Consider the following 144,179-nt stretch of genomic DNA (forward strand, 5'->3'; position numbering starts at 1 on the left):
CCAACATGACGATATTGTAAAGGTGGTTGAGTGATGAAATTGACATCATAATGATAGTATATGAAGAGATGGTGAAAATGAGAGAGGAGTCCTCAATTTAGAGAATTTTCATAAGTAAAATAAATGGCCAATATTTAATCTCAAATGTAGGGTTAGGATTGAATAGGAGTATGGTCCTAGATTGGAGGCTTAGCCTTGTGACAAGTGTCACAAGGAGAAGTGATGTGTAAGGCTAAGTATGCTCACTCATGGGAAATCTCATGAAAGGGGACATGTCTATGGCATGTGTAAGAGATAGGTTGACTTGTGAAATGCACATGTGTAAAAGGTAGAGCTAGTGAAAGTGACATGTGTAAGAGGTAGGGTGGCTATAATGTGACCTTTCATTCTCACACGTGTGAGAAAGATGAGGGTAAGGACACTTGTCACATGATGCAAATTTTATATCTTGTTTCATGTAAATAGATTCAAGGGCTAGGATTGAGTGGAAAAGGATCGAGGGTGATGAGGAATTAGATATTAGGAAAAAATGGTAATGAGGATTAATTAGATTAAATTGAGTAATTAAGTAGGTATTAATTAATTGATTTAGTAATAGGATTTGTAGGATAAGGTTAGGCAAAATTAATTAAATGTAAATTTATTTAACTTATGGTGAAGGATAAAGGTGAAGGTTAAACTTAATTAAATAAATGTAAATTTATTTAATTGAGGGTGAGGGGTAAAGACAAAGGATTAATTAAATAAATAATAAATATTTTTTTAATTGGCTAGAATTGGATAAGATTAAGTGTGGCTAGGTATGGACAAATTTGTATCTACATTTTACCCCTCTTTGATATAACATCATGAAGTGATGTTATATGAAAGAATAATAAATATAATAGATATAAAGGGATAAGGATTGGTAGCATGATGCCCCAGGCATAGGTGGGATAGGAAGGATGGAAATGAGGTAGTGGTATGCCCCCTCAAGAGGACATGTGAGTTCAGAGTACATGAGTGTGATCTTGAAATAAATAGGACTAGAGGATTAAGGATGTGAAAAGGATAAGGATGATGAAGGGTGGATAAGTGGAATAATGGAGGAGAATCTTGCTGCAATGGTATGAGAAACTTGGATTTGATATTCTACTTGATGTTATGGACCAATGTATGAGGAGCTGAGATGATAGTGTGTCAAGTACATGATAGAAAAGGTCAAGTGAAAACATATGCCTTATGACACCATGATGTGGAAGACTATGACATCTTTACGACAATAGGATGCAAAGACCATGATAAATGCAAACAATGATAACCTACACAAGCAACAAGAAAGAATGCACAATAAACAAATTTTTTTCCCCTAGTTAAGTTGAAAACCAATTGATGGATTGATTGAAGAGGATAGCAATGTTAATGTTAAGAACAATTCATACCCCAAGGATTGGGAAGGATACATCCCATGATGATAATTGGATTAAATATTGATTTTAATAGATTATCAATTGGTTTAGATTAATATGATGGATTGATTAAGGATGATGTAATACATTGCAAGATTGGATTGTATGGATTAGGATTGATTGCATTTGGTTGGACTGGTTTAGGATTTTTGGATTATAGGGATGAAAGGAGGATATATGGATTGGATAGGATATGAAGAGGATAAATGAATTGTTAAATATTCGAGCAACTGAGAGGGGGAGGTGAATCAGTTGATGACTTAAACATTTTCTTCAATACATTCACACATCCAAAATAACCAACAAAATTAGTTAAAGAAGATATAACATGAAAGAACATACAAAAAATAGATCACACAAAGAACACTAGATATGCTGTGGAAAAACCAAGAAGGGAAAAACCATGGAGAATGTTAATTCTCAATATATAGCACCGATTAAGGTGACATTGGTTAAAGTGATTTTTACAAAGGGTGGCTCATTGCATGAGGGCTCACTACCCAGAAAAAGGCTCATTGTCGAAGGAAGAAGAAAGAAAAAGAGAATCCACCACTATAAGAGAGTTTGCAATACCAAAACTATTTGTGGTTCCTTAGCTACAATACACTTCATACATCATTATCGGATTAGTATTTTTCAATCTCACACATCTTCTATATATCATACATCAGATCATCCACATACTCATATTGTCCCTAAAAAACATAATCTTCTAAGTTAGCCAAGACATAGATTTGAAATAGGCCAACACAAATCATTTTGGTGGTGGGAAGGAATTTGAAGTAGACCATACTGTAACACACATCATGAGTCAGATCAACATGTTACATACATCACAAAGTCTGGACCCAAATCATGACTCACACACTATGTAAATCCCATTACCCATCCTTGAATTCCAGACCTAATCTGAACCCAAAATAGCACTACCCAACACAACAAAAAGAAGAATGGAAATAAGATACTTATGACTACAATAAAAAAAACTATATCCAGTAAGAAAAGAAATACAGATAACCATCAACACAATCAATCAACACTGAATATCATATGTACCACATCTTCAGGAGCACCAAAGATTCTAGGAACACATCTTTTGGATCACCACATCTTCTAGATCACCAACTCATATGTTGACATCAATGACAATAATTAATGACAACCATCAACATCACATTTGCAACAAAATTCCCCTTTGTCATTGATGCCAACATCCACCAACAACAAACACATAACACATAATTCTCTATGCATCATCAGAGCAGTATCTCTGCACATCTCTACATATCATCACATATCTCCCCCTTTGACATCAAGGACAAAGGAAGACATGACTCCCTTTATGAAACTTACTCCTGCTCCCCCTAAGAGGAAGCACCTAAGCATCAATCCAAATAATAATATACAAGTAGTTCACTGGACCAATGCACAACCAAATGTACAACAATTAAAATCAGGAAGGGGTAATACTCCTAATTTTTGTCGGAGATAGTCAAAAGTATCTTTACACAATGCCTTTGTGAAGATATCTACAATATTCTCTTTTGTAGGTACATACTCAAGCTTTACTTCATTATACAACACCTTTTCTCTCAAGAAATGATATCAAATAGATATATGCTTTATTTTGGAATGTTGTACCAGATTATTAGAAATGTTTATTGCACTAGTGTCATCACACATGATTGATATGGGTTCATTGAATATTACACCAATATCCTTCAAAGTCCACTTCATCCAAATAATCTGAGTGCAACATGAAGATGCTGCAATATATTCTGCTTTAGCTTTAGATAATGATACATAATCCCGCTTCTTGCTTGACCAATCAACCAATCGGGAGCCAAGAAAGAATGTTCCACCACTTGTAGTTTTCCTATCATCAACACTTTCGACCCAATCTGCATCTGTTTAAGCTGTTCGAGTAAAATTTGAATTTCTGGGATACCACAAACCAAACTCTTATGTTCCTTTTAGATATCTGAAAATTCTTTTTACTGCCACAACATGTAATTCTTTTGGTTCTTGCTGAAATCTAACTGCCAAATAAACTACATACATAATATCCAGTCTGGTAGCAATCAAATATAATAGTCCTTCAATCATTGATCTATACGGACTTGCATTAGTTTAAGGAGATTTATCCTTTTTAATTAACTTGCATCTGATGGTCATAGGTGTACACATCGGTTTGGAATTCTCCAACCCAAACTTCTTCAACAATTCCTTAATGTATTTAGATGGAGAAATGAAAATTCCTTTGTCATTCTGATTTACTTGCAAACCAAGAAAGAAATTTAACTCACCGATCATGGACATCTCAAATTCCTTCTACATTTCATTAGCAAAATTCCTACACATGCCTTCATTTCCTCCAAATATTTTGTCATCAACATATACTACAACAATCAAGATTCTACCAAAGTCATTTTTGAAATATAAATTATTGTTCGCAGATCCCTTCTGAAAACCTTGGTCAATTAAATACTTATCTACCCTTCCATACCAAGCTCTAGGAGCTTGTTTCAATCCATACAAAGAATTCTTGAATCTTCAAACAATGTTTAGATAATCTTTAAACTTAAATCCTTTTGATTGTTCAATGTAAACTTCTTCTTTCATCTCTCCATTCAAAAATACCGACTTCACATCCATTTGATAAACCTTGAAATCTTTAAAAGCTACAAAATCCAAAAACATCTTGATTGCCTCCATTTGAGAAATAGGTGCATATGTTTCTTCAAATTCAATGCCTTCAACTTGTGTGTAACCCTTGTAAATCAAATTTTCTTTATTTCTCACAACTTTTCCATCCTCATCCAACTTGTTTCAGAATACCCATTTTGTTACAATTACATTTTTATTTTCTGGTCTATGAACTAGTTCCCATGTCTGATTATTCTCAATCTAATCCAACTCTTCTCTCATTACCTTTATCGAATTCTGATCATTACAAGCTTCTTCTACTAATTTCGGTTCAATCTCAGATAGTAAACATAATAGAACTTGTTCTTGAGATACTTTTCTTTTTGTGATAATTCCTTTGTTTTTATCTCTAATAATCTGGTCTATTGAATGATTCTTCTGTACATACCTTGGGGTTTTAGATGTTAATACTGGAGCATCCCGAGTTTCCTTTTCTTTTTCTTCTTCTTTGGTTTTATCTTCCGTTTTTCTGCCAAACAATTCATCAGATTCATAACCTGCCAATTTGTCAGAGTCTTTAGAAATGTCTTCATCAACCTTCACATTTGCAGTTTTAACAATTTTATTTAGCCTTTTGTTGTAACACCAGTATGCCTTGCTCCTTGTTGAATATCCTAGAAATATGCCTTCATCCGCTCTGCTGTCAAATTTTGTAAGATTATCTTCATCTCTACTTGCTTCCAAATACCTTGATATATTTTATTGTTGGAGTTCTACCATGCCATAGCTCATATGATGTCTCTCCATGTCTTTTCCAGTATATAATTCTATTAAGAGTGTAGACTGTTGTGTGAATTGATTCTCTCCAATAGACTTCCAGGAGTTCTACTCCTTTGATCATTGTTCTGACTGCCTCTTGTATAGTTTGATTCATCCTTTCCACTACACTATTCTACTGTGGTGTCCTAGGGGTAGACAATTGCCTTATAATACCATTTTTCTCACAAAAATTGTTAAACTCATAAGAAGTAAATTCTCCTCCTCTATCAAACCTCAAACACTTAATCTTTCTGTCAACTTCATTTTCAACTCTAGCCTTGAATATTTTGAATTTTTTTATTGCTTCTAACATTTCTCTAAAAAATGCAACCCATGACATTCTAAAATAATCATCAGTCAACAACATGAAATACTTCTCACCTTATATACTCCTTATTCTAGTAGGACCACATAAGTATGTGTGCACTAAGTCTAATAATCTAATGGATGATTGCTCCTTTCCTCTGTATGTTCCTTTCATCTACTTTCTAACTTGATATTTTGTGCAAATATTGTTATCTAGTTTGATCAAACTCAGTAAATCTCTCACAACGCTTGATGAACTGATCTTTACCAAATTATCAAATTTGATATGACACATTCTCTAGTGCTAAAATTAGATATCATTGATCTGAGATAACAATGTCTTGTAGCTCCTTCTAGCAAATACATGTTTCCACTAGTCTTTTTCCCTACTTCAATCACAATTTTGGATCCCTTTTGGATCTCACAACCACCATCTTGAAAAAACCACATTGTAATCATTTTCTCACATTTTTGCAACACTCAAGAGAATATGATGCAAAACCTTCACCTAATAAACATTGTCAGTATTATATTTTTCATCAAAAGAAATAGAACTAATTCCCATAATTTGTGCTGTCTAATAATCTCTGAACCTAACAAAACCTTCATCATACTTTTAAAGTTTTACAAACTTACTTTTATCACCAATCATATGATTTGAACATACACTATCAATCAGGTATTCATTTCTACCTCTCCTAGCATGTAAGGCAGTAGCAATGGTCTTAGGAATATCAATCTTAGGTACATCCTTGTCTACCAAAAATAAACAATCACCATCTTCATTATGTGATTCATCATATGAAATACTTGCATCATGTTTAACATAGAAGGATCTCTTATTAAACTTCCCTTTACCTTCTCTAAAATTTTGTCTTGATCCTTTTTCTAGACATCTAGTAGCTATATGACCAATCTTCCCACATCTAAAACATTTAAGAGGTAACATACCTTTATATTTGTTGGTGCCTTTCTTCAATTTCCTTACAAAGTTCACTTCCATCTCATCTCAACTATCATCTTCCGGATCTTCCTCAGAGGCTTTTAAAGTAGATTCATATTTAGGTTTGTCTTTTCCAAAATTCCTTATCTCAAATGTAGGCAAGGTGCCATATTGATGCAAAGAGTCTTGGAGCTAATCCTATTCACCTTCTTGTCTTTCTTGTTTTACTCAACGCACTAGCTCCTCAAGCCCATCCAATAGTACTTGGTGAGGGTTCTCCTAGTTAGAACTCCAAGGCCTAATCCACTTTGGCTTGCCTCCAAGGTATAGCCACTGATCTTTATCAATCTAACTTCCTATTGAGGATTCCACCTCAATCTCTAACACCACTCCTAAGGGCTCCAACAACCTCTTCAAAAGATCTTGCTTCACCAACCTGTTCTATGTGTGTGAAATGAATTTACATAGGTTCTTTGATGTATTTGAGGGGTTTTATCACCTTCAAGCCCATTGCCAAGATTTCTCCACCTCACCATGTCTCTACCGGCTCCAAATAGGCCTAATACAATTAGCCCTCATATCTCAGTTTTCAGGGCTTAGTTTGAGTCTTCCCACAGAAGGCCACAAATAAATTATATTTATAGACACCCTTTTCAGAGTTACTTACAATATCTCAAAATTACATATCGGTTTTCAGTACACATGGGGTAACCAAAACTGTCCTATTTTCAAGGGTTTTAGGCCTACCCGGGTGACTTGGAAACATGGCTTTGGAAAGCTTCACTAGTCAAAACATCTACCAAAACTAATTATGAATTATTTAAGGGAACCAACAGGGTTCTCCAACCATGTCTCAAATTTTCTTCTACCAATTCACATGTGCTTTGAAATCGCACATCTTCTGCTGTCCTTGACTCACCAACTCCTAGCTGTGAGCCTAGGGTATCATTGTAATTTCAATTCAAAGGTTTGAAAAATCATACAACCTACTCTAAATATATTTATAGAGCCTAACCTAGCATTCAACATGACTACAACTAGTTCCATGAATGGATGCTCAGGTTAGAGCCATTTTTCCCTTAAACCCTACTTTACCAGGGTTTTGCACCTAATCACATAGAATGGTTCTAATCTCTGCAACCGAACACAACCAAGCTTGGATATCTACCTTGTTGGAAAGAATATTCAACAAAATATCATGCCCTTCAATGAGATTCTTCTGAAAAGTCCATACTGGACCATACAATGCAACAACAACAAAGAAAACTGTAAAAAATGGCGTCAAAACAAGATTTCCTTACAACTCCAAAAAATTGCTTTTGCATTTCAGAACTTCTAAACCATACAATGATGATATCTTGGGATTTAAACTACTTGGTTCAGTTGGTTAGAACCAACTTCTTCACCACCCACATCCAAAATGCAACTTTTGCAAAATGTTACAAAATGTTGCTTAACAACTTTTACATTTTTTCAAACCTTAAGATGCAACTTTGCACTTAGGTGTACTTGATGGCTCCAAAGGACCCTCAATGAATTATAGGAGACCTAAAACAATTCCTTTCACCCTATTACATGATGACTTTGTAACAACATCAATGTTACAACTGTTGGTATTTTGGTATGGTTTTGTCATTGATGTCAACACCTATTGAAACACTAGCACTTTGGAGATCCAACAACATTCACCGGCAAACAACTATTGCACAGTTACTAGTATATGGTTCACCGGTAGGATATAATGTTCATCGGCACTTGGAATGATATGGAAGACACTTGGTAATGTCGAAGACATCGTGTGGACACTTTGTTTTGAAGAATTAATCATTGGTATATTCATATTTGCATATTTTCTTTTACCGACAAATAGGTCCAGGGTTATCTGGGGTTACACCGGCAGGTTTATCTTTTTCAGATCAGCATGGCACGCTATAGAGATGATTTATTATTGTTGTAAATGCATTAAGCCAACATGTTCAATCGGTTATTGTATCAGATATTATATTATTTGTAAATTTTTTTTATTGTAATATCTTGTAGAGCCGACCTACTAAAATTGGTCTTAGGGTATGGTATAAATGTAAGATCTTATTTGTAAGATCGAATGTGGAATGCAAAGAAGAATTGCGTGAAGGTATATGCGAGATTAAACAGAGGTATACACGAAGACATCATTTGAAGGTGAAGCAAGGTTTTTGTAGAAGCATATCAACATTACACCGGTACTGAATCCAGCATATGAAGATGCTATTTTGTACAATACATTCTTATTGGATTTAACCATCCAACTGTAGTTAGTGTGAATCCCATTTTGTGATTTAGCAGTGAGCTCTAGGCTGTTGGGCTTTCAGCATGTGCAGACCCCATTTATGTACACTTACTATCTACAGTAGTATCATCTGATTGTGGGTAAAGTTTCCCACTGTGGTTTTTCCCCTTACAGGGTTTCCACATACAAATATTGGTGTTATGTGTTGTGGATAACTTTATGTTTATGTTTCATGCATTAATCTTTACCAGTATAGCAATTTACTGTTAACACTATCTACCGGCATACTTAACTGGTTTATCAGTATTAAGCATTAAGTTAGTTAATTGGTTTTGGGTTTGACTTTATTAGACAACTGATTCACCCCCCCTCTCTCAGTTGTCTCCAGTACCTAACAATTGGTATCAGAGCTTAGTCCTCTTTTACAGAAGTTTAACAACTTGAGGAGATCCAATATCTACTAATTATTTCAGGAAGGATAGTCCTAAACTTGATGGAACCAACTATGGGATATGGAAGATTAGGATGGAGACACATCTGAATTGCATTGGTAAAGACATCTGGGAAGTTACAAAGAATGGTTATACTGCTGCTGTAGCTGGTCAGACTGCTCCAACTACCTTAGCTAAAGATGAGAAGAATGATTGCAAAGCAAGAGAAGCACTTTTGAGCGCATTATCAAATCAACAAATCATGGGATTATCAGATAGGTCTACTGCTAAAGCTATTTGGGATCATTTGGAAACACTAAATGAAGGAGATTTCACAGTCAAGATTGCAAAACTTGAAAGCTTCCGTGTCAGGTCTGAAGATCTGAAAATGGAAGAAGATGAAAGAATTTCTGCTTTTATGGAAAGAGTAAATGAAATTGTTTTGGGTATTAAATGTTGTGGAGGAACCTTGAGTGAGGATGAAATTGTTTCAAAAATCTTAAGAGGATTGGCACCGGTATATAAAATGAAGGTTACTGCTATAAATGAGTTGAGAACAATGCCTAATACATTAGTAACTAGGGATACATTGATTGGAAAACTTTCAGCCTTTGAAATTGAGGAATTTGGTCCTGTTGCTACTATAAAGATAGATTTGGCCTTTAAAGCATCAACATCATCTGCTCCATCATTTGACAAATTAGACTGGAAAGCCTTTTATGCAAGAGAGCTCGAAGAAACTAGGAAGGAGAATGAAGAGCTTGAAGAACTTGAAGCACTATTTGCAAGGAAAATGCCAAAAGGTCCAGTTGGAAGTAAGTATGAAGGTAAAGCACCTTTTAAATGTTTCAACTGCAATAAAATTGGTCATATGGCTTTGAGATGCCCTGATAGACATGCTAGAATAAGAGAAGAAGCTAGAAGAACATACAAGCCTAATCCTGAATATCAGAGATCCAGATTTAAGAAGAACAAAGAAAAAACTTGTTACATTGCCGATGAAGGTGTGACTGATGATTCTGATGAGGATCCAACAGACAATGGATGGGTTTTTGTTATTATAATAGAAGATCAACCGGCACCTACTACTCAACCAGTAGAACAAGCCCTAGCAGCTAAAGTTGAAGTAAAGGATGAATGGATCATTGACTCAGGATGCTCACATCATATGACAGGAGACAAAGGTAAATTCTTGAACTTTCAAGAATACAATGGAGGTTTAGTAGGTTTTGGAGATGACAAAGCCTGTTCAATCAAAGGTAAGGGTTCAATATCTCTTGATGGTAAGCATAACACTGACAATGTCTACTATGTTGAAGGATTAAAGCATAATCTTTTAAGTGTTGGTCAATTAGTTGAGAAGGGATTTCAATTACAATTTAAAAATGCAAAATGCAAAATCATGAATAAAACTGGTTTAGAAATTGCAACCGGTAATCAGACTAGAGGTAATATCTTTCATTTGAATAATAGTGAAAAGGCATGCTTGATTGCACAAATAGATGAAAGTTGGTTATGGCATAAGAGACTATGTCATGTAAACTTTGATTGCATGGTAAAAATTAGTACTTCTAAGGCAGTTAGAGATCTACCTAAAATTGTGAAACCTCAGAATATAATTTGTAAGGAATGTCAATTTGGAAAACAAGTTAGAGCTAGTTTCAAAAGTATTCCAGACAAATCCAATAATGCTCTTGATTTGATTCACATTGATTTATGTGGTCCAACAAGAACTAAAAGCTTACAAGGTGAACAATTCAGAGGAACTTCAAGGTATATAGACTTTGAACCGGCAACAAAAATTGTGACAAATGAACCTACACTAAATCCACCGGTACATAATGAAGATCCAGTTGCCCCGGTACCATCAGAGGATTCCACAGTAATTGAAGAACAACAACAAACTAAGACACCCCGGTATGTAAGATTGAACCATTCTGAAGATCAGATAATTGGAAACAAATTTAAAGGAGTTATGACAAGAGGAAGATTGGCAAATGAAGAGGTATGTCTTACTTCTCAAATTGAACCATCATTTATCAATGAGGCATGTGAAGATAAATTTTGGATTAAAGCTATGGAAGAATAATTAGGACAAATTGAGAAAAATAATACTTGGACATTAGTTCCCCGACCTAAAAATAAAAATGTAATTGAAACCAAATGGGTATTTAGAAACAAACTTAATGAAGATGGTAAAGTTGTCAGAAATAAAGGAAGACTAGTGTGTAAGGGATATTCTCAGAAAGAAGGAGCTGATTACAATGAAACCTTTGCACCGGTAGCTAGAATTGAGGCAGTCAGATTATTCTTGGCTTTTGCAACTCACAAGGACTACAAAGTTTATCAAATGGATATTAAATGTGCATTTTTGAATGGAGATCTTGAAGAGGAAGTATATATTGAACAACCTGATGGATTTTCTTTGACAGATGACAATGATATGCTTTGTAGGTTAAGAAAGCTCTGTATGGATTGAAACAAGCCCCAAGAGCTTGGTATGCAAGGTTGGATAAGTATCTTGATTATAGAAGTATTCGTTGATGATATAATCTTTGGAGGAGAAGATGGATTATGTAAGGAATTTTCTATTAAAATGCACCAAGAATTTGAAATGTCTATGATTGGAGAAATAAAATTCTTTTTAGGATTGCAGATTTCATAGACTGATAAAGGTATATTTTTGAGTCAATCCAAGTACTTGAAAGAATTACTAAAGAATTATGGGATGGAGAACTCTAAACTGGTAAGCACACCTCTGACTACAAATAACAAATTATCTCAAAGGGATGAATCTACACTTGTTAATCCAACTAGATACAAATCTATGATAGGAGGTTTACTGTATTTGACACAAACCAGGCTTGATATTATGAATGTAGTATGTATTGTTTCTAGATTTCAAAGTAATCCTAGGGAAAATCATGAATCAACAGTAAAAAGGATTTTTCGGTACTTAGAAGGCACTGCAAATCTTGGATTATGGTATCCTAGAGATGAAAATTTTGATCTATGTGCATACACAGATGCAAATTGGGCAGGAGATGTGGATGATAGAAAAAGCACCACTGGAGGAGCATTCTTTCTTGGAAAGAGATTAGTTTCTTGGTTGAGTAAGAAACAGAGTTGTACATCTTTATCAACAGTAGAATCAGAATATGTTGTAGCAGCAACTAACTGTACACATGTACTATGGCTTAAGCAAATGTTGAAAGACATAAAGGTAAAATGAAAAGAACCTATTGCTATATGTTGTGATAACACTACAACAATTGATATATCTGAGAATTTGGTATTACATTCTAAAACAAAACATGTTTCTATCAAACTAAATTTTCTAAGAGAAAAAGTTGAAGAAAAGGAGATAAAACTGGTTTATGTGAATACTAAAGAACAACTTGCAGATATTTTCACAAAACCTTTTCCTAAGGAGACTTTTGAATATCTCAGAGATCAACTTGGAGTCATACCACCACCGGTAGAGACTTAGATAGTTGATGATTTTCATCAACCGACAAAATTGAAAGACAAATCTTTTACTCCGGTCTTTGATGAGGAAGCTACTTCTTAGGGGGAGTAGTTGGTATATTGAATTGATTGGTATTTTGTATATGAACTTGATTTTTGTAACTTTGGAATTTGATGTCAAAGGGGGAGAGATATCTATGGAAAAAAACATTATCTTTTGAGGAGAGATTGGTATTAAAAAAATCTTTGGATAAACACATGTTGCTCCCAAGGGGAGAAATTGTTTAGAGGAGATTATTGGTTTTTGGTATTTGGCATTTCTGTTTTGACACTTTGATGGTTTTTCCATCTTGTGTTTCCATCAATGCCAAAGGGGGAGATTGTTGGTATTTTGGTATGGTTTTGTCATTGATGTCAACACCTACTGAAACACTAGCACTTTGGAGATCCAACAACATTCACCGACAAGCAAGTAACTATTGCACAGTTACTGGTATATGGTTCACCAGTAGGATATAATGTTCACCAGCACTTGGAATGATATGGAAGACACTTGGTAATGTTGAAGACATCGTGTGGACACTTTGTTTTGAAGAATTAATCATTGGTATATTCATATTTGCATATTTGCTTTTACTGGCAAATAGGTCTAGGGTTATCTAGGGTTACATTGACAGGTTTATCTTTTTCAGATCAGCATGGCACGCTATAGAGATGATTTATTACTGTTGTAAATGCATTAAGATGACATGTTCAATTGGTTATTGCATCGGATATTATATTATTTGTAAATTGTTTTTATTGTAATATCTTGTAGAGTCGACCTACTAAAATTGGTCTTAGGGTATGGTATAAATGTAAGATTTTATTTGTAAGATCGAATATGGAATGCGAAGAAGAATTGTGTGAAGGTATATGCGAGATTAAGCAGAGGTATACATGAAGACATCATTTGAAGGTGAAGCAAGGTTTTTGTAGAAGCATATCAACATTACACCGGTACTGAATCCAACATATGAAGATGCTATTTTGTACAATACATTCTTATTGGATTTAACCATCCAACTATAGTTAGTGTGACTCCCATTTTGTGATTGAGCAATGAGCTCTAGGCTGTTAGCCTTTCTGCATGTGCAGACCCCATTTATGTACACTTACTATCTGCAGTAGTATCATTTGATTATGGGTAAGGTTTCCCACCATAGTTTTTCCCCTTACAGGGTTTCCACGTACAAATATTGGTGTTGTCTTGTGGATGACTTTATGTTTATGTTTCATGCATTAATCTTTATTGGTATAACAATTTACTATTAACACTGTCTACCGACATACTTAACTGGTTTATCAATATTAAGCATTAAGTTAGTTAATTGGTTTTTGGTTTGAATTTATTAGACAACTGATTCACCCCCCCTCTCAGTTGTCTCTGGGACCTAACAACAACTTCCTAGGGTATCGACATCCTGAACATATCAAAGCTTGCACAAATCAACCATGGCTCCACTGAGTCCCAAATGGTTGGTCCATTATTACAACTTGAAAGACAACACAAAAACTTAGAACACACCGAAATTGCTTTCTTGGAGTGATGTGTTCCCTGCACCATACTCCCCTAGGACAAAGAACTCAAGTCCCTTGAGTTAAGAGGTCTGCAATTTCCACTCCATGCTGAAGTATATCTGATTCTGACATCCACATAGCATCTGATTCAGGTAACCCTGCCCACTTGACAAGATAATGCTTGTATACTCCTTTCCTTGTCTTTTTTACTTTCTTTCCAACTTGACTTGTTGGCATGGTGGAAAATCTATCACCCAATCTTCAGCACCCTTTGATGAAGTGTCTAACTGATGTGTTTGCGATTCTCCCTTGTATGGATAGAGATCACATACATTAAAGATAGGAGGAATACCCAATGTGGGAAGGAGTTCAAATTCATATGCATTCTGTCCATATTTGTGCACCACCTTGAGAGGCCCAATCTTCTTCATCAATAACTTAGTAGGCTTCCCTTTTGGAAGTCTCTCCTTCCTTAGGTATGCTAGGACCAAATCTCCAATCTTAAATTGCACATTCCTTCTTGTTTTATCATCATTCACCTTATACTGCTTGAACTTTTATTGTAAGGTCTGCCTTACCTTATCATGCACTTCATTGATACCTTCTACAAAATTCTCACCTTGTGCACGCTTAGGTGCCATAGAACTAAGATCTCTGAGCTCTAATATGCCCCTAGGATAAAATCCATACACACTCTCAAAGGGACTTTTACTTGTGCTTCGGTTAACTGAGTCATTGTATGCATATTCTGCCTGACCGATTACCAAATCCCAAGTCTGCCCATGTTGTTTGGTGAAGCATCTTAGTAGATTACCCAATGATCTGTTGAATACCTTTGTTTGACCATCTGATTGAGGATGATAGGAAGATGACAAAGATAATCTTGTGCCCAACTTTCTCCAAAGTGTCCTCCAAAAGTGGCTTATGAACTTCACATCCCTATCACTGACTATGCTGATGGGAAGGCTATGAATTCTAACTATCTCCTTGAAGAAGAGTCTTGTAATATAGGTGGCATCATTGGTTCTCTTGCAAGGTATAAAATGTGCCTTTTTGCTGAACCTATCAACCACTACATACACACTATCAAATCCCCTTGGAGTTCTTGGTAAGCCTAACACAAAATCCATGCTCAAACATTCCCAAGGCCTCTGAGGTATGACCAAAGGTTGGTATAGACCTGCATTACTTGATGAACCTTTTACACTTTGACAGATTGTATATTGTTCTACAAACCTTTTCACTTCTGATCGCAACTTGGGCCAATGGTAAAACCTACTAACCTGCTCCATAGTTTTATCTATGCCAAAATTACCTCCTAGACCTCCTTGATGCTTTTCTTGGATAATATTTTGTCTCATATAACATTGGGGAATGCAAAGAAGGTGTCTTTTGAACAACAAACCCTCTTGTATCATATACTCTAAATAGGAGACATGTGAGGTGTTAGAAAAAATAGTACAAACAACATATATCTCTACAAAATCTTTATCATCCTTGTAGAGGTCTTTTAACTCAGTCGATCCCATACTTTGCAATTGTATCTCCTGCATAGTCATGACTCTCCTACTTAATGCATCAACTACCTTGTTTGCAGTGTCCTTTTTGTTCTTGATAGTGAAGGTGTAGGATTGTAGGTATTCAACCCACTTTAAGTGTCTTTGATTCAACTTCTCTTGCCCATTATAAGGAAACTAAGGGCATGGTTGTCAATGTAAACTACAAACTCTTTGGGCAGAAAATAATGACACCACTTCTTCAATGCTTGCACCATGGCATACAATTCCAAATCATATGTGGAGTATCTTTGCTTGGCTTCATTCAATTTTTCTAAGAATAATGCTATAGGATGTCCTTCTTGGCTCAAAACAACCCCTATTGCCCTCTGGCTAGCATCATACTCTACTATAAACAACTAACTGAAATCAGGCAATCTAAGGGTTGGCAAATTTTTTATCTTAGCTTTCAACAATTCAAACCCCTTATTGGCTTCCTCTGTCCACTTAAATTGACATTTAATCCCTCCTTTGATGGTGTTGAGTATAGGAGCACAAACATGGCTAAAGTTTCTCACAAAATTCCTATAAAAAGATGCCATTCCATGAAAACTTCTAAAATCACTTATACCCCTAGGTATAGGCCAATTCAGTATTGCTTCTACTTTACTTGGATCCATTTTTAAACAACCTCATGAAATGACAAAACCAAGGTAAGCTAACTCTATTTTCAGGAACTCACATTTTTCAAGGTTGATTTTGTGTTGAGCCTCCTTCAACTTATTCAAGACCATCTCCACACGCTTAACCTATTCCTCCTTGGACCTACTGAAGACCAAAATGTCATCAAGATACACTATAACAAATTTACCAATAAACTCAACTAAGACTTCTTGCACAAATTGAGTCCTTCTTTCACCCATGTATGAGCTTGTTGAACTTGAGGCTTTTCCCGGGCACCTACTCATGGTATGCCCAACTTGATTGTAGTGATAACACCTACTGGGGAAGACTTTATTTCCTCTTCCTGAGTTTCCAAACTTGCCCCTAAAATTGCTTCTCCCTCTAAAGGATCCCCTATATGTTCCTCTTTGAGAATCCCTACTTCCTTCTTGGTTTTTATGCTCTTCATTTCTTGTATTATTCTTCCCTCTAGCAAAGGTTCCTCTACCTCTGAAATTCTTACCACCTCTATGCTTTTGATTTTTCTCACTTCTCATTTTGATATTTTCCTCTACCCTTAATGCCAACTAAAAACACTTATGAATAGTGTCTAGTGTGAGGATTCTTATTTCATCTTGTATGTTTTTCTTAAGGCCATTCATGTATCTGGCCAATTTCTCCACTTCATTCTCATGCTTCCTAGCCCTCAAACTTAGTTTGTGTAATTCCTCACTGCATGCATTAACATCTAGCTCCCTTTGTTTCAAATTTTGTAGTCTCTTATGGATTTGGACTTCATAATCTCCTGGTAGGAATTGAGCTTTCATCCTTTATCTTCATACACTCCCATGAAGTTATCTTTTTCTTACCTACTTGTACCCTTTCTTCTTGCATCATGTTCCACCAAACCAATGTTGATCCTCTCAATCTTCACTTGGGTACATTTACTCTTTTCTCCTCTGCTACCTCCTTATAATCAAAATGATTATTTAATGCCCCTATCCAATCTAGTAACTCCTCTCCATTGATATTTCTTCCATATGTGGGTAATCCATCCAAATTATCCTTGGAAATGGATTTGACTACATCCAAGAATAGTTTTTGGTCTTGAGGCATTGCCACTGCTGTCTGGTCCTCCTCATCTTCCACTTCTTCATCTATCTCATCTCCCCATTCTATCTTAACCTTCCCCTTCTCCTTCTTGACATCTTGGGTTCCTTTACTTCCTTCCTGATCCTTCAATCCTTCTGGCATCTCTGTCACCATCTGCCAAAAATAGTTTTAGGCCTACTCAGGTGAATTGGAAAGATGGCTTTGGAAAGATTCACCAGTCAAAAAATCTGCCAAACCTAATTATGGATTTTTTAAGGGCACTCACAGGGGTCTCCAACCATGTCTCAACTTTTCTTCTACCAATCCACATGTGCTCTGAAATTGCACATCTTCTGCTATCCTAGGCTCACCAACTCCTAGGTGTGAGCCTAGGGTATCATTGTAAGTTCAATTCAAAGGTATGCAAAATCACACAACCTACTCTAAACATATTTATAGACCCTAACCTATTATTCCACATGATTACAACTGGTTCCATCAATGGATGCTCAGGTTAGAGCCATTTTTTCCTTAAACCCTACTTTACCAGGGTTTCGCACCTAATCACAGAGAATGGTTCTAATCTCTACAACTAGACACAACCAAGCCTGGATATCTACCTTGTTGGAAATAATATTCAACAAACTCTCATGCCCTGCAATGAGATTCTTCTGACAAGTCCGTATTGGACCATACAATGCAACAACAACAAAGAAAAGTGTCAAAAACGGTGTCAAAATAAGATTTCCTTACAACTCCAAAAAATTGCTTTTGCATTCTAGAACTTCTAACCCATACAATGGTGATGTCTTGGGCTTTAAAATACCTAGTTCAGTTGGCTAGTACCAACTTCTTCATTGCCAACATCCAAAATGCAACTTTTGCAAAATGTTGCTTAACAACTTTTACATTTATTTGAACCTTAAGATGAAACTTTGCACTTAGGTGTACTTGATGGCTCCAAAGGACCCTCAATGCATTCTAGGAGACCTAAAATAATGCCTTGCACCCTATGACATGATGACTCTGTAACAACATCAACATTACAACTTCCTAGGGTATCAACATCCTGAACATATCAAAGCTTGGACAACTCAAACATGGCTCCAATGAGTCCCAAATGGTTGGTCCATTATTAAAACTTGGAAGACAACACAAAAACTTAGAACAAACCAAAATTTCTTTCTTGGAGTGATGTGTTCCCTGCACCACATATAGTTGTTCCCTAATAAACTTCTTCGGATCATAAGTTTCTTTAGTAATAGAGATATTATCACTATAGATTTCCAGTAGAGACATCAAAATCTTCTCAATTATGTCTTCGTCTATCAAGGTGACACCAACTTATTTGATTTCATTTACTGCACTGTCAACCTTTTGAAAATAGCTTGTTATATCTTTTCCTTCCATTTTCAAGTTCTCATATTTGCGCTTAGCTGTTCGCTTCTTTGATAATTTGACTCTATCATTTCCTTCATAGATATCTCTCAGCTTTTTCCAGACCTCATAAGCAGTATTCAATGAAATAACCTTTGTTAATTCAGCCTTTGATAAAGCACTAAAGATAAGATACCTTGCCTTTTCATTCTCTTCATGTGCTTGAATCTCATTTGGAGTAGTAAGACTATTTGTTGGTTGTACATACTTATTTTCCACAACTTTCCAAGTGTTGTAGCCCAAGGAGATTAGGTAACCTCTCATCTTCACTTTTTTAGAAGCTATAGTCAGATTCTTCAAAGATAGGAATGGTTAGTTTATGTGCCATCAGATTAGGATCTACCTCAAGTGGTTTAGCTCTTCTCTAAGGAACCAAATCTCTAATACCAATTATTATATATTGGGGCAAATGAGAGGGGGGTGAGTTAGTCGACAACTTAAAATTTTTCTTCAATACATTCACACATCCGAAATAACTAATAGAATTAATTAAAACAGATATAACAGGAAATCACCTACACAAAACAATTCACACAATGAACACCGGATATAATATGGAAAACCCAAGAAGGGAAAAACTACTAAGAATGTTAGATTTCAATATATAGCATTGGTTAAGGTGAGTTTTATAAAGGGTGTCTAACTGCTAGAATTCTCACTACAGGAAGGCTCATCGTCAAAGGAAGAAGAAAGAAAAAGAGAATCCACCACTGTAATGCAATATACAATACCAAAATTATTTCTAGTGGCTCAACAACAATACACTTCATACGTCATTGGTCCGATTATTATTTTTCAGTCTCACACATTGTCCACATCTCATACATTCAGATCATCTGCATATTTATACTGTCTCTAGGAAATAGAATCTTCTAAATCGTTCAATATAGAGATTTGAAATAGGTAAACAATAATCATTCTGGTGGTGGGAAGGAATGAGATGTAGACCATACCACAACAAACATCATCGGTTAGATCAACAAGCTACATCCATCACCAATTCCCTACCCAAATCATGACTCACACGCTACACAAATGTCATTACCCATCCTCGAATTATGGACCTAATATGGACCCAAAATAGCACTACCCAACACAACAAAAATAAGAATGGAACCAAGATACTTATGAGTACAATCAACCAAAACAATATTTGGTAAACAAAGAAATCTAGATCACCATCAGCATAGGCGAAGGGCTATACTGCCTTATCGAACCACTATACCCCCCAATAAAGGGGGGTTGATTTCAGAGGTCAACTCGTGCTAGTTGTCTCATTCCAGCATTCTCACTCACAATCAATCAACACTGAATATCGATTGTGGCACATCTTCCATGCACCAAATATTCTAATTACACATATTTTGGATTATCACATATTCCAAATTACTAACTCTTATGTTGGAATCAATGAAAATCATTAATAATAACCATCAACATTACATTTTCAACATGGATTAGATATAATGGTGGATAAAGGAAAAACGGATTGGGACCAACGATAAGGGAAAACCAAGGCTTGGTAAAAGGATGGATGGATGGAGAGATTGTTTGGATAGGAGATAGATTGATGAAATCGATGGATATGAATAGGATATGGAGAACTAAAGGATGGAGGATAGGAGAATGGAGATCCAAGAACTATGTTGCAAATAAGTGAAATGCCCCACACTAGAGGCATTGGAATTAAGAATGGAGGGATGGTAGATAGAGATGTATGAGATGAAAGGATATTATATAAAGGATATGGATGGTTGAGGAATTAAGGATTGCATTTTCCAAAGCATGCATGTATATTATTTTTCCTCTAGCTTGATCAAGATCAAAGGTAGGAATGAAGGATGCATTTGGATAGGTTGGGGAATATGAGATGGAGTATATGGATAGGATAATCATGATAAAAGATAGGAAAGGATGATGGAATTAGATAGGATAATGGATAGAGGATAAGGAATATGGAAGATGTGGATGGTAGGATGAAGCTTTCCCTCAAGTGTAGAGTGCAAGAGGATGGGGGAATACACATTAATATCCCTAGTTTCAGCTATGGCATAAACATGGAATAACCCCTACAATTTTTTGTCCAAATTTCTATCCCATGTGCTCTATGAACATAAATTGAGGTGAAATTTCACTCCCCTTATCCATATTCTAATCCTTGTGAAAACGCTTTGATTTGAATCTAAGTTGTCAATTTGTAAAATTGACTAAGTTCTATTTTTAAAAAAGAATTGGTTTTTATTTCTAGCCGCACTTTTAGAGTTAAACTCTGATTTTACATTGATTTCATGTCTAATGTGCATTTCATGGTTATACACCTATAATCTACATCTTAGTTGCATTTCAGGTTCGTAATCCTAAAATACACTTGTTTGTGTTTGGAACGAATGACATTTAATGCTAAGTGTTTGTGAGTTAATTCGTTTCTTTTTCCATTTTAATATCTCCCTTGCTTTTTGTTTTCATCATTTATGTGCTTTTCTTTGTGTGTTCTTGCTGATTAAGTTATCCTTGTCTCATTTACTTTGATTGAAGATTACCCATCCATTATTTAAAGCTCAGAATTTTGATGTTTTTATTTGGGTAAGTCGTGCTTCATTTTTTAGTTAGTGTTCTCATTGATAAATTTGTGCCCTAATTATGTCTTTAATATGATTAGGGCTTTTTGCATTTTTTGTGTCATGTGTCGATTTATGTTTTTGGTTTAATGATCTACCAAGAGTGATGTTGGTGAGGATTATAAACACGAACAACATCACTATGTTTGCATTTGATATCATTTGGTGTCATTTGGGTTTATAAGACAAATGACACTATTATTCATTGCATTTCCCATGAATCACATATAGTTTGGTGTTACAAACCCAAACTATAGTAATTAGCATGTAGTTTTGATTCATAACACCTAACTATACACCTTTTTTTGATAACCATTTAACTTCCAAACAGTGTCATTTGGAGTTACAACTCCAAACTACACCACCCGACCTAAGTATTACACCATGGTATAGTTCAGAGTTGTAACTATGAACTACATTGAAATATTTTCTTTACAAAATGCCACAATGTAGTTAAAAAATACTTTGAACTGTTGAATATTCAAACAATTGAGAGGGGGGGTGAATCCGTTGATAATAAATTTTTATTTTTAACCTTAATGCATAGATTTAGAATATTAAACAAAATTAACAGATTTTGAAAGTGCATGCAAGAAATAGACCAGATGCTAGAGACACCAAAATTTATGTGGAAAACCCAAGAAGGGAAAAACCATGGAGAATTTTAATTCTCAATGAATATGCACTAGTTAAGGTTATTTTTTACAAAGAGTGGTTCACTTCCAATGTTCTCATTGCTAATGGGCTTAGTACCCTGAAAGGCTCACTACCAATATGTTGATTGCAGATGGGGTCATTTCCCTAAAAGGCTCACTACCGAAGAAGAAAGAAAGACAAAAAGAATCCACTACAATAAAACACAGTTTGCACTATCAAAACTGCTTTCAGTAGAAATCCACAACACTAAACTCACACAATCACTATATTATTTCAATTTCACATGTCTTCAACACAAAAAAAAATATCTCAAATCTTGAAATTAAATTCCTATAAATACTGCCTCTGAAAATCATAATAATCAATGTCGGTTGAGACAAAGATCTCAAATAGGTCTCCACTAAAAGTTCAGGTGGTGGTAAGAAATGAGAAGTGGACCATATAATTTATCTTTTTGAACATATAAACATACTACATACAACACCAAAGCCAGACCTAAAACACATCAACATGTTATACAACCTCAATATTAGGTCTAAGGCCTCGATCTCTGGATCAATCGAGACCCAAAGATAATGCAGTAAAACATCTTCCGAGATAACAAAATGCATTCGGTGAAACCAGGAAACCTCCAACTGCACAACTTACCTAGTTAAAATACTCTTTCTCACCATACCACATCCAAAGTTAATCCAGACCAAAGGATTTGACATAAATGACAACACATAATGCAATGCTAACAATCTCCCTCATTGTCATTGATGGCAACATCCATCAACAACAATAATATGATGAAAAGAAAAAGATCTTCATTGCACAACCTTCTCTCTCAACCATCACTCTCTCCCCCTTTGACAACAATGACAAAGGTTGAAAAGACTCCCACTAAAAAAACTCACTCTTGCTCCCCTTGAGGGGAAGCACACCATCATTATTCCAGAAAAGAATATACATGCTACTCACTGGACCAATGCAAACTTGAAATTCACAATTGTTGAAACTAGTAGGGTCTAATACCCCTAACTTCTATGAGAGATACTCAAAAGTATCTTTGTAAAATGCCTCAGTGAAAATGTCGCAATTTGCTCTTTTGTGGGCACATACTCAAGTCTGACCTCATTATCTAGAACTTTTTCCCTCAAGAAGTGATACCTAACAAATATATGATTTGTTCTGGAATGTTGTACCAGATTCTTTGAAATATTTATTGCACTATTATTGTCACACATGATTGGAATGGGGTTATGAAAATTTACACCAATGTCCTTCAAAGTCTTCTTCATCCATAAAATTTGAGAATAAAATGAAGATGCTGCAATGTACTCTACTTCTGTCATAGATAAGGACACAAAATCTTGCTTTTTGCTTGACTAGGCAACTAACCAAGAGCCAAGGAAGAATGCTCCTCCACTTGTGATTTTTTTGTCATCAACTCTTTCGGCCTAGTCTACATCTGTGTAAGTTGTGAGGCTAAAATATGAGTTCCTGGGATACCACAAACCAAATTATTATGTACCTTTGAGATATCTGAAAATCCTCTTTACTGCCACAACATGTGATTCTTTTAGTTCTTTCTAAAACCTTGCTACCAAACATACTACATAGATCATATTTGATCTGGTAGCAGTAAGATATAAAAGTCTTACAATCATTGACCTGTACCGACTTGGATCTTCCTTTGGTGATTTATCATCTTTAGTTGACTTGCATCTGATAGTCATAGGTGTACATACTGGTTTGGAATTCTCCAACCCAAACTTCTTCAATAGTTATTTGACATACTTAGACTGAGAAATGAAATTTCCTTTATCATTCTGATTAACTTGCAATCCAAGAAAAAAATTCAACTCATCGATCATGGACATTTCAAATTCTTTCTACATCTCAACAACAAATCTTCAACCCTTCATTTCCTCCAAAGATTATATCATCAACATATACTACCATAATTATAATTTTACCTAATTTTATCTTGAAGTACAAGTTGTTGTCCACTGAACCCTTTTGAAATCCTTGATTAGTTAGATACTTGTCTACCCTTCCATACCAAGCTCTAGGAGCTTGTTCCAGTCCATACAAAGGCTTTTCCAAATTGAAAACAATGTTTGGATCATCGTTCAACTTGAATCCTTCAGGTTGTTTAATGTAAACCTCTTCTTTTGATTCTCTATTCAAAAATGCTGATTTCACATCCATCTGATAAACTTTGAAGTCCTTGAATGCTGTAAATGCTAGGAACATCTGGATTACCTCCATTCTTGCAACCAAGGAATAAGTCTCATCAAAGTCAGTTCCTTCAATATGTGTGTATCCTTTACAAGCCAACCTTTCTTTATTCCTCACAAAATTTCCATCTTCATCTAGCTTGTTTTGGAATACCCATTTAGTACCAATCACATTCTTGTCTTCCAATTTGTTGACTAGTTCCCATGTCTAGTTTTTCTCAATTTGATTTAGTTCCTCTTTAAGTGCTTTCATCCAATTCCAATCACTACAAGCTACTTCTACTATCTTTGGCTAAATCTCAGATAGCAAACACAACAAGACCTATTCTTGTGCTTCTTTTCTCCTTGTGATAACACCTTCACTCTTATCTCTGATGATTTGTTCTCCTAAATGATTCTTCTTGACATACCTTGGAGTCTTGAATGTTTCTTCCTTCCCTTCCTTTTCTCCAGATTCATTTGAGTTATATCCTAATCCTATCTCTGACTCCTTTGAAGTATTCTGATCAACTTTTAAACTTTCACTTTCAACAATCTTATTCAATCTTTTGTTGAAACATCGATATGATTTTCACTTCATCGAATAACCCAAGAATATGCCTTTATCTGCTCTGCTGTCAAACTTTCCAAGATTATCCTCACCTCTCCAAATATAGCACTTGCTTAAAAAAAATTTGAAATATTTCACTGTTGGAGTTCTACCATACTATGAGAGTTGAGAAATACAACCCCACAGGAGCCCAAATGATCTCTGCAAGCTGAAATAAACCTGTTACAAGGAGAAGTAAGGAAACAATAATGAAAAACCAAATACATAGAAGAATGCTCAAAAAGATGAGAGCTCAATATTTACCAAAATGCGTAATATGATAATGATACAAAGAACAAAAAATTAACCTCTAATAGGTCAAGAAACCCTAAAAGGGAAAACCTAGGCTTACACATAATAATTAATAAAATAAGTAATTATTATGCACCTAATGTTAGCTTAAGTGTAAAAGAGATAAATGGAACTTAAATAATTGAACAAATGTTGTTTAAGTAATCAAGTAAAGACCCGATTACTCTAAAACCCCCCTTAAGCTAGGCTTAGGGAGAAGCTAAAACCTATAACAACTACTAAAAGTAGGAAAGATGGGTCCCAACAACAAGGCCTGATCAGGTACCCAAATACAATGAAATCTCTATGAAACGGAGAAAAAGGAGAAAACCCAATGGGAATAAAATCTTCTCCAAAAAGAGATAAAAGAACATGCTGAAAGAAATAAGAAGGAAGGAAGGCCTCATAAAGACCCCCCAAGGACAACTTCCTTCACCCCAAGAATAGAGTGCAACTGAAGATAGTGCGGCGATGCAAAAGGTTTCATGAAGATGTCTGCAACCTGCTCGGCAGTGGAATGTACTCCAAAATGAGAGAACCATCTTGAATCAACTGGCAGATGAAATGTATGTGAAGCTTAATGTTCTTCATTGGTTGATGCTCTATCAGGTTGCAAAAAATATGAATAACACACTGATTGTCAGACCAAAGAATGGTGGGAATATCAGGAGGAAAATCAAACTCAGTCATCAACTATCAAAGCCATAAGATCTCCTAACTGGCGAGCACAATAGCTTGGTACTCAGCCTCTGTAGATGATAATGCATGAGTAGTCTTCTTCTTGCAAAACCATGTGATAGGACCAGAGCCAAGACAAAAAACAAAGCCAAAAGTAGACTTCTGATCAGTGACATCACCGGCCCAATCTGAGTCAGTGTAGCCAACAATGTGAGGTTCCCCTGATGTGTAGTGAATGGCATGAGAGATAGAGCCCTAAATGTATCACAAAGTATGTTTGGTAGCTTGCCAATGACTCTCATGAGGATCATGGGAGAATCAAGAGACAAGGCCAACTGCAAAGGAAAGATTAGGATGAGTGTGTGTCAGGTACAACAAATTGCCAACCAACTACATGTAAAGTGTAGAATCTACTGAAGGAGTGGGGCAAGTAGTAATCAAAACAACCCTTGACTAAAAAGGAGTGGGAGAAGGCTTGAGATCAAGAATGCTAAAGCACTGAAGCATTTCAAGAGCATACTTCTGCTTGTAAATGTAGATCCCATCAGAAGACTAAATCACCTGAAGACTAAGAAAATAGTGCAGAAGACTGAGATCTATCATCTCAAACTGGTCCATCAAAGCTCGTTGAATATGCTAAATCATAGAGGATGAGCTACTTGTGATGAGGAGATCATCAACATATAGCACAAGAATCAAGATCTCACCCTCAAGAAGTTGAATGTACACTGTGTGATTGGAATGACTGCGGGTGAAACCAGTGGAGAGGAAGAAAGAGTCCATCTTCTCATACCAAGCTCGAGGGGCCTCTTTGAGACCATACAATGAATGCCGAAGTCTATAAACCAAAGAACTATCCTGTACAAATCCCTGAGGCTTCTGCATATAGATTTCCTCTTGTAGGTCCCCATGCAAGAAAGCACTCTTCACATCCATCTGAAAAGTGGGCCATCCCCTAGAAGTTGCAAAAGTTAGGACAAAGCCAATAGAGTTCATCTTGGTGATAGGGGCAAATTTATCGGAGTAACCAATACCCTCAACCTGCAAGAAACCCTTCGCAACAAGACATTCTTTTTACTTATCAATTGAACCATCAACAACATACTTAGTGTGATACAACCAGTGGCACTGAATCATCTTTCTACCCTTAGGAAGAGGACAAAGATCCCAAGTATTATTCCTCGTGAAAGAAGAATACTCCTCCATAGCACAATCCCACTCAGGGTGTCCTATAGCCTTTGAAAAATTCTGAGGATTATCTAAAATGGCATGACTCAAAAGACTAGAACCCACAGTATGAGAATGGGTGCAACGAGTATCTGAAGGATCACTGACCATAGATCCTGCCGCCTCAATAGTAAAGCGAGCCCACATGGGCATCTAAGGTGGAGCAGGTGGAGGTGGGGATGGTGGATCATCAACAACATCATCGGAATCATCCTCAAAATTATCCTAAATAGATGCAGTGGGAGGAGTAGGCAGAGGAGTAGACACTAGAGATAGGGTATCCACTGTGGGAAGGCGCTCATCAAACTGAACATCCCATCGAAATAAAACCTCTGGAATCAGGATCAAACAACTTGTATGCCTTAACATCCTCACGGTTGCCAACAAAAATGAGGGGTCGGCTCTTCTGCTCCATTGCTTTCCTCTAAGCATCAGGAATAAATGCCCATGCCTCACTGCCAAAAAATAAAAAAAAAGAAACATTAGGCTTATCATGAGACCAAGCCTCCTTAGGAGTCATATGTCGAATCGCCTTATTAGGCATCCAATTCTGAATGTAGTTGGCACAATTGACTAACTCAGTCCAAAAAGATGAATCCATGGAACTGGACTAAATAATACAATTCGCCATCTTCCATTAAGTTCTATTCTTTTGCTCAGTGACACCATTCTACTAAGGGGTGTAGGGAACAGTAAACTGATGCTGCAAACCATGCTCGGTGTAAAAATCTCTGAAAGCTTGATTCATGTACTCCCCCCATTATTTGTACATATCTTTTGAATAGAACAACTAGATTGCTTCTCTACAAATGTCTTAAAGATTTGAAATGAATCAAAGAAATCAAACTTGTACTTAGGAATGTACACCCATGTGCGTCTGGAGAAGTCATCAATAAAAGTGAGTACATACTTGGCCCCAAAAAAAGGAGTAGGGAATGACATGAGATCACTATGAATCAACTCCAAGGGTGCCAAAGCACGAGGGGCTCTTCCCTTCAGAAAGGGATCCCTTGGATTCTTGCCAAGTACATAACCATGATAAATACCATCAGTGCAAGAAATCTGTGGGAGCCCAAGAACAAGTGCCTGTGTACTCATTTGCTAAAGATATCTATAATTGACATGGCCCAAGCGCTCATGCCAAAGCTTACTCACTGAATCTGCATGTGCTATAAGAGATGAACTAGCATCTGTAGAAGGATCAAATCCATCAAATCTGTAAATACGAGATGCAGTATCAACACTCCCAGTAGCTACAACCAAATCAGAGACATGGAGGTCCCGAATAACCACATCATGTGGTGAGAACTCAATTGTCTTACCAGAGCCAAAATGGCAAATCTTATAAATGGACAAGAGGTTCATTGAGATGTTAGGGACAATTAGAACATCTTGCAGAGTACCCCCATCCAAAGAGATAGAACCGAAACCCAAGACCGAAAGATGAACTAAGTCACCCATAGCAATATATGAAGTACCACAAGAGGCAAGAGAAGTAAACAACTATTGAGTGTGAGTCATATGGTGAGAAGCACTAGAATCTAATATCTAATGGGACGCATAGGTCGAAGCTCGAGCAGTGACAGCATGACCTTTCCCTATGGAAGGAGAAGATGCCTGAGGTGAGGAGATGTGATGTTGCTGCATGACTTCCTCTAAATCCTCTAATCGTTTCCAACACTTGGAAACTAGATGTCCTTCCTTTCCACAAAAATTGCAAGTGTCTCCTGATTTCTTCTTAGTCTTGCAGGAAGACTCACCAGACTGTGAAGATTTCCCATGTTTTAGAGGAAATAGAGGTTTAGAATCAGACTTAGGAGGTGGCTTGGAGGAATGCTCACTGCCTATAGAATTCTTCTTTGGCTTCAGTTTCTACTTTTTCTTCTCCTTAGAGGACTGAGCAACCAATGCTTTATTCTTGGACCCTGAGAGCATGTCCAACCAAGAAAGGTGAGACTGCTCACGAGACAAATGCTCACAAAACACATCAAAGGTAGGCATGGTAAAATGAGCACCCAAGCCATCCATGGTGTAGTAGAAAGCAGAGGCCAAAAAATGAAAATGACCCCGAAGATTTGAAAGGATCAAGTGAATGCACTCTATGTTTGTCTTGATCTTTCCACACCCCTAGAGAATAGATCTGGTAGTCTTGAATTTGTTCAAAAAATCTTCAATGGTGGGAAAGCAATCAGGTGACAAGGAAACCAACTCTGCCTCAATCTGTAATGCCTAGATCTCATTAACCTTCTTGAAGAGAGATTCAAACTTTAACCACATAGCACAAGGAGTGAGCAACTCATCAAGGTGAAACAAAAGACTATCGGACACATGTAAAGAGAGAAAACCCATGGCTTCATCCATCTTGTTTATGTGTTGAAAAAGCTCATAAGGACATTGTAATAGAGGCTGAACCTCATCCAAACAACACCACAACCTCCATTCCCGAAGAAACTGCGTGATGCGAGGCTTCAAAGTGTGATAGTTGTGTGATGTCAACAACTCAATTGAAGGATCTGCCATGAAACTCTGCACCTGCACCTGCTTGTGGTTTTTTTTTATTATGTGATCTTTCATAATAGACAGAAGATGCAGAAGGGTTTGTTTGTTTGGAGATTTTTGGTGTTCTATATTTTTTATTATAAATGATAGATTGCAAGAAAACCCCCCCACAAGAGATAAACCCAAACCCTAGTACATACTAATGAGAAGGGAGTAGTACATAAGAAAAAAATGTCAAACTGAAATATCATGTACTTGATGAAAAATATGAAAAACAAGATCACATATCTGAACAGAGCATGCTGAGATCTTTCCAATGCCTGTTTGTTTCTGAAAAACGAAGTCCGTTTGCTCATTCTACGACCCTGGAAGTGTAGAAAAGAGACCCCACTTGGATTGGAAAAAATTATAGTCAAGCAAAAAAATTGGGAAAAAATTCCAACAACACGAGTTCCATCTTGGAAACAACTTTTTGATGCCTATTCATTTTCAAAATAATGACTCTGTATGCTTAATTTATGAATAAAAAACCATCCCCCCCTAAAAAGGCAAGATGAAGGTGGTCTGGTGGTCGGTCCAGGTGGAGATGGCCTGTGGGTGGTAGAGGAGGGAGGCAGTGGCCGGTGGGCAGGAAGGTTCCAATGGGCAAGAAGGTTGCCGATGGGTGAGAACGACGGCTGGAGGGCGGGGGGACTGCCGGCTTGGGCCGACGGTGTTGGCATATGTGCAGAGCTTGATGACATGATGATATTGTATGTTGTCATTGATGTCAATATGCTAAAGTATGAACTGGCATATTAAAGTAATAAAACTAGCAAGAGAACCAATATGATGATGTGAACCAATATATGTGAAAAAGTGAAGCGGTATGTTTGTTCAAAGGGAACCGGTATGTTGGTATGAGGACTTGTATATGGGAAGTTTGGTATCGGGGTTTCATTTGGCATGAATACCAGTTGGTAGTCTTAGCTTTAGGGTTTCCGGTTGATACATTCCAAGCCTATGTGATTCAACCTATGACATCTTGTGATGAGTTAGCATTATAATGAAGAACAGATCCTGTTGCCACATTAGCCTTGTGCGCATGAAGGATTTCCTTGAAGATCTTGCATGAAGAAGATTGATCCTATCCACCTCAGGAATGTGCAAAGTCTCTGTAAATGGTGGAGAGTGCGTGATGGGTTATCAACTTCCTAAAGCGGTAGAGAATGAACATTGGAGAACGTCTTGAGATCTATTCAAGACTATTGTATTCAATGCAGTATGATTAATGGTCAGGATTGAACTGACTGAATTGTTAAACCTAAATGTTTAGGGTTTAGGGTTTATGCTATCGACCTATCTATTTCCTATAATGTCGATGATGTTTTTCATTTTGAAGTTGTTGGCAAATGTTATGTGTGTATCCAAGTGAAGAGATACTTGATTCTTGCCAAACCGGAGAAGTGTGTTGATACCTGCAGAGTGTGATTGAAGAAGAAATGGAGCTACAGAGGATCTGTCTTGGCATTTTGTGCTGTTATCAGATCAGTGTATTACCTATTGACTTCTAACCATATCAGCAGTTGGAAAATACCTTAACCGGGTAGCTTTAACAGGCTTTTTTGTAAATCCTTTAACAGGGTGACTCAATTCAATGAGTTCTTCAAATCCTCTTGCGAAGTAACCTTCAATAGGGTTCTAACCTTTAACTAGGTATTTAGCCATCCCTTAACCAGGTGATCCGTAGCAGGATCGGTTCCTAGCAGAACCTATTGTAAAAGTCTTTAACCGGACTAGGCTCCTAATAGAGCGGACTTCAAAAGAGTTCAAAAAACAGCTTTTGGGTATTCATACCCACCGTGGTTTTTCCTAGTTGGGTTTCCACATGAAAAATTAGTGTGTCATGTGTGATGCTTTTCATGTGATGGTTGAGTGTTTTATGTTAAGTGGTAATGCAAGTTGATTCAATGATCTTAAGTATTTATGATGTATTACTTTCTTAAGCTTAAGGGTGAAGTGGTAATGAGGTATTAGATTGTGTGGAGAGCTAAGAGTTACCAGTTTATGTCTTTCACATTCTCACTGTGTTTTACTGGTAGTGCTCTGATTTAGACAGGTGTTACTGTTTGCCAGTTAAGTGCAGTGTCTACAGTCAAACCAGTTTAGGGAAAGTTTTTTTTTTTGTACTTATTCACCCCGCCTCTCAGTACCAGTTTAGTACTAACTATTCATCATTATTCATCAATTGGTATCAGAGTGTCCTCTAGGTCCTCTATGTTGTAAGCTTAACCGCTTGAGGAAAAGATCCTATTCTAATGATGAAGAGGGAAGGTCCAAAGTTTAATAGAGACAACTTTAAGATATGGAAGGACAAAATGAAGATCTACATTAGAAGCATGGGTGCTCAACACTGGAACTATGTTGAGAATGCTTATGTTATTCCTACCAGTACTCTTACCGATGATCAAAGAAGAGAGATTCAGGAGAATGGGCAAGTCATGGATGCCCTAATCAACAATTTATCTGACATTGAGTTTATTGATGTTCAGGATAAAGACAATCCCAAAAAAGTATGGGATGGTCTGGAGAATATCTATGGCGGTGATGAGCATGTGAAACAAGATAAGGAAGAGAGCCTTAGGGGAAAGTTTGAAGACATGCAGATGGTTGAAGGAGAGACCATTCAACAATATGGAATAAGAATCAAAACTGTTGTTGGGGACATCAAAAGTACAGGAGGTAAAATAGATGATTCCACTATTGTTAGCAAAGTCTTAAGATCCTTGTTACCAGTCTATGCAATAAGGGTTGCTGCTATTCAGGAGTTGAGGTCTATAGACAAGAAAAAGGTATCACTAGACTCCATCATTGTAAAGTTGATTTCATATGAGCTAAATAATTATGATGGCAGTATTTAGAAGACTGAATCAGCCTGTAGAACATTTGTTGCACCATCTAGAAAGGGAAAAGAAGCAAGTACCAGTTGTGAACCAAGACAAAGCAGAGAAATGGATGATGAGGAGATCTTGATGGAATTTGAAGCTCTTCTTCCCAAGAGACTTCCCAAGGGAATTGGTAAATATAGAGGTAAACTTCCTTTGAAATGCTTCTCTTGTAATAGGATAGGACACATTGCTGTAAATTGTCCTAATGGTGATAATAAGGACAAACCGGAAAAGTTCAAGAAGTTTAAAGGAGGAAACAAGAGAATTTTTTTTGTAGAAGTTGATGAAGGTGTCATTGATGAGGAATCAGAAGATGAAGAAAGTGAAGGCATTGTGTTTGTAGCTGTTAAGGAAGATGTGTCAAACAAGAAGGCTCTTGTCTCCTACTTTGATAATTCCAATGAGTGGATTATTGACAGTGGTTGTTCTCACCACATGACTAGTGACCAGAGTAAGTTTCTGTCTCTAGAAGAGTATGATGGTGGTGTGGTCCAATTTGGTAATGATGCACCATGTATGGTAAAAGGAAGAGGTTTCATCTCTCTAAATGGAAAAAGCAGTGCTGTTAATGTGTATTGGGTAGAAGGTCTCAGGCACAACCTTTTGAGTGTTGCCCAACTGAATGATAATGGACTCACTCTGGAATTCAAAGATGGAGTGTGCAAAATAAAAGAAAAGAGTGGTGAATTGATGGCCACCGATATGCAGACCAGAGGTAACTTATTTCAGCTGAATGCAAATATAAGTATATGTCTAATGGCTAAGTTTGATGATAGCTAGATATGGCATAGAAGACTCTGGCATGTAAACTTTGATAATATTGTGAAGGCCAGTAAGATCAAGGAAGTTAGAGGATTGCCTGTGTTGAGGAAACTGGAGAATCCTTTGCGCAGAGAGTGCTAATTAGGGAAAATGTCTTCCTCAACCTTCAAAGGTAAATCTTTCGTTGCAGATAATTTACTTGATCTTGTGCATACTGATTCGCATGGTCCTATGAAAACTAGGAGTGTGTAGGGAGATAGGTATTTTATGATTCTTACTGATGATTGCTTAAGAATGATGTGGGTCACATTCTTGAAAGACAATTTTGAAGCTTTTGGAAAATTCAAAGCCTTCAGAGCACTGGTTGAAAAAGAAAGTGGTAAGAGAATCAAATGCGTAGAACTGACCAAGGAGGTGAGTTCACTTCTAGTGAGTTCAATAAGTACTGTAAAGAGAATGACATCAAAAGGCAATTGTCCTCCCCCAAACTCCACAGCAAAATAGCCTAGCAAAGAGAAACAACCAGACTGTAGTTGAAGCAGTCAGAACAATGCTGATCCAAGGAAAAGTTGCTCACACTTTTTGGAGAGAAGTGGTGAGCACTGTAGTCTATACTATGAATTGAGTACTCATCAAGAAAGGTAAGGATACCACTCCTTATGAGTATTGGACCGGTAAGACACTAGTGGTAAGCTACTTTAGAATGTCTGGTAGCAAGTGTTATATCAAGAGGAGTGAACACTAGAGCAAGTTTGATGCAAAATGTGATGAGGGAATATTCCTAGGGTATTCCACAAAGAGAAAATATCTCAAATGTTTCAACAAGAGGACTCAGAGAATTGTTGAAAGTATCAATGTTAGAGTTGATAAAAACTCTGAGAAACCTGAGGAAACTGACAGTGAGCAAGTGGAAAATGAACCAGTTGTAACCTTCTAGGAATCGGTTGCAAAACAATCAAGTACCAGCAACAGTGGTCCTACACCCATAGATGCTGATGCTGATGAAGATGAGGATGAAGAAGAAAAGAAAAGGGAAACAACTAAGATCATTCCTACGTATGTAAAGCTGAATCATGATCCAAAGTAGATCATAGGAGACAAGGATGCATAAATTCTTACAAGAAGAAAGGTCAGAGAAAATTCTTGCATGATCTCTGAATTTGAGCCTAAAACATTTAAAGAGGCACATATAGATGAAGCTTGGATCAAGGCAATGGAAGAGGAACTTGACCAGATAGAAAAGAATGGTACATGGTCTTTGGTACCCTGACCTGAGCATAAAAATGTTATTGGCACCAAATGGGTTTTTTAGAAATAAGCTGAATGAAGATGGCTCAGTGCTTAGAAACAAAGCCAAACTGGTATGTAAAGGATATGCTCAAGAAAAAAGAGAAAACTATGGAGAAACCTTTGCTCCAGTAGCTAGATTGGAAGGAGTTTGAATGCTTCTTGCATATGCAGCCTTCAAGGGATTCAAAGTGTATCAGATGGATGTAAAATCTGCATTCCTGAATGGAATACTTGAAGAGGAGGTGTATATAGAGCAACCAGATGGGTTTTCCCTATCAGAAGATAGTGACATGGTGTGTAGGCTACATAAAGCCTTGTATGGATTGAAGCAGGCATCTAGAGCATGGTATTAACCATTACACTCCTATCTTGTGAAGATTGGATTTGAAAGAACAAGTGAAGATAGAAATATCTATTTGAAGTCACAAGGAGATCAAATTATGATCTGTGAAGTATTTGTTGATGACATAATTTTTGGTGGAGATGACAAGATGAGTCATGATTTTGCAGATGAGATGAAGAAGGAATTTGAGATGTCACTTATAGGGGAGATTAAGTTCTTCATTGGACTACAGATTCAACAAATGAAAGATGGTATCTTTATCACTCAGTCCAAGTATGTCAGAGAGGTGTTGAAGACCTTTGGCATGGAAGACAACAAACCGGTTGGTATATGATGGTGACCGGTTGTAAATTATCAAAAGAGGATGACTCAACATTGGTAGATGAGAAGGAATACCGATCAATGATTGGTAAGTTGCACTATGTAGTACATAGCAGACCGGACATTGCATGTGTAGTGGGCATTACTACACGGTTCTAGAAAAGTCCAAGAGAATCCTACTTGGTAGCAGTCAAGCATATTCTTAGATATTTGAAGGGAACTATTGACTATGGGTTGTGGTATCCATATAGTAATGATTTCAACCTCAGAGTGTTTACAGATGCTGATTGGGCTGGTAATGTGGATGACCGAAAGAGCATAACTAGTGGTGCATTCTTTCTTGGTGGTAGACTAGTCTCATGGATGAGTAAGAAGCAGAGCTGTATCTCTCAGTCTACAACAAAAGAAAAATATGTTGCAGTATTTATGAACTACACCCAGACAATTTGGATGAAGCATGTATTAAGTGGTTTCAAGGTTCCTGTATCTGAACTGGTGAGTATATTCTGTGACAACACAAGTGTAATCAATATTTCCAAGAATCCAGTTTTGCATGCTAGAACCAAGCACTTCGAGCTCAATTACCATTTCTTGAGGGAGAAGGTTCAAAACAAAGAGGTTGTAATTGGAACATGTTTCCAGTAAGGAGCAGTTAGCAGACATATTCACCAAGCCTCTACCAAAGTCTTCATTTACCTATTTGAGAGGTGAATTAGGGGTGTTGCCCCTTCATGAGGTGAACTAAAGGTGTGTGCTTCACATCAGTCAGGTATTGCATTGATAAATATTTTTGAGGATTGGTGTGTTGAAGGATGCTACACCTTAGGGGGAGCAACATAGTGGAACATAGATATGTATGCCTCCACTTTGGCATTGTTGTCAAAGGGGGAGAAGATGTGAAGCAGAGAAGATATCTGCAGTATTGGGGAGAAGAAGATGTGAAGCAGAGAGATATTTTGTATATTGCTGTCAATGCCAAAGGGGGAGATTGTTGGCATATGTATAGAGCTTGATGACATGATGATATTGTATGTTGTCATTGATGTCAATATGCTGAAGTATGAACTAGCATATTAAAGTAAGCAAACTGGCAAGAAAACTGATATGATGATGTGAACTGGTATATGTGAAAAAGTGAAGCGGTATGTTTGTTCAAAGTGAACCGATATGTTGGTATGAGGACCCATATATGGGAAGTTTTGTATCGGGGTTTCATTTGGCATGACTACCAGTTGGTAGTCTTAGCTTCAGGGTTTTCAATTGATGCATTCCAAGCCTGTGTGATTCAACCGATAACATCTTGTGATGAGTTAGCATTATAGTGAAGATCAAATCATGTTGCCACGTCAGCCTTGTGTGCGTGAAGGATTTCCTCGAGGATCTTGCATGAAGAAGATTGATCCTATCCACCTCGGGAATGTGCGAAGTCTTTGTAAACAATAGAGAGCGCGTGATGAGTTATCAGCTTCCTGAAGCGACAAAGAATGAACGTTGGAGAACGTCTTGAGATCTATTCAAGACTGTTGTATTCAATGCAGTATGATTAAAAGTCAGGATTGAACCGACTGAATTATAATACCTAAATGTTTAGGGTTTAGGGTTTATGCTACTAACCTATCTATATCCTATAAGTTTGATGATGTTTTTCATTTTGAAGTTGTTGTAAAATGTTATGTGTGTATCCAAGTGAAGAGATACTTGATTCTTGCCAGACCGAAGAAGTGTGTTGATACTTGTAGAGTGTGATTATAGAAGAAAAGGAGATAAAGAGGATCTGTCTTGGCATTGTGTGCTGTTATCAGATCAGTGTATTACTTGTTGACTTCTAACCATTTCAGCAATTGGAAAATCACTTAACTAGGTAGCTTTAATAGGCTTTTGTGTAAATCATTTAAAAGGGTGACTCAATTTAATGAGTTCTTCAAATCCTCTTGCGAGGTAACTTTTAACAGGGTTCTAACCTTTAACCGGGCGATCCCTAGAAGGATCGGTTCCTAGCAGAACCTATTGTAAAAGTCTTTAACCAGACTAGACTCCTAACAAAGTGGACTTTAGAAGAGTTTAAAGAACAGCTTTTGGGTATTCATACCCACCGCGGTTTTTCCCAGTTGGGTTTCCACGTGAAAAATTAGTGTGTCATGTGTGATGCTTTTCATGTGATGGTTTAGTGTTTTATGTTAAGTGGCAGTGCAAGTTGATTCAATGATCTTAAGTATTTCTGATGTATTACTTTCTTAAGCTTAAGGGTGAAGTGGTAATGAGGTATTAGATTGTGTGGAGAGCTAATAGTTACCGGTTTATGTCTTTCACATTCTCACTATGTTTTACCAGTAGTGCTCTGATTTAGACCAGTGTTACTATTTGCTAGTTAAGTGCAGTGTCTACAGTCAAACCGGTTCAGGGAAAGTTTTTTTGTCTGTACCGATTCAGCCCCCCCCTCTCAGTACCAGTTTGGTACTAACTGTTCATCATTATTCATCAGATGGTGGGGCCCACGCTGACAGGGCCGGTGACCAGATTGACATGCCAACGACTGGACTGTCAGGCTAGTGGGGTATGAGGACCCCTTTGAAACAACCCCAAAATTTTTATTTTTTATTTTTTTCAAATTTTTTTTTCCCTTTTTAATGGTTTTTTTTATTTTTTTATTTTTTTGGTAAAAAATCAAAATTAGGCCTGCATGCCGTAAAAAGGAAAAAAATAATAATTTATTTTGAATTTTTTTCTCTAACTGCATGCGAGGGTTGTATGACTTGGTGCTAAAGAAAAAATACCCCTAGACGCTCAAGAGTAAAAAAAGGTCAAGTTTTATATGACCATAAGGGTTTTTAGGCTTTCTAAGCAGGATGGTGATGTCCATTTAGGCCCAAAGTGTTGAGAAAAGGCCTATCCCTAGGTGCACAAAAAAGCTTTTGAAAAACCTCAGATCTTCTTCCAATGCAAAAAAGTCAAAACAAGAATAGGTAGCTGTAGACCTGAAGCTCTGATACCATGTGAGAGTTGAGAAATACAACACCACAGGAGCCCAAATGATCTCTGCAAGCTGAAATAAACCTGGTACAAGGAGAAGCAAGGAAGCAATAATGAAAAACCAAATATGCAGAAGAATGCTCAAAAAGATGAGAGCTCAAAATTCACCAAAATGTGTAATATGATAATGATACTAAGAAAAGAAAATTAACCTCTAATAGGTCAAGAAACCCTAAAAGGGAAAAACTAGGCTTGCACATAATAATTAATAAAAGAATTAATTTTTATTAATTATTATGCACCTAATGTTAGCTTAAGTTTAAAAGATATAAAAGGAACTTAAATAATTAAACAAATGCTATTTAATTAATCAAGTAAAGACCTGATTACTCTAACACATACTACAGTTCATAAGATGTATTACCATACTTCCTCCGATACTGAATTCTATTAAGCGTGTATACTGTTGTATGAATTTATTCTTTTCAATAGATTTCTGATAACTCTGCTCCTTTTATCATGGTTCTAGCTACTTCTTGTATAGTCTGGTTTATTCTTTCAACTACACTATTCTGCTGAGGTGTTTGAGGGGCAAATAACTATCTTTTGATGCCATGCTTTTCACAAAAGTCATTGAACTCATCCGTGATGAATTCACCTCCTCTATCGGACCTTAAATACTTGATTTTTGTACCAACTTCATTCTCAACTTTTGCCTTTAACATCTTGAACTTTTCTAATGCTTTAGATTTCTCTTTGAAATGCAACCCAAGTCATTCTAGGATAATCATCAATCAGTAACATGAAATTCCTCTCACCTTGCAGGCTCCTTTTTCGGGATAGGCCACAAAGATCTATGTGAACCAAATCTAGTAATCTGATGGATGAGTACTCCTTTCCTCTGAATGTGCTTCTGGTTTGCTTTCCTAATTCATAGTCTCTATAGATGTTGTTCTCCAGTTTAGTCAATTTGGGCAGATCTCTTACTTCACTCCTTGAATTGATAAGTTCCAAGTTATCAAAGTTGATATGGCACATCCTCCAGTGCCATAGAAAACTGCCGTCAAGTTGTGATATCAAGAAATGTTTTGTAGCTCCTTCCAACTAGTACTTATTTCTATTTGTTCTCCTTCTAGTTGCAATAACCATTCCAGAATCCTTCTAGATCTCACATCGATTGTCCTAAAAAACAACATTGTATCCATTTTTGCACATCTGTCTAACACTCAAGAGAATATGATGCAAACCCTTCACATAATAAACATTGTCAGTGTTATGTTTTCCATCAAAAGTAATTGAAACATCACAAACAATTTGTGTTTTCTGATCATCTCCAAATCTAACTGAACATCCATCATATCTTTTAAGTTTTATGAATTTACTTTTGTCACCAGTCATATAATTTGAACATCCACTATCAATCAACCATTCATTCTTATCTTTTCTAGCATGAAATGTGTTAGCAATAGTCTTATAGATATCAAAGTTAGGAACATCCTTTTCTACCAAAAAAAGAAATCACCATCTTCATAGTCTAATTCATCATCTGAGATACCAACATCATCCTTAACATAATATGCCTTCTTATTGAACTTTCCCTTATTTTCCTTAAACTTTTGTCTATTTCCCTTTTCTAGACATATAGTTGCAATATGACCAATCTTATCACATCTGAAACAATTAAAGGGTAACATACCTTTGTATTTGTTAGTGCCTTTCTTAAATTTTCTCATAAAGTTTGCTTCTACATCATTTGATCTTTCCTCAACATTCAGACTATCTTCAGATGCCTTGAAGGTAGTCTCTGACTTGTCTTTGTTGTTTTCAAATTTCCTTCAAATGTAGGCAGGGTACCAAATAGTTTCTCTTTGGCGAATTTCTTTGGATCATAAGTTTCTTCAATTGTTGAGATCTTATCATTGTAGCTTATAGATAATGTCATCAAAATTTTGTCAATCACATCTTCATCTCCCAAAGTATCTTGAGGTTATTTGATCTCATTCATCATGGTATCAACCTTCTCAAAATAGCTCACAATATCTTCCCCTTCTTCCATCCTCAAATTTTTTGTATCTTCTCTTAGCTGTTAGCCTATTTGTTGGATTGAGTCCTTCATTCCCTTCATAGATGTCTTTCAATTTCTGCCAAACCTCATGAGAAATATTCAAAGAGATAACTTTAGGTAATTTAGTTTTTGATAATGCACTGAATGTAGCATACCTTGCCTTTTCATTTTTTTCATAAGCTTGAATCTCATCCAGAGTATTGAGACCATTCAACGGTAGAATATACTTAGTCTCCATAGCCTTCCAAGTATTGTAACCCAGAGAAACCAAATAACCTCTCATCTTCACTTTCCAAAAACTATAATCAAATCCTTCAAAGATAGGAATGGATAACTTGTGTGAAATTAGATTAGGATCTACCTCAAGTGGTTAAGTTCTATATCAAGGAACCACAAATTTGATACCAATTGTTGAATATCTGGGCAACTAAGAGGGGGGGGAGTGAATCAATTGACTATAAATTTTTCTTTTTAACCTTAATGCATAGATTGAAAATATTAAATCGAATTAACATAATTTTAAAGTACATGCAAGAAACAAATTAGACACAAGAAACAACATAATTTATGTGGAAAAACCAAGAAGGGAAAAACCATAGAGAATGTTAATTCTCAATGAATAAGCATCGGTTAAGGTGACACTGGTTAAGGTGATTTTTTACAAATAGTGGCTCACTGCCAATGTGTTCACTACTAATGGGCTCACTGCCCTAAAAGGATCACTACCAATATGTTCACTACAAATGGGCTCACTTCCCTAAAAGGATCACTACCGAAGAAGAAATAAAGACAAAGAGAATCCACCACAACAAAACACATTCTGCATTGCCAGAACTGCTTCTAGCAGAAATCCACAACACTAAACTCACACAATCATTAGATTATTTCAATCTCACATGTCTTCAACACAATAATCCATATCCCATATGCTCAAATCAAACTCCTATAAATAATGTCTTTAGAAATCATAATAATCAATGTCAGTTGAGACAGAGATCTAAAATAGGTCTCACTAAAATTTTTGGTGGTGGTAAGAAATGAGAAGTGAACCATATCACATCGTTCCTCATTGAACATATCAACACGCTACATACAATACCAAAAATAGACCTAAAATGTATCTTCACGCTATACAACCTCAATATCTGGTCTAAGGCCTTGAGTTCTAGACCAATCTGGACCCAAAGATGATAGAAAAAAGAATCTTTCGAGATACCAAAATGCATCTAGTAAAACTGGAAAACTTACAACTGCACAAGATACCTAGATCAAATACTCTTACTCACCATACTACATCTGGAGTTAATCTAGACCAAAGGATTTGACATCAATGACAACACATAATGCAATGCTAACACAAGCCACACTGAAGTACCCTTTGAACTATTACAAAGTGTAGTTCAGAGTTGTAACTATGAACTACACCAAGTTTTCAATGCACTAGTGTTATAGACAAGTGTAGCATGGGGTTATAACCCAAAACCACACCAAGAAATATGTTACAATGTGTAGTCTGGATTTATAACCCCAAACTACAATGTGCCCATCTTTGACTTGTAAATAAGTGTAGTTTGGGTTTATAAAACTGAACTACACCAAACTTATTATTTTTAATCCCAACTAGTTTAGGGTTATAAAATCAAACTACACCTTTACACTTTGTAGTACCAAGAAGAACTAAGTGCAAATTGGGGTTGTAAACTTGATTTACACTACTGCACTTCTAAAGTAAAATTAGGGTTTTTGGAACTAATTTTTTTTGGATCAAGAGCATAATCATATATGATCCTCCTCAATCGAGTTGTTTCAAGTGAATAATGTTTGTCATGAGCTTATTTTCAAGGTGTGATGGTGATTTTATTCTAACTCTTTTAAAGGTATGATTAAAGAATAAGGATTCAATCAACTACTAAGAGGGGGGAGTGAATCAATAGATAGAAAACTGATATAAACTTTCACCAATCTCAAAATTAACCGCTCAAAGAAAACTCTAACTTGATAGGTTAAACATTGAACTTCAAATGCAATAATACTAACAAGTTAAACCAGATGACTGTTATAACAGACTAACAGTAAAACATCTCTGAAACTCTCAAACCATTTAACTGAATTATTCAAATACTTTACTGACAGTAGTTAAAACATATTTTATATTGCTGTCGATTAACATAACATATCAAAGTGGATTTAGCAGTTAAGCAATTCAACCATAGTAAATATAACCACAAAAACATTCACCAATTGACATAATATTTTTGACGTGGAAACCCAAATGGGAAAAACCACGATGGGGATGAATACTCACAAGTATTCTAAACTCTTCTAAAGTTCATTTGGTTAGGAGCCAACCCTGGTAAAGCTTCACAAAAAGTCCTGTTAAGAACAGGTCCTGTTAGGGACCACCCGGTTAAGGGATTGGCTATAATTCCCTATTAGAAGCAATACCCTATAAGGAGTAACCTCGGTAGAGGATTTGAAATCCAAGCTAATGGACCACCTAGTTAGAGGATATGAATAACACTAAGCTTGTTAGAGCTTACTCGGTTAGGGGATTTGACTGTTGTAATTGTTTGAAAACAACAGGGGTTTGCTGATCTATTTGAATAGCACTATACTTGCTTGTTTAGATCTTTTCATGCTCCTTTCTGCCTTTACACATACTGTAGATACATCATCTGGTGCGGAAACCACACTCTCTTACTGTCAACTACAAATTGCCAACTCTTCAACAAAACAACTCATCGACCTTATAAACAAAACAATAGGTCGGTAACACATCAAAAACCTAATTCTATCATAGAGATTACAAACAAATTGGTTCAAGTATGACCATTAGATTACATAACAATCACTGCACATCATTTAAGATAACCTTGACCGCTCCTTGATCACCGCTTCATTGAACTCTGTAACTCATCACGTGGTTTACATTACATGCAATGAACTTGCTCATTCCCAAAATAAAAACCATTATCTCTGTGCACCAAAAACCATTTGAAACTATTCTCATAAAACATGCATACGTGCCATAATCATTACTGCTCATCATTAGATCATAAACTGTTGGCATTTTGATGATTATGTTGTGATTGTCATTGATGGACACACACTTGCTATGAGATCACTTTGAGAATGTATGAATTATGCTCAACCGGTAATTGTTCCAAACCGGTATCATGTTGTAGTCTTTAGACTACTGTTGTTATGCAAAAAGTGTTAACCAATCTCAAGCGGTATAAAGACCCAAGCGGCATAGAGAGATCAATTGGTTTAAGGATCTCAAGTGGAGCAGAGCAAAGGAGCCAGAAGCGGCAATTATCTTTTTCACAATCTTCAATTTTTGTCAATCGGTAATCTGTTAAACCGGTATTACTCTGAGTCACCAACCGATAACCAGAAAGTTGGACAAACCGGTAATACTTTGTGATGAGTTACCAACTGGTATATTTTTGTGATGAGCTACCATCCACCGACTCTTTGACAGTGATTTTGTGCCGTGCTACCAAATGTGTCTAGATACAATGAACCTAGGAACTTGCAATGTAATCCTATTGGATGGACATGAAATCAAATTCCTTTTAAGGACATCATGTCTAGGGTTTTAATATATGTATGTTGTTGATAGGGTTTGTGGTGGTTGATGAGCTCTTGAATGTACGATCCTAACTAAGAAGATCAAGTCTGTGAGTTGTAACAGAGTAAGAAGTTACTAAAGACTAAAGTAATGCTGAAATGCATTAGCTATAAGCTACAATGGATCTAATCAAGAAGACTGTGCCATTTGCTAGATCATTCACTCATTGATTACTCACATCTTTGACAAGTTAGAAACCCTTAACCAGGTAGGCCCAAAAAATCCTTTGTAAATCCTCTAACAAGGTGGTTCACATCTGTGGATTTGAAATCCTCTCACAAGGTAGTCTTTAATTGGACTTATCTCCTAACAAAGATTGAGATTCCTAACAGGATCTATTCTGGTAAAGAACATTGTATGACCTTAACTGGTCTAGTTACTATTATGTAGATAGTTACTTGTGAGTTTCATCTCATTGTGGTTTTTCCCATTTGGGTTTCTACGCCAAAATATCTTGTGTTATGGTGATTGTACTTTTGTGGTTGAATGCATTATTTTCTATTTGGTTTGCATGTGTTATAATCGGTTTGTTTGCTAAACTGTTTTACCAATTTACTGCTAGACTATTAAAGTGTTTAAGTATAGTATTTTTTGGTATACTAATTCACCCCCCCTCTTAGTATTCATCAATTGGTATCTGAGCAAACCTTTCTATAAGTCTAACCACTTGGAAAGAGATATGGGGGAATACACTGTGAGGGTACTTACTCATCGGATCACTCAGTTTGAGCAAGCCTATGATGAACTTATGGTCAAATACAAGGCCTCTTAGGCAAAAAGAAGAGAGTATGCTGAAAAATTGATGGAGCTAACTGAAAATAGTTCTTCTGATGAAGCGGACATGGAAGCCCTAATTCAAGAAGTTGAAAAACTGAATCAGTCCAATGCCAACCTAAGAAGGGAACTTGAAGGCCTAACTATCAGAATGTGTCAAGAGCTTGAGAACCGGAGGAAAGCTGAAGATCTAGTAAAAGACAAAGATCATGAGATCTCCAAGCTAAAGCAAGAGATCAGTGCACTTACCACTCATCTTCATGGAAGCAAAATAGAAAAAGAAGAAGTGCAAGGTGAACTAAACATGGCTATCTCTGAGAATGCAACCTTGAAGGAATCCAATGTTGCCATTTCCAAAGAACTCACCAAGTCAAAGGAAATACTTGCCAAATTCAACAAGAGCTCTGTCAAGCTAGAGTAGAAGCTTGAGTCAGCTAAACCGGTAAAGAATACCAATGGACTTGGTTTCTATGAATATGAGGAAGGTGAGACCTCTGGAACAAAAAGTGGAGCATCAAAGAAACAACCAACATCAAAGGATAAAGGTAAGCAAAAGTTCAAACCTGTTTGCTTTAACTGTCTCAAGGAAGGACACACTCCTAATGTATGTAGAAGTAAGGCTTACAATAATTTTCCTTAATTTCTAAATGATAAGCCTAGATCCAATAGATTCAATGGTAATTGTTATGCATGCAACAAGTTTGGGCATAGAGCATTTGAATGCAGGTCTGTCATGCACAATACCGGAAGGTATCCTCAAAGGAATCAAGGAGTTTTTTTTGAACCCTCTGGGAACCAGAACCCAAACCAATTTATACCTATAGTCATCAATCAGGTAGCGGTGACTATCAAGTGGCAACCGGATGGAGAGCAATCTGTATGATTTGCCATGGTCATGGTCACACTGCTACAACATGCAGGAGGAAGAATGGAAACATGAATAATGGACCTTGGAGAGCACCTGGAATGGTTTGCTATCATTGCAAAAAACTGAGTCATTCAACAAGATTCTGTAGAAGTAGAAAGAGTATATTAGATGATATATCGGTCACTCTGGAAGGAAAAATTGATGTTGAAATTGTTCAAGAAGATATGAAGAAAACCTGGAAGAAGAAGCCAGAAGAAGTGATTCAAGAAGAACCGGTTTCTGCACCCAGTGTGGAAGTCACTGAACTGACAAACTAAGCATCAGAAAAGCTTAGGGGGAGCAAACGGTGAAATATCATGAACCCCCGGTTGACACTGGTAAAAGACCTTAACCGGTATGTGATACCTGTCAGTTAGCAGAAGACCACAAATGGTAAAAGGAAAATTAGGGTTTACACCCTAATAGTGGAGCATTTATTATGGTAGGTGAAGAATCTGTTTAAAAGGAATTTTCAAATCTTTTCTCACTATCATTTTTTGAGCAAAGAAGTTTTCAAGTGCAGAGAAAAGAAAAGTGATTTACATTGCGATTCAAAGAATTTATCAAAATCCTAAAGAAGAATCTGTAGCAAACATCTATTGGAGAAGTGTAGAATGCAAAGCGGTATTTCAGCAACCGAAGGAGTGTGTAGAAAAGTTGAAATTGTGAAGCCCTAAATTTCAATCTACAAAGGTATTTTTTAAAATTCCCTATTTATCATGGCTTCAACATCACATGCTAGCTCTAGTGCACCCATTGATTCTATAGACTTCATTCAACGGAAGGCAAAATACAATGCCCTATCTCAAATAACCACTGGTGTCATAGTGGAAGAAGGCATTTCATATTTCATTGACTGCAAGATTGAAGACCTAGGATCTCTGATGATCCATTCCTAGTTGAGTCTGTTCTGCAGAAAGGATAAGAAGATTAAACTGGAATTTAGCATTCTAGAAAATAAGAAACTTCACAACGCAACCTATTTTCTTGAAGAATTTTTGGATGATCACATTTGAATTATTCTGAGTAGAGTACACGGTGATAAGATGTACATAGAGCGGATGCATTAGATCACACCAGAAGCGATTCATGTCGTCACCGGTTTCTACAACGTCAGTGAAGTGCCAGCTCTAAGAAAGATTAGCAAGATAGAAATGACCAAGCTCACCTATTCTATGAGCGATTCACGGGCAATGACTATCAATTCAATCAAGGACAATCTTGTCAAATATGCGTGTACGGTGATAAGATACCAGACATTCCATGCCAGTAGAATCAACTCTGTCTCTGCTGCAACGGTAAATGTTGCCCACAGGATGATCAAGGAAGATGCATTGTTTGATCTGTGCACTGATATGCAAAGACAACTTCTGTTGAACCTCAAGTTGATCAAACAGAATAATGCCCTAAAATTTAAGTTTGGACAACTATTGGTTGGGTTGTTCTTTTACTTCCAAGGCTACTTTCTTGGAGTAGGTGATATTTAGTGGTCTGCTAACCAACCGGTGATAAAGAAAATCAAGGAAATCCTACAAGCGGTTGGAACCGACTATCTGGAAGTGCTAAACAAATACTTTGATGAGTTCAGATGCAAAATGAATCAAAGAGTAATAATATCTGGTGATATAGTCAAAAAGTATGAGGAAGACATCTACTTCACCATCAAAGTTGATGAGTGCATTATGGAGGCGGTTGAGCCTAGACAGGAAGAAGTGGAGCCAATGGGATATGAGGTAATGTATGATATGTTGGATGGGTATGCCTCTACCCTACTTGCCTTGCCTCGCCTCTTGATCCAAAGGAAAAGAGAGTCGGAACCTATCTAGAAAGGGTTACACCTGTTCAAGAACCCTCGGTAAAAAAGGGAAAGGTAGTGCCTTCAGCATCGGTACCGGTTACTCCAACAAGTCCCAAAGTGACCAAGTGGTCACCAATAAAGAAGAAACTAGAAACGACACCTACCAAAGTCTTTGAGAGGAAGGGGAAGACAAAAAGCAATACACCAGACTTAGAGGACACTATCTCTGATGAATAGCCTAAGAAGACTAGGCAAACGAGGAAAAAGACAAAGAGTGAACTGACAACATCTGCACTGGTAAATATTGATATTTCCTCTTACAAACCTTTGACACATTGTCAAAGAACAATTAAGAATATTAGAAGAAAAGTACTTGGTGATTTGAAAGAGTGCTTTGATGATTTTAATGATGATGAAAAGAAAGAAGTTGAATAGGAAGTTATCAATTATTTATGTATTAATAACCAGTGGCCATCAGAAATTAAATCTGAGACACTTGATTCTTTGTATAGTTCTTTAGACAACAAGTGGCACATTGCCATAGAAAAGGAACAAGAAATAAGAGAGGAAGTATTTGCACAATACTTTCCTAATGTGCCTAAAACATAACTGTATGAAGTGGTGGAGAGATATAAGGGCTTCTTCTTCATGAGAAGAGGAAGACTCTTGTTATTAGAAGGAAATGTTTTGGAAGTGGTCAAAGATACCCACTTCCTTGCTCAATCAGCTTTAAGACTACATGAAGTGGCTGAAGCCAACAGGAAAGTAGAGCAAGAACCGGAAGTCACTCAACCGAATGAAGTATACAACAGTGAAGGAGAACCGGTCACCACTCAAATGGAACCGATTGATGTTGATGCCTTAAATGGTGACAATGTTACTTCGAATGCACTAGTAGAAATAGAAGGTCAGGAGAAATAGAAGGAAGACAAGAGAAAGTAGGCAGAGGAAGAGAAGAAGAAACAGGAGGAAGACAAGAAAAAATAGGTAGAACAGGAAAAGAAGAAAGAGGATGAGAACAAAAAGAAAGAGGAAGAAAAGAGAAAAGAAGAGGAGAAGAGAAAGGAAGAGGAGAAGAAAAAGGAAGAGGAGAAGAAAAAGGATGAAGATGAAGAGAAGTGGAAAGAAGAGGAGAAAAAGAAGGCAGAAGCGACACAGAGCACTTAGATGGAGACTCCAAAGGCAACTGGTAGTCAAGCCAAACTAACTGACATTACCAGTCCTATTGATCTCCAGTCTGTAAATGAATCAGAGCTACTACAGAGCATTAAGCTTTCTCAAGAGCGATTGGATGCTCTAAGGAGGAAAAAGGAGGAAGATGTTATCCAAACTGTGGTGGAAACACTCACCAATTTGATACCCGGTACAAACCTCCCTAGTACCAATTCCTCACTTGCCCAATTAAAGCTTCTATGTATAGTTGTGGAAGACTAGGTCCAAAGCCTGTAAGAAGTTGTAGAAACAAATGCCAAAAAGGAGCATGAAAAGACTCTGAACATTGCCTTGGTGAAGAAGTTGAATGAGCTTCGATCAGAACTTCAGAAAGCACAAAAGGACATCAAAGATGCAATGGATGAGGGTGATTTACTACTCAGCAAAATTTTTCAACCTTATTTATTCTGTGATGGTGTGCTCACTTAGAAGGACAAACTGCAATCTGATATGCAGTAATTTATTAGCACCTTCAAGATGCCATATGATTCCTTCTCCACATATGGACAAACTGCTCACTGGTTTCAACTTCAGTCTACAAGAATAGAGGTAGAGATAAGCAACTGGACATGTAATTTGTAGGAACTTCAATTGGTCCTACTGCCAAGACCGCAAATTCTCCAGAAATGCTACCTCAATACAGATGCCCTAATGGTTACTCAAGAGATGAGTACCATGGATGCCATGGAGGAGTAGGTTTATCAGATGCAAATGGAGAATGAGGTTGCTACCTCATTGCTTGAATCATGGTATTTATCGATGAAGACATTTATGTAGGATTTTAAATTAGTTTTTGACAAATTTCACTCTCTATTGTCATAAACTCTTATTTTGTTAATGCTAATGGAACAGGGGTTTTTCAACCGTACTTTGTCATTGTTGGAAAAGAGGGAGTAGTATTTTGTATTTAAAATTTTGATGCATCCTATGTATACTTTCATCTTTATCTCAATAAGGAAGTAGTATACATTGCATTTTCTGCAAAAGGGATAGTGTATATGCTTAGGGGGAGTAATTTTACTTATGGCATAATTTTGTTGTAAAACACTTAGATGTCAAAATTTTTCCTAAGTGTTGCCATCAATGCCAAAGGGGGAGATTATTGGCATTTTGATGATTATGTTGTGATTGTCATTGATGGACACACACTTGCTATGAGATCACTTTGAGAATGTATGAATTATGCTTAACCGGTAATTGTTCCAAACCGGTATCATGTTCTTGTCTTTAGACTACTATTGCTATGTAGAAAGTGTTTACCAATCTCAAGTGGTATAAAGACCCAAGCAGCATAGAGAGATCAAGCAGTTTAAGGATCTCAAGAAGAGCGGAGCAAAGGAGCCAGAAGTGGCAGTTATCTTTTTCACAGTCTTCAATTTTTGTCAACCGCTAATCTGTTAAACCGGTATTAATCTGAGTCACCAACCGGTAACCAGAAAGTTGGACAAATGGGTAATACTCTGTGATGAGTTACCAATTGGTATATTTTTGTGATGAGCTACCATCCACGGACACTTTGACGACGATTTTGTGTCATGTTACCAAATGTGTCTAGATACAATGAACCTAGGAACTTGCAATGTAATCCTATTGGACCGATATGAAATCAAATTCCTTTTAAGGACATCATGTCTAGGGTTTTAATATATGTGTGTAGCTAGTAGGGTTTGTGGTGGTTGATGAGCTCCTGAATGTGAGATCCTAACTGAGAAGATCAAGTCTGTGAGTTGTAACAGAGTAAGAAGTTACTGAAGACTGAAGTAATGCTGAAATGCATTAGCTATGAGTTGCAATGGATCTAATCAAGAAGACTGTGCCATTTGCTAGATCATTCACTTATTGATTACTCACATCTTTTACAAGTTAGAAACCCTTAACTAGGTAGGCCCAAAAAAGCCTTGTAAATCCTCTAACAAGGTGGTTCACATCTGTGGATCTGAAATCCTCTCACAAGGTAGTCTTTAATTGGACTTATCTCCTAACAGAGATTGAGATTCCTAACAGGATCTGTTTTGGTAAAGAACATTGTATGACCTTAACTGGTCTGGTTACTATTCTGTAGATAGTTACTTGTGAGTTTCATCTCATCGTGGTTTTTCCCATTTGGGTTTCCACGTCAAAATCTCTTATGTTATGGTGATTGTGCTTCTGTGGGTGAATGCATTATTTGCTATTTGGTTTGCATGTGTGTTAACTGGTTTGTTTGCTAAACTGTTTTACCGGTTTACTACTAGACTATTAAAGTGTTTAAGTACAATATTTTTTGGTATACTAATTCACTCCCCCCTCTTAGTATTCATCATAAACCAATACAACTGATTCACCAAACTTCATCGGTTAGGGTTTGTCATATCAATAGGTAAGGTTTACTGGTTCACCTTTCCATTTCATAGCAATATTGGTTTCCTCCACAAATTCACCTACTGGTTGCATTTCCCTTTACTAGGTCTTCCTACCGGTTAGAAAACAACGTTATAATAATATCATTACTAGTTAATTGACATCAATGACAACATAACATTTCATTAATGCAATCTTCATGCAAATTCCAACAATATCCCCCTTTGGCATTGATGGCAATACAAGTATAACTACCCTTGATTGCTATGATTGTGAATAGGAATCTTGGTTTACATTTTACCATGTATTCTCCTTCAACTAAGTCTCCATGTCTTTAGTTGGTAACTGGGAATAGACATTCTCTCTGTCAATCATAGAACTCTTCTTATATATTTCTTCTCCCCAATAATCACATAGTTCTTCTCCCCCTTTGACAACAATGCCAAAGTGAAAGTAAAATATGCAATGTCAAACTTTACTATTAAGCATCATCAACCTGCAACTTGATGCTACCCTTGTGGAATAACTCCACTCTACACCAATCTTGCTCTAAAATTTTGCAAGTAGCTTCAGGACTGATGTAATCTACATCATGCTCAATTGACCTCATGGAGGGGTACAACCCCTAGCTGATTTCTAAGATACTCAAAAGTAGTCTTAGGTAGAGGTTTAGTAAAGATATCTACAAGCTGCTCCTTGGTAGAAACATGCTCCAATATCACATCTTTACTCTTCACTTTTTCTCTCAAGAAATGATATTTTAATCCAATATGCTTGGTTCGTGCATGCAAAACAGGGTTCTTTGAAATATTTATGGCATTGGTATTGTCACATAAGATCTTTACTGGTTTTGTAAACTTCATCTTGAAAGCTTCCAGAATGTGTCTCATCTAGATAGCCTGGGTACAATTCATATACGCTGCAACATACTCAACTTCAATAGTCGACTGTGATATAGAGCTCTGTTTCTTGCTACTCCATGAAACAAGTCTTCCACAAGGAAAGAATTCTCCACCAGTTGTGCTTTTCCTATCATCAACATTACCTGCCTAGTTTGCATCTGTATACACCTTCAAATCAAAGTTACCTGCATATGGATACCATAATCCATAGGCAATAGTACCTTTCAAATATTTGAATATCCTCTTTCTTTCTATCAAGTGTGTTTCGTTTGGATTCTTTTGAAATTTGGCAACTAGACCAACTGCATGAGCTATATTTGGTTTGTTGTGAACAATATAGTGCAATTTCCCAATCATTGACCTGTACTCCTTTTCATCAACATATGTGGCTTCATCCTCTTTAAACAATTTACAACTTGTAACCATTGGTGTCCCAACTGGTTTACAGTCACTCATTCCAAATGTCTTCAACACCTCTTTCACATATTTAGGCTGTGTGATGAAAATAACTCTCTTCATTTGTTGTATTTGCAAGCCTATAAATTTTTTTTCTCTCTAGAAAGTTTTTTCTACACCTCCTTGTATCAACATCATTTTAGCAGCTTCAACAACTGATCGGTTGTTCCTCTTTGCAATACCATTCTACTGTGGTGTCCTCGGTGCAAAAGCTGCCTATTGATATTATTTTCTTCAAAATATCTAGTGAATTCCACAAAAGTGAATTTACCACCTTGATCAGTCCTCGGACACTTTATCTTCTTACCATTTTCCTTTTTAGCTAAGGCCCTGAATGCCTTGAATTTACTAAATGCTTTTGTTTTATCCTTAAAAAATGTGACCCACATCATTCTTGAGCAATCATTAGTGAAGATCATAAAATATCTGTCACCTTGAATACTTTTGGTCCTTATTGGTCCACAAAGGTTTGTATGAACCAGATCTAACAGATGATTTGTTGAAAAAGATTTGCTCTTAAAAGTTGAGGATGTCATCTTTCCCAACTGACATTCCTTACACAAAGCATTAACCAGTTTTTCCAACTAAGGCAAACCTCTCATTGTCTTGGACTTACTCACTTTAACAATGTTATCAAAATTTATATGAAAAAATCTCCTATTCCAAAGCCAACTATCATCTATTTTAGCAACTAAACAATTGTTTACTTTAGGATTCAGGTGAAATAGGTTACCTTTAGTCTTCTTGCTGATTGCAATCAATTCACCTTTTCTCCCATAGATTTTGCATATTCCATTCTTAAACTCTAATGTATATCCTCTGTCATTGAGTTGTGCAACACTTAAAATATTGATCTTTAATCCTTGAATCCAGGAGACATCATCTACACTTCTCTTTCCATTAAGAGAAATAGTTCCCTTACCTTTTACCATGGAGGGTGAGTCATTACCAAATCTCACAAATCCTCCATTAGATTCCTTCAAGGTAAGAAATTTGCTTTGGTCATCGGTCATGTGGTGTGAACAACCCCTATCAATGATCCAGTCATCAGAATTATCCATGTGAGAAACTAATGCCTTCTGATAAGATGCCTCTTATTTAATGGCTGCAAAAACAATGTCTTCATTAGCATCTCCCTCAGATTCCTCATTAGTTATACCACCATCAACTGCAATGAGACAATCTCTTTTGCCTTTTCCCTTGTACTTCTTAAACTTCTCTTGCTTGTGCTCATTGTCACCATTAGGACAGTTAGATGCAATGTGTCCAATCTTTTTGCATGCAAAACATTTCAAAGGTAATTTACCTCTGTACTTACCGGTACCTCTGGGCAACCGCTTGGCCAGAAATGCTTCAAGCTCAACCAAACTATCTTCATCATCAACTTCTCTACTAGATCTAGATTCATAGTTGTGACTGACATCTCTACTTTTCCTCATAGATGGGTTAGAAAATGAAGCTCTAAATGCAGATTTAGATTTCTAAACAATACCATCATAACCATTTAATTCAAAAGCAGTAAGCTTACCAATGATAGAGTCAAGGGTTACTTTAGTTTTTTCAATAGATTTTAGCTCTTGAATGACTGCAACTCGGATAGCGTAGACCGATAGAAGTGTTTTCAACACCTTGCTAATCACTATGGCATTTTCCACTTTACCACCAACACTCTTGATCTCACCAACTATCTCTTTGATCCTCTGACCATACTATTGTATATTATCACCTTTAGCTATCTGCATGTCATCAAATTTTCCTCTCAGACTCTCTTCTTTGGCAATCTTCACATTCTCATCACCGCTATAGATCTCTTTAGGTTTCTTCCATACCTCATATGCTATCTCTAGACCATGGACATCTACATACTCTGCATCAGACAAAGAACTGATAATGGTCTCCAATGCTTGAATGTTTTATTGTTTCTCTTTCTTCTGATCATCAATCATAATCCCACTAGGTGCAACATATTGAGTACCAACATGTTCCTAGTATTGACTTCCTAGACTCTTGATATAAATTTTCATTCTCTCACTCCATATCTTGTAGTTATCTCTATTAAACTTTGGACCTTCCTTCCTTCCTCATGTTCTACAAGATCTTTACCTCAAGTTGTTAGGCTTAGACCTTAGAGGACTTGAAATGCTCTAATACCAATTGATGGTATGATGAAAGAATAAGGATCTGGTCAACTATTGAGAGGGGGGGGTGTGAATCAGTAGATAGAAAACTGATATAAACTTTCACCAATCTCAAAATCAACCTCTCAAAGAAAAATATAAACTAATTGGTTAAACACTAAACTTCAAATGCAATAATATTGACAAGTTAAACCGGTTGAGAGTTATAATAGACTAATAGTAAAATATCTTTGAAACTCTCAAACCATTTAATTGAATCATTCAAATACTTTACTAACAGTAGTTAAAACATATTTTAGATTGCTGCCGGTTAGCATAACATATCAAAGTGGATTTAGTAGTTAAGCAATTCAACCATAGTAAACATAACCACAAAAACATTCACCACTTGACACAATATTTTTGACGTGGAAACCCAAATGGGAAAAACCACGGTGGGGATGAATACCCACAAGTATTTTGAACTATTCTGAAGTTCACCCTGTTAGCAGCCAAGCATGTTAAAGCTTTACAAAAAGTCCTATTAAGAACAGATCTTGTTAGGGACCACCTGGTTAAGGGATTAGCTATAATTCCGTATTAGAAGAAATACCCTATAAGGAGTAACCTCGGTAGAGGATTTAAAATCCAAGCTAATGGACCACCTGGTTAGAAGATTTGAATAACACTAAGCTTGTTAGAGCTTACCAGTTAGGGGATTTGACTGTTGTATTTGTTAGAAAACAACAGGGGTTTGTTGATCTATTTGAATAGCACTATGCTTGCTTGTTTAGATCCTTTTCATGCTCCTATCTACCTTTACACATACTGCAAATACATCATATGGTTCAAAAACCACACTCTCTTACTCTCAACTACAAATTACCAACTCTTCAACAAAACAACTCATTGACCTTATAAACAAAACAATAGGTCAGTAGCACATCACAAACCTAATTCTCTCATAGAGATTACAAACAAATCGGTTCAAGTATGACCATTAGATTACATAACAATCACTACACATCATTCAAGATAACCTTGACTGCTCCTTGATCATCGCTTCATCAAACTCTGTAACTCATCATGTGATTTACATTACATGCAATGAACTTTCTCATTCCCAAGATAAAAACCGTTATCTCTACATACCAAAATCCATTTGAAACTCTTCTCATATAACATGCATACGTGTCATAATCATTACTGCTCATCATTAGATCATAAACCAATACAACCAGTTCACAAAACTTCATCGGTTAGGGTTTATCATATCAATAGGTAGAGTTTACCAGTTCACCTCTTCATTTCATAGAAATACCGGTCTCCTCCACAAATTCACCTACTGGTTACAGTTCCCTTCACTAGCTCTTCCTACGAAAACAATATTATAACAACATCATTACTGGTTAATTGATATCAATGCTAACATAACATTTTATTAATGCAATTTTCATGCAAATGCCAACATCTTTAAGGCTTGTTCTACCAGATGTTGTTGTTTCAAGTTCCTAACAAATGACAGAGCCATCTCCTAGTAAGAGAAATATTAAACTCAAGAAGAAAGATCATCATCCCATTTTTTCACTTTCTTTAGTGTCGTCCAACTTTGATAGTATTAGAGAGACCAAAATAGGTCATGTGGATTTGGAGGAGCTTCTCATAAGGGTCAAAGAGCCATCTTAATACTATAAAATGGAGTCAACCATCAACAACAGTATCCACTTGGTTTTAGCCTTTCTTATGTCTACACAAAATCTAGAATTTGTGCTTGTAATGGCCAACCATTTTGATCCTATTTTAGCAGAAGTGTTAAAGATGAAGATGGTAAAAATATCATTGAGTTGAATGAAAATTTCTTCAACACTATCTTCAAATGTACAAACATAGGGAAGTATGCTGACATTGACATGTAGAGAACCCAAACCTATTATGAGAAACACTCAGATAAGTGCTGAAGAAAAATGAATGATAATTGGTTGAACACTCCAAGGCCCAACATTGCTAGATGGCCTAACTGTAGTGACTTCATTGAGGAGGTAAATGATTTGGTTACTCTTCTTACTAGAGTAAAAGGTCTCCCTATTTGCAATACATACCATGAATGGATACATATATCAATACATCTATGTCATCAGAAAGAACAAGGAAATGATATAGTGGGGAAAACAGATAAGTGATGCACTATGTGACTAGCTCATCAAAGTATCAACCATTATGAAGTTTTATATCAGTTCCTACTTAGTGTATGATGCAACATTAATGAGGCACTTTCTAGGTTTGTCCATAGAGGGACATAGAAGACAGGTTCTTGTTCAGGAGTACTACTCCATGCTAGTTGTAAAAAATAGTTTGCATCAGTATAGGAGATTCAATGATGATTTCATGTATCATTACATATGTATGCTTAAAAAAGACCTTCAGAAGAAGAGAACATCTGATGAATACCCTAGAAAGACTCATCAAAGATACATGAAAAGCACAAAAGGAGTGTGTGGATACAGGAAAATAAATTATGGAGAAAATATTAGAGTTCCCACGCACACTTCTAGATGAAAATCAAAAGACTCTTCATGTGGATACGATCATCAAGGAATTCAGTTTTCTAGTCAGTTCAAAAGTTGGTAAGGAGGATTTTTCCATATTCTTGATTGACAAACAAGTAGATCTTCAAGTTATTATAGAAAAATTAGGATCTCTCCTAGAGAAACACAAGAAAAGATATATTGGTTGGGAGATTCTATTACTTGGGTCGAGGTCATCACCAGTTAGACTCAAGGTCTTGATGAGTCCTAGATGAAGATCGCTTTGCAAAAATTTGAAGAGTTTTTTAAATTAGATCAACAAGAAGTGTCTAATGACACTTATTTATTTTTCATACTTTTTAGTTGTAGGTGCATTTTTTTAGTTGGTAATTGCCACTTCAGGTGTTATTTTGTATATACATTTTTGCATGTAGGATTGCACAAGTCCTAAGTCAAATAAAACTCTGCTTTTGACTTAGTCATAGTTAGTTGAGTTTTTTCCTAATTTTTCTCATAGAACCTCTCCTATATATATGAGGGTGCTCATTGTAAATAATATATTTTAGTATTTGTAACAAAACTTTTTCAAATTGTGTAGCATTTTGAAACTTTGTGCTTATTTTGTGAAGCATTTTTTAAGTGAATAAAGGAGCAACTATGCCTTCAAACTTTATGTTGAAGAATTACTTCATATGAGTGTAGTGTTCTTATGTCAATGCAATTATATGAACTTGAATAATTTTAATTATAGTGTTATTGTTGTGAGTTTCAAAAGAAATTTCAATTTGATATCTGAAAGTCCTTGAGCTATAATATCAAGTTTAGATGTTAGAAGTCAGAGTCAAGAGATAGAAAATTTTGATAAGTCTTTGAGCTACAAATTTTCTCTCAGATGTTTTAGGTGATATTATATTTGAAAGTATTTTTTATTCAATATATTGTTATCCTTGTTTTTTAACTTAGATAAGAAATGGTGGAAGTCTTTGTGCTACACAAGTTTTTGAATTGTATACATTGTACCGGTACATAGTTAGGTTGTTCAATCATTCAGATTAACTCTTTATTGGTTATTGTTACTCATACGAGTGTCTTGAAATTTTAAAGTATTTAAAGAAGTAGAACCCCTAATTCTAAAATCAGAGAATAAGGAAAAATTCATTCTAAAAGAGAGAATTGAATGATTGTAATAGCCTTGGATAGAATAGATAGTTGTTTTAGAATAGATACTAGTTCCTTATTAGAAAGGAAATAAGAAGACAACCTCCCCTTTATGAGGAGAGATATAATTTCAAACAATGTGGCTTAAACCCACATTTTGTAAACCTTACCAATTTAAAAAATTTTCAGCCAATAGTTTTTGGCAATTTTGTTGGGGACATGAGCACCCAACCAAGCGCTCATCACTTTGGTTGAAGTATATCTTGTCCTTGTCATTGGTTTATTATATTTCTGATATATTACTTTGGAAGAAAGGAGATACACATGTGGAAGGAGAAATCAAGGTGTCATTGATTCTACATTTGAACTATTGCAAAAGTGTAACTTTTATTTTCTTCTTGCTAGACCACGATCTCTTGTCCAACGTACCAAAAGTTTTTCTTGTGTTACTTCGAGGTCTCCTATACCTAGTGAAGCCTCTAGTATTATCAAGCCTTTGGTTTTACCATAAGTTCAAAGGTTTGTTATTCCACCTTTCCAACCAATAATTATGGCTACTCTAGGCACTCAAGGTGCCCAAGGTCCTTGGGGGAAAGCTTTGGCCCTTTTAACTTAGCTTCACCCTTGCATCCACTTCCACAAGGTTCATGAAAGAATATTTTGAAGTTTTATGGAGATGGAAGACAACATCTAGATGAGAATATCACTAAATTTTATATTGGATGTGGTATCCTTGGTGTGGAGCATGAAGATGTCTAAGTGAGGCTTTTTGTTGAAACATTACAAGGCGTTGCAACAAATTGATTATATCATTTGGAACCACATACTATCACTGATTGGGATACACAAAAGACCTAATTTTAAGAAAGGTTCAAGCTAGTGGAGAATACACATGCTCTTTTGACTTAGCTCACTTAGATGAGAAAGAAACTCCATGAACCCATGCAGGATTTCATTGCCAAGTTCAACGAGTTGAAGAACCGTATCCCAACCACTACTCATCCTACTCTAGAGAACCTCAAATATTTTTTTGTCAATGCTTAACTACCAAAGGTAAGTTTCTTGTAAAGAAGAGCACCTGTAAGAGACTTAGTGCATGCACAAACTTTAACCATTGAAGTGGAAGATGACTTGATTCTTGTTGAAAAAATCAAGAAGGATTACAAAAAGTCTAAGGGTTCTAATTCATTTTCAAAACCATCTTCATTAGGTACCATTGGCTCAATGATACTAAAGAGGATGCTTAAGTAGCTTTTTATGCCCTTGTGGCAAAATAGTATTGTAGATATGGTATTGATGATTATGAGTGGTTGTCATTTATATCAACATAATGGTTGTCATTGATGTTCTTGGTATTGATGATCCAAAAGATGTGTTCCCAAAATATTTTATGCTTCAGAAGATGTGTTTCAACATAGGTGATGTGTTTAGATGTGTTGTTGATAATCCAAATACTTTTTGGTTATCAGATATGGTGTTGATTGATGGTATTCATGTGTATCATGGTTCTATTCTTATTTTTGATGTTTTGGGTAATGATGTTGGGGTCCGAATTAAGTCCAAAATTTAGGAATGTGTAGCATTTTTTTGATGTAGCACGTGAGTCATGTTTTGGGTCCAAAATTTGTAATAGTTGTAATGTGTGGATTTAACCATTTATGTGTGTTGTGGAATGGTCTACTTCTCATTCCTTCATGTTAGACACAATGCACCACTGAGAGGGGGGTGAATAAGTGGTTCTCAAACTTTTTCCCTTTAGCTATCCTAGGTGTGTATACCAGTTATGTGATCTAAGACAATGCAGACTTACCGGTTAGTGGGGAGACCAACACAAATGCAATCACACAAGGGGACATCACATAACACCAACATATATGAGGAAATCCCAAGATGGGAAAAACCTTAGTGAGCAATTTTGCTAGAGTCTTCTACTCCAATCCAGCCTCACATTCATATCTCTGTTACAATGTTTAGGGCACCAAACCAAGGAGCTACAACCCCTAATTTAGGGCACTAACCCAAGGAGCACCAACCCCTGATTTAGGGCACCAACCCAAGGAGAACCAACCCCTAACTTGTTTATGGGCTACAACCCAAAGGAGCTACAACCCCTATGCCAAGCTACAACTTAGTGATCACAATTAAAACATACATTGCAAAAGTAGTTATCTTGTCACAAGTGAATCCTGCATCCATTTCATATGCCATACTCTACTAGTGAGATACCTTCTCTGCTACACCAGTACACTTCTCCTACTTCTCTCATCTACTACTTCACTACCGGTAAACTCTACCAGTTCATCTCTACTCACGTTTTGCTCCACTTGATCTCTTCCTCACTATTTTGCTCTTTACTGGTACAACACTCTGTCGATTCTGTGTCTGCCTACTCTGCAGCTTCCTTCACTTTTTCTCTATTGGTATGGACACTACCGATTCTTCCCTGCTACCGGTTCAACACTTCAACCTGATTTTCCCTCACTCTCATGCTCTTCTTAGATACTCGTTGAGCACTTGGCTGATTTGCTCTCACATGCAAAAGTAACACTTAATCACTTCACAACAACACATTCTTCTTCCATTCAACAACTCTACTCTCTTATCCAGTGGCAACCATCTCTATTTTTGGCTTGCATATTTATAGACTAGTTTTCCCGCCAAAAGCCTATTCAAAATCTAGGGAGTTAGGATTTCCTCATCACCGTTGAGGCAAACCAAATCCAATCAAATCTTTCTTGATCTGATCACCTAGATAGCTAACTATACAATTCCGCAATTAACTTACCTTCTTGACCATGCCTTCTATCTCTGGTGATCTTCTTTTTCCTTTATTTGTTGTTTTCTTGGTCAACCATCAAGATTGGTATTATTGTTTCCTTCATCTGCCTCGATCTCCTCAATCACTCTTAGTTGGCTCTAAGTTATCCTCCAGACCTCAAGCCACAAACCTCTACAACAACTTTGCAATGCGTCCTGTGATTTGAGGGAACTTCCATTAATGTTGACCAACTCTACAACTACATCCAAATGTAGGTCCACCACCTTGACTCCATGTGGCATCCCAGTCGACCAACTACCAGCTTGACACTTCATGTCGGTCTAGATAGGATCACCAACCAAACACTCTACCAATTTCTCTTCTCTATCAGTTTACTAACCGTGCCAGTATCTCACACTCAACTGGTTAACCTTCATGTCTGCACTTAGTTGAACTGCTAGAAAAACCCCTTAACCAGTTGCTAGACATGTATATCCAAAACATGCACATTTCCACAAAATGGGAAGTCTTCTGCATCTGCACCTTGTCCATATTACCGATAAAACCTCTTGATGACACTCTGCCATCAACATTCACTAGAATCCATCTTTAGTCAGGCCACATTCTTCTATTTGTATTTGCTCAACCATGCCTTCTCCTTGATCAGCTCAGACCATATCACAACTATTTTGTCAAGATGACAAACACATCACACTCCATCTATTCCGGCAATTTAACTTGCCTTCTCTGTCAGTCCAGGACATATTCCTAATCTCATGCACTTAATACATTCCCTCAATTCACCATTAGATGCGGTGTGAGTACATTCACTGTCATTCATCTCTTCATATAGTGATTGCATTCTTCATCCGGTGGGAGTCTTGCTGTTATGTAAAGTCACAACATTCCGGTGACCTATTCATTCTTCTCTTCTGGTGTTGATGTGATTCAGGTAACATTCTACCTCTTCATCATAAACACCATCCAAGCATTTTGTTCATTGTCAACACTTCACTTGCCAGTTGACATACTCTTCTTGTTGGTGATACATTGTGCTAGTATCAGTAACCTTACCATTCCATCCACACAAGTCAGGCACAAATTTGTGTACCAGTGACTCCAGTGATCATCTTCCTTACGTTACTAGTGTTCTGTAACACAAGGTGATATCCAAGATATCTCATTCTGTACTCCTTCATGACAGTGTTGCACATGCATCTCTCATACCAGTAAACATCCCATACCGATTGACATCAATGACAACCCAATGCCAAAAATCTCCCCCTTTGGCATTGATGTCAACTCATGTAGTATCCGACATACTACATAATCTTTCTCCCCCTTTCTCTAAGCCATGGATTCTCAACATATGTAGTATGCTATATATTAGAATTCTCCCCCTTTCTCTAAGCCATGGATTCTCAACATATGTAGTATGCTATATACTACAAAACCTTCTCCCCCTTTGACAAAAATGGCAAAGGGCACTGTCAGGGTATCATTCCTCCTTCTATTTTCCAGGCATTGACATAATTCTTTCTCCCCCTTTGTCTTTACCGGATGTCTCTCCTTCTTTGATACCAATTGTTGCATTTTGTTACATTTTCTCAAGTCACAACACTTGAGATAGAGGACTCGACCATCAACTGACACCAATTGAGAATGCAAATTTTATACCATTTGTTAAAATACTCAATTGCAGCGGGATGTGTCAGTGAACACTACTCACCTACCAGTCAAACTACATCACCTCTCTTTTGATCCCAAATTTCTTGAGGATTCAAATGTGATTGTACTACAAATACAACCAACCAAATGATAGGTAGATACCCTTTACAATGAAATTTTTCTGGGTATTCCTACTGTAACGTTTCATCATCTATAGTTTTGGGTAGTCAGTGCACTTACTCTTCCAAGTTCAAGCATCCCGACTTTGCATCATAGCCACTTGAACTCCCTTGAGTCGTACATCTCAGATCCTCATCTCTAGTGAGTTCTAATACCGAGGCTCCAATTTCCTCCATGCCGATTGAGCTATGCAACTGTGATCAACTTATGATCTTTCAGTTCCATTTTATCCACCACAACTTATGATATGATCCAATTTCCTGTACTTATCCACTATCACTACTAGAGCACCTTCCTATGACTCCTGACATTCTGTGTCACTTTGTATCTGATTCCAATTATTATCTTGTCATACATTGATACAACAATAGTGATTCAGCTCTGATATGTGGGTGTGTGGTCAATTTAGCTTCTACACACGCTAACCTTCTCGTTTTCTTCCTTCATACCATCAGCAACATGTTCTTACCTATTGCCTTCATCATTGAGGAGGTGAATGATAGGTTCAGTGCATTACTCCCCCTAAGATCCTACATCTCCTTTAGGCCTTAGGAGATATAACTTGTGCATTGAATGCATAGTGTCAGTTCATGCTCTTATCTTTTGGCTTCTTCCTCCATGTTTGCTTGATTTCTTTCCTTTCCACATCTACAATCTTGGCACTAGGATTTACCTTCCTCTCCTCATTGGTCCTTTCTCTATAGATAGTGTTACAGTGACATACAATATCCATGTCAATCTCATGACTGGGGAACCTTCTAACATACCAGTTTTCTCTTCCTTTTCTGACCATGCCATTTTGGCTGGTTACCGGTTTTCTTGAATTCCTTGATTGTACAGGAGCATTTCTCCTCACATTCCATGCAGGTCTATGCTGCTCATATCCCTTGCAACTTCTCTCACTCTGAGCATGATTAATCCTGTGGTTTCCATAAGACTGCAAGTTCTTCCTCCTACAATCATAACTTCTATGGTCAAGTCTATTGCAGTTATAACATACATCATTTGCAAAACTGGGAGAGGGGGTATTCATGCTTCTTCCCCTAGATGCATTATGCTCATATGCATGAAATCTATATCCATCTAATTTATTATACCTAGGAAGCACACTCTGTCTATTCCTAGACCTCATTTTACACTCTTTTGCCCTATGGCCATAATCTTTACATCTAAAACAATAACTGGAGAAAAGAGGCTTATTACTTACAAATTTATTCTGCCAAACATGAGGTGTTCTTATTAGTTTGGCATCTGCATTTCTTCTTCTCTGGGATTGGATCCAGGGTTGTCCATTCTCTACAGATCTTCCATCTGATCTCTTCTTCGGCCATGCATGTCTTGACTTGGTGGCATCAACATTTCTTTGTCTTCTACTGGTAGGAGATCTTTTCCTATTCATGCTACCAGTAACACTATCTTCCCTCATCTTTCCTTTTCCTTTCAGATCTGCATTGTATCTCCATGCAACACCAACTTTCCTCTTCATGTTTTCACCAGTTGAATTTAGGTTAACCTTCTTTCTGGGAGTATCTTTGACTGTGAAGGTTTGGCTTTTTCCCTTTTTATTTGAGGAGGAAAATTGAATATCTTTGTGGGAGGTCTCCTTGCTTGAAGAGCATTCACCGACATCACATCCTAATCCTCCAGTATACTTGGAATGTTTTTGTTTACTTAACATTTTGTCCAAGGCCTCAGTACTGCCATCATACCAGATCCTTATCTTGAGCTTATTTTGTTATTTCTCAAGGTCTTTCTGGATGCTCTCCATTTCCTCTTTTAGCTTCAGAGATGAGTTTCCTCTTCATCAAAACTACAGCAGTTGACCGATCTGCTATCAACACTTCCACATGTGTCTACATTGTTGTCCTTCATGCTTCCACAATCCAATTCAGTAGTACATGGCTCATTTCCATAAATATTCTATAGTCTAGCTCATAGACTCTTTTCCAATTTGCACTTATCCACTTGTGAGGAGACATCACCGATGAGTGTTGGCAAATGCACACTCTAATGATAAATTGTAGGTGATTGAAGGTATTTTCATTTATGGCAACCTTGCAATCCTATAGCACCGGCAAGCACCGACACCGACAGACTCTACACCAGCAAATAGTTTACTGGCAACAACAAAGATGATTACTAGTGTCCACACCAACTATAATAATAATAACTCTAATTAAAATATCAATCCAAAGTTTGGACATTTATCTGATAAAGTTACTATTTTAATGGCTAGTTTCCATTTAGTTATCAACCTAGGGATGTAAAACTTGAAATGGGTCTGCACTATATATGCACTAAGCTCCTTCAATGGCTATTCTACATTGCTGCAGTAACTAACATTATGTAGAAAAGGAAGGCAAGAATAGAAATCATAGAAGGCTACATGAAAGCTTATAAAAACTATGCTAGAGTGATCTAATGTAAATAACAAAAATGACTCTATTCTGGCTTGGTTGCAGGAATAGTTAGCGGATCTATCTCTAGTGGCTGCAGGAACAATCCAAGCATGAACTTCTACTACAACTAAAGAAGAACTAATTTCAATGAACATAAACACAATCTCACTCACCAAGTGGGCCCCCTTGGATGAGTGATATCAAGCTTCTAGCAAAATACTTATAACAGATCAGAACAACATATCTTTCATTCATTTCTTCCTAAAAATGATTACATGTTCTAAAAGAAAAACTCTGGAATGCTTGTCAAAATTCTCTGCTCTATTCCTTTCTATTTTGTCTAACCTCTAAGAAAAAGAAAGAGCTTATTATAAAGAAAAGGTCAACTACAATGGACAACTCAAATCATGCCTAGAAGAAGAGGCGAATGATTGACAGATGAAGAAGATAACTAAAGCTTGGCTGCAAGAAATGTGGATCTAAACCGAACCACGGTCTTTGCATGCCATAGTGATATTTTGAAAATTCAATAGCCACTAGAGTTAAACTCCCATAGTGATGTATGGCTGCTCGGGTTATGCCATATCTTGCACTCACTCAGCTCCTCTTAAGTTTGATCTCCAGTTATCTCATACGCGATTCTTCATTTCTTAAGTGTGTAAGGAGAACATCTACCGCAACATCATTTATTATCTGCACTAAAACAAAAACAACATACAAGGACATGCATACATATTTTACTTAATTAATACATTCATTAACTCACATATCACATTATCCCAAAATAACCCGCAGAACAACAGGAACAAATCACTTGGCTATAGGAATAGACCGACAAAGTTCAAACATGATTTCATAAGTTCAGGTTTAACACATGGAATACATATAGTCAATTCACAATATTTTACTACCACAATGCAACCCAAAAGATGCCAAAAACCTAAGAGTTTTGATGATAAAAACATGACAAAGTATCAACTTATCATGCCCCCCAACTTTAAGAGTTTGTTGATCCTGTAGCAAAAGGAAAATTTTTGATTCTCGTTGTAACCCTTAAATCACCAACAATGCCCTGACCTATCCCCCCTGAAGCCAAGTTCCAATAAAATCCTTTCATTTTTTCCAGCCTGGACCATCTAGTTGTTTCTTCAATGACTTCATCATAGTTCTGCTCTATTGGCTGGCATGCCAAGAGTGGCCACATAAGGATCAGAGGTTGAAAGATCAATGGTAGCCAGTTATTGGATTTCTCCCTGCCTAACTGTATGTATCTGGGGGCTATTTGCATAGCTGCATGAAAATTTTGTACTAAGTAAGGTTCTTCTATTTTAAATGTTTCGGTAGATTATTCCAGTGCTGAGTTAACCCTTCTATTGCAGTTGTCCTGCTAGTTTGAACCAAATGCTCATATGCTTGATAGACTTCTTCTCTCATTGGAAGCACTATTTTACTAACATCATCTCTTATTAGTAACTTTTTCCAATAATAATAAAGAACTCTTGGTGCTTGTGATTCCCTTCTTAATGGCAATGGACAGTCAAGCTTTAATTTTTCATACTCCCTGGCTTGTGGCCCTATGATAATCTCATTTTGGATCCATGACATTAAAGCTCTGATATGGATATCCCCAATATACAATAAAGGATTCCACTCCCTGTTTGAAGGTAAAACATAGTTATGTAGATATAATTCACATAGAAAATTATTCATAGCAGTTGGAGAGGTTTGATAAGCAAAAAAGAATTCTTCAGGTGTTTCTAAGGAAGGATTAAGGTCCCTAACAATGCGGTTTAGTTTGAAGTTCAGATACAGCTCTTTCAAATGTACTGCATAAAATCTTGGAGGTTCCCTACATTGCATCAACTCAGGAACCATATAATAAATTATTTCTACCTTAGCCTCTAATTCCTCAATTTTGTTATCTCTCTTTTCAATCTCTTTTTGTTGTTTATCAATAATCCCTTGCAACCTATCCTTCTCTATTTCCCATTGTCTATAAAATGTTAAAGAAATAGATAAACTACTTAGGGATGAAGGAGGTCTACTAGGTACTACCTTAGATCATGGGATTTCTTCAATAAACTCCTCATTCTGAGCTGGCATATCTCCCATATTTTCCTCAGGTTGCTCTAGAATATCTTCAACATTTTCTTCAAATTGCAGTGCCACAGACACAAGATTTTCTAGTTTATCCTCAACAACCTTTTCTTGAATCTCATCCTCCATAACATTTACTTCTTCCAAAGTTTCTACTGCAATAACCTCTACTAGATTACCCACAGGTTGAGTCTTCTGTGTCCTCCTTCGTGTTCTTCTTACATACATTTTTGGAATGGCTACAAGAGTTTTTATTCTTGTCTTACGCCTCTTGGCTGTAGAAGGAATCTGAGTTACCTGCGACTGGGTAATAAATTCTTCCTTTATTTCACCCCTTTCTAACACTTTTCCCTTCCTTCACAAAACTGGCAAATCTCTTTGAATAGAAGTAGAGGGTTGTTCTTCAATTGGTTCTGATTCAATATTTTCTTCCATAATAACTGTGGCTCCTTCAGCAACAATCAAACCCTCATCTTCAATAGGCGGATTAACTGCAACATTCTCTTCTTCAACTGGCGAATTATCTGCAACAGGGGCATCATCAACCCTAAATTGTTGTATATCCTCAAATACACCCCATTCCATTTGTGAAACATCTCTCAGGGACCACTGTACAAGTAGCTTAACCAATCCATGATGGCTAACAAAGAGATTTCCATTCTTCCACGTCTCCTTAGCACTTGTAGAAATGAGATGGTATAATAAATTAGGAACATTAACTCACCAACCATGCCCATTTACTAAGAGTTTAAATCGAACAGGATCAATTATGGACAAACGGATTGCTCAATTCTGGAAAACTTCTTCTATCTCATAAGGACCTAACCACCTGGTTTGAAGCTTTCCCATAACATCTTTATATCTGGAATCATACAAAAGTGCCTAGTCACCTACTTTGAATTTCTTTTCTTGGATATATTTATCATGCCATTTTGCTTGTTGATTTTGAGTCAATTATGTTTGTTGAACAACTATCTTTCTCCATTCATCTAGAGCATTTAATTGCTGAATGCGTTCTTTCTATCCTTCAGACAATGTCCTATTTAATTGAAAAGTTGTCCTCAAAGTTTTATGCTCAAATTCAATAGGCATCATTGTTGTTTTATCATAAACTATCTCAAAAGGTATGAAACCAATTGGTGTTTTCCAAGTTGTTCTATATGCCCAAATTGCTTCTGAAAGCCGATGAGACCAATCTTTCTTGTGAACAGACACTGTTTTTGTAAGAATAGCCTCAAGCTCTCTATTTTTAACTTCTACCTGTCCATTAGACTGTGGATGATATGGAGTAGATTTCATGTGTCTTATATTGTATTCATTGACCAAAGCCTTTATCAATATTGAAGTAAATTGAGGTCCCTGGTCTGAGACAATTTCCCTTGATACTCCATATCTTGTAAATATCTCTTCATAGAGAAACTCAGCCACCTTATTATCTCTTGCATGTGTCATGGCTCAAGCTTCTACCCATTTTGTTACATAGTCTGCACATACCAAAATATAGGATTTGCCATTAGAAGTTGGATCAACTGGGCCAACAAAATCTGATCCCCACTTGTCAAATGGTGCAATTGATATTTGAGGATATAGTGGCATCTCATCAGATTTTGTAGGTTTGCCCATTCGCTGACATCTGTCACATTTCCTTGTGTACTGAGTTGCATCCTTTTGTAATGTGGGTCAATAGTATCCTGTATTGAGTATTTTTAGTGTTGTTCTTTTGGTAGCAAAATGACATGGTTCATCATGACATGCATGCAGGATGTCATATGTTTCATCTTCTCTGACACATCTTTGCATGACTTGGTTAGGTCCAGTATAAAATAGACAATCAATAATCCATGAAAAGTTAAAACTTTTTTCAACTAGCAACCTTTTTTCCTTAGGAGAGAAATAAATTGGCATATTAGCTGTAGCTAGATAGTTGGCAATATCAGCATACCAAGGAGTGTGAGCCTATATGAGAAACAAATGTTCGCCTGGAAAATTGTCATCTATTATTGTAGAATCTTCCTGCAATTGAAGACATGAAAGATAATCTGCAACCACATTAGACTTCCCTGGCTTGTCAACAACTGTGATATCAAATTCCTGCATTAACAATAACTAGCGAGCTAATCTACCAGTGATTGATGGCTTATTCATGAGATATCTGATTGCAGTATGATCTGTATGCACAAATATGGGATACCCTGTGATATAGTGTCTAAATTTGTTAAGTGCATATATGACAGCTAGCATTTCCTTTTCAGTAATTGTGTAATTCAATTCAGGTCCCTACAAATTCTTGTTAATATAATATATTGCATTTTCTAATTTGTCAATTCTTTGGCCTAGCACTGCTCCTATTGCATAATCAGATGCATCTGTATGGATTTGGAATGGTAAAGACCAATTTGGCCCTTTAAGAACTGGTGCTTGAGTTAAAGAATGCTTAAGCTTTAAGAAAGCTTCATTGCATGTTGGGGTCCATTTAAATTCTGCATCTTTAGTAAGTAGTGAATATAAGGGACTTGCAATTTTACTGAAATTTTTGATAAACCTTCTGTAGTATCCAGCATGATCAAGAAAAATTCTAACATATTTTTGCTTCACAGGGTCATTAATATGCTGAATGACCTCAATCTTTATTGGATCCACCTATATGCCCTGTACAGATATATGATGACCAAGGACTATTCCTTCTTCCATCATGATGAAACACTTCTCATTGTTTAAAGACAAATTGTAGTCTTCACATCGCTACAAAAATTTCTTCAAATTACCCAATGCTTGATCAAATTCAGAACCATAAGATGTAAAGTCATCTATGTAAATTTCCATAATATCTTGAGATATATCATAAAAAATACTGATCACTGCTCTTTCAAAAGTGGTTGGAGCATTACACAACCCAAAAGGAAGAACAAAATATGCATACGTGCCCCATGGGTAAGTAAATGTTGTCTTCTCTTGATCCTCTAGGGCTATGTGTATCTGATTGTAGCCACTAAATCCATCAAGGAATGAAAAATATCTCTTACCAGCAAGAGAATCCAATACCTGATCCACAAATGGCAATGGAAAATGATCTTTTCATGTTGCTAAATTCAAATATCTATAATCAACACATACCCTCCATTTGCCTCCTTTTTTAGGCACTATCACTAGAGGTGATACCCATTGATTGTCAGAGATAAGATAGATAAACCCAGCTTTCAACAATTTCTATAATTCTTCTTTAACTATCTCCTTCAAGGCAAGATTGACTCTTCATTGAGGTTGTCTAAGTGGGCAACACTCATCCTTTATGTAAATTCAAATTGTTGGATCAATCCACTCATATCCTTGTAATCCCATGCAAAAGCATTTTTATGGAGTTTCCGCAAGTCTACAAGGCCCTCCTTTTGAGTATCTGATAGATCTCTATTGATATTCAAATATTTATTCAATTCCACCTATATCTTAAGAGTAAGATCAATCTGGTTTATATCAAAAAAATGAGAAAAAGAGAATTCCTGCGGCAATAGAGTATGCAAGATATCACTGGCTGCAGGAAAGTCCAAACCTGCAATATTCAGAACCAATTCCTGCAATTTTAGCTTTTCTATAAATTCATTTATTATTATTTTATAAAGAATTGATTCCTCATCATATGTCTGCATGAGTGGTCCTCGATTAATCTTCATAAGGTGATTAATAGAGTCAATTTCTTCAGATTCCTCTCCCAAGATAGGCCAAATAGCTTGTTGTTGGTCAAGTTGTGGTTGTGCTGGAGAATACAAGGCTAATGTTTTTGCAGAATTCCCATCTGAAATAGTCATGTCCCTCGATCTACACCCAATATATGCATTAGCTGTGACAAGCCAAGGTCTACCCAAAATGACCGGATATCTTCTCAATGTTGCTTTTGGAGATAAAATCATAAAGTCTATAGGATATTCCCAGGAAACTAGAATAACTACTACATCCTCTATGATACCGTCAAGTCTCACTATAGAGCCATCAGCAAGTTGGAGAAGTATGGGTGTAGCCCTTAAACTATTAATCTTTAGATGTTTCATTACTTCCCTTGTCATTACATTAATGGCTGCCCCTAGATCAATCAAATTTTTTTTTATTTGACTGCCATTAATGGCTATACTCACAACATGACTACCTGGATCAGAATTCTTTGGAATGACAATTTTACCTAATATAGTATCAGCCAATTGACCCATAACATGCACTATTTGTGGATCCTTTTTCTTCCTACCAGGTTTCTTTAGGCATGCTTCCCTCAATGCCTTACTATAAATAGGGACATCCTTTATTGCTTGCAACAATAGAATTTTAACACAAATGTGCTTTAGTTGATCAATAATATCAAAGCTTTTCTATTGTTCAGTGCAAACTTCTTTGTCTTGCAATCTATGGGGAAATGGTGGCAATATTTGATTCTGGGGTATTGTAGTTGTTAGATTTGAGATTTCTTGCTCCTCCTGTACCTCAGTGATAATTGGATGAGAGGGATTAGGTAAAGTTGTTCTAGATCAGAGTTGAATGCCATCTAGTGATAAAGAATAGGCTGGGTACTGATTAGCATCAGCTGAATAAGCTTGTTGTTGTTGAGATTTGATATTTTTATTTGGCAACGGTTGAGTAGGCAACTGTGTTGGTTTAGGCAGTTCAGTCGTAGCTGCAGGAAGAGGCATTAAAGCTGGAGGTTGTGGCTGCTAAATAGGAGGCTGATATCCAGAAGATTGGGTTGGCCATGATTGGTTTCCCCTCCATTGAGAGGTAGTTTGCCAATCTCCTTGAAACTGGTTTCCTTGACCCTGAGGTGGATACAAATTCCCCTGTGGCTGCTGCCACTATGGGACTTGATTAACAAATTGCTGCCCTTGGCCTTGTGACCCATACCAATGTGGATAGCTCCCAAAATTTTGAGAATACTGTGGTTGCCATTAGTTATTTGGTGCATAAGAATTACCACTATAACCAGAAAAAGAAAGTGGATCGGGTGGCATACCTTGTCTTTGAAAATTTGGTCTTCTTTGAGAAACATAGAAGACTTTCTCATCCTCACCTTGAACTAGTTTGAAGTCAGGTACTTCCACGTTTGCAACCATCTTACATCTACAATCTCTCTTCCATTGTTTACAATGAGGACAAAATTCTGCAAGGAATGCATCAGCTTCCTCATGCTTCTTCATAGCTGCCAATGTATCCAACTGGGTAGCCATATTGTTTATAATGTCCTCGTTGAAGTCCTTTAGTAGATGAATAAGTTCCAATCTAGAAACTCTAGTTCTAGATGCTGATAATGGTGCCCCTGGCTTAAATCTCCTATTCTTCTTAGAAGTAGATCTGGAATACTTCTTGCAAATTTGTCCTATTTGAGCCCAGGTGGATTGTGTAATGTCACCTCCTCCCATAAGATCTAAGGAATTGGTGCATTCATCACTGATACCCCTCAAAAATATCAATTTGAGGGAATCTTGATTGAGAGTACTATGCTTGGACTTTTTGACACTAAACATAAACCTTTCCAAATAATCTTCAACACTCTCATCTTTAGTTTGTGTCATTCTAAAGATATCATCCCCATGACGATCAGTACCTCTATCATAATCTTTGTATTTTGCAAGAAACAACCATTTCATCTCATCCCATGTGTTAATTGTGCTACTACCCAAGGTCATAAACCATCTCAAGGATGATTCCTTCAAGGTGGTAGGAATTTTTTTGAGTCTATGGGTATCTGTAGTATAGTCAAAACTCCTATAGAGAACATCAAACTCAGATAGAAATGTATCCGGATCCTGTGTTACCAACCCATAGAATTTAGGGAGTGAAGATGTTGGAATGTTCTTGATGTTAGCATTATCATGCTAATTAGAGATGGGAAACTCAAATGTTGGACCTGGTAGTGGTGGTGGATTATTCCCACCAGGAGGAGGATTCCCTTGCATTGGACTTGTGGGGGTTGTTACTATAGGAAATTCTTCTTCTTGTGGACCAAAAAGGAACTACAGAATACCTTCTAGAAATTCAGATTCAGGGAGATTCAAATTTTGTGGGGCTTGGTAAAGTTCAGCAAAAGGATTTATATCTGGGAAATTATCTTCTGCATGATTAGGATGAGTGGGCAGAAATCTACCTCTAGGGTCTCTTCTCCTGCTATGCATGCAGATTCATGAAATTTTCAAATAATTAACTAGAATCTATAATAATCATAAAAGGTTCTTAGTTTGACACCATCCCCGGCAACGACACCAAAAATGTCCACTCCAACTATAATAATAATAACTCTAATTGAAATCTCAATCCGAAGTTTGGAAATTCATCTAGTAAAGTTACTATTTTCATGGTTGGTGTTCATTTATTTATCAACCTAGGGACGTAAAACTTGAAATGGGTCTGCACTATATATGCACTAAGCTCCTTCAATGGCTATTCTACATTGCTATAGTAACTAACATTATGCAGAAAAGGAAGACAAGAATGGAAATCATAGAAGGCTACATGAAAGCTTATAAAAACTATGTTGAAATGATCTAATGTAAATTACAGAAATCACTCTGTTTTGGCTTGGCTGCATGTACAATCAGCGGATCTATTTCCAGTGGCTGCAGGAGCAATCCAAGCATGAATTTCTACTGCAACTAAAGAAGAACTAATTTCAATGAACATAAATACAAGATCACTCACCAAGTGGGCCCCCTTGGATGAGTGATATAAAGCTTCCAGCAAAATACTTTTAATAGATCAGAACAACATATCTTTCATTCATTTCTTCCTGAAAATGATTACATGTTCTAAAAGAAAAACTCTGGAATGCTTGTCAAAATTCTCTGCTCTATTCCTTTCTATTCTGTCTAACCTCTAAGAAAAAGGAAGAGATTATTATAAAGAAAAGGTCAACTACAATGGACAACTCAAATCACACCCAGAAGAAGAGGTGGATGATTGACAAATGAAGAAGATAACTAGATCTTGGTTGTAAGAAATGTGGATCTAAACCAAACCATAGTCTTTGCATGCCGTAGTGATATTTGGTGAATTCATTGCCCATTAGAGTTAAATTCCCATAGTGATGTATGGCTGCTCTCATTATGCCATATCTTGCACTTACTAGGCTCCTCTTCAGTTTGATCTTCAATTATCTTGCACAAAAGGAGAACATCCACTGCAACATCATTTATTATCTGTGCTAAAACAAAAACAACATACAAGGACATGCATACGTATTTTACTTAATTAATACATTCATTAACTCACATATGACATTATCCCAAAATAATCAGCATAACAACACGAACAAATCACTTGGCTGTAGGAATAAATTGGCATGGCTGCAGGAATAGACTGGAAAAGTTCAAACATGATTTCATAAGTTTAGGTTTAACAAATGGAATACATATAGTCAATTCACAATATTTAACTACCACAATGCAACCCAAAAGATACCAAAAACCTAAGAGTTTTGATGATAAAAACATGACAAAGTATCAACTTATCAACCGACACCCCAGCTGATAGGATTTTGTTTATTACATCTTTTATTTAATTGTAATATATTTTTGTAAGCCGACAAGGCGAATTGTAATATGACTCATATATAAGATGAGATCTTGTAGATCATTTTATGAGATGCAGATAGATGCAAATATGGGAAGATTCTTATGCGAATATTAAGGCAGATTTTGGAGTAAGGTTTTGGTTACTGTATGAGCTTAAACCGGTACTAAATCCGGCATAGAAGATGCTGAATTAAAGCAGTACATCATATTAGATTTATATAATCCATTTTGTAAGTCAATTAGACTTCCCTTTTTGTAATTAAGTAGTGAGCTTTAGGCAGTTGGCTTTCCTGCATGTTCAGGTGCCTATTGTAAATAATATTCATTTATTAGCCAGTGAGTGAATATTGTGGGTCACAAATCCCACCAAGGTTTTTCCCACATTGGGTTTCCTCGCTAAAAATCTTGTGTTATGGTGTGCTTATTGTTCTTATTTACTGCATTAATTTTGGTTAACTGGTACACTGTTTTGGAATACAATTTGTTTAATAAGATCAAAAAATCTATTAACTAGTTAGATACTGATTCACCCCCCCCCCCTCTCTTAGTATCTTTGGGGATCCTAACAATTGGTATCAGAGCTTAGTCCTCTTTTTTCAAAATCCTAATAGCTTGAGGGAGATTCTGACACCCGTATAGATGGATAATTTGAGAAAGCAATTGGAAACAACTCTTGCAGATTATGATGCAAAAAACTTGAAGAATATTAAACTTGAAGATGATCTGAAGGCTGCACAGGAAATCATTCAAGGAATTCAGGAGAATCTTACTATTGATAGAAACAAAAGAAGAAAACTTCATGAAAAGATACAGAGTGATGATGATGAAAAAGAAACTCTTAATGATCTTGTAAGCAAATTGAAGCAAGAAAACATGACCTTGAGGAATGAGATGCAAGAGATGACTATGAGATTTTGTAAGGACATTGAAGACAGAAAAAAGAATGGAGTTGACTTGGCTAGGAGAATCAATGATGCTGGAAATGAAAATCTAAGACTCAGTCATGAAAATGATTTGCTAAAGACAGATCTAATTCATGTGGAACATGATAAAACTGAACTCATGAGATAGAAAGATTTTTTGGAAAATGAGTTGGCTACTGCAAATCAACATAAGGAGAAATTCAAGAAAAGTTAAGAAGAACTTGATGATATGTTGAAAAATCAAAAACCTAATGGAGATACTAATGGACTTGGCTTGGAAGTTGGTGAAAGCTCTGGTACTACAAACAATTATGATCACAGTAAACTGGTAAGACAACCTAATGCCTGCAAATTTAATGGGAAATATTTTAACTGTAACAAGTATGGTCATAGAGAAAATTAGTGTAGGTCTAGAAACTATCATAACACTAATGCACCCACTGATCAATGTAAAAAATGCAACAAAATTGGTCATAATTCAGAAAATTACAGAATGAATGTAAGATGTTATATTTGTGGAAGATTTGGACACTTATCTAATCAATGCAGAACACAAACCAACATAGGATATATAAAAGCTATTGAGAAAAACAATGTGACTTGTTATGCTTGTAACAAGATTGGACATATTGCAGAATTTTGTAGAAGTAAGACTTTACCGGCAAATAACAAAGGACCCAGTTTGAAAAGTAAAGAGAAGGTTGAAGAGGTAAAGGAAGAATTTTCAAAATAATGAATTAGAAAGTCAGATCTGAATGTTAATGAAGTTATTCCCTCACTGGTAGAACAGAGTATCACTCCACCAGCAGGAGATCCTTCATCTAACTAAGAGATAACCCTTGGGGGTATGGCCACTAAATTGAAAATCATGCTAGTTTACCCTCGGTTGATGGTAAGAAGATGAAATGCTTCTTTACCGGTAGATGAGTTAAGTTTTCACTTAACTGACAGACATTTATTGTGGTAGTTGAAGGAAATGACATTATAAAGCAAGTTTTTTTCACTCTTTTTCACTCACCGAGCATTCAATTTTTTTGAGAGCACGAAAACCCGAGTGAAGGCATCCACAACAAGAAGTGAAGCATATCTTTTCAAGAATTCAAACCTAAAGGTAGATTAAGGTATTTGTACAATGGCTTCCTCCTCTACACCTGAATTCATTGCAAACCCTACTATAATTGAAGTGGTTAAACACCCTAGGCCCATATTTAAGATCATACCCGAAGTAGCGAAGCAGGATGATACCCTAGGAACATTCTCTAAATTCCTAAAGGAGTTGCTTATGCAGAAGACCCTAGGATATACATACATTGTCATATTGAGGAACGAGGAGTTGATGAAATCATGAGCATGTATAGGACTGTAATTTGTGATGAAAATGGTAATGTGAAACTGGAACACAAGATAATTGAAACCCTAGGTTTTGTGGAAATACTTAGCATTCCTGATTTTCCCAAGGAAGTTGTAAGAATTGTACTTAGAAGAGTTCATGGGGAATTCTTTTGGCTTGACTCAATCCATAAGATTACAAAAGCAGTTAAGGCAGTGACTGGCTTACCTTCCACCGATAGCAGACCAAAAAAGGGAAAGAAGGTGTCTAATGACACTGTGATGACCCTAACCGGTGCAACCCATGATAGCAGATCCCTGAGAGTTAACGATATGAAAGATATAAATGTTAGATTCATTAGCATGATTCTAGGATATAAAGCTACACATGCTAATAAATTAAACTCTATTTCTAGTTTATGCATCAAGAGTGCTTATGACATGGTAAACAGTTACACTAAGATTGACATATGTGAATGGTTAAAAGATGAATTGATTGATAATCTGAAGAAAATCAAAGGAGAAAGGAAAGGTACTTTCAGATTCGTTAATATACTTGTGTGCCTATTTCTATACATCACTAAGGAAGTTCTCGGTATAGGTAGAAAAGAATTTGGTTTTGATATACTGGTGGGTAAACAACTTTTGGATATCTTTACCAACATGGGAGATGATAAGGAAAAGAACATAATTGAATACTTTCAGGCATTTAAGGCTGGAATGAAAACAAGGGAAAGACTATCTCAAAGCATAGTTGACAAATATTGGAAGGAAATATGTTTTTTTATAAAGAAAGATGCAATCTGGATGGAAGCAGTGGTTCCTAGAACTATTTGGGTGACAAAAATGGGTTATGAGGCAGATGAAAACATAATTGAAACATATGCTAAAGCCCTACTTGAAGACCCTAGAGAACTTGAAGAGGAAATATTTGGTAGTGCTGAAACCATTGAGAGCAAGGTTAAGTGTCTAAAACGAAGGAAGAAAATAGAGAAAACCATCAGAAAAGCAACAAATCAGGCCAAAGAGACTAAGGAAAACATACTGAATATGACTGGTATTAAGGAAAGCGACCTGGAAGGGATACAACCGGAAGCTCATCTTTCACCAGTTGGAACTTCATCTGACAGTGAAATCCTAGCTGAGTTTAAGAGACTAGAAAGGAAAAGAAAACCTTCAACGGTACTTGCTCCTACACCAAAGAGAACAAGAAGGAAACAACAGGAAGTAAGGCCCTCGGCAAAGAAAATGACACTAAGAAAGAAGAAGGAAAAACAAGTTATTCCTCCTTTAGAAAATATTTTGAATGAAATTACTCAAGAAGGAAACTTATCCAATATCAGCAAGTTGTATAATAATTTCACTAATGAAGAAAAGGAAAGCGTAGAAAATAGTGTCATTCTACACTTAGACATATATAAGAAATTTTTTGATAGAAGTTGTAGATGATTTATTGAGTGAATTGTATAGGAGACTAGATGCAAAGAGATTAGCAATTGTGGAATTAGATAAGAAGATAAAGGTAGAAAAATTACTTGTAGTTCCCCTAGTGAAATCATCAGAAGAAATTGATGAACTGATAAGTGAGGCTAACAGAATTGTATTTTCCACTGGTCACCGACATGTAGCTTTAATGGCTAGCAGAATGAATGACATATCTGAAGAGATAGCGGATAAATTGGATATCTTCTTTGTGGAGAAAGAAAAGAAAAAAGAACTTAAAAGGCCCAAAGCTTTCAGAGTCTATCAAAAGGATATGGAAAAAGGTAAAGGCAAGGTAGGTGGTCCTCCAAGCATAAAAGTAATTGATAATTTTCCCCCACCTTCTTCTAATACTCCATTGACACAAACTATTGATACATCACCGGTTACTGATAATATTGAGAGTATGCAGACTACACATGAAGATCCTAATCCTAATTCAGAGGTGTTATATACTATGAATATTGACACACAAGAAATAAACATTGTGGTTGATAAGGAAACCACTGAGAAGAAAGATGTGGCAACTGAGCCACCAACTAAGAATATTGCTATAAAAACACATGTTGAGGATACAATTGGAAATATTGAGATCAGGGCTGAAACACATGTTGAACAATCAGTTGACCCCCCTGGAACTGAAACGGTGATAGATACCATTGTTGCACACACTAATAAACCTACTGAGTTAGAGCAATAGGCTACTGATAACATAGTAAAATCTATTGAGATACCGATAATGGATAGTTCAGAGGTACACAGAGAAACCGGTAGAAAATACTGAGACTTCATCAGAGAAACCGACAGCAAAAAACACAAAGAAACTGGCAGCAAAAAACACAGAGAAACCGGTAGCAAAAAATACAGAGAAACAAACAGAGGTACATTTTGAGAAACATGACGAGAAAAAGGTTGAGAAACCCAAACCTTTGCTAGTTGAGATGCAGACACAGACTGACCTACCAGAGGTCACCATAAGCAAAGAGGTTACTCACATCGACATAATGCAAATTGTTAAAGTAGTTGGACAATCTTCTGGTTCCTCAACAAAATTCAGACTGACCAATGTAACAGAGATATTATTGGATTCCATCAAGAAAATAACAGATTGCAATGCACTTGCATACAAGGAAATTGATGATACCATCCCTATTTTGAAACTGATTGCACCCAAGTGCAATGTGGATAATAAAGATTCTTTGAGTCAATTAGACACATTGTCTAAGTATATCACCGACAACCTATTGATAGTTGATCAGATTAATGAGGAAACTTTCAGTGAGAAAATGAATAGAGAGAAAGAAAGATTCTTTGATGAAACAATAAAAAGATGCAAGGAACACATTGATACCTTATTATCAGTACTAGGAAAAACAATAATGGAATTTAAAGAGTTGTACAGGGATACATGCAAGACTGATGTTTTGATAGTAGATATATACAATAAAATCAGTGAAGTGCACAAAGAAATACATATTATTGTTGATAATCTCATTGGTTCACTTGAACCATTATCGGTAATAGAGAAGGAAATAGGAGAATTTGAAGAAAAACTTGAGAAATTGGAGAAGGAAAAGGAAAGAATAAAGTTCAAGGCTAAGGAACTAAAATGTAGACTTGGTCTAAAACTTAACATCCTCATCTCTTTGAGAAAAGAGATATCAGAGGCACTTGTTCTTGGACTTAAGACACCAGAAGAGCGAATGCACATACTCACCGGTACAATACAAAGGACAGAAGTAGCATTAAAAGACAGTGAAAGGTTCACTAACAACTTAAATTTTGTACTGGCAAATCTATTTCAGATTGTAACCAACTGGTTACAGGGATCCAGCTGAGAACTACACTCAATTGACATTTTTGACAACCTTTGTCATTGATGTCAAAGGGGGAGTAGTAGAGATGAGAAAAATAATGAACAGAAGAGATCATCTGCTCAGGGGGAGCACAGATCTGGTACAATTTTTGGCAAGATTTTTGGACAACATATTTTGGATACATTTTTTGACTTTTTCTCATGAGTGTTGCCATCAATGCCAAAGGGGGAGATTGTTGGAAAATGCAAACTCCAATGAGAAATTGTATGTGATTGAAGGTATTGTCATTGATGGCAAACTTGCAATCCTATGGCATCGGTAAGCACCGACACCGACAGACTCTACACCGACAGTGGCAAAGATGATTACCGACACCCCAATTGATAGGATTTTGTTTATTACATCTTGTATTTAATTGTAATCTCTTTTTGTAAGCCGACAAGGAGAATTGTAATAGGAATTATATACAAGTATGAGATCTTGTAGATCATTTTATGAGATGCGGATAGATGCAAATATGGGAAGATTATTATGAGAATATTAAGGTAGATTTTGGAGTAAGGACAACTTGGCATAACAAATGCTGAATTAAAGAAGTACATCATATTGGATTTATATAATCCATTTTGTAAGTCGGTGGGACTTCCCTTTTTGTAATTAAGCAGTGAGGTTTAGGCAGTTGGCCTTCTTGCATGTGCAGGCCCCTGTTGTAAGTAATATTCATTTATTGGCTAGTGAGTGAATATTGTGGGTCACAAATCCCACCGAGGTTTTTCCCACACTGGGTTTCCTTCTTAAAAATCTTATGTTATGGTGTGCTTTCTATGTTGTGCTTATTGTTGTTATTTACTGCATTAATTCTGGTTTACCGGTTCACTATTTTGGAATACAATTTGTTTAATAAGATCAAAAAATCTATTAACCGGTTAGATACTGATTCACCCCCCCCTCTCAGTATCTTTGGGGATCCTAACAGTGAGCACACTGAATATGGTCTTCATGGCTTCTTTATTACATATACATATTCTTTCTTCTTCAGTATCAATTGGGGGATATACATTCCTAGGGAGACCATTAAAAATTGCCATCTAGACATCATAACCTAGGGAGGACAGGTAGACTTCCATTCTACAACTCCAAAAAGCATAGTTTGAACCATCAAATATTGGAGTAGGGATTGAAACCAAACAAACCATTGTGTCCTTAAGCCATAATCTACCCAAGTTGGACAAAGCTTGTCTAACTAGGAACCTAGGCTTTGATACCAATTGTTAGACACAATACACCACTGAGAGGGGGGTGAATTAGTGGTTCTCAAACTTTTTCCCTTTAGCTATCCTAGGTGTGTATACTGGTTATGGAATCTAACACAATACAAACTTACTGGTTAGTGGGGAGACCAACACAAATGCAATCACACAAATGGATATCACATAACACCAACATATTAGAGGAAAAACCAAGATGGGAAAAACCTCGGTGAGCAATGTTGCTGGTGTTTATTGCCATAAAATAGCCTCACAATCAAATCTATATTATAATGTTTAGGGCACCAACTCAAGGAGCTACAACCTCTAATTTAGGGCACCAACCCCTGATTTAGGGAACCAACCCAAGGAGCTCCAACCCCTAACTTGTTTATGGGCTACAACCCAAAGGAGCTACAACCCCTGCATGAAGCTACAACTCAGTGATCACAATGAAAACATCAATTGCAAAAGTAGTTATCTTGTCATAAGTGAATCTTTCAACCATTTCATATGCCTTACTCTATCGATGAGATACCTTCTCTACTACACCGATACACTTCTCTTGCTGCTCTCATCTGCTGCTTCACTGTCGATAGACTCTACCGGTTCACCTCTACTCTCCTTCTACTCTCTGAGATCTCTTCCTCATTGTTCTACTCTTTACCAGTATGACACTCTATCAGTTCTATGTCTTCCTACTCTATAGCTTCCTTCACTTCTGCTCTATCAGTATGGACACTACCGGTTCTGCCTTGCTACCGGTTGAACACTTCAACCCGATTCTCCCTGACTCTTGTGCTCTTCTCAGATACTCATTCAGAACTTGGTTTATTTTCTCTCACATATAGAAGTAACACTTAATCACTTTGCAACAACACACTCTTCTTCCATTCAACAACTCTACTCTCTTATCCATCGACAACAATCTCTATTTTTGGCTTGCATATTTATAGACTAGTTTTCCTGCCAAAAGCCTATTCAAAATCTAGGGAGTTAGGGTTTCCTCATCATCCTCTAGGCAAACCAAATCCAATCAGATGTTTCTCGATCTGATCACCTAGATAACCAACTGTACAATTCTGCCATTAATGTGCCTTCTTGACCATAGCTTCTATCTCTTGCGATCTACTTTTTCCTTTATCAACTGATTTCTTGATCAGCCACCAAGATCATTCTTGTTGTTTCCTTCATTTTCCTTGATCTCCTCAATCACTCTTAGTTAACTCTAAGTTTTCCTCCAGACCTCGAGCCACAAACCTCTGCATAGCTCTAGAACACTTCCCGTGATTTGTGGGATCTTCCATTAATATTGACCAACTCTGCAACTACCCCATCGGTGTACATTCCTTCTTCATCCAAATGTAGGTCTGCCACCTTGACTCCATGTGGCATCCAGGTTGACCAACTTCCAGCTTAACACTTCATGTCGGTCCAGATAGGATCACTAACGAAACACTCTACTGGTTTCTCTTCTTTGTCGGTTTACTAACCCTGCTGGTATCTCACACACTACCAATTAACCTTCATGTCTTCACTTAGTTGAACTGCCGGTGGAACCCCTTAACTAGTTGGCAGACATATCTATCTAAAACATGCACATTTCCACAAATTGGGAAGTCTTCTATATCTGCACCTTGTCCATATTACTGGTAAAACCTCTTGATGACACTCTATCGTCAACCTTTGCTAGACTCCATCTTCAGTCAGTCCTTATTCCTCTGTTTTCATATGCTCAGCCTTGCCTTCTCCTTGATCAGCTCAGACCATATTAGAACTAGCTTGTCAATATGACAAACACATCAAAATCCATTTGTTCAGGCAATTTAACTTGCCTTCTCTATCAGTCCGGTGCATATTCCTATTCTCATGCACTTAAGGCATTCCATTAATTCACCGGTAGATCCGGTGTGAGCACATTCACTGTCAGTCATCTCTTCATATGGTGACTGCATTCTTCATCTGGTGGGAGTCCTATTGTTCTGCAACCTCACAACATTATGGTGACCTGCTCATTCTTCTCTTCTGGTGTTGATGTGATTCAGGTGACATTCTGCCTCTTCATCACAAACACCTTCCAAGCATTCTGCTTATTGTCAACACTTCACTTGCTAGTTGACATACTCTTCTTCCTAGTGATACACTGTGCCGGTACCGGTAACCTTACCATTCCATCCACACAAGTTAGACACAAACCTGTGTACCAGTGACTCTAGTGATCATCTTCCTCAACTTACCGGTGTTCTGCAAGGCAAGTTGATATCCAAGATATCTCATTCTGTACTTGTTCATGACAATCTTGCACATGCATCTCTTATACCAATAAACATCCCATATCCTCTTACATCAATGACAACCCAATGCCAACACTTCCCACCACCATAATGTTTAGTATTGACCTATTTTAGATCTTTGTCTTGGCTGACTTGGAAGACTATGCTTCCTGGAGACAATATATATATATATATATATATATATATATATATATATATATATATATATATATATATATATATATATATATATATATATATATATATATATATATATATATATATATATATATATATATATGAGAATGATCTAGATGCATTAATATGGAAAAAGTGTGACACTTTTATTGAAGATATATGAGACTAGAAAGGAAAGATCTGACTATTGGTGATATGTGAGTGTGTTGGTTTTGACGCACCAGAAGTACTCCAAATTTGTAGATTGAGTTTCAATGGTGGATTATTTCTTTATTTCTCTGTTTCTTTGGCAGTGAGCCCACCTACAGTGAGCATTCTAACAGTGAGCCGCCCTTTGTAAAAATCACATTAACCCATGTCACCTTAACCGGTGTTTTATATTGAGGACTAAAATTCTTCATAGTTTTTCCCTCCTTGTGTTTTTCATGTCATATTTGGTGTTCATTATGTGATCTATTATATGTTTGTGTTTTCATGCTATATCTATTTTGATGGTATTTCTAGTTATGCAAAGAAATAAGAGAAATTGATTTAAGTTATCAACTGATTCACCCCCCCTCTTAGTTTCCTAGATATTCGATAGTTGGTATAAGAGACTTGGTTCCTTGGAGAAGAGCTTAATTTATTGAGGTAGATCTTGATCTGATGGAACATTAATTGACTATTCCTATCTTTCAAGTATCTGACTATAGTTTCTGCAAAGTAAAAATGAGAGGATACCTAATATCTTTGGGATACAACATTTAGAAAGCAATGGAAACTAAGTATGTTCAACTGGAAAATGGTCTTACCACTCTAGATGAGATTCAAGAGTTTGAAGAGAATTAAAAGGCAAGGTTTTTTATCTTTAGTGCTTTATCTAAGACTGAATTGACAAAGGTTATTTCATTGAATACTTCTTATGAGGTTTGGGATATCTATGAAGGAAATGATAGAGTCAAATTATCAAAGAAGCTAACAGCTAAGTGCAGATATACGAACTTGAAAATGGAGGAAGGAGAGGACATAACTAGGTACGTTCAGAAGGTTGATAGTGTGGTAAATGAAATCAGAGAACTTGGCAACACCTTGACTGATGAAGACATAATATAGAATATTTTGATGTCCCTACCAGAAAGTTACAGTGACAATATCTCGACTATTGAAGAAACCTATGATCTGAAGAAGTTCACTAGAGACTAGCTTTATGGTAGTCTATCAACATTTGAGATAAGGAAGTTTGGAAAAGACAAAGCTAAGACTGAGTCTGCCTTTAAATCCTCTAAGGAAAATTTGGAAGATGAAAGTTCAGATGAGATGGAGGCAAACTTTGCAAGGAAACTAAAGAAAGGCATTGGCAAATACAAAGGTATATTACCCCTTAAATGCTTTAGATGTGGAAAGATTGGTCATATTGTTACTAGGTGTCCTAAAAGAGGTTCAAGACAAAAATATAGAGAAGGTAAAGGAAAATTTAATAAAAGATCCTATTATGTCAAAGATGATGCTAGTATTTTAGATGATGAATCAAATTATGAAGAAGGTGATTGCTTCTTTTTGGTAGAGAGAGATAAACCTAAGATTTGTATTCCTAATATTGGTGCTACTTCTTTACATGCTAGGAAAGATAGAAGTGAATGGTTGTTTGATAGTGGATGTTGAAATCATATGATTGGTGATAAAAGAAAGTTTGTGAAACTTCATAAGTATGATGGTGATTATGTTAGGTTTGGAGATGATCAAACAACACAAATTGTGGGAATTGATTCTATTTATTTTGATAGAAATTATAATACTGACAATGTTTACTATGTGAAGAGTTTGCATCATAACCTTTTGAGTGTTGGACAGATGTGAGAAAATGGTTAAAATGTTGTTTTTCAAGATGATGGTTGTGAGATCCGAAAAGGATCCATAATTGTTATTGCATTATGGAAAAGGAATTGTAGAAACATGTATCTGCTAGGAGCTATGAAGCATTGTTTGTTATCTCATATCAATGATAACTGGCTCTAACATTGGAGGATGTGTCATAACAACTTTGACAACTTAGCAAATATTAGCTAATCAAGTGCATTGAGAGATTTACCGAGATTGACCTAACTAGATAACAACATTTGCAGAGAATGTAAAGTTGGAAACTAGATGAAAGAAACTTATAGAGCAAAGGACCATTCATCCACCAGATTGTTGGATTTAGTGCATACATCCCTATGTAGTCTGACCAATGATGAATACTAAGAGGGGGAGGTGAATTAGTATGCCAAAAATATCTGCACTTAAACACTTTGCAAGACTGACAGTAAACTGGTAAAACAATTTAGCAGACAAACCGGTTAACAAACATGCAAACCAAATAGCTAATAATGCATTCACCCACAGAAGCAAAAACACCATGACACAAGAGATTTTGATGTGGAAACCCAAATGGGAAAAACCACGGTGAGATGGAACTCACAAGTAACTATCTACAAAATAGGAACCAGACCGGTTAAGGTCTTACAATGTTCTTTACTAGAACAGATCCTGTTAGGAATCTCAATCTCTGTTAGGAGATAAGTCTGATTAAAGACTACCTTGCTAGAGGATTTTAGATCCACAGATGTGAACCACCTTGTTAGAGGATTTACAAAAGGCTTTTTGGCCTACCCGGTTAAGGGCTACAGACTTGTCAAAGATGTGAGTAATCAACAAGTGTTTGATCTAGCTAGTAGCACAGATTGCTTGGTTAGATTCTTGGTAGCTCGTTCCTAATGCACTCCAGCATTACTTCAGTCTTCTACACATTCATATTCTCTCCAACTCCTCAATCACCTTAAACCCTAGAAACAACATAAACTTTCACTATATCCACATCAACAACCTAAAACCCTAGACATGATGTCCTTATAAAGGAATCTGATTTCATGTCTATCCAATAGGATTGCATTACAATTTCCTAAGTTCAATGAACCTGGACATACTTGGTACCACGACACAAAAAGGCACTGTTTAGGTGTCAGCATCATCAAACAATTGGTGGATGGTAACTCATCACAAAATGTCGGTTGGTAACTCATCATAGAGTATTACTGGTTCATACAAAATTCCGGTTGCGGGTTTGACAAAAATGAAGACTAGTAAAAATGTGTTATGCTGCTTTAGTCCCTCGTACTGCTTGCTATCCACGAACTGCTTGGGGTCAACATGCCACTTCAGACTGGGAAACACATTCTACAAAACATCAATAGTCTAAAGACTATAATACAACATACCAGTTGGAACAAATACCAGTTGTGCTCAAACTCATACATATAAAGAGGATCTTAATGCAAGTGTGTGTCCATCATTGACAATCACAACATAAACATCAAAAATGCCAACAATCTCCCCCTTTGGCATTGATGGCAACAATTAGGAAAATAAAATTTTGAAATCTAAATGTTTTACAACAAAATCATGCCATTTGCAAAATTTCTCCCCCTAAGCATATACACTATCCCTTTGACAATACAATGTATAACAATTTTTCATATAGAGCATAAACATTGAGATATTTATAGCATATAATCAAAATTTTGATTACCAGATACTTCTCCCAAATAGAATTCTTCTCCCCGTTTGCCAACAATGACAAAGTACAAAGCTATTTCCATTTGATATTAGAATAATAATAAAATTTTATGACAATAAGGAATGATACTTGTCAAAAATAGATATAAAATCCTGCAAGAATTGTTTCATCAACAAAGACCAGGACTCAAGTAGGGAGGTTGCTACTTCCTTTTCTGTTTGCATCTGGGAGACCTGTTCTTCCATGGTATCAATTGTGCTCATCTCTTGTGTAACTATTAAGGAATCCAAGTTCAGATAGCACTTCTGAAGAATTTGCAGTCATGGGAGTAGTACCAGTTGTAGCTCCTGCAAATCTCTAGACCGGGTGCTGATCTCTTGCTCCATTTTTGCTGACTGGATGTGAAATCAGTGAACGGTTTGCCGATAAGTTGTAAAGGAATCATAAGGTGGCTTGAATGTGCTCATGTAGGACTGCAAGTCCATTTGAAGCTTTTTTTTCTGAGCTAGCACATCATCATAAAATAGATGGGGTTGGCAGATCTTGCTGAGTAGCAAATTTCCTTCATCCAAAGCGTCCCTTATCTCTTTTTGTTCTTTCTTCAGTTCAAATCGAAGCTCATTCAACTTCTTCACTAGAGCTATATTAAGAGCTTTTTGATGCTCCTTTTTTACATTTGCCTTTGCTTCCTCTTCTAGGCTTTGCACCTGATCATCCACTACTGTGCATAAGAGCTTAAGTTTTGCTAGTGATGAATCAGTGCTAGGAAGATTTGTACCAGGTATTAGACCGGTAAGAGTGTCCATAGCCGCTTCAATTACATCCTGCTCCTTCTTCCTTTGAATAATTTGAAGGCACTCTTGAGCAACCTTGATGCTCTGCATTAGCTCTATTTCACTTGCAGACTGGAGATCGATAGGACTAGTGAGATTAGCTGGTTTAGCGTGACTCCTGGTTGCCTTTGGAGTCTCCATCTGGGTGCTCTTCTCTGCTTCTCCTACCTTGTCCTCTTCCACTTTCTTCTTCTCCACTTCTCTCCTCTTCTCCGCTTCCTTGTCCCCCTCAGCCTTTTTCTTTTCTACTTCCTTCTTCTTCTCCTGTTCCTTATCTTCCTCTTCCTTCTTCTTCCTCTTTGCTTCCTTCTTCTTCTCCTGCTCCTTATCTTCCTCTTCCTTCTTCTTCTTTTCTTCTTCTTGCTTCTTTTTCTCTTCCTCATCCTTCTTCTTCTTCTCCTCTTCATCTTTCTTCTTTTTCTCCTCTTCATCCTTTTTCTTCTTCTCTTCTTCTTCCTTTTTCTGCTTCTCTTCTTCATCCTTTTTTCGCTTCTCTTCTTCATCCTTTTTCTTCTTCTCTTCTTCATCCTTTTTCTTCTGCTCGGCCTCTTCCATTGCCACTTCCTATCTGTCCTCGGCTTGCTTGTCAACCTGTTTAGCTTGTTGCTCCTATCTTGTTGCCTCAGATGGTGTTTCCTGAGTAACATCCTCTACATCTAGAGCATCGACATCAATGGTGTCGATCGGTTCAACAACTGGATTTCCTTCATCATCAAATACTTCATCCGGTTTGGATATATCTGGTTCTTTTTCAGCTTGCCGGTTGGCTAGATGCGCTTTGTGAGACTGGACAACGGTTCTCATATACAGATGATTGTCTTTTTCAACACCATCAACTCTACCTTTTAGCAGCCAGAGTCTTCTTCTTCTAGTGAAGAAGAGTCCTTTATTTTGATTAATAACATCAAATAATTCAAAATTTGATAGGTCGGGAAAGTACTATGCAAAAAATTTCTCCCTAATTTCCTGTTCCTTTTCTATGGCAATGCACCATCTATTATCTAATGACATATATAAAGAATCCGGTGTCAGAGACTTAATCTCTGAAGGCAACTGGTCATTAACACATAAGTACTGAATTATTTCCTTTTCAACCGCTTCGTTTTCATCATCATTAAATTCATCAAAACACTGAATTAAGTCATGTAGAAATTTTCTCCTAATATTCTTTATTGTTCTTTGACAATGTGTCAAAGGTTTATAGGAAGAGATATCTATATTTACCGGTGTAGATGATGTCGTTTCATTCTTTGTCTTCCTCTTTGCTTGATGTGTTTTCTTTGGCTTTACCTCAGACATAGTTTCTTCTGAGTCTGGAGAGGTATTCCTTGTCTTCCTCTTTCTCTCGAACACTTTAGCTGGTGTTGCTTTCGGTTTCTTCTTGGCTGGTGACCGCTTGGTCACTTTTGGAGTTGCAATAGTAACCGGTGCAGATGCTGCAGGCACTGCCTTTGCCTTCTTCACTGTCGGTTCTTTTCATTTCTTTGCAGAGGGTTCCTCGACCAGTGTAACCCTTTCTAGATAGGTTATGGTCCTTTTTACCTTAGGATCAAGAGGTGAGGCAATAAGGGTAGATGCATATCCTTCCAGCATATCGTACATCACCTCATAGCCCATTGGCTCCACTTCTTCCTATCTAGGCTCAACAACCTCCATTATGCATTGATCCACCTTGATGGTGAAATAGATATCGTCCTCATATTTCTTGATGATGTCACCTGATATCCTCATTCTTTGGCTCATTTTCCTTCTAAACTCATCAAAATACTTGTTCAGAATATCAGGGTAACCGGTTCTAATTGCTTCAATGCTTTCCTTGATTTGCTTGGTCACCAGTTGGTCAGCAAACCACTGGACATCTCCTACTCCTAGAAAGTAGCCTTGGAAATAAAAGAACAACCCAAATAGTAGTTGCCCAAACTTGAACCTTAGTGCATTATCCTGTTTGATCGACTTTAGATTCAACAAGAGTTGTCTCTGCATATCGGTGCATATATCAAATGATGCATCCTCCTTTATCATCCGGTAAGCGACATTTACCGCTACAATAGACACAAAGTTAATTTTGCTGGCTAAGAATGTCTGGTATCCAATCACCATACATACATACTTCACCAGATCATCCTTGATTGAATTGACTGTCATACCTCGTGAGTCGCTCACTGAACCGGTGAGCTTGGACATTTCAATTTTGCTTACTATCCTTAGGGTTGGCACTTCCCCTGTGTTGTAGAATCTGGTGACTACATGAATTGCCTGTGGCGTAATGTCATGATTTCTCTCCAGGTACATCTTATCACCATGGAATCTACTCATAATGATCCTTATATGATCCTCTATGAAATCCTCTAGGAAGTAAACAACATTGTGGAGCTTCTTCTCCTCCAAAATATTAAACTTCAGTTTGATCTTCTTATCCTTGCCACAAAATAAACCTAACTGGGAGTGGATGGCTAGAGACCCTAGGTCTTCAATCTTGCAATCTATGTAGTCAGAAATTCCCTCTTCTACTATCACACTAGCCGAGACTTGTGATAGGGCATTATACTTAGACTTTCATTGAATAAAACTTATAGACTTGACAAATGCACTAGAACTGGTATGAGATATGGAAGCCATGATAGAGATTTCAAGAACTTGAGAAATACCTTTTGAAACTCATGAATTTAGGGCTTGCCGATTCTCCTTTACTTCACACTCCGTTGGTTGCTGAAATATCGCTTTGTGTTCTCCACTTGACTGTTTGCAATTTGAATTTGAATCTCCTTTGTGGTTTCTCAATTTCTCAAAATCTCAGCTCAAATCACCTTTTCATCACTCTGCTCTCTGAAAAAAATTTCTTCACTCGAAAACTGATAGTGAGAAATGATTTGAAAAATCCTTTTAAGTATGTTTCTCACCTACTGCAATTAATGCTCCTCAATTAGGGCATAAACCCTAATTTGCCTTTTTACCATTTCCGGTCTTCTTGTAGATGATAGGTATCACATACTAGTTAGGGTCTTTTACCAGTGTAAACCGGGGGTTTGAAACATTTCGTTGTTTGCTCCCCCTAAGCTTTTCTGAAGCTTAGTTTGTCGGTTCTGTGATTTCCACACTAGGTGCAGAAACCGGTTCCTCTTGTAACACCGCTGGTTTCTTCTTCCAGGTTTTGTTCATGTCCGCTTGAATAGTGTCAACATCAATGTTTCCTTCCGGAGTGACCAATATATCATCAGATATGTCCTTTCTTGATCTACATAATCTAGCAATGTGACCCAGTTTGTTGCAGTGATAGCAGACCAATCCAGGTGCTCTCCAAGGTCCATTGTTCATATTTCCATTCTTTCTTCTACATGTTGTAGCAGTGTGACCATGACCATGACAGATCATACAGTTTTCTCTCCATCCAGTTGCCGCTTGATAGCCACCACTTCTTTGTTGATGAATTAAGATATTAAACCGATTGTGATTCCAATTCACATAAGGTTCAGGACCAACTCCTTGGGTCCTCTGAGGATATCTTCCAGTGTTATTCATAACAAACCTACATTTAGATGCTCTATGCCCATACTTGTTGCATGCATAACAGTTACCATCAAAGCTATAGGATCTAGGCTTATCATTTAGGAAATAAGGAAAATTGTTGTAAGCCTTACTCCTACACACATTTGTAGTATGTCCTTCTTTAAGATAGTTAAAGAAAATAGGTTTAAACATTTTCTTACCTTTATCTTTTGATGTCAGTTGTTTCTTTGATGTTCCAGCATTTGTACCAAAGGTCTCACCTTCCTCATGACTGGAATAACCAAGTCCATTAGTATTCTTGACTGGTTTGGTAGATTCAAGCTTTTTCTCTAGTTTGACAGTGCTCTTGTTGAACTTAGCAAGTATTTCCTTTGACTCAAAGAGTTCTTTGGAAATAATAGCATTTGTTTCTAACAGGTTTTCATTCTTAGAGATGGCAATGTTCAGTTATCCTTGCATGTCTTCCTTTTCCACTTTGCTTGCATGGAGTTGAGCAGTTAGGGCAGTGATCTCTTATTTTAGCTTGGAGATATCATGATCTCTTTCTCTCACCAGATCTTCATCTTTCCTCCGGTTCTCAAGCTCTTGACACATTTGGATAGTCAGTCCTACCAACTCCTTTCTCAGGTTGGAGTTTGATTCATTCAACTTATTTAATTTTTCAATTAGGGCTTCCATGTTTGCTTCATCTGAAGAACTATTTTAAAATAGCTCCATCAACTTTTCTACATGTTCTCTTCTTTTTGCTTGAGATGCCTTGTATTTGACCATAAGATCATCATAGGCTTTCTCAGACTGAGTGAGCTAGTGGGCAAGTTCCCTCAAAGTGTATTCCCCCATATCTCTTTCCAAGTGGTTAAACTTATAGAAAGGTAGGCTTTGATACCAATTGATGAATACTAAGGGGGGGGGGTGAATTAGTATGCCAAAAATCTCTGCACTTAAACACTTTGCAAGACTGATAGTAAACTGGTAAAACAATTTAGCAAACAAACCGGTTAACAAACATGCAAGCCAAATAGATAATAATGCATTCACCCACAGAAACACAAACACCATAACACAAGAGATTCTGATGTGGAAACCCAAATGGGAAAAACCACGGTGAGATGGAACTCACAAGTAACTATCTGCAAAATAGGAATCAGACCGGTTAAGGTCTTACAATATTCTTTACCAGAACAGATCCTATTAGGAATGTCAATCTCTGTTAGGAGATAAGTCCAATTAAATACTACCTTGCTAGAGGATTTTAGATCCACAGATGTGAACCACCTTGTTAGAGGATTTACAAAAGGCTTTTGGGCCTACTCGGTTAAGGGCTACAGACTTGTCAAAGATGTGAGTAATCAACAAGTGTTTGATCTAGCTAGTAGCACAGATTTCTTGGTTAGATCCTTGGTAGCTCGTTCCTAATGCACTCCAGCATTACTTCATTCTTCTACACATTCATATTCTCTCCAACTCCTCAATCACTTTAAACCCTAGCAACAACATAAACTTTCACTATATCCACATCAACAACCTAAAACCCTAGACATGATGTCCTTATAAAGGAATCTGATTTCATGTGTGTCCAATAGGATTACATTACAATTTCCTAGGTTCAATGAACTTGGACATACTTGGTACCATGACACAAAAAGGCACTATTTAGGTGTCGGCACCGTCAAACAATCGGTGGATGGTAACTCATCACAAAATGTCAGTTGGTAACTCATCACAGAGTATTACCGGTTCATAGAAAATGCCGGTTGCTAGTTTGACAAAAATGAAGACTGGTAAAAATGTGTTATGCCGCTTTAGTCCCTCATACCGCTTGGTATCCACGAACCACTTGGGGTCAACATGCCACTTCAGACCGGGAAACACATTCTGCAAAACACCAATAGTCTAAAGACTATAATACAACATACCAGTTGGAACAAATACCGGTTGTGCTGAAACTCATACATATAAAGAGGATCTTAATGCAAGTGTGTGTCCATCAATGACAATCACAACATAAACATAAAAAATGCCAATAACCAAAACAAGGAGTATACAAGGTGAGAATTATTTCATGTTGTTGATTGATGATTATTCTATAATGTCATGGGTTGCATTTTTTAGAGAGAAGTTAGAAGCATTAGATAAATTCAAAATATTTAAGGCTAAAGTTGAAAATGACATTGACAAAAAAATTAAGTGTTTGAGTTCTGACAGATGAGGAGAATTTAGTTTTCATGAGTTTAACATTTTTTGTGAGAAGCATGGTACTAGAAGAAAGTTGTCTTCCTTGAGAACACCTCAACAAAATGGTGTAGTGGAAAGGATGAACTAAACAATTCAAGAGGAAAGCAAAACAATGATCAAAGAAGCAAAACTCCCAGAAGTCTATTGGAGAGAAGCAATTCATACTTCAGTCTACAATCATTAATAATTTATACCGAAAAAGACATGGAAAGACATCTTATGAAACATCGTATGGTAGAACTCTGATAGTGAAATATTTCAAAGTGTTTGGAATAAAGTGCTACATCTAGAGAGATGAGGATAATCTTGGAAAATTTGACAATAGAGCTGATGAAGGCATATTCCTAGGATACTCTACAAGGAGCAAGGCATATTGGTGTTACAAAAAAAGGCTGAAAAAGATTCTGAAAGTGCAAATGTGAAAGTTGATGAAGACATTTATAAAGAGTTTGACAAATTGGCAGGTTATGAGTCTGATGAACTGACTGATAGAAAAATTGAAGAAAATATTAGAGAAGGAGAAGAAGAAAAGGAAGCTCAAGAAGCTTCAATATCTACATCTAAGACCCCAAGATATGTTCAAAAGAATCATTCAGTGGATCAGATTATTGGAGATAAGAACAAAGGTATCATCACAAGAAACAAAGCAACTCACTAACAACTCTTGTTATGTTCTCTTTTAGAGATTGAACCAAAAATAGTAGAAGAAGCTTGCAATGATTAGAATTGGATGAAGACAATGAAAAAAGAGCTAGATTAGATTGAGATGAATCAGACTTGAGAATTAGTTAACAGATTGGTAGATAAGAATGTGATTGGAACAAAGTTGGTATTCTAGAATAATCTAAATGAAGATGGAAAGGTTGTGAGAAATAAAGAAAGGTTGGTTTGCAAAGGTTATACTTAGATTAAAGACATTAATTTTGAGGAGACATATGCCCCAATTGCTTAGATGGAGGCAATCAAGATATTTTTGCCTTTTGCAACTTTTAAGGATTTCAAAGTTTATCACATGGATGTGAAATCAACATTTTTTGGCATAGAGTTGAAATAATTTTATATTGAACAACCATAAGGATTTAGGTTGAAAGATGATCCAAACATTATTTGCAGATTGAAGAAGGCTATGTATGGATTGAAACAATCCCCTAGAGATTGGTATGGAAGTCTAGATAAATACTTGATTGATCAAGGATTTCAGAAGCCTTCGACTAATAACAATTTATATTTTAAAATTGATTCAGGTAAAATATTAATTGTTGTAGTATATGTTGATGACATAATTTTTGGAGGAAATGAAGGTATGTGTAGAAAATTTGCTAATGAGATGCATAAGGAATTTGAGATGTTTATGATTGGAGAGTTAAATTTCTTTCTTTGTCTACAAGTAAATCAGAATGACAAAGGAATTTTCATTTCACAATCTAAATATAGTAAGGAATTTTTGTAGAAGTTTGGGTTAGAGAACTCCAAACTGGTGTGCACACCTATGACCACCAGATGCAGATTGAAAAAAGATGATAAGTCCCCTAAAGTAGATGCAAGCCAATATAGATCAATGATTGGAGGACTATTATATTTGATTGCTACCAGACCAGATATCATGTATGCAGTTTGTTTGGTGGCTATATTTCAGCAAGAACTGAAAGAAACACATGTTGTGACAATGAAAATAAATTTTAGATATCTAAAAGGAATAGAGGAGTTTGGTATGTGGTACCATAGAAATTTAGATTTTTCCTTAAAAAACTTATATTGATATAGATTGGGCCTAAAGTGTTGATGACAGGAAAAGTACAAGTGGTGGAGCATTATTTCTTGGCTCCTAATTAGTTGCTTGGTCAAGTAAGAAGCAAGATTCTATGATCTCTTTATCTACAAATGAAGAAGAACACAATGTAGCATCTTCATGTTGCACACAAATTTTATGGATGAAGTAGACTTGAAGGATATTGGTGTAACATTCAACAAAGCTATCTCTATTATATATGATCAAACTAGTGCAATAAACATTTCTAAGAATCCAGTATAGCATTCCAGAACAAAGCACATATCTATTCAATATCACTTCTTGAGAGAAAAGGTTTTGGATAATGACGTAAAACTTGAATATGTACCTACAAAAGACTAGATTGTAGATTTCTTCACGAAGGCATTGAGCATCTCCGACAGAAGTTAGGGGTATTACTCCTTCCTAGTGTGAACTAATGTACATTTGGTTGTGCATTGGTCCATTGAACAACCTGCATATCATTATCTGGACTGATGCTTGGGTGCTTCCTACTAGGGGGAGCAGGAGTAAGTTTCTTAGGGGCAGTTATGCCCGCCTTTGTCCTTGATGTCAAAGGGGGAGATATTATGAGATATTATGAGATTTTGAGAGATTCAGATAGTTGCTGAATTGTTGCAAAATTATGCAAAGTATCATGCGTTTGTTGTTGATGGATGTTTCCATCAATGCTAATGGGGGAGATTGTTGTAGATATGGTGTTGATGATTATGAGTGGTTGCCATTGATGTCAACATAATTGTTGTCATTGATGTTCTTGGTATTGGTGATTCAAAACATGTGTCCCCAAAATATTTGATGCTCCAGAAGATATGTTTCAGCATAGGTGATGTGTTTATATGTGTTGTTGGTGATCTAGATATTTTTGGTTATCAAATATGGTGTTGATCGATGGTATTCATGCATATCATGGTTCTATTCTTATTTTTGATGTTTTGGATAGTGATGTTTGGATCCCTATTAAGTCTAGAATTAGAGGATGTGTAGTGGTTTTTTGATGTAGCACTAGAGTCATGTTTTGGGTTTGGAATTTGTAATAGTTATAATGTGTGGAATTGACCATTGATGTGAGTTGTGGTATGGTATACTTCTTGTTCCTTCCCACCACTGAAATGTTAAGTATTGACCTATTTTGGATCTCTATCTTGGCCAATTTGGAAGACTATGCTTCTCAGAGATAGTATATATATGAGAATGATCTGGATGTGTTAATATGAAAAAGTGTGACATTGTTTTTTAAGATATACGAGACTCAAAAGGAAAGATATGACTATTTGTGGTATGTGAGAGTGTGTTGGTATTGAGGTACCAGAAGCAGTCCAACTTTGTAGATTGAGTTTTAGTGGTGGATTCTTTCTTTCTTTCTCTTTTTCTTTGACAATGAGCCTTTTTTCTAGGCGGTGAGCCACCCTTTGTAAAAATCACCTTAATTAGTGTCACCTTAACCAATGTTTTATATTAAGAACTAACATTCTCCATGGTTTTTATCTTCTTGGGTTTTCTACATCATATCTAGTGTTTGTTGTGTGATATTTTATATTTTTTGTTTTCATGCTATATCTATTTTGATGGTTAATCCAGTTGTGCAAAAGAATAAGATAAATTAATTTAAGTTATCAATTGATTCACCCCCCTCTTAGTTTACTTGATATTCAACAGATATGATGAAAATAAGATCAAGAAGGATAAGCTTAAGGCACAAGTGGAACAACTCACCACTGTGTTGATAAAGATAACAAAATATTATGAAATAATTGAATAGGTAACTTCATCAGTTGATGAGTAAGTGATTAAGAAATCTGAGCATGTTACTTCAGAGGATAGGGCAATTGGTGAATGGATGGATATAATGCTAAGTCAAGGAAAACATCTCCTAAGCTCTAGGGTTACATTGATGAATAGTCTAGAAGAGGAATTCGATGCTTGGTTGAAGCTTGAAGACTTTGATTTTCAAATTCTAGTTGACAATGGAGTGATTCCCACCCGGTACATGTACATCGAACAACTGTAGATGCTAGAACATCAGATAAGTATCTTGGAATGACTCATCAAAGATATGTGGAGAGAATAGAAGGAATGCATGAATAAGTAAAAATAAATTGTAGAGAAAATATTAGAGTTTCCATGCACATACCTAGATGAAAACTAAAAGACTCTTCATGCTGATGCAATCATCACAAAATTTAGTCTGCTAGTCAGTGCAAAAGTTGATAAGGAGGATTATTCTATATCCTCGATTAACAAACTAGTAGATATTCAAGCTATTCTAGACAACTTAGGATCTCTCCTAAAGAAACACAAGAAATGCTACATCGGTTTGGGAGATTCTATTACATGGGTCAAGGTCATCACCAGTCACAGTCAAGGTCTCGATGAGTCCCAGATGAAGATTTCTTTGCAGAAATTTGAAGAGTTTCTAAAACAAGATCAAAATGAAGTGTCTAATTATACTTAGTTATTTTTCATGCTTTTTCATTGTAGGTGCATTTTTGTAGTTGGTAATCGACACTTCAGGTTTTATTTTGTATATACATTTTTGCATGTAGGATTGTGCTAGTCCTAAGTCAAATAGAACTGTACTTTGACTTAGTTATAGTTAGCTGAGTTTCTTAATAATTTTTCTCATAGCCCTTGTCCTATATATATGAGGGTTCTCATTGTAAATAAGATCTTGTTTTAGCATTTACAACAAACTCTGCTGAATTACGTAGCATTTAGAGACTTTGTGCTTATTTTGTGAAGCATTTTTCAAGTGAATAAAGGAGCGATTGTGCCTTCAAGCTTTGCTTTGAAGCATTATTTCATATGATTGCAATGTTCTTATGTCAATGCAATTATATGACCTTTAATTTATTTGAAATATAGTGTTATTGTTGTGAGTTTTAAAAGAAGTTTGAATTTGGTAAATCTGAAAGCCTTTGAGCTACAATATCAAGTTTAGAAGTTAGAAATCAGAGTCAAGAGATAGAAAATTCTGATAAGTCTTTGAGCTACAAATTTTCTCTATTGTATGTTTTAGGTAATATCATATTTCGATGTCTTTGTACCTTAATATATTGTTTTCCTTGTTAAAATTAGATAAGAAATTATGGAATTCTTTGTGCTACACAAATTTTTGAATTGTATAAAATGCAATGGTAAATTGTTAGGTTGTTCTTTCAGCCAGCTTAACTCTTTATCGGTTATTATTTCTCATACTAGTGTCTTGGAAGTTCCAAGTATTTAAAGTAGAACCCCTTATTCTAGAAAGAGAATAAAGACACAATCATTCTAAAAGAGAGAATTGAATTATTGTAATGCCCTTGGATATAATAGGTAGTTGATTTTAGAATAGATACTAGTTCCTTAGTGGAAAGACAAAAATAAGGCAACCTCCCTTTTGTGAGGAGAGATTTAAGCTCACACACTATGGCTGAAACTCACATTTTGTAAACCTTACCAATTTACAAAAAAATTAATCAATACAAATGATGCTCGTTTACCAAAATTTCATCATGGTACTTACCCAAGGTGCCACAAGAAGTGGTTTTCACCATCAAATGAAATTTATCTCTTCAATTTTTTTTTCCTTTTTTTTTTTTTTTCATTTTTTTGGATTTTTGGGAATAGTTTGGATGAATAGGGATGAGGATAAGTGGATGCATATAAGTGGATTTTTGAAAGAGGGATGTAGGAAGAAATCAAGCATCTAGTTCCATGCATGGAATTCCTTAGAGATGCACTATAATGAACCAAGATAACTAAAGGTATGCTCATAGATGTTGGTAAAAATAGATGATGAGATGGAATGGATGGAAGATGGAGTTGGATAATTATTTATGCGAAAGTTTGGAATAAGGGAACAAGATTTTGGAAAATGGATTTTGGATAAGGGATTGGATGCTGGAAGACATGTGGATATGTAGATAGGAGTTTTCAAAAGACTTGTGGATAAATGGATGGGGATGTTGGGAAGATCAACATTGGCACACACCTTATGGGGTGGTGGAGTTGTAAAGGAGAAGATTTTAAATTAGATGGAGAATAAAATGTAGATTTTGGAACATAAGGACCCAAAATGGATGAAGGAGATAATGAACTTAGGATAGAGGATTTTAGTGCATAAGGGCCTTAAATGGATTTTAAATAGGAAGGACTTTTAGATGGAGGATTGGAGGAATTATGAATGGAGAAAGCTTTTGGATTAGAAAATTTGGATGGCAATATGGATTTTTCTTTCAGATGCATTGGTTATATGAGTAGCTTGGGAATCTACAAGGATTTTGATTTTTTCTCTTTGGGCCTTTGTGACTATTGAAAATTTTTGTGCCAACCTTAGTGGGGGAGCAAAGAGAAAGGTCATGTGGGATAAGAGCAACAAGCACCAAGGGGTCTCTTTTTTACCCTTGTATCCTTTTCAGGCTCCAATTCTATTTTTGAGTTGACTGGGTCAGCCAGTCAACTCACTTAAGTTCCACTAGCTAGAGGGCTCCTGGTCGTTAGTCGGTTGGTTTCCCCCTTTTTCTTATCAGCCGATGGTTGTTTTCTCTCAAAGAATAAAGGCAACAGAAAGACCACATGGGATAAGAGTTTGGGACAAATTTTAGTATTTTACCTTATCCCATGGAGTAGAACAAATGCACAGTTAATGTCGTGGGATATAGAACAAAGGGAACTGAGTACTTCCTTATCCCGCACGTTCCTGTGAGATAAGAAACAAACAAGAATAAAAAAGACCCTTATCCCATGAAGGAAAAAAAAGACAAGGGAGATGCCATGGGATAAGATCCAAACAAGGAAGAGGGTCAGCCTCTCTTATTCCATGAGGTTACAAAGGTAACGACGACATCTCACAGGATAAGCAAAGCAAGTATAAAACAAGGAAAGCCTTATCCCGCGAGGTTGAGCAGAAGCTCAACAAGGCTCACAGGATAACAAAGAAGCGGGAGCATGAAAAGTCTTATCTCGCGGAGTAAAGATGGAAGCATGGAGATTCTGTAGGGTTGAATGCAAGGTCGCTCAACGATCAAACATAGTGAAGGAGGTACGGACCCGGGTGCCACGTCAGCTATTAACGACCTTTGGATATTCATAAAGACCAATCCAAAGGTGATGTTTTAATATTCTATTGGGATTTTGAACATGCTTACATGGTGAGATCTCACACATCCATCTATGTGTGAGATATCTTGATTGACAATGAAGGTTCAAATTTAGAGTGTCCATTGGCATTTAGTTTCTCTATGCGTGGTGGTTGTTGACCCATTGGTCGAGGATATTTTTTGCTTAGCCGACACTCAATCTTGGTCAGATTTTCTTCCAACCATCAGTTTTCAGATGCCATTACTCCAGAGGTGATTTTTGTGGGTTGATTTCAAATGCCACCATGCCCTCTTCAATGTAGAACAAAGAGTTTTGTCCCTACAAGTGTTCTCGACCTTGCTTGTCGATAGGTTTTTCTGCACCAAGGCCTGGTTTTTACTTTTCCAGAGGCAGCATGCTGATGCGGACTTGGCAGAGGTATGGTGTTATAAGACAATGCCCAAATAGGTATAGATGACTTTGTAAAATATAACAGAAATACAAGGTAGGAAATGATAGATCCCCTTAAGCCTACAAACACCCCAAATGGTTCAAATGGGACAAATATGAAACAAGACCTTCTCGAATGAAAATGATGGTTTAGAAGGTTTAATTAGGTCTATTATGAAAGGTTCAAACTATTTTTGGCCTTCTATTCAATACCCAAATTCTAAACCCCAATTTCCTCCTACTAGCCCTAGAACCCCTATTAGCCCTACAACAAGAGAATTTTAATGATAACTCTACAAACTTCCAAGACACCAGACAAATAAAATGTATATTTGGATACCCTTTTTTCTTTTATATAACATACTTAAAGAATGACATAAGTAATTTTGGAGAAAACACGATGTCCGACCACTGAGCACTATTTTTTAGCATAAAATATGGTGATTTTACAGAGCAATTGCAAGAAATATTATTTTTGGGTACTTCTAACCTCAAAAAATGTCTTATTAAATGATAAATTATGAAGGAATCCACAATCAATTTCAGTTTGTGAGGCCTCTAACCCCCAAAGCCCCAAATTTTCTTCAAAAAGCCCTAAAATCAAGGGTTTCTCCAATCTCACACTTCCACACACTTTTAGAATTGATTGGCTATTTTTTCACCTTTAGATAGCCAACATACAACTATACAAATCATAAATTATACCCCTCCAATGGGTAGATCTCTCCAACCCTCACCCTACCTAGCCTCTTCACTAGGCTTTCCAAGAAAACAATGGTGATCACCTCCCTTAAACCCTGTGATTTGCATATTTAGTTGTTAGGAAATATAATACATGTCATTTTATAGCCACTCCATGAGAATCAGAGTCATACCATTCATGGAATGACCATAATTTTAAAATTTGTCAAAACTGTTAAGGAAAAAGTGACAAAATTCTGGGACAGTCAGCAATAAACCAATTTTATAATCTAGTAGTGACTTCAAAGAATTCACAGAGGTATTCAATGTTGAAATAAATTCACTACAAATGTATCATATGAATTATACCAAATAAAACCCTCACTCAAGCATAAAAATCAGAAAAAAATGCTTCCAAACTGAGTTTTTATTGGTTTTCCAAAATAGTCCATACAATCCAGGCATTCAATCTGCCTTACAAAGAATGTCTATGGCTTTAAATAGCCTCTCAAAGTTTTTTTAACCTCCATATGGTTGGTTACAAGTTTTATTTAACACTAAAACAATTAAAACTTGCTTTTCCCTCCTAATTCTTCCTAACCGTTGCCTTTTTGAAATTTTGAATTTGCACTTTGGAAAATGTATTACAACTTTGACAAAAACATTAAAAAAAGAAGGATTTTCATCCCTTATTGCATTTAAAATGAAACTAAACCCTCCTAAATCCATTTTTGGGTGTTTTGACCCAATATCCAACATTTGACAACATTTTACAACTTTCAGGACAATTTGACAACTTTTTGCATTTTTTTAGTTTCAAAAGCCATTATTGGCTTTAGGATCTCATAATTGATTTTATTGAATTTGTTTGATGTTGGAAACTTCTCCTTGGTCTCAAAGTTCTTCAAATTTGAATTTTTTTGATGTTGAAAACTTCTCCTTGGTCTCAAAGTTCTTCAAATTTGAATTTGTTTGATGTTGGAAACTTCTGCTTGGTCTCAAAGTTCTTCAAATTTGAATTTGTTTGCCTTGGTGCACCTACACCATACTCCCCATGAATGAAGGTGTTCTTGTCCCAAGAAGTCATCCATGCCTTGCCTTCATGTTTTCTTTCTTGCATCTGATTTTTAGGAACTAGTTAGTCCCCAAATGTGACTTGTTTCCTCCTATGAACACCTGCATTCATACACCAATCATTAGAAACAAAAATTTTATGATTTGGCTGCCCGAAACCAGTGGTACTCATGGCTGATATTTGCTTCATGGATGCCCCTTTTCCTCTATCTTGAGGCATCTGTATTTTCTCCAAATTTTTGTCCTTCCTTTATCTGATGATAGTACACTTGACTGTACCAACTTGTACATGATCAAGATTCCAAAGTCCTTTATGAAATGGATTGTCATAGTGCTCCAAATTTGCACTTTTCTTACCCTGCTCTTTGACTGAAAACTCATTGCCAAAACACATTACTGTGTTGTCTCTTACCTTCCCCATCAATGGGTTCAATTTGTACTTCCTTCCACCCTTATGAACTACATAGGTGTTTTGAGACCATCATGTATAATCCTTTTAGAGTATTGCCAAGGTCTTCCAAAAATCAAATGACCACAACTCATATCCATTACATCACACAAAATACTATCAGCATATTGACCAATGGAGAAATTAATGACTACCTGATCCTTTACCAACATATTCTAACCTTCACTGCACCATGTAGCAAAATATGGATTAGGGTGTGCAAGGGTTTGTAAATTTAACTTTTTGACTACTTCATAAGCAACCAAATTGTGACAAGCCCCTGAATCAACAATCAAATTGCATACCTTGCCATGGATCTTACAATTTCTCCTAAAGATCCTTTCTTTCTGTGAGGGTTGTACTTTCCCCATGAGTAACAACTCTCCTTCCTTTGGTGGTATCATGATTTCTTCTTCTTGTTCTTCCTTTTTGTCTTCTTGTGTTAAATTAACCCTCCTTTCCTTCTTATCCTCATTCCATTTAGGACATTTGAATGATGGGTGCATTGGTTCATTACAATTGTAGCATCTAAATGTGCCTCTTCCTTGACCAAATCCTCTTCCTCCTCTCTGGTTGTATCCACCCCTTGATTCTGAAAATGATTTCTTACCCTTGTCCTCATTGTTTAGTCCCTGACCTTTCTTGTCTCCTCTTCACCTTTTCTTTTTCTTTAATAGCCAATTGAAAACATTCACCAATGGTCCTTGGCACTTATAGACCAATCTGATCTTGCAAATGATACTTTAAGCCATTGACATATCTAGCTACCTTCTCATCTTCTTCCTCATATCCTCCTCTAATACTCAATTTATGAAATTGTTGAGTATAAGACATTACATCCATGTCTTTTTGTTTCAAATTTTGTCTCATCCTCTTCACATGTATGCTATAATCTGAAGGCAAGAATTGTTCTTTGATCAGATTCTTCATCCTTGCCCACTATGTGATTCTTGTTAAACCCCTAGACATTCTATCATTTTGTAAACTTGTCCACCAAGTCAAAGCAGTACTTTTGAGTTTTGTTTTTGCAAACCTTATCCTCTTATCATCCTCCATCTCTTCATACTCAAAGTAGTTCTCCAAGGCATCAAGCCAACCCAACACTTCCTCACTATCCATCTTTCCCTGATACATAGGTACATCCACATGTCCTTTCCCTGCATTGTTTTGTACTGCCTTCAAAAGTCTAACCAGCCTCCTCTCCTCAGGGTCCACTTCATCTTCAACCCTCCTACGCTCTGATCTTTCTAGTTTCTCTTCTCCATTGTCTCCATTTTGTTCTTCCCAATTAGGTTCTTCCCTCCTATTGTCCATTCTTTCTTTCTCATATTGTTCTATCCTTGCTTTCATACTCTCTTTCTCTCTTCTCCATGCTCTTTCCTCGCTTGCCTTGTTCTGTTCTCTTTCTCTTCTTTCCCTCTCCAAGGTTTCTTTCAACTCTTCAATTTCCTTAACCAACTGGATCTCAGGTGCCATCACTCCTTCCTACTTCCTATCCAGACCTTTGTTGCTCTGATACCACTTTCATGTAGACTTGGTAGAGGTATGGTGGTATAAGACAATGCCCAAATAGGTATAGACGACTTTGTAAAATATAAGGGAAATACAAGGTAGGAAATGATGGATCCCCTTAAGCTTACAAACACCCCAAATGGTTCAAATGGGCCAATTATGAAACAAGACCTTCCCAAATGAAAATGATGGTTTATAAGGTGTAATTAGGTCTATTATGAAAGGTTCAAACTAGTTTTGGCCTTCTGTTCAATACTCAAATGCTCAAACCCCAATTTCCTCCTACTAGCCCTAGAACCCCTATTAGCCCTACAATGAGAGAATTTTAATGATAACTCTACAAACTTCCAAGACACTAGACAAATAAAATGGATATTTGGATATCCTTTTGGATTTTCTATAACATACTTAAAGCATGACATAAGTTGTTTTGGAGAAAACACACTGTCCAACCACTAAGCACTGTTTTTGAGCATAAAATATGGTGATTTTACAAAGCAACTACAAGAAATATTATTTCTGGGTACTTCTAACCTCAAAACAATCTTAGTAAATGATAAATTATGAAGGAATCCACAATCAATTTTAGTTTGTGAGGCCTCTAACCCCAAAGCCCCAAATTTTCATCAAAATGCCCTAAAATCAAGGGTTTCTCCAATCTCACACTTCCACACACTTCTGATAGCCAACATACAAGTATACAAATCATAAAATATACCCCTCCAATGGGTAGATCTCTCCAAACCTCACCCTACCTAGCCTCTTCACTAGGCTTTCCAAGCAAACAATGGTGATGACCTCCCTTAAACCCTATTATCTGCACATTTAGTTGTTAGGAAATATAATACATGTCATTTTATAGCCACTCCATGAGAATCAGAGTCATATCATTCATGGAATGACCATAATATTAAAATTTGTCAAAACTGTTAAGGAAAAAGTGATAAAATTTTGGGACAGTCAGCAATAAACCAATTTTATAATCTAGTAGTGACTTAAAAGAATTCACAAAGGTATTAAATGTTGAAATAAATGCACACAAATGTATCATATGAGTTATACCAAATAAAACCCTCACTCAAGCATAAAAATTAGAAAAAAAATGCTTCCAAACTGAGTTTTTATTGGTTTTCCAAAATGATCCGTACACTCCAGGCATTCAATCTACCTTACAAAGCATGTCTATGGATTTAAATATCCTCTCCAAGTTTGTTCAACCACCATATGGTTGGTTACAAATTTTAGTTAACACTAAAACAATTAAAACTTGCTTTTCCCTCTTAATTCTTCCTAATCGTTGGCTTTTTGAAATTTTGAATTTGCACTTTGGAAAATGCACTACAACTTTGACAAAAACATTAAAAACAAAAGGATTTTCATCCCTTATTGCATTTCAAATGAAACTAAACCCTCCTAAATCCATTTTTGGGTGTTTTGACCCAATATCCAACATTTGACAACATTTTACAACATTCAGGATAATTTGACAACTTTTTGCATTTTTTTAGTTTCAAAAGCCATTATTGGCTTTAGGATCTCATAATTGATTTTATTTAATTTGTTTGATGTTGGAAAATCCTCCTTGGTCTCAAAGGTCTTCAAATTTGAATTTGTTTGCCTTGGTGCACCTGCACTACACACTATCAGATCAGTGTTCGATCTGATCTTTTTCTCCTCTCTCGGATTTTTGTAACCTAACCCAGGATGGGTTAGGGTTTTCTTAATTGTAACTCATCTGAGTTATGCCTGAACTATAAAGGCAATTTTGTAACATTTTCTCAAGATCTTCTCTTTTGATCTGCAGATCTTAGATTTGTGTTGTATGGATTGTTTTGTAATCCTGGGCTACGGTCCAGCAAGCATAGCCACTAAAGGCATATGTAATTCATTGAATGGATGTAGTGATTGATTTATTTGGTTACCGGTTATGTCATGTGTTAATTTTACCGGTTAGGGTTTCTCTTTATCTCTTTACTGGTTAGATCTTGTGTTGTGTTACTGGTTGCCGATATCTTGCATGGTGTTTTGTGTTATAGGCTGCAAGGCAGGGATGTCCTTCATTGGATCTTCCTACCTTGACTACGTCACTTAGATAGGAACTAGTGTATCTTTGTGTGATTTTTTCAATGTTTTGTGCAGTTATAGGTGGGGTAGATCAACTTTCAATCTAGGTGCAAGCCTTACATCCCTTCTTTCATGCAACCCTTCTCTCTCTCCCTTTTCCTTGTCAAAACATAGATTAGTTTTATCAATGTTGGGTTGGTCCAACACCTGCATCTGATTGGAAAGGAATCTGACCTTCTCTGGAGACTCAACCTCACATTTAGCAAGGCCCCATACTTAAGAGGTTGTTTCTATGTTTCACAAAGTTGATGATCAAGGTTTATCAGGTCATCAAGGGTGCAAACTTTTGTGACAATAGTTTTCAGTCCCGATGAGACTGTTGAAATTTTAGTTCATAGATGACCATATGGGGTACAAACTCTTAGTCATTGGTCATATCTTTGTTGATCTTGGTGTGTGGATCAACAACTCAACCTTTGGAGGCAACAAATCACATCCTGGGTGACTCTCTGCAACACATCTACTGGTTAAGCAGTCCAGTGCTCAAAACAACTGAAGACTTGGTGTGCTCTTTAGTTTCATGCCTTTGGAGGCAGATTTTCTTCAAGCACCTAACTTCAAAACCATTTTGGTGATCTTGGTATGTAACCTTTTCTCTCTAGTAGGGAAGATATTTTTCCTTTTAAGAATTTCATGTAACAAAGATCATCCCTTTTAAATGCTTTCAATATGAGCACATATCATGGGTGCAATTTTTATGCACCCCCATTTTGTGAAAATGACAATCTGCCCTCGCCATTCTATCAACATGCACAAACTAGGATTTCTCCTAGTTTTAATCCAAATATTTTTTCTCTAGTAATAGATGGGAATTTCCCTAATGTTTACCCCCTACCCACCCCTACTTTACCTCCTATTCAGCCTTAGAAGAGTGAGGCAAACCTTCTTGTAGAATATACTATGGCTGAAATGGCAAATATGATGCATAACACCTTGATGGACTACAAAAGGCAGCTTGATGAAATAAAGCAATAGCTATGGGAACATCAACAGGAGGAGGGCTTTTACCAACAACAAAAACAAGAGGAGCTTGCTTATCAAGCTCAGCTACAACAACAACAAATGTTGGAGGCTCAGCAACAACATGAGGCCTTCCTTGCAGAGCAATTTGCTTTTGCAAGAGAGGAAGAAATCAGATAGTTGGCGGCCCTTGAGCTCAAAATCATGCAAGCAGAGGCTTCTTCTCCCCCCCCTAAAGAAGTTTTCCAAGTTTCAGACAGGGAAGCCCTCCTAGATCTTCTAAGGATCCTATCTTTGAGAAGATCCATCCGTATCCAAGAGAGCTCTAACTTCAATGCCCCAAGTTTCATGGGAATGCTAGCTATGGATGTGCGGGAGCCTATCTTTCAGGTCCCTCAGTGGTATGGCCCTGTTGAGATTTACCTTTGTGGGGATGGCCTTATTGTTTGGAGGGTAGATGGAACTCATCCTCCCCACATATATACCAACCCACATGCTGCTAATGAGGATGACATTGAGGAGTCTGAGATACTGCATGAAGATTCCATGGAGGATCCTGAGGTGCTAGAGGAACAAAAGGAGGACAACTTGTAGCATTTGGACACCAAGAAAGAAGAATGCAACAAGGAGGAAGCTTTGATTAGTTTTGATCACCTTCCCTCATTTATTGAAGATGAAGAAACTCTTCCTTCATCTGAGCCAGTGGTGTATTCTTTATAGGAGGGGCCTACACTATATGACGTTAGTCATAGTGACTGTGGGATATTGGGAGAAATCAGTTCTACTCCTACTCCCATTTTTTTAGGCCCTCAAGAGAGCTGGAACAATGCCCAAGTCAATCCCCTATGTTGTAAGAGTGAGGAGGAGTTGAAAGAGGACTCTTTTTAGGATGACTTGGAAGGTTTTTGTTCAAGTTTGGACACTTTTTGGCCTTGTCCTATGCTGGTCCAAGAGAAATCAAATAAGGACTTTCAGCTTGTGGAAAGTCAAGATGATGACTTGCATGAGGTGGTTGTCCAAGGTGAACAAGAACATAAATCAAAGCTGATTGAGAGAGAATTTTCTTTTCTTTGATTTTGATGATGAGGTTGAGGTAGAACATGTGGTAGATGTCAATTTCAATCTTGACCTTGGTCTCCACATGTTCTCAAATATAATTGACACTTCTTGTGCCAACATCAATGAAGTCGAGCTCGTCCCCTTAGGAGGGAAGCAATCTGGTTAGCATGATGAGATTATGATTATGAAAGCAGTTGAGCAAGAGCAGGCCAACAGAGATAGCTCAACCTTTGGCATATCAAGGAACTGCCCAATCAGATATCTCTCCATGATTGGGGCCAAGTAGGAGGTTGCAAAGCCACATACCAAGGTCACAAGTGTATCTCAGACCAACAATGTGTCTGATCAACAAATTGGGGTATGTATTTTTGTCTCCAAGTTGTAGGGTTTCTTGCAACTATTCATGGTTCTGCCTTCACTTTTCCAGCTTTGTATTTTGTTTCAAAGCCATGTAAATCACCCCTCCTAGTTTAGGGAGGGTAGGTACTTCAACCAATTTGTGAATGGTTTTGTTTAGCAGCCTCAAGTTGATTGGCTAGAGAAGGGTAGTGTAGGATTTATTTTCCTCTAAGTGCTTTGGCATAATGTATTTAATTTATGTTCTTTTGTTTTCCAAGTAGTGCATGTGTACACTCTGCTTCTTCAGTATAGCAAAACTTTTGTAATCTAGGTTGTAGGGGAAAAGTATGTATTTTTGTTTCAGGCCTTGACTCTGCGCCTAATGGACTTCATAAGGTTACTGATCAATGTTCCAAGTAGGCTTGTCATCCCATCCGAGTCACTAGAAATGTTGGCAATTTTTGTGCCAACCTTAGCGAAGGAGGAAAGAACAAGGTCATGCGGGATAAGAGCAACAAGAGTCAAGGGGTCTTTTTTTTCCCCTTGTATCCTTTTTGGGCTCCAATTCTATTTATGAGTTGACCAGGTCGGCCGATCAACTCACTTAAGTTCCACCGGCTAGAGAGCTCCTATTTGTTAGCAGGCCGGTTTCCCCCTTTTTCTTACCAGTTGATTACAGTTTTTTCTTAGAGAATAAAGGCAATAGAAAGATCATGATGGATAAGAGTTTGGGACAAAGTGTAGGATTTTCCATTATCCCACAAAGTAAAACAAATGCACAGCTGATGTTGCAGGATACAAAACAAAGGGAACTGAGTACTTCCTTATACCACACGTTCCCGAGGGATAAGAAACAAATTAGAATCAAAGAGACCCCTATCTCACAAAGGAAAACAAAGACAAGGAAGATGCTGTGGGATAAGATCCAAACATGGAAGAGGGTTAGCCTCTCTTATCCCGTGAGGTTACAAAGGTAATGATGCCAACTCGTGGGATAAGCAAAGCAAGTAGAAACAAGGAAAGGCTTATTCCACGAGGTTGAGCAGAGGCTTAACAAGGTTCGCGGGATAACAAAGAAGCGGGAGCATAGAGAGTCTTATCCCATAGAGTAAAGATGGACCTGTGGAGATGCTACAGGGTATGAATGCAAGGCTTCTCAATGGTCAAACACAGTGAAGGAGGTGCGGACCCAGGTGCCACCTTAGCTATCAACGATCGTTGGATCTTCTTAAAGCTTGATCCAATGATGATGTTTTAATCTTTTGTTGGGATTTTGAATACAATTACATGACAAGATCTCATGCATTTGTTTGTGCATGAGATCTCTTGATTGACAACGAAGGTTCAAATTCAGGGTGGTTGTTGGTATTTAGTTTCTGTATGCATGGTGGTTGTCAACCCATTGGTTGAGGATGTTTTTTGCTCAATCAACGCCTGATCTTGGTCAAATTTTCTTCCAACCACCAATTTTCAGATGCCACCATGCCCACTTTAATACAGAGCAGAGAATTTTGTCCCTGCAAGTGTGCTCGGCCATGCTTAGCAGGATTTTCTTCACCAAGGAAGGCATGGTTTTCAATTTTCTATAGGAAGAGGACACTTCCAAAGCTTGATGCGACATGCCATGAGATCAATCTTCAATCTGATCTTTTTCTCCCCTCTCAATTTTTTGTAACCTAACCTGGGGTGGGTTGGGGTTTTCTCAATCGTAACCCATTTGAGTTATGCCTGAACTATAAAGGCAATTTTGTAACATTTTCTCAAGATCTTCTCCTTTTTCTTTTGTAGTAATCCATAATTTTTGCAACTGTAAAATCACCTTTCCTCTCATTAATAAAATTCACTTGCCTTACCTAGTTTCATTTTATGCAAATTGTGTATCTTCTTTACCTGGTTGTGTGAATGCATCTTTTCTTGCTTTCTTAGCATCTGTAATAGTGTTGATCCCTCTTGGAGTGGCATTTGAGAACATTGTTTGTTCCTCTACCATTGTTAATAATTCCAACCTTGACTCAGTCTCATAAATCTGGACTTAGATAGGAACTAGTGTATCTTTGGACGGTTTTGTCAATGTTTTGTGCAGTTACAGGTGGGGTAGATCAACTTTCAGTTTAGGTGCAAGCCTTATTTCCCTTCTTTCATGCAACCCTTCTCTCTCTCCCTTTTCCCTATCAAAACAAAGATTAGTTTTATCAATGTTGGGTTGGTCCAACACCTGCATCTGATTGGAAAGGAAGTTGACCTTCTCTAGAGACTCAAAAACATATTTAGCAAGGTCCCACACTTGAGAGGTTGTTTCCATGTTTCACAAAGTTGATGATCAAGGTTTATCGGGTCATCAAGGGTGCAAAGTTTTGTGACAACAATAACCTTTCATATTTTTCTTTCTTTTGGATCATATTTTGTTTTCTTTAGCACGTATTTTTTATGAGATATGTTGATCCTTGGATTTTTGTGGATTTATGGCTTTATGGGTTTTAGATTTGGCATCCAAATTGCTTCCAAGAGAAATGGTATGGGTAATATGAGGATGGATGACATGGAGATCTTATGGATGGGATAATGGAGGGAGAATTTTGGAAGGAATTCAAGGATGTGTACCTTTGTTGATCTTGCTTAGGGATGATTTGAGGTGATGGGGTGGTGGACTTTGAGATAAATTTGATGGATGTGGTGGATGGAGGTATGTAATGACCCAAGATGGATGGAAGGGATGAAGGGTTTAGTTTTGGAACATAAGGACCTAAAATGGATGTGGATGATGAGGGATGGGAATATTTGGATTTATATGGAGTTATTTTGGATTTATAAGGGATAGAAGGTATACCAACATCTTGAGCATGTGATTTTTAGCCAAGGCCATATAAACTTGTATTTTATTTGATTTGGAGGGGTTCCAATATGCCTTGATCATGGGGGCCTAACTCTTTGCTTTGTTAATTCATGTTTTGACATTATTTTTCAAATAGGATAATTATTATTTTTGAAACAAGATGCAAGTTCATTTTAAAGGGGATACAAGGTGGAAGGAACTATAATATCTTAGAGGAAGCCATAGTGGATGAAGGTGGAGGAGTGAAGTTCATAAGTATGGGATTCATGGATAGCTTGGATATGGGGTATGAGATCTTGTGGAGGATTAGGATCATGTGGGGGATTAGTGAGGGATATTAAGATTGTGAGATAGTTTGGGATCATTTTTTAGAGTAACCCACCTCATTGTTTGGATTTAAATGTGAGTAGCTTCAATTTTAGATGGTTCTAAGGTCCAGTTGCTTGTGAACAAAACCTTTTTTAGCTAGGTCCACAAGGGGACCTGACTTACATTATGCCATGATGAGGTTAATTAAGTTTCACTTAAAGAAATGTTTATTATTTAAATCATTAATAATATGCATAATGTAGGTGGTCTTCATTTAATTCTAAAAATTAAAAAAGAAAACAATAGTGGTAAGTGAAAATTGAGAGAATATTGAGATTATAAATCATCTTCATGTTTTAAATAAATTTTACAATAATTCAAGAGTTACATTTTAAAATAAGTGGGCTTTTACAATAAGTTGGTTTCCTCTCCCAACATACATGTGAGGGGTAGAAAAGAATGTGAAGTTTTGGTACAAGCTTGCGAGGGATTAAATTAAGCATTAAATTAAAGTTTTCTCAAGCCCCACTATCCCACATAATGGAAGAGGTCAAAGAAAACACACATGTAGGAGCATAGGGTATACCTTGCTACCTCAGGAGGGGACGACTTAAACCACACACACTAAGCTTACACTTCTAGGTTTAAAAGTGTTAAACACTTAGAGTTGATTGACATTTTCTAAGCTTAATATGTTTCTTAATGTATGTGGTCACACTAAGAATACACTTCTAAACTTAAAAGTGTTAAAAATATAGAATTAACTAGCATTCTCTAAGCTTAATATGTTGCTTGGTGTGTGTGGTTTAAGACTGATCCCTCAAGAGGGAATTAGGGAAAATAAAAAACCAACATTGGCCTATAGAGTATGAAGTCATGAAGCAAATAAAGTAAAAATTTTCAAGGCTTTCCTCACCTTGCTAGCCTACAAGAAAATTAGGGCACGATGAGGAATGGACATGGGAGTGTGGGGATTCCCTATGATTGCTATGTGAGAAAACCATATTAGGGTTCTACATGAATTTTGTATGTAGTCGGTCATACAAGAAGGAGACTTGTTCCAAAAATCTTATCTAGAATGAGAGTGGCAAAGTGGAATTCATAAGTGGTAGTTGTTGAATCTCTGAAGTAGTGGATTCTTCCCACATTTAAGATGATTGATGGTAGTTTATATAATGCATGTATTCTAGTTTTGGTTGGATCTTTCTAAAATAAATTTCCAAACACTAATATATGCAACAACTTAAAACTATTATTAACTGCAACTCTTCCTCAGTGTATTATAGGAGTATTAATACATAATTCTATTTGAAAACCAATATTTAATGTGAAACAACAAGGAAGATGTAGACACTGCTAATGTACAAACCATGCTACACAAGAATGCTCTGATGGGCAAGGAGAGTGAGTTGTAAAGGCATTTTATAAGAAAATGAAGATTTGAAATTTAGAGATGTTGTTTCTCTTCAAAAATTGGAATAACTAAAATAGCCATTGATCTTCATCTCTTCTCAGAAATCAATAATAATGTAGCTTCATCTACTTGAGTGTGAAATGTTGAAATGATAGATCTAAAATACTTAATATGGAGATAACTCATATTTCAAATATTGTACAATTGGAATTTTAAATAAGTGTAAAGAATTCTGGTGTACTTCTAGTATGGGATTAGGAGCTTCATATAAATTGGTCATGTGTCGTATAGTAATTCCATAATATTTATTAAAGGTCTTGCATCAAGATGGCTTCAAGGTTAAAACTGGTAAGATTTTATTTGATTTGGAGGTGGTGTTGCTATTTGAATATGAGTAAGGATGTAAGATTATTCCAAAATGAAATGAGCAATTGCAATATAGTAGTAATGTGATAAGAAGATTATGTAAATTAGACCAGAATGATGAGAGCTTAAATTGTCTCATATTTAACCCATTAAAATCATCTATTCTTCTTAGTGCATTGTTGTAAAAGCAGACTTGAGTAATAATTGGAAATTCTTTAGCTTGTTTAAGGTAGAATATAATGTAGATATTTGGTTTATTTTAGAAATAAATATGATCCATTTTTTTTGTAAGTTTGACTCTATGATCCTGTTGTAGGCACTAATCAGCGAGATGATGATTTTATTGTTTCAAAAACAATCTAAAATCTAAAAAATATTTCATTTCAATTTTATCTTGCTTTATAATTTTTTTTAATTATTATGTTCTCAATGCATAGTAGTTGGAGTTAACTAAGATGCAATGTAATGTTGAGTTAATTTTCACCTTCTTGACATATTTTATGAGAATATCATTTTTTAGGCAATACCCTATTCGGTGTGAGTGTATCCTTAGGTGTTACTAAAAGGGTCACTCCCCTAGGTCCTACAAAGTTTGAAGTGCAAGGGAAATGTATCTTGTGCCCATTTTCTATTCGTTGGCCAAATCCAACCCTCAACTTGATTATGACAAAGTGGCTTGTCTTTAGACTTTAGTGGATTTGTTGAGTTGGGAACCAACAAATTTGCGACTTTGTTAGGGAATCTCAGAGCAATATTCATTTGGGGAGAGTTAGAATATTAAAGACTCTTAAAAATTGTTTTAGATGTTGAGAATCTTAAGATCTAGAAAATATTTTGTTACAACAAATTTGAAGAAGATTGTGTGTGAATTTGATAAATAATCCAGAATGATGATAAGATTTAAATAGCTTGTAACTTGTTTGAAGTTAATTCCTCTACAATGAGGCGATGACTCTGTCAAAGAATTCAATGAAGAAATGAAGAAATTTATAGATCTATAAAGGTTCAAATCAAGAAAGAATGTGAGAATCAATTGCAATAACTTCTAGGTATTCTCATAAATCTCAATGAGAATAATTTTGTCTAAAAATTGTTTATAAAAATTCTTAGGATTATATAGATTCCCTATTAGGTGAATTTACCACTAATAAAGGGAAATAGTAGTATCCATATTCATCATACTTCTCAGTTATAAATGTATTCTTTGCATTTGTGAGGGGAAGTATATATTCTTTCATTTTTTGTTCATTTAAAGGAGATCTTAGTTGTGGTTGTGAAAGGTCATGTATATAGTAATTTTTAGATCTCCTCTTGTAAGAGGACATTTGAAACAATAAGGAGATGTATCAAAAATATGTGTATCCCTCTTTTGTTCCAAATACAACCATGTTTAATGAGAAGCCCCGTCCATGTAATCAAATAAATTTTAGCATGGAGAGGTATAAGGCAATAAACTTCATTGTTATTCAGGGTTTTCCAAACTATATACCACCTAAGGTTAGAGATTGGCTACCAAGATTTAGTGGACATAAACATGAATAGGTAGACAAGAACTTACAAGAATTTAATAATTTGATGGAAGACTATGAAGTAGATTTTGAGAATGTGATCATGAAACTGTTTGGTTAGTCCTTGAAGGATGAAGCAAGGGAGTGGTTTTCAAATTTGTTACCATATTCAATAAAATCTTGGGATGATCTCAAATAAGATTTTAATGAATAATTTGGTGAGAGTTTATGAGTCTTTGATACTCGTGGACTTCATGAACATTCACATTGAAAAGGAAAATAGTTTTAGCCTTTAATCTTAGATTTGCAAAGGTATTGAAGAACATTCCAACAAATATCAGACCTAACTATGCATTGGATTTATTCTTTTATTTGTGTTCCTTTGATAAGAAGATGAGTTATAGATTGAGAAGTGAGAATCCAAAAAAAATATATGAATTTTTTGAAATTGAGATGAACATTGAGAAGGTTTCAAAGTTTGGAATAAGTAGAAGCCTCAAGCCTGAAAATAGAGCTTCATATCTGAGAAAAAAATACAATTTGAAGGTTAGTAATGGCATACCAAATGAGTATCAGTCTACTATTCTCGTATACCCTTCATTTCATGGTGTTGATCATCTTTCTTCTCTTGCTGAAAATGAATTCAAGAATGATTCCACAAGTATGAATGAAATGACTATGCCTGAAGCTATAGATTTACTTCATGCACAATTGGCAAATGCATATTAACAATTATTCAATAGTATTCACACATTTTCAAGTTGTATTTCAAATAATCATGAATCCACAGCCCTAATTCAAGCACCAATTTATAATGCAGATCAAATTGAGCTCCATGAAAATTGTCAACAATAGGTAAGCATTGTTGATCCTATAGTCTTTGTTCATGCATTGTGGGATACACAGAAACATGAGGGTAAACTGATATTTTCTTTATTTTCAATATTTTTGAATGCCTTATCAGAGATTCCCATTGGTTTTAGGCCTCAAGAGTGTGTGTGCATTGATTTGTTAATCAATATATATAATGTAAATTTGAGTCTTTTTCCTAAAGGATTGAAGCCAAAGAATATTACTTACATCCTTGAGTGGATATATATATTGTTGAGAATGTAAGATTTCATGGTTCATCTATTGGCAATATGCTGGACTTGGTTTAGTGTTGTTATTGATGTCAATGCTATATCTCGATTGGACCTATCTTGGTTTGTCTTGGTGTTTATCTTGGTTTTGGCTTTGATTCTGATTCGGTATGATCAGATCCTCGGATGCTATTTTGGATTGTTATTTTGGATGGTTATATGCTTAATATATTCTGTTGGTTCATGTTTTGGTGCTTCAGTAACTATCGCTTATGTTCCCGGTTGGTATTTCCTTGTACTAGTTAGCTTTACCAGTAAGTGATAGTTGATGTTTTGTTTAGACGATTTTGGTCCAGCTTATGGAATTGGTTTCTATCATGCTGAAGGTGCTTCTTGATCATATTATGAGTGTTTGGTGACTTTGCATTGGTTGGCATCTGGTTATGGTGGTCCTATTTGGATCCGATTAGACTTTCCGTGTTACTTCATTGAGGGTTTCTACCAGTTGGTGAAACGTGCTGGATTTTGGTCTTAACAGAATTTACGGTGGATATTATTATTTGGATATTTGAATTAGGTCCATTCTATGTAATGTAAATCATAATATTGGTTTGGTGATACCGTGTAATGTAATTTTTGTTATTATGGGTTTTTGGGCTTAGGGTTTTAGTCGACCATATCATAAGGTTGATAATCTGTATTTATAGGTGACTTATTCATGCAATTTTGAGATCGATAAGGGGTGTGGGATAAATTATGTCTGCATTATCAGATGAAGGTTTATCTGTGAACAAGTGATATATCATTCGACAGAAGATTTTGGGTATTACAGGGCAGACATCTGTGCTTAACCAGAATTGCATCAAGCATTTGGAGATGCTACTTTCACAATTCATTCTTTCCAGATTGTAGTCTGATGTTTTGTAAGTCAATGAGACTTATCTTTTGTGATGAACAGTGAGTTCTAGGCAGTTGGCCTGATTGCAAGTGCAATCCCCATTGTAATTATTTCACATACTGCTACAGAAGTATTATCTAATTGTGGGCAGGGTTTCCCACCGTGGTTTTTCCCTTTACAAGATTTTCCATGTCAAAATATTAGTGTTGTGTGCACAGTGATTTCATGTTTTATCCTTCATTGTATTAATTTATTTATACTCCAGTTTAAAGATTTTTGATATGCAATAGTTCTCATATCTGCTAGTAAACTAATTCACCCCCCTCTTAGTTTACTCTCGGTATCAGATCTGTCTAACAACATCAACATGTGGGATAAGCGATGCTATTTAGGATTGATAGTCACCTTGAGGATAATGACAAATTAGAAGTTCACTTGTAGCCTCATGATGTAAATAAGTCATATCAATCTTTCATGGATTTCATCAATGATGAAGGAATTTATTTATTATTAAATGAACATGAGATAATTAATGCTGAACATGTTTGTGATAGTACATAAAATTATGTCAATAATGATCACAATGACATTGAAAATTCATATATATATTCATCTCATGATCTGAATCAAGTTACTAGCTATCCTATTGTCCATGGTATCTTATGTGAGTCATAAATTGAGTTATTGGTAGCATGTGAGTATGATGAGGAATCTAAAAGTATTGATGCTCTTTAAATTCCTCATGCTCATGAAGTTGAATATGTCGATTATGATTTTTTTTCTCAGAATTGTTTGAATGATGTATAGATGTACTTATTTACCATATGTGAAGGTGATATTGATGTGAAGATTGTTGAAAATTCATTCTCATTAAAGATTAGTTCAAATGTGCATTGTGTTGATATTTTAGACTGGTAATTAATATCAATATCAATCAAAGGTTTCAATGATGTTGAGGGGACATAAATTTTTAGATGCGGGTGTAAATAAATCAGATAATAACATGATGAACTATGTTGAGTATAATAGTCAACATCATAACATCATCATCATATCTATACACTAAACCTAACATGAATATCATAAATTATATTAATGAGCATTTAAATCTTTTTAATAAAATAAAATAAAATCAACATAATTTACTACTTTCAATTCAATCAATCAAGTCAACATTACTTGTTCATTCTATTCATTAATCAAATCATCATCAATATCAACATCTCTCATGAGACAGTTCTAAATCACTACACCACTCCATCATAATCAACAAAGACACAATATGCCATCATGAATCTCAATGAAATTTAATTATCACAAATCACCATAACGATACCCAACACATCATGGGTCTAGAATAATCAAAAAACACAAATATCAAAGAAGACATAAAATAGATACTCATTGTCCAACACTAGAATCAAATAAAGCATCTAGAACAAATCAAGGTACCATAGAAAGATTACATCTAAATTTTAAATGGAACAACCATAGGTACATAACCAAATCCAGATCAATAAGAAAGAATGTAGAAGAGCATATGGGAGGAGAATTACATGATTTGATAGAGTAATCAAGTGATGAAATATACTATTCTAGCGTGGTTACCTTAAGGGACCAAGAGAATAACTTCAAAAGTACAAAGTCTAGATTATGATAATTGCTACAAATAGTCATGAAAGAATAGATACAAACATCAAAATCACTTTCTCCATTATACCAATCAAATTTAAAGGATTTTGCCCCTTGGGGGGTGATGATGTTTAAGCTGCTTAAATAAAGAGGGCTATGATAATAATAAGTAGGAAGTGAAGACTGATTTGTAGTAGATGCAAGACTAGTGTGTTGTTGCTGCAGTTTTCTTATATTTTAAAAAATAGTATTCAACATAGGGTTGTTAGGAAGAGGAGGTGGAGGTGGAGTAGTAGAGCCACAAGGGCCAGTACAACCTTAGATAACACCACCAATACAAGTACCTATACCAACACTAATGGAATCACCCTACATAGTAGAACCAAAGGATGTAGAAGTAGTAGACATGCCAGTATAACCCAATGGAGTCTGCAAAATATTGATGTTGTGTCTAGTTCCTCCTAAAAATAGATCGATAGTGGGTCTAGTATCTACCATCTAGACTGGTGCTCTAGCAATATTGACACTAATCTATGGGTCATTGGTGCTAAATTGATTGTATTGGGTGTGAGTCTCAACAAGCAACACATGTTTTTTAACAATCATAGAAATAACCCTTAACACATCTAGGCATCTCTTATCCAAGATAAGCATATATATTAGATTATGAATAACAGAGCTGACTTGAGGTAGGATATTTTCTCACTCAAGAAGGCCCTCAAAATTCTTTATGTTTTCTTGTATAAAATTAATTTGATAGATTGATACTACAAGAGAATACTCATGATTGATGACAAGAGGAGATCTTGGGGGAGTATTTATTGGGGTTTTATGTTGTGAATTGTTTTGTTAATTATTCATAGAAAAGTCTCTATTAATAATACCCTTAAGGGGATGAGAAGAAAGGGGATCATATAGATCCATCGTACCTACACACATTGGGCCTATCCAAGTAGGACTATAATGATTCAAAGGGATAGTTGGTTCTCGCAACAACTTCGAAGGCAATTTGGGTCATAAAGATTATAGACAAGCCTTATAATCCTTTGGTAACTTTAAAAAGGTGCAAGGAAGCAACCCAGAACAAGTGTTGAGACAATAGTTAAAGAACATGTTAAAGTATTAAATAAAAAAATACACAATATAAGACAATTGTTCACATTGGGTTCACCAAAATGTAGAGGGGGAGAGAAAAAAACATGCTAAAAGGTGCTAAATAAATACTCACAAATTCACTCAATCAACCTCTTCACTCAGGATAAGGATGAAGAACAAGGGCTATTAGGTGCCAATAGATAATACTAGATATGCCGTAGAGATCTTGTAATGCCCTCCACCAACTCTCTACCTGAGGATGCACGTGCGGGTCATAGATGACAATATGATGTGTTGGTGTCCCATATGAACTGAATACAAAGTTCCATAACATAAAATACAATGTGATAAGACATGTGTTGTAATACATTTTAAATATGATATATGGATAAAAAAAGTAAAACGACTATAAAAGTGAAATGAGAATACAAAAGAGAGGAAGAAAGTGATCTCACTACAAGTCCATGTATGAAGCCTCAAATAAAATGACTCTTCTCTGAAAACCTACAAATAAAAAATAAAAACAATGTTGAGGTTGTGTTTTAGAGGTGTGCCATAGTGAAACCTCTGTTTTGGTGTTTTCACCTCCATTGAAAACCAAAGAGATAGATAAAATAAGATATAAAAGAAATACAATGATAGATATGGTTACAAAAATAAAAATAATAAATACAAGAGGAAAGATACTCCCCTTCCACACCTAAAAGTGAAGATCTTATTGGCAATTGACACTCATTCGGTGATTTCTGGTGGTTTTCGGTGACTGATTTTTGGTTTAGGGTTGTCATTGATGGCAACTCTTCATGGAGATTCATTCCATTGGTGGTGATTCTTCCTATGTGGAAGTAGGTGTTAACCGGGTGCTTGCTAACCGATACTCGAGGAAGAATAGAGCATTTTTGGGTCCGGATTCTTTCCGATGATTGTGGTGCATTGAATTGTGTTTTGTTGATTAGGCCAACTTAGATATATCATTTTATCATCATGTTGGCATTGCATGAAGATTTCATTAATGAAGTATGGTGTTGTCATTGATTTCAATTGCAACTAGTATTGGAGTTGTATTGCAACCGGTAGTTGAGCAGTGATGGAAACCAATATTGTTATTTGAAGCAGAGTGATCAACCGGTAACCCTAACCAGTTGATATGTCAAACCCTAACCGATGGAGCTTGGTGAATCAGTTGTGTTGATCTATGATCAAATGATGATCAGAGATGATTATGCCACACATGCATGATGCATGTGATGAGTTTGAAAGTGGTTTTGGCGCGTAGAGATAACTATTTTATCTTGGGAATGAGCATATGCATGCATACTTTAAATTGAAACCGTGTGATGAGTTACAGGATTCGATGAGCAGTGATCCAAGAGTGGTCAAAGTTGTCTTGAATAATGTGCAACTGATTTCTATGTAACCAATGGTCATGTTTGAACCGATTTGTTTGTAATCTCTATGAGATCTTAGGTTTTGTGTTGTGTTACCGACCTATCGTATTTATTTATAAGGTCCATGAATTGTTTTATAATTGTGTTGGCAATTTTGTTAAGTGTGGTAGTGAGATTGTTGCTGAACCATAAGGAGTATTTGCAGAATGTTTTGAAGGCAGATAGGAGCTTAATAGGATTTGACTAAGCAAGATAGTGCTATTACTAGATTAACAAAAACCCTATTGTTCTCTAACAATTACAATAGTTAAATCCCTTAACCAGGTAAGATTTAATAGGCTTGGTGCTTTCTAAATCCTCTAACCAGGTGATCCTTTAGTTTGGATTTGAAATCCTCTATCGAGGTTACTCCTAACAGGGTATTGCCTTTAACAGGGGATTATTGTCAATCCCTTAACTGGGTGGTCCTTAACCAGATCTGTTCTTAATAGGACATTCTTTGTAAAGCTTCTAACAAGGATTGGCTCCTAATAGGGTGAACTTTAGAAGAGTTTATAATACTTGTGGGTATTCATCCCCACCATGGTTTTTCCCATTTGGGTTTCCATGTCAAAAATCATTGTGTCAAGTGGTGAATGATTTTGTCTATGTTTTTGATATGGTTAATATGTTTAACTGATAAAGCCACTTAGATATGTTTAGATGATCAGAAGTGATTTGAAATGAGCTATTACTAATGTTAAGTAAAGTGGTTGATGTTTTGGTTAAATGGTATATGATTTTTAGATCTGTTACACTGTTATATTGGTATTCTAGCCAACTGGTAAACTTGATAGTGCAATATCAGTTTTGATACAGTATCTAAACTAGTTAGTTTTGAAAGTTTAGTTTGTTTTCTATCTACTGATTCACCTCCCCCCCTCTCAGTAGTTGACTAGATCCTTATTGATTCATCATATCATCAATTGGTATCAGAGCATTCCAGATCCTCTTGTGTTTAAGCCTAACAGCTTGAGGTAAAGATCTAGGAGAACATGATGAAGAAAGAAGGTCCAAAGTTCAATAGGGAAAACTACAGAATCTGGAGTAATAGGGTGAAGATCTATATCAAGAGTCTAGGAAGCCAATATTGAGACCATGTTGTTACTAAATATAACTTGCCTAGTGGGATTTTGTTAGATGATCAAAAGAAGGAGCAATGGGAGAATAATCAAGCATTGGAGTCCATTATCAGTTCCTTGTCTGATTCAGAGTATGTTAATGTCCATGGATTGGAAACTATTGTTGAAGTGTGGAAGAAACTTGAGGATATCTATAGCAGTGATGAGCATGTGAAGATTGCTAAAGAGGAGAGTCTAAGAGGTAAATTTGATGATATGTGGATGGTTGAAGGTGAGAACATTCAACAGTATGGTCAGAGGATCAAGGAGATTGTCGGTGAGATCAAAAGTGCTAGTGGTATAGTGGAGGATACCACAGTGGTTAGCAAGGTGTTGAGAACCCTTCTACCGGTCTATGCTATCCGAGTTGCAGCCATTCAGGAACTCAAGTCTATTGATAAATCAAAGGTAACTCTTGACTCCATCATTGGTAAACTAATTGCTTTTGAATTATATGGTTATGATGGAAGTATTCAAAAATCAGAGTTTGCATTTAGAGCTTCATTTTCTAACCCACTGGTAAGGAAAAGCAGAGAAGCTAGTTACAGTCATGAGTCTAGATCTAGTAGAGAAGGTGATGATGAAGACAATCTGATTGATATTGAAGCATTATTGGCCAAACAGTTACCCAGAGGTACCGGTAAGTACAAAGATAAATTATTGTTGATGTGTTTTTACATGTAACTAGATTAGACATATTGCTGCTAACTATCCAAATGGAGTTAATGAGCATAAACATGAGAAGTATAAGAAGTACAAAGGCAAAGGCAAAAGAGATTGTCTAATGGAGGAATTACAGATGAGGAATTTGAAGAAGTTGCAAATGAGGACATTGTCTTTGTTGCCATTAAAGAAGAAATATCAGATCAGAAGGTATTAGTTTCTCACATGGATAGTTTTGATGATTGGATTATAGAGAGTGGTTGTTCACATCACATGACCGATGACAGGAGTAAATTTCTAACTTTGAAGGCATTTGATGGAGGTGTTGTGATATTTGGAAATGACTCACCCTACATGGTAAAAGAAAAAGTAACCATCTCTTTGAATGGAAAGAGTAGTGCAGATGATGTCTACTGGGTTGAAGGATTGAAACACAATCTTTTGAGTGTTGCTCAACTCAATGACATGGGTTATCCACTAGAGTTCAAGAATGGAAGTGAAAAATCTATGGAAGAAAAGGTGAACTGATTGCAACGGTCAAGCAGACAAAAGGTAGCTTGTTTCACTTAAGTTCTAAAGTCAACAGTTGTTTAATTGCAAAAGTAGAAGATAGTTGGCTTTGGCATTGGAGATTTTGTCATGTAAATTTTGGTAACATTGTGAAAGTCAGCAAGTCCAAATTGGTAAGAGGTTTACCTCAGTTGGATAAACCAGTTAATGCTCTGTGTAAGGAATGTCATTTAGGGAAGATGACATCCTCAACTTTTAAGAGCAAATGTTTTACTATCAGAACATTTGCTAGATTTGGTTCATACTGACCTTTGTGGACCAATAAGGACTAGAAGCATTCAAGGTGATTGATATTGAATGATTTTTATTGATGATTGCTCAAGAATGATGTGGGTTACATTCTTGAAGGAAAAAATAGAAGCCTTTAGAAAGTTTTAAGTTTTAAGTTTTTACTGATGATTGCTCAAGAATGATGTGATCCTATGGTTTTTTGTTATTTGTTTCTACATTTCATTTTTAAGTGTATGCTTCCGGTGGTTAAAAGTTAATTTTGAAAATTTGATAACTGGTAGATCACTAATTCACCCCCCTCTTAGTGATCCTCGATTCCAATAATTGGTTTCAAAGCCTAGTATCTCTGAAGAAGCCTAACCACTTGAGGAGGGTCTTGGAGATTGATTCAATGGATTCTGGTTTTCAGAGACAACTTAGTGTGGCACTTGAGGATCTTGATGTAGCTAGAAATGAGATTTGTACCTTAAAGAAGAAATTGAATGTTGTTGATGATTTCATTAATGACCTGAAGGATCAAGCAAATGTCTCTAGAGAGAAGAGGATGGAATTAATGGACAAGTTGAAGGAGAAACAAGATCTGATCATGGGATACCAGGATAAAGTTGATGAAGTTAACAAGCTTGAAAGAGAGAATGTTTCTTTGAAGAATGAGATGCAATATACTGTGACGAGGCTGACTAAGGAAATTGAGGACTAGAAGAAGAATGAAGAGAATCTGGCACAATCATTGAAGGAAAGATCAGATGAATGCTTCAGGCTTACCTATAAGAATGATCAATTGAAGCTTGAGCTGACACAGTCAAGGAACAATGGTCAAGAACTTGAAAGACATATTGCTAGTTTGAGGAATGAACTTGCTACTGCTAATGAGTACAAAGATAAATTCAAAGATAGTTCAACAAGTCTTGATGAGATGCTGAAGAGTCAGAGACATGGAAAGGACATGCGAGGAATTGGATTTGAGAAAGGTGAATCCTCCAAATTTGGACAAGGAAATGCAAATCCTAATCAGAAGAACAACAAGAATCCTTCGGTAAGACAACCTAATGCTCATAAATTCAATTGTAGATTCTTTACTTGCAATAAGTTTGGTCATATTGTGAATCAATGCAGAAGTAGAATGAATAATGGAGTGAACAACATGAATGATGTTCCTACCTTTATCGGTCAATGTTTAATATGAAATAATTTTGGTCACAAGTCAAATATGTGTAGAGCAGTAATGAATAATTTTCAGAACAAAAGATGCTATTCTTGTGGAATGTTTGGACATATCTCTAATCAGTGCTGGACAAGACCAAATCAGATGAACTTCAAACCTATGCAGAATAATGTTGTTTGTTGAGCATACAACAAAACTGGTCACATTGCAAAGTGTATATGGTGAAAATGGATACAACAATAATATTGAAAGACTAAATGAATTCAACCACAAAACCCTAGCCTAACAACAACAAAGATCCACCATAACATATGAAGATTACCTAAGACAATGCAAATCAAATGAAATCACAAAGATTATACCATCACATGTACAATAGGGTTTTGATCTCCATTCTTTCTATCTCTATTGATCTTGTTTGATATATTTGCTCTCAGATTTTATATGTGCACAAGAGCTCAACAAAGAACAGAAATGTGGGTTCAAGTAGGATCGCATATGAAAGATCGAATGCTAGGATGCTTGATTAGAATGTATATGTCCAGGAGTTGAAATGCATAGGGTTGATAATGAAGGAAGCATCTCCTTATATAGAAGACACCATAAGAAATGGAGGGATAAGATTGAGAGGTGTAAAAGATAAATGGTCGGTTAAGATTAGAGGGTAGGTAGAGAAACTAATAAAATAATGAGAGGGTAGGTAGTGTATGAATTAAGAGATGAATGACATGTGTCATAGGTAGAAAATATTAATGAATTAATTAAATAAATAAAGATTTATTTAATTAATAGAAGAATTAGGCTTAAGATAATTAAATAAATAAAGATATTTATTTAATTAGACTGGACAATTTTAGGTGTCTACATTTTGCCCCTCTTTGAGACAATGTAGCTTGTCGCGTTGTTTCAAAGAAGATAATATGAATTGATACAAAGTTGCCCCAAGATGGGAATGATATGCCCCCTTAAGAGATTGGATGAAAATGTCTGGAAAGATCATAGACAATCTCTCTATAAGAAAGAAAGACTAGAATGGATTGACCAGATGGAGTGACAGAGTCACAGGATAAAGAAGACTGAATAGGGCTAGGGCTAGGGCTAGGGCAGTCTATAAGATAGACCACGAGGGGAAAACATCCTCATTGTCATCCACACATCCAAGAGATCAGAGTGTAAAGAGAGAATAGAGTAGCAATAGTCAACAGTGATGGCATTGGTTGACATATTCGAACGCGTTCGCCGACTTCAGAGGCCAGCAGATGCAGGAGAGCCAGTAAGTACCACAAAACCTTCTTGTACTTTGTTGCAATAAATGTTGTCATTAATGCATGTTAGATAGCACAATAAATGCACGTTTAGGAATGTCAAACAAGGTCCAAAAATGCTAAGGCACATCTGTGTTGGTGCCAGGCGCGTTTGTGTTTGTGTCAAGTGCATCTATGAATGAAAAGGCTTCTATGTCAAATGCGAGCGCATCTGTGTTGTGTAGGCACATTTGTGCTATGTGGGCACATCTGTGCAGAGCATAGGCACATCTGTGTATTTCAGGCATGTCTGTACAAAGCAGGCGCGTATGTGCAGTCTGTAAGTGCATTTATGTCATAAAGGTGCGTTTATGTCTTCAAGGCCAAATCGACAGTTCTGTGATGAACATACGTTGTCGATTGGATAAGCTGCTGAGAGGATACACTCAAGCAGGTCCTATAGGGAAGACTAGGATAGTAGATAGGGCTAGGATTGACAATTCTGTGATAGAACATATGTTGCCAATTAGGAAACTACTTAAGAGGATACACTCAAGTAGAGGCCCTAGGATAAGATAGATCAAGGCACTTTGTGATGAACAATGAATACCAAGACATAGTACTTTGTGATGAAGAGGGAGTACTAAAAAGAGCAGTACTTTGTGATGAATAGTGAGTGCAACTAAAATACGTAGTACTTTGTGATGAACGGTGGGTACCACTATGATAAAAAAACAACATTTTGTGATGAGTAGGGAATGCCACTAGGATAGAAGCAACAATTTGTGATGAACAGTGAGTGTCACTAGGATAGAGTATCATAAGCACTTAGGATAATAAGTAGCATTTTGTGATGAACAGGGAATGACACTTTGACTAACAAAGTTGATTTGCTTGACTGCAGGAGTACCTACCTATGCTAGAGTCACGGGAGAGATTCCCCTTGACTCAGAGTTTACGACCGGAGCTGACGTTTGAGGATAGAGTTGCCATTGAGGTTATGGGTTTGAGATTCATTCTATATGTGCCTGAGTTTTGGGCAAACATGGGGTTGCTGACTGTGCTAGCTGAGAGATGGCACTCAGAGACATGTACATTTCATTTGCCGATGGGTGAGATGACAGTCACCTTAGAGGATGTGTATAGGATACTAAGGATACCGATCGATGGGGAGTTGATTCCCTATGATTGAGACAGAGATAGGGATTCACTGAGATGAGTGTTTCAGGATCTGGGATTGGAGATGAGGGCAGGACATGTGTCTTTGGACATGACAACACAGACTGGATTGGCACTACCAGTGGTGCTAGCAGGAGTGACCAGTGGGTTCTTATGTATCAGTTTTGTACCATTTTGTATGATGATGTAGACACCTTCGGGTGATTGTAGCCATATATTTTTGACATCATTGTATCATGACACTTATGATTATATATATGAGATGATTCTTGTTTGTGGTAACTATATGCATGTATACCTATGTGATGTTTGTTTCTATGTGATGCATGTTTCTATGTGATTCTTATGATATGGATGAAAATATGTACATGATGAAATGCAATAATTTTATTTTTTTATGTTTCTATATGTTATGCGAATGCAAATGTGAATGTATGAAATGCAGATGAATATGATAATGCAAATTACTATTTACATGATGAGAATGTAAAATGTGCTAATATGTGTTGTGTGTAGGATATGGTGCAATTGTGATATCTATATGTACATATGAAATGCTTATATGTGATAATGCAGGTGCAACTACATGAAATGCAAATGTTTTTGGTGTGTCATTATACTCAGTCATGTGATAGCGGGCTACACAGACTCAAGAAGGATGATGGAGGTCAATCAAGAAAGGGGGATGGAAGATAGAAGATATGAAAGTGAAAGAGCTTCTTGTGCTTTATCATCATTGAGCTTTATTATGGCAAAATAAGTTATGACAATCTAGACATAGGTTCGATCCAGAAAGTAATTGTACCTATTTGCATGGAGATAAGAGAGTTGCAAACAAGGAATGCCCCAGTTCATACTAGACTCACATTGTCCTCATATCCTTGGACAAGTCATAGCATTACTAAAAGACAATCCACAGACAACAAAGAAAAATAGGTGACAATACCCCATCCTCGCCTTTCTAGTCAAAGCCATCCTCGAGATAAAATCTCTAGTCAGAGACATCCTGGAAAAGCTAAAAGACATGTCACTAGAAAGATAAAATCAAAATAAAACCAAGACTCAACACCAACATCCACTATAGTCCTCAACTTTAGTGTCTCTTGTCAGTTGTATAAGTCTATTTGATTGTGGTCACAATGTTTACTTTCACAAAAGGATAGATAGCACTAAACCATAATGTTGTCTGAGTCTATCAAAAGATTTGATTTGTTGAAGCCCATTGTTGTTGTTGTGTCTCATCTGAAACTGACTAAATCCATGCAATTAATACTTTATTGCTGAGAAGATGGAACTTTATTGCAGATTGGCGATGCAAATGTTTCTTTATTGTGGATTGTGCAAGGATAGACTGAAGAAAGCTGGAAGAAACTATACTCTGCAAAACAGACAATGCTCTTAGTTCCACACCCATTACTAGACGTAGGATTTGCCTTAGCCATAGATAGGAGCTGATTTATTATGAATGGAAAGAGGTGAAAAGGAATGTTATTATTATGAATGGCTAACCAATCTTAGGTAGATCAATAACAATCCATGATGGGAATGGGTAAGTTTGTTATGAATGGATAGGTTTTGAGTGTGTGCAAAGTGAGAGATGAAATGGAATCCTAAAGAAGGGAGGAGCAATGTCTCTACACATGGCACTGGTGACCCAGTTTTCACCATGGTACTTGCCCAGGGCACCACCAAAGTGGTTTTCACCATTGGACAAAATGTTTTCTGTTTTTCAATCAATTTTTTAATTTTATTTTTGTGTCACAAGGTGTCTATTTGCCAGGTTTTCACCAAGTAATGATTTTTTATTTTTATGATTTTTTTAATTTTTTAATTAAGATACTCTGAAGAGCTATGTGTAAAACCTATGAAGGTGCATGTTGTTGATAGGATCCTCCAAAGGTTCACCCTCTGTGGTTGAGAGCTGATATGCACTAGATCCATAGGTTGTTGTAATGATGTAAGGACCAATCCAATTTGGTTCAAACTTCTTCTCTCTATCTTGCTGCTTTTTAGGATTTTCTTTGAGAACTAAGTCACCCACCTCAAATGTGTGAGGCTTTACCTTATGATTGTAGTTGCATTGTTCCTTGACTGAATGATGTGTAGCTCGTGTGACTGTCTTCCTTGATAAATGAATTGAGATAGAATTACTAGTGTGTGGACTACACAAGCCCGTATGCCTGTCACCTAAAGATGTTTGGGCATCCCTGATAACAAAGTCCTTTGAGGAAGCTCCATTAAAGGTCCATGACGTATCGCCAAAAGGGGATGGATGTGCAAAACAAGTGGATGAGTGATGAAGGCTTATGCTTGCGAAAAGAAGTGAAAGTATCATGATATGATGGAGACTTAGGATCAACAAGTATTCTTTTTGGCTTGAAATTTTAGAACTTTTGCCCCCAGTTATTTTGATATTAGGGGAGATAAACTCTTTTTTTTTTTTCTCCATATGATTTTTATCCTTGACCTTGATTTTTGTAGAGTCATTTTCTTTATTTTTGACTTTTAGATTTTTCTTTTCGTAGCTTGATTTTTGATCCCCAATGAGTAAGGGCTTTTGTAATTCTTGTTGATCCAAGTCTAGAAGTGGAGTGGAAATGGAATGAGTGGATGAAATGGTAAGGCTATATGAGTTCTCAAGAGGGCTAGCGACACGCTCAATAGATTCTTTGCAGGAACCACTCTTAGGAATATTGATATCAAGAGATGCTTGCACCACTAGAGGAGATTTGCATTCAGACTTAGTAGCCACAACACTAGGTGGTTCATACCCAATTCCTTGGCATTGAAAATTGTTTTTAGGTTGTTCTTGTTGACTGAATACCTTAGGAGATAGTGGGAGTTGATAAACATGAAATATATACTCACCACATCCAATGTCTTTGACCTTGAACTTTTCTTTGATCTCTGCTTGTGTTGACGTAGAAGCTTTCAAGGATTCTAGATCCACATATGCTGAAGATGGAACAACTTCTTGATTGACTGGGATTGTTATTTATGATCTAGGTCACAGATTGTTGCAATATATGAATGGGTTAGGATCAGCTTTGACGGTCACTTCAACTCCATTGTGTGGAAACTTGATACATTGATGATATGTAGATGTGACTGCACTCATCTCATGAATCCATGGATGTCCAAGCAATATATTGTATGTGAGATCCAGGTTTAGGACTTGACAAACCACATCCTTTGTAACTAGCCCAACTATGAGAGGTAAGGTGACTATGCCTTTGGACGAATGTTCTTCCTCATCATATGCTTTGATGGTAATTTTGTTTGTAGAATTCACAGCTTTATCAGAATATCCCAATTGTTTAATAGTGCTCAATGTACAAATGTTTAGACCTGCTCCTCCATCTATCAAGACTCGTTTTATTCGATGTTTGTGTAGGAAGGCTTCAATGTGTAAAGGTGCATTATGTGGCTAACTTATGGAGGTGTCATCAACTTCTGTGAATGTAAGGGAATGTGGAACGGAAAGGTATCCCACCATGGCTTGAAACTGGTCCATGTTCAGATCAGTAGGGACATAAGTGTCTCTCAAGATTTTGTCAAGAATAGCTTTATGTGCAGGGGATATGCGTAAGAGCTCAAGGATGGAGATGAGCATGGGTGTCTTCCCTAACTGTTCTACAAGGTCATACTTAGGCTTGGTTGATGAGGAAGCAATGTTTTTAGCTAGAGCACCTTGCAAAGTGAATTTACCTTGACAAGTTGTAACATTACATTCAAAGGTAGGTTCGGAAGAAGATCCAATGCCTTTTAGGACAATCTTAGGTTTATGGGTAGAATTCTCAGGCATTTTGTCCTTGATGATAATGGTAAAGACATAATTGTCCATTGAAATGTGATTGACGGTTGAATCATAATTAAAAGATGCTCTAGTATAGTTAGTTTTCTCAACTATGGCTTTGGCTTTTCTCTTGTCATGTTTTGGGAATGGTTCTTTAAACATTTCATGTTCTTGATTGGATGAGTGTCCTTCAATCTCAATGTCACCTCTATCAATGAGATCTTGTATGATGTTCTTCAATCGATGACAATTTCCTATCTTATGACCTTTTCTCTTATGAAAATTTCAGTACTCATCATTCCACCAATTTGGTTGGACCTTTGGCTCATATGGAAGCAAATCTAGAATTGTTATTATTTTGTTTGCCACTAGCTTCTTGAAAGCTGACTCAAGTAGTTCTCCCAATGGGGTGTACTTCCTTCATGACCTTGAAGTTGTTTGAGTATTCACTTGATTGTTTGGAGAGCTTGATCTAGAAAAAATGATTTTGGGTCATACTGCATTGGCATCCACAACACCATCATTGACTATGTTCTTGTTTTTATTCCAAAATCTTGGCTTGTCTTTTCCTTTAAAGTCCTCTTTGTTTTCCTTGAATATCTTAATGACTCCTTGTTCAATTAGGGCCTTTTCTGTTGTTAAACCTTTTTCAATGACGTCCTTGAAGGTGGACAAACAAGCTTTTCTCAAGTCATAACCAATGTCTTTGTTAACATTCTGAGTGAACATCTCTACCATTTGTTTTTGTGGAATTTCACAAGAGCATCGACTGGCTAGATTTCTCCATCTTTGTAAAAATAGTGAAAAATATTCTCCATCCTTTTGTTTGGTGTTGCACAAAGTAGTGACTGATATGTATGTCTCTATGTTGTATGAGAAATGTTGGATAAATGCCTCTGCTAAGTCACCCCATGACTTAATTCCAGGTGGGAGTTGGGAGAACCATTCCATAGCTTGATCACCTAAGCTCTGTGGGAATAATCTCATCAAATATGTCTCTTCTGTTGCTACCTCAATGCAAGCTGTGAAAAACTATCTTATGTGTCCCTTAGGATCCCCTTTTCCTCTGTATTTATCAAATGTAGGTGTCACAAAGTATGTAGGAAATGGAGGCATTGGAATGCTTTTGTCAAATGGATAGGGACATATGTCTCTCATTGTGTAAGTTGGCTTCGGTGTATTTATGTCCTCCACTTTCTTTTGTAGATCCTTGATTTGTTGTTCCAAACTGTTCTTAGGTGGAGATCGACTTCTTGAACCATATCCCATTCCTGAAGTACTGAGTGGGGGAAGAGAATTTTGCATATATGGATGATATTGATCATACACATGTTCATATGTAGGAGGTCTATAATGATGCTGCATATATGGACCACTTGGTATAGATTCATGATGAGGAGAGAAATATCTACTTTGTCCTTGTATACCATACTCTATAGGCATGTCATGAGTTTGTTCTAATGTGTTGCCCCCAAATTTGACACGAGGTTTCCTTGTGTCCAAATTTAAATCATGCCTTTGGATATCCAATTGCTTTGGTGGCTGGTCCTTAGCATTGGTATGTGATTGAGTATATTTTTCTGCATAAGACTTTCATAATGGTCTGCGAAGGTGAGTATCATATGCTTGACCATGTGTGTATGGGACCTCTAGTTTTTGAAACAAAGATGATGGTGATTTAGGCACAAGATGTGGTCCTCTATTGCCTCCACTATTAGGCCTCCTTTGATCCATGTTGGGGTGAGGTTGTTGCAAAGTTTGATGTTCCATTATTTGAGACATGTCAAAATCATGAGGAATCTTGGCTCCACTTTGTGTCATCACTTGTAAGAAATATTGTCTATCTCTCCTTATTATTTCCTCAACCAATCGATTGAAATGGGGATCCATAATGGAGTCTTCCATTTTTGCTGAATGTACTGAAATGTTGTCCATATTGTCATTGTGTGTATCATTATTGTGTGTAGTGTCCATGTTCTCAACATTTGGAATGTTTCTATAGGCATCCATGTCAGGTAATGTAGTATGATCAGAATTGAAAAAGATATCATTATCATACTCATAGGAACTCATGTTTGTGGACTCTTGAGCCTCTTTAGCTTCTCTCCTAGGTGTTTGGGAATGGGTTTCAACCATGAACTAGGTATTGACCAAGATGTGTGAGACTAGATGAAAATGGAAAGAGTCTGGAAGACCAAGATTTGGATGGAATGTAAATGAATTTGGGGTGTACTTGGAATGTCCAAAGTGTAAGACCAAGTATGTATGTAGTAGATTAGGTGTGACTTCCAAAGAGATGATAGTTTCTATTGATGAGGTAAGTTTACCTTGACTCTAAGTAAGACCAAATGAGACCCAAAGGTGATAGACCTTGATGAGGGACCACTTAGCCAAATGTGTTGACAAAATATGACGAGGACAAGCAAGTGACCTTTTGACTCAAGTTTAGACAAATGTGAATGTAATGTAAGGTGTAAAGCAATTATGGATTTTGTGAGACCCAAAGATAGGTTGAATTCTAGATGAAAACCTGAAGAGATAGCTTAGGAAGCTCAAGAATTCTGAAACTGACTGCTCTTGTTTGTTGGACTATAAATTTTTCCAATTTGTGAAGTTGTTTTGTTGTGACCCAATCTGAAATTTTGACTATATTTCCGTGACAAGAGGACACAATGTTGATGAAGACTCAATGTTTGCAAGTGTTTAGACTAAAAAATGACTCAAAGAAAAGTGTGTTGTTTGATGCAAAATTGTTTTGCATACACTTGAAGACACAAAAGACACAATGTTTTGATGTTTGGTCTTGAATGTTTGATAGTTCAAAATAAGACAAGCACAATTCTTATGGTTGGCTAGGACAATAGTTGTTGATCCCACATGGGGTTTCCCTTGAGGCTACGCTATTCAGAGTGGATACTTAGATGTTGTACTCCACTGGCTCCATCGTCAGCACTTACTTCTCGGGGCAGCCAAGCATTAGTCCCCATGAAAACTCCCCGTGGCGAACTTTGTATCTCTACTAAGAATCGTATGTGTGGGTCACTCCAGAGGTCCGACCTCCTGACCCAACAACTAGAAGGATTTTGGCTTCTAAAACAAAAAGGTGCTAGTAAGGGCATCCGCTCGTGTGGCTATACATGCAACACTTTCAGCTCTATAAATACAGAAGACTCCCAGTTGGTAGGGGTTACGCCCTATAACTGATCAAATAAATTTGATCAAACGGGTTTATGGGGAGACATAGTGTCGGTATGAACTAATCAACACACATTATCCATAGTTTTCACCATGGATACAATTATTTATAGTGGTTCAGAAGAGGTGGGTTTTCCTCACTACCACTTGGGTCGTTCTCTCCTCACTAGTAGTCCTAATGACCACACGGGGAGACATGCCCTCTAAAGATAAAACAAAAAGAGCCTATTGCCCAAGACACAGGACACTGGTTCAATTTTAGTGCACCAATTGAAGTGTTTGCTAATCTATGAAAACAAGGAACACAATAAAGATAAAAAACCCTTGCAATAATACCCCTCCTGCAAGCACACAAGTTAGGTAAATTTTAGATCCAAAAGACTTTGTGAAATAGGGGCCTTCAACAATGCATTTTTTGACCAATTCAAAGATCCGATTCATCATAAAAAATGACCACCTATAAAATTTCAAGAAATTTCCAGAAATGTAAGAAAATCCAAAAAATTTGCTAAATTGCTCCAAAAATTAATTTTTTATGAAAAATCATAAAAAATTCATATAAAATGCAAAATTGATCCAAAAAATCTGAAATGTTTATTGGACAGTCCTGATGGTCTTCCAAACCTGCATAAAAAATTCCTACAACAAATCCAAGCAGTTTGTGAGATATAAGCAAAATAATGCAAAACCCTAAATTTCAAAGATCCAATTTTTGAGGAATGATTTTGCATCAAATTTAAAATAACAAAAAATAGCGTTTGTGTATAACTTAGAGAGCTTTCCAAAAATATAAGAAAATCTAAAAAATTCGCTAATTTGCTCTCAAAATTAATTTTTCATGAAAATACATAAAAAATTCATAAAAATTTCAAATATTATCCACAAACTCTAATTTTTTTACTGAAAATCTCTAATAATGTTCTTGACCTACAAAAACAATTTGATGCCAAAATTCAAAGCCGTTTGTGAGATCTGATCAAAATAATGAAAAACCCTAATTTTTAAAGATCCAATTTTTTAGGAAATATTTTGCATCAAACTTAAAATCACAAAGAATATATCCTATGTATAATTATGAGAGATTTCCAAAAATGTAAGAAAATCCAAAAAATTTGCTCATTTTCTCTCAAAATTAATTTTTAATGAAAATTCATAAAAACTTCATAGAAAATTAAAATATACTCCAATAAATCTAAATTTTTCTTTGAGAGCTCTTGATACTGTCTTCAACCTACAAAACAAATTTGGTGCAAAATTTCCAAGCCGTTTGTGAGATATGATCGAATCTCTCCAAGATCTTGATTTTGTGTCCAAAACCCTAGCTACACAAGGTATTATTCATGATTCTTCAAATTGTTTTACAAAACAGCAATAGGAAAAGTGGAAGTAGAAGAGATCAAGGAGAATAATGAGAAGATGTGGGTAAGAAATGATGAATCTAGTGATGACAACAGGTCTGCACCCGAATCTGGTGCGGGATCTTCATCCAGTAACTAGGGCTTTATGTTTTAGGGGGAGCTTTGCATGCAAATTTTAAGAACCCCCTCTTTGGTGGTTTACAATCGATTCTAGAAGGTTGCAAAAGGATTGAATAATATGTACAAATGGTATCCAGAAGTTTCAAAAAGATTTGGTGCTCCGGTATGCAATTTCATGAAGATCATGAAAACTGGTTTTCAAGGATACTAGAGCACCAAATCATCATATTAATAATCATGAATAATACTGGTTTTGAAAACTTTTGATGATCATGAAATCCTTGAAAATCACTTTTATCATGAATAATATGTTGAAAAATATGAGAAAACCATTTGCTTCATGGTAGACAAGGATCAGTGTTTGATGGAAGTAGTGGAGCCCCAAATAGTATGGATCATGCCCATGGGGTATGAAGTTGACTTTGTTACACTTGAGGCATATGCTCAACACCTTCTAAGTCAACTGGTGGATCCCAAGGAAGGGAGATTTGGAACATACAAGGAGAAAGACCTCAGTCTGCATACACAATTCACTGCTCCTACCCAAAAGAGAAAAATGACAGAGGAAGTAGTTTCTCAGATGGGCTTCACCAAGGAGGAAGTGAAGAAAGCAAGGGAGAAATATGCACAAATGTAGATTAAGTTTTCTCATGCTCTTATGGCACAACCTACAAAACCTAGCCCATCTAGAAAAGGTGTGCTGAAGAAGAAACAAAGCCAAAAAGAACCTATGTTGCAGTATCTCCGGTGGCCTCAGAAACCAAGTCTGAGGAGGAGGTAGGACAAACAAAGAAAAAGGGAGAGTTTGTCAGAGTGGTAAGGAATCCGCAATTCAGTAGAGCCTAGCAAAGAAAAAAGGTAAAATCAGATCTTGCTCCTACTGCAAGGTCCAAAAGAGGAAGGCAATTCAAGACTAAACTTGAATCTGATGCACAAAAGGGTAAATCTAAATCCATTCTGTCATTAACAACAAATCAATTGATAGATGAAATAATAGTTGATGGCAATTTGAAGAATATTGGAGTTTGCTATAAAAAATTTGATGAAGGAGATAAGAGGAAAGTTGAGGAAGAAGTTGTATTATATTTACACAATTTTAGTAAAACATTGATTGATTAGAAAAGAAAATTCCAAAGGATTTGTACAGTTTAACATTTTAATCTTTTGAATCTTGCACTCATAAATTTTTGTATACATTTATGGCATGCCTAGTGGGACCCACTTCATGGGTCCATCTCATGTTTCTTGTTGTTTTCGTGCATTTTATTAACTATTTTTAACACTTGTACACAAAAAAGAGAGAATATAGGCGTATTTCCACTTTAGCAGAAGTTTGTTTCATCTCAATTTCAATTTTCAAAAATGATGGGTTTTCTAGTAGAAACAATGAGTTTGAAAGAACAAATAGTGGGAACACATTCTTGTTGTCCTATGGAAGGTACAACAATTTTTTTTTTGTTTTTGACAAACTTAATTTCACTAGTGAAATACCATTTTTGTGGGTAGAAGTAGCATGATTGCTAGGTGAAATTGCAAGTTTGCATTATTCTGTGTTTTTTGGTTTTGACAAATTTAATTTCACCAGTGGAATAGTAGATTTGCGGGTTCCTTAGTAGAAATGATATGATTGCTCTATGAAATTATGGGAATGCTCTATGTTTTCATTTTATATCATTTTCTTGAATTAAATTGTCTTAGTTTGTTTTTGACCTTTTAATGTTTGTTGTTTGATTAGGTTTTGCTAACGTTTGTGCAGTTGCATCGCTTGTCCAAGACCCCACAACTTAAACACTAACTCATTTATTGCAGGACCATCAAAGAGGGGTTCTTTTTGAAATAATATTTGGGTTTAAAATTTACATCATGTTTTCTTTTAGTTAGTTGCACACTTCAATTTGCTAAAGGAAAGAATTAGTGTTTTCCATGTTTCATGCACTTGCATATTGTAGGGTGGACCCATCGTTACACCGATTATCTTCTCCCCTTGCCCTTAGGATCTTGGGTGTAAGAGAAAGGTGATTAAAACACCTATTTTATTTCTCGGAAAGGGCCTACCTCCTAGTGCTATATGTCAGTGAGAGGGAAAGACCCAAATGGTACTTTCTTTCAGTTCACTATATAAATATTTATGGTTTTGATGAAAGCCATAATCAACTAGTGCAGTTGCATTATACCAACAATTTCCCTCAGTACCTACATACAAATACCTTTGTGGTCTTGAAGAAAGTCAAAATCTCTTGGTGCTTGTGTGGTAGATGCGTAAAAACCTATGTTCTCTAGGCTGGGATATTTCTTAAATGAACTAGCCACCACATGTATAGCCACCAGATATTTCAAAAGTTCCCCATTATGAACCAATATTTTTAGTAGCCCAAAACCTTTGATACTTGTTGGTGTAGGAGGTCAGATCTCTGAAGGCACCCTAATTCATACTATTCATTGTTGAGACATAGGCCCCTTGGTTCATAGATCTTCGGATCTTTGAGGTATGAGATTTTGGTGCACCCGAGAAGTGTGTGTCTTGTAGCGGGGCCACTGCCTCTAAAATCTCTTTTTGTTCAATTTGTTTTAGTATATGGAGACATCCAAGTTGGGAATCAATAAGTAGTATCCATATTCTAAAATTCAGGATGTTTTATCTAATTGATCTTCATATTTTGACTAGTAATTGTAAACACTTGGGATAGCTTAGGTCCTCACAATCTAAGTCAAACATTTGCATTTATGCTTGATGCGATTTTGTTCCACAAAAATCTTTTGCCAAAGATCAAGTCCAAAGTTATCCAAAAATAGTGAGTTTGTAGTCTGAAATCCTCATTTTGATCATCTCACTTAGCCACAAACCATGGGTTTGCTTCTAGAAATCATGGTATTGAACCCAGAAGTGGTGGGAATGCTCTATTTTTCTAGTTTGTCTACCCAGTTCATAGAGCTATCGGTTTGCACCTTTAAATTGCAGGAACACCTTTTATCAAAGTCAGTATACCAAGTCTTGAAACTGTGGGAACATCATTGTCTATCTTTAGTCCTATAAGTTTTATTCAAAACTACGGGTTTTATTATTAGAACTACGAGATCACTTGTAGAAAAAATAGGTTTGCACCTAGAAGTAGCGAGAATGCCATTTGTCATGTTATTCTACCTAAATTTTTCCAACGTCAAAATTGCTTATCTATTTCAGTGGGTTTTCTAGTCACCTAAACTTGGTTATCATCCATTTGCATAATCATTATTGCCTATTAAGGTTTCAATTTGTGTCATCACTTTGATGATCTTGGCTTTTGAGTCATTATATTAGTCATCATTTCTTTCTTGTGTCATTATTATCACCAATACAAGATCGCTTGTAGAAACAATAGGTTTGCACCTAGAAGTAGAAAGAATGCAATTTGTCATGTTATTCTAGCTAAATTTTTCTAGGATCAGAGTTGCTTATCTATTTCAGTGGGTTTTCTAGTCACCAAAACTTGTTATCATCCATTTGCATAATCATTATCGCTTATTAAGGTTTCAATTTATGTCATCACTTTGATCATCTTGGCTTTTGACTCATTATCTTAATCATCATTTCATTATTGTGTCATTATTATCACTAGTTTGCATCCTTCATCATCTTGCATTGTCATCATCTCATCATCATCGCACCTTTTCCTAAGTTAGGGAATAATCTTTTAGTCAAAATAAATATTTTAATCCAATAAATAATGTCATCAATCCATTTTCCAATTGATCATCTAATTAGTCCATCCAATTCATCAAATCATTTGAATCCAAAAATCAATCCCCTTCTCATCTTTGGTCTCATATCCCAAAATTACAATGTCTACATCATTTTTAGTGACTATCGTCACTACATCTTTGACTATATCATGTTCAGCATTTAGTCTTTTGCATCATTGTGGCCTTGTCACCTTGAGCTAGAGGTTTGGTTCAATTGGTCCATCTTGTTACTTGATTGTATGCTCTTGAGTAGCTTCAGAGTCATGTTGCTTAACTAGACTTATCCATTTGCAAAATTTTAAAATCAAATCATCCCAATTAATCATCTTGTCTATCATTTTGTCAGTTTGATCGAATCAAGCAGTTAATCCAATCCTTGACTTTAGCGTTCTTTTCTATCATCACATCTTTTCATTTCATAGTTCATGCCATCACCACTCGGTCCTGATCTAGACAAGCGATGGAACAACAACCTTCTTATTTAGGAGGAGGGCCTTCTGACCCACAACTGAAACCTAACTTGGGTGTCAATCCCATTGATGTAGGAGCACCGATCTAGTTCTTACTGGTTGAGCATTTTTTGGTGGAATTGCTCGAGATCATGGCATTTCTTCATGTTTGAGTGTTTAGCATTGTGGTTTTGGGTTTATTCCCATGTGTTTATAGTCTTTTTCATGTTCGAGTTTCATGGAATTTGGATTTAATCCTAGTGAGTTATCGATTCTGATATTGGCCTGGTTAATATGTTCTTACCAGTTCGATTAGTCTGGCAGTGTGTTGAGTGAAGTTGGATTGGGTTGCGGTTGATCTCCATGACTTGTGGATCATTGATTTATGTTTCTTGTGATATGTACGATGTTCCTAGAGGACCGCACATTGTTTTATGCATTTTGGAAGTTGTTCTTAGTGATTTGAGCCAACATGTTATCATTACATGTTTCATGAACCGGTTGGTCTTTGGGCTGACTTGATTAAGTTATTATTATTTGTGGACGGTATAAATTAAGGTTTATGAATAATTTGAGAGGAAAATAGTTAGAAGATAGAAGAAAATTTTTAAAGATCAAGTGAAGATGTAGATCCGGCGAGATTCTGATCTGGTGGACTGAACCTGGAAGGGCTGAGGTTTGGATTAGGGTAGAACCAATAGACTGTTTCCGGAGGCTGATCTGATATGTGGATGATCTACAGATCTTATATTTGTGTTGTAAGCATTATTTGTATCTTGGATTACAATCTAGCATGTGACATTTGTAATTCTTTAAACTGTAATAAGAATTGTTCATATTGTTCACCAGTTATGTATTTTGTGTTGTCACCAGTTGTTCTTTCTTCTATTTCTAGCATTGTGTTACCAGTTACCAGTATATTTTGCATGGTGTTTGTGTTAGGCTAAAAGGATGGGCTATCCTTCATTAGATCTCCCTACCTTACTACATCAAGCGGTATCAGAGCTAGTTTGTAAACCTGCTGTTGGAGGAAGACCCGGTTATGCACCGGTTGGTTGAAGAGGAAGTTGAGGCAGCTTATGGACTTGTTTATCTTGTTGAACTAGATCAAGTGATGGGACTCACTTTTCAATTAACCCCAAGAGTATGATGCATGAGCACTGGTCTAGTTCTTACCGGTTGTGTAGTTTTCAATGGAATTGCTTGAGATCGTGACATTTCTTCTTGTTTGAGTGTTTTAGCATTATGGTTTTGGGTTTATTCCCTTGTGTTCATAGTCTTTTTTGCGTTCGAGTTTTATGACATTTGGATTTAATTGCGGTGAGTAATCAATTCTGGTATTGGCCCAATTGATATGTTCTTACCGGTTAGTCTGGCAATGTGTTGAGTGAAGTTGGATCGGGTTGCGGTTGATCTCCATGACTTGCATATTGTTGATTTATGTTTCTTGTGTCATGTTTGATGTTCTTGGAGGACCACACATTGTTTTATGAATTTTGGAAGTTGTTCTTAGTGATTTGAGAAAACATGTTACTATTACACGTTTCATGAACCGGTTAGTCTTTGGGCTGACTTGATTAAGTTGCTATTATTTGTGGATGGTATAAATGAAATTTTGTGAATAATTTGAGAGGACATAAGTTAAAAGATAAAAGACAGAGTTTAGAGATCAAGCAAAGATGTATATCCGACAAGATTTTGATCTGGTGGACTGAAGCCAGAAGGGCTGAGGTCCAGATTAGGGTGCAATTGATAGACTATTTCTAGAGGCCGATCTGATATGTGGATGATCTATGGATCTTATATTTGTATTGTAATCATCACTTATATCCTGGACTGCGATCTAGTATGTGGTATTTGTAATTCTTCAGACTGTAATAAGAATTATTCATATTATTTACCTGTTATGTATTCTATGTTGTTACCAGTTATTCTTTCTACTATTTCTGGCATTGTGTTACTAGTTACCAGTATATTTTGCATGGTGTTTGTGTTAGGCTGCAAGGATGGGTTTTCCTTTATTGGATCTCCCTACCTTTAGTGCATCACCCATTATGTCAGAAAGTGTTCCCCTCAGCTTTGATCCACTTAATTCAACTATTTCCGAGGAGACTATGGTCAACCAACTTGATGAGATAAATGCCCCAGTTAAGCTTGTCAATCAATTCCTCTCAAATACAAATAATTCTCAAATGGTGAATGAAATCATTTAAAGTTGCAAGAATCTTATCTTTGCGAATATGGTTTTCCAAGGTATGATCATTGTGTCATTTGATATGTCTGTGACTGCTAATCCATAGGGGCCTCCTCAATAACAAGTACCTCCATAGAAATCCCTATCAGTGCTACTTCCAGTCCATACTTCAATAATGCCACCACAATGGAGTACCCCATTTGCATCTATGGGATTTCCACCTATGGGAATGATGGAAAGGCATTATTAACCCTTTTATGACACCTTGTTAGGGCTTGCACCACCTCCATCTTTGGGAGGAGTTGTCTATGACACACCAACCATTGCACCATCTATGTAGCTTATTGCTTCGATCCCCATGATAGCCCTAATGCTTATGAATTCCAATGTAGTACATGCTACTCCTTTTGTCAATCTAGTCATGTGAGCATTGAACTTACCTCCTACACAAACACCAACTTGGACTACATGAATGCCTAATTATCGTCTACCACCTATTACATTGGCTATGAATGGGAGTATGAGTTATATAGTGCCAACATCATCTGTACCCCCACCCATGTAGTCCATGCCACAAGTTGTCAGTACACCTCAATATCAACCACAAGTGACTTTAAAACCCATTGTCTCACAACCACAATTTAGTTACTTGCAAGCACCATCTTCATCCTGTGTTGTTCTAAAAATTCAACAACTCCTAGGTGACACCAATCAAAATCTTCCATTGTACAATCCAAAACCAAACGTGTCTTATCCTAGTTATACTAGAGGTAGTTATCTGCAGGGAGGTATTCCTCAAGTTCAACAACCTCAAAATGTGCAGTATCAACAACAATGCATTGCTCTATAATAGAGTGCTGCAACTTACTCACAAACACCACAATATCAATAACCACCATTGTCTAGCAAAATATTCTTGTTTATCAAAATGTGGTAGGCTATCAATACTCACCACAATAATTAAATTATGTTAATCTATCTCAAATGGCCTATCAAACACCACTTTATCAACTAGCCATGCTATCTCCTGATCTATTTCTCGTCAATGCTGAATGGGACGAAATGAAGGAAAGTATCAAAACTTTACAAGACAGTAACTCTGACCGAGTTTTCAAGTTTGATGAGATTTTACCTTATCCATTCGACAAGTCAATAATGATAATACCATTCCTCAAACACTTTGTAATGCCAAAATTTGATAAATACAAGGGGAAGGGTGATCTGGACA

General features: G+C 36.4%; 1 protein-coding gene across 1 annotated transcript; it reads right to left on the reverse strand.

The window, feature by feature from the left end:
• Nucleotides 1-4,355: 4,355 nt before the first annotated feature.
• Nucleotides 4,356-104,702, reverse strand: LOC131860153 (uncharacterized). Its single transcript, XM_059214528.1, has 4 exons — nucleotides 104,422-104,702; nucleotides 67,407-67,512; nucleotides 66,952-67,316; nucleotides 4,356-4,623 (listed from the first exon to the last, which is right to left on the reverse strand). The coding sequence occupies exons 1-4, from the start codon at nucleotides 104,700-104,702 to the stop codon at nucleotides 4,356-4,358; spliced, it is 1,020 nt and encodes a 339-aa protein (XP_059070511.1).
• Between the last annotated feature and the right edge of the window lie 39,477 nt (nucleotides 104,703-144,179).

This window comes from Cryptomeria japonica, chromosome 11 (genome assembly GCF_030272615.1).
Source record: "Cryptomeria japonica chromosome 11, Sugi_1.0, whole genome shotgun sequence".
Classification (NCBI taxonomy): Eukaryota; Viridiplantae; Streptophyta; class Pinopsida; order Cupressales; family Cupressaceae; genus Cryptomeria; species Cryptomeria japonica.

Bases quoted from the DNA above. Each gene is read 5' to 3' on its own strand.
- LOC131860153 (XM_059214528.1), bottom strand. From the start codon at position 104,702: ATGGACAATAGGAGGGAAGAACCTAATTGGGAAGAACAAAATGGAGAC. The intron at 67,317-67,406 runs GTTATTATGGAA...TTGTGAAGGAAG, and splicing joins TTGTTGCTGAAGGAGCCACA to GGAAAAGTGTTAGAAAGGGG. The intron at 4,624-66,951 runs GTTTATTGAAGA...ATTGTTTGGCAG, and splicing joins ATGCCAGCTCAGAATGAGGA to AAAAACGGAAGATAAAACCA.